General features: G+C 32.5%; 2 protein-coding genes and 4 long non-coding RNA genes across 9 annotated transcripts; 3 read left to right on the forward strand and 3 right to left on the reverse strand.

Moving 5' to 3' along the window:
* The first annotated feature begins 4,049 nt into the window (after window positions 1-4,049).
* On the forward strand, window positions 4,050-28,253 carry LOC117686170 (uncharacterized). Of its 3 annotated transcripts, none has more exons than XM_066071548.1 (8): window positions 4,050-4,134; window positions 15,872-16,068; window positions 16,985-17,183; window positions 19,048-19,155; window positions 19,240-19,450; window positions 27,248-27,351; window positions 27,815-27,871; window positions 27,969-28,253. In XM_066071548.1, exons 2-8 carry the CDS (start codon window positions 15,955-15,957, stop codon window positions 28,187-28,189), a joined length of 1,014 nt encoding a protein of 337 aa, XP_065927620.1. In that variant the 5' UTR covers window positions 4,050-4,134; window positions 15,872-15,954; the 3' UTR covers window positions 28,190-28,253. The 3 variants fall into 3 exon arrangements, with proteins under 3 accessions (XP_065927620.1, XP_065927618.1, XP_065927621.1); XM_066071546.1 differs by lacking the exon at window positions 4,050-4,134 and adding an exon at window positions 5,475-5,533; XM_066071549.1 differs by lacking the exon at window positions 4,050-4,134 and adding an exon at window positions 9,530-9,614.
* A 9,682-nt stretch (window positions 28,254-37,935) lies between these two features.
* On the reverse strand, window positions 37,936-41,469 carry LOC136271303 (uncharacterized). The gene is made up of 3 exons (XR_010709219.1): window positions 41,135-41,469; window positions 40,830-40,888; window positions 37,936-38,064 (listed from the first exon to the last, which is right to left on the reverse strand). It is a non-coding gene; the product is annotated as an uncharacterized lncRNA (long non-coding RNA).
* An 8,555-nt stretch (window positions 41,470-50,024) lies between these two features.
* LOC117686048 (uncharacterized) lies at window positions 50,025-66,434 on the reverse strand. The gene is made up of 3 exons (XR_004599367.2): window positions 66,312-66,434; window positions 65,934-65,992; window positions 50,025-50,148 (listed from the first exon to the last, which is right to left on the reverse strand). It is a non-coding gene; the product is annotated as an uncharacterized lncRNA (long non-coding RNA).
* Window positions 66,435-86,093: 19,659 nt separating this feature from the next.
* Window positions 86,094-89,202, reverse strand: LOC117691662 (uncharacterized). The gene is made up of 3 exons (XR_010709872.1): window positions 89,053-89,202; window positions 87,151-87,209; window positions 86,094-86,569 (listed from the first exon to the last, which is right to left on the reverse strand). It is a non-coding gene; the product is annotated as an uncharacterized lncRNA (long non-coding RNA).
* A 30,085-nt stretch (window positions 89,203-119,287) lies between these two features.
* On the forward strand, window positions 119,288-123,984 carry LOC117688124 (putative nuclease HARBI1). Of its 2 annotated transcripts, XM_066072398.1 has the most exons (5): window positions 119,288-119,762; window positions 120,411-120,523; window positions 121,634-121,745; window positions 122,319-122,689; window positions 123,550-123,984. In XM_066072398.1, the coding sequence occupies exons 1-4, from the start codon at window positions 119,336-119,338 to the stop codon at window positions 122,672-122,674; spliced, it is 1,008 nt and encodes a 335-aa protein (XP_065928470.1). In that variant the 5' UTR covers window positions 119,288-119,335; the 3' UTR covers window positions 122,675-122,689; window positions 123,550-123,984. The 2 variants fall into 2 exon arrangements, 1 of the variants encoding a protein (XP_065928470.1); XR_010709851.1 differs by lacking the exons at window positions 119,288-119,762; window positions 120,411-120,523 and adding an exon at window positions 120,282-120,350.
* Window positions 123,985-134,229: 10,245 nt separating this feature from the next.
* Window positions 134,230-137,538, forward strand: LOC136271772 (uncharacterized). Its single transcript, XR_010709762.1, has 6 exons — window positions 134,230-134,476; window positions 135,790-135,988; window positions 136,367-136,474; window positions 136,766-136,928; window positions 137,022-137,131; window positions 137,368-137,538. It is a non-coding gene; the product is annotated as an uncharacterized lncRNA (long non-coding RNA).
* Window positions 137,539-144,179: the final 6,641 nt, after the last annotated feature.

The raw sequence follows: 144,179 nt of genomic DNA on the forward strand, positions 1-144,179 counted from the left end.
GAATACCAATTTTTGTGGATTTCGTTGTTAAGTTGATCCACGAAATTAAATGTTTATTGTTGTTAATTTCAACTAACATTTTCTATTGATGAGATCATTGACCACGAATTTACGTATCCTTGTAACTGGGAATTTGTGAAAATCCACGACAATTCACCCACGAAAATTAATGAAACCACAGTAATTCCCTTTTAGTTGATATGGCATATATTAACTAAAATAATTAGGGAAGTGAAAAGACAATAGGTTTGCCCAAAATACAACTTAGAAAACCTAGATGTTATTAGAAATGATGAAATACAATGCATTATCAGCTTTTTTTTGACATTCTGCTTACTGAAATAAGAGGCAAATCCATCTCATATTCGGCTTATAAGAAAAAAAAAATAAATGAAAGAGAAAAAGAATTAGAAAAATAGATATTATTCTTAAGAGCAGAATCTAAAAGAAAACTCTTTAAATTCACTTTCAGATAAACAAGTTGAGTTACCCAATATAAGAAAAATTAGATGAAAAGGTCATGGTATCAGGTAGAAGTCTAAATGGATTTATGAGGGGGGAAAGCTAACTAGATATTTTATGAATCTTGAGACACGGAACTTTATTAACAAACAAATACCAAATATAGAAAAAGAAGATGAGTCATTCATTCTTGATCAAACAGATATACTGAAAGAAAGAACATCCTTTTATGAAAAGCTGTATAAGAAAAGAGAAATCATAGATGAATATAGTGTTCTTGAAAGGTTGAAAAAATAAAAAGCCCTAAACTTAATAATGAAAAAGTAAACATCATTGAAGGTCATTTGACTAAAACAGAGGTACTGAATTTTTGGAGAGAAGAAAAAAAAGACAAAAGTCCTGGCCCTGATGGTTTTACAAGTGAGTTTTTATTTTATTTTTCGAGAAACTTAGGTTCATTCATTACATGAACAATATATCAATCTTTTAAAATAGGAAGTTTTTCAGAAATTAATAAACTTGGTGTAATAACGTGCATTCGAAAGCAGGAAAACAATTTTTGAAAAATTGGCCCCTGTAACCTAATTAAATGTAATTTAGAAGCTAGAATCAGGAAGTATAGCCGAACGTGTGAAAACGGTTCTAGATAAATTAATAAATAAAGACCCGACTGGATTTCTAAAAATCCCTATTTAATTTTTGTATCTTACTGTTTTCATATTCATAAATATATAAAGCACAAAATAAACTCTATTTTTTTTTTTTAAGTTATTGTTCGTGTTACAAGCAACAAGCACATGTGTCGCTTTCACAAATTGACTCTTGACAGTTAATTCAGAGTATTATTGATTTGGAAAAAGAATAAGAGGTTAAAACTAAAAATAAAGTGCATGCTGAGACGGCTGAATGGAACTGCAAGGGCACATTTCACGTGACCTTATTTATCGCCAAATACTCACCAGTAAGGGGGAATCGGAGCAATCAAAATGGAATCTGTTAACAATACAACTTGCAAATAATGTAATTCCATACAAAAAGTAGATAGCATATAAAGTCATGTCGAACAATCTTATCGAAATCTATGACACGTGGCACAAACGATTCCCAGCCATATTTTGAAAAATCAGAGGAGAGTGCAATATATAACTTAGTAAATATACATGTATTTTGATATTCTTTAGCAAGAGTAATAAAAAATTGAAAGGAATCCATTAAATTGCAGTCATAATATTTGGAACATCTCCTAAATTGGAATTAGACTAAAGAGGGGGTTCAAAAAATGGCAGGCATAATATTTCGAACCCCGCCCTCTAAAAGCAATATAAATCAGAGTAGTGTTCAATATATCGCAGCCATTATGACCTCCCCCCCCCCCCCCCCTTCTTATAGCAAAAAATATATGAGGATGAGTTAGGGGTGCTTCAATGTATCGCGGCTATAATATTTTAAACCACCACTAAAAAAAAGGAAATGGAAAAGGGAGTAAAGATTAATTATTTTTTTCATAGATGTTACTCACTCTATAATTCAACTTTGTTTATCGATTCCACATTCACTGCAATCGGGTCATTTTTTTTTTATTCGTGAACACTTTAATTTAAACAAAGTAGCACAGATTACCAAAAAAAAAGCGAATGGGCACTCAGTTTATTTCATCCTCGCTAGCCAAGGGTTTACGATCCGCTTCTCTCCTCTACAACCAAGGTTTACGATCCGCTTCTCTCCTCTACAACCCTTGGTTGTAGAGGAGAGAAGCGGATCGTAAAACCTTGGCTATGGTGGCATGGATTTGCCACCACTTGTCAGATAATTATATTGACTAGTCAGATGATTATGTCGACTTGTCAGATATTTGTCACTTTGTCAGATCTTTTTGTTGACTTGTCAGAAAATAATCGTATTGTTTAGAAATTACTCAATAATTTGTTTTCAAAAGCGTGTTATTGCCACTAACTGTCATTGACTTGTCATCATAATTATCTGACAAATCGATATAAAGATCTGATAAGTTAACAGAATTATCTGACAAGTCGACATAATGATCTGACAGGTTAACATAATTATTTGACAGAAAAAAATAAAATGAAGAAAATTATTATTCATGTTATATGTTGACTTGTCAGATAATGATGTTGACTTGTCAGATATTATGTCGACTTGTCAAATAAAAATTTCGACTTGTCATATAATTATGTCGAGTTGTCAAAAAATGATGTCGACTTGGCAGAAGATTATGTCGACTTGGCAGAAGATTATGTCGACTTGTCAGATCCTTATGTCGACTTTTCAGAAGATATATGTCAACTGGATGGCACAAATTGGGCGTGGAAACGTTTAAGTGTTGACTTTTTCCAACACGTGAATAAGTGACAAGACGACATAATGATCTGACAAGTCAACATAATGATCTGACAAGTCAACATAATTATCTGACAAGTCGACATCAAGATCTTACAAGTCGACATGGAAATCTGACAAGTGGTGGCAGAACTATGCCACCAAACTTGGCTAGCGAATATGAGTTTGTTTACTCTTTGTCAACAATACATCATTAACATACTTAAGAATTGTTACGTACTTAACGTGTTTTAATTGACAGTTCCTGTATATGTATACGCCAGAGACATAATGGTATACGCGTTCTAATACAGGAAAGTAGATTACAATATTTTTTGCAACGAAAACATAGTAGTTTCGTTATCGTTACAGTGTATTATCAAGCACATGCTATTGTAGATATTGGGCTCAACCGCAATCGTATACTCTCTTATCGTATATTTCATGTAATAAATTAAGAAAAACTAAAACTAACCTAGATCAAATTATTTAGTTTCATTTAGTCTGTCTTGATTTGTAAATGTTTGATTATTAAAAAGCACAATACCTGCTGTTCATTTTACTATTTGATAATCAGAAAAGAAATAATTACATCATGCAATATATAAAAAAACAAGGCGCTTGTATATAATGAAATTACATTGATATAGAACAAAATAATTTTGTTCTTACAAAATAGCTGTTATGAATCGTAAGGTACGTACACACAAACCACACAAAATTTATAAAATAGTAAAGGGGGATAGCTCCTTAATGTTTGAACATCGTACTGGTTGTCATTCTCAAAATAGTGTTGGTAAAATAAATACCTTCAAATCTAAAAACCTATGTATAGAACATATTGTGACAAAAATTAAAACTATAAATTAAAAAAAAAAAAAACTGGAAATTATTTGATTTTTTTTTCACACAGGGGATTTTTAGTTGCAAACTTAAAAAAACCCACCATAACTCTTAAATCTGAAAATCCAATACAATAGGAAAATCGTATGTCTTAAAAGAACGCTTTAAAAGCGAAAACGAATAGTAAAGTTTTACATCCCAAAAAATCAAATATAAGAATTTGTGTTAACGTCCCCGCAGAAAGAAAACGCACATTCCAGTAATATCCCACCCCCCCCACCCCCCAAAAAAAATAAAAAAATAAAAAAAATAATAGTTTCTATTTCCTGTATTTGAGACATGAAATTAATGCAAATTTGCACCTGTATATTGTCAACTGCTTTCCTGTTGACGTATGCATGTTGTCGTCTGCTTGAAATAACATTTTACATTTTACCTACCTGTCAAATCAGGTCGTCCTGTTGGTTGGAATATTTTTACAACGATACATTTGTGAGTTAATATTTCTCACTTAGTTATTGAAATATGATAAAAAAATGAAATCAATATGCAGTCATTAATTTTTCTTTTCTTCAATGTTTACAATGTTTGCTGTTTCAGTTACCTATAGAGCAAACTATAATAAAGGTTATTTAAAAACATTCTTTTTTCACTCTCAAATTGAATGGTGTCCGTCATTGGGGTTACGTATATGATTTTTAGTTCAGAATGATTTAGATTATTCGGCTTCCAATAAATTACAGTACTGATTAGACCCAACCTCACAGAGAGTAAACCTCAACTAAACCCTGGGTTTACTCCAGGTTTACTAAAGTATAAACTTATGTTTATAATCATTAGTCCCTTTTCCAACAGGATGATTTTATAGTCATATCACATGTTGAATATTGCAGTTCTCAAAAAGATCCTTAACAATTGTTTATATATGGGATATAAAGCTACGTCAACTCTAAACCTTCTTGTGAGGCCACGGGGGGTCATGATTTTCACAACTTTGAATCTACACTACCTAAGAATACTTCCACACAAGATTCAGCTTTCCTGGCTGATTAGTTTCTGAGAAGAAAATTTTTAAAGATTTACTCTACATATTCCTATGTAAAACTTCGACCCCCCCCCCCTTTGTGGCCCTATCCTACCCCCGGGGATAATGATTTTTCACAACTTTGAATCTACACTACCTGAGGATGCTTCCATCCAAATTGCTGCTTTCCTGGCTGATTAGGTTTTGGGGAAAAGATTTTTAAAATTTACTCTATATATTCCTATGTAAAACTTTGACCCCCATTGTGGCCCCACCCTACCCCCGGGGGTCTTTAAATCTACATTACCTGAGAATGCTTCCACACAAGTTTCAGCTTTTCTGGCTTTATGGTTCTTGAGTAGAAGATTTTTTTTTAAATTTTCAAAATTTTTCAAAAATTTCTAATCATCTCCCCTTAAAAAAAGATGTTGCCCTTAATTTTTATATCTTTGAATTCCCTTTGCGTATGGATGATTTGTGACAAGACTGGTTGAAATTGGCCTTGTACTTCTTGAGAAGATGTTGAAAATATGAAAAGTTTACGGGCAGACAGACAGACGGACGACAGACAAAATGTGATCAGAAAAGCTCACTTGAGCTTTCAGCTCAGGTGAGCTAAAAATGACAATAACAAACAGTGAACCATCTCAAAAATCCATATTTTATATATATATATATATATATATATATATATATATATATATATATATATATATATATATATATATATATATATATATATAATCTGTCTGTGTGTGTGTGCGCGTGCGTGTGGGAGTCATTTATTACAGTTACATGAGGACAAATCATTATAAATAAGTAAACAGGATCTATATGTAAACCCCAGTTTCAGCAGAGCAACCACAGGTTTGGTATTATACATTATAGCTACAGTTGTAAATTTACGTATTCTGGTTTATTAATTTTTGATATGTCCGGGCTTTTAACAATAGAAACGACTTATATTCCAGTTAGGAATATATGTCATTATTTGTTATAATATTATATTTGCTATTCTTCTCTAAGGATATACTTAGCCAAGGATGATGTTTACTTTTGACCATTTTGCTTTAAAGCAACCCAGACACGATTTGAGCACAAAATGTTTAATGTTATTTTTTCCATTTGTAATAACTAGAATGGTTAATATGGGTATCATTATATTAATAGGTATCATTATATTAATTGGTATATAAATTTAAATATTTTTGTAATGCTCAGTCAAAATTTGGAAGTCAAAAATGAAGTTAAAAGAAGGATACAGAGTGTGTCATTATTTGTTAATACGTAAATATAATTAGAGTATTATCATTGTTTACATATGTGTTCTTTTGGTAAAAGTTTCAAGCAAATGTCGCTTTTTTGTTGATTTTATCACTAATACACACAGTCATTGAATCAGTTTATCTTTTCCAAGATTCATTTCATCAAATTAAACAAATTAGTTATTTGTCTTCTTTACATTATTTCTTAACAAATACAACTATAAACCTCGGAGCTTTGATTACATAATAATGACTGCTAGACTTTGCATCTCGCGTGCGTCTTGATTTCTAACGTGCAAATTTTGGTCAATCATTCTAAATGCACTAGTAAACCAATTTGTGCATAGAAATGACAAAATGAAATTGACCTGAGATAATGTTTATTTAGGTCCATTTAACTGTCATATATTCAAAAACTAAAAGCTAATCAGTTAAATATGAAACTTGGATATTTTATTATTTCCTTCCCTGTGATTAAAAAAACTCATACATATATATATATATATATATATATATATATATATATATATATATATATATATATATATATATATATATATATATATATTTTTTTTTTTTTTTTTTTTAAGGCAGTGTAACAAAATCGTTTATTTTTTTCCTTGACACAAAGCTTTCGTATTCAGTACTCACATTTCACGTGTTGCGAGTCAATGGCTATTAATAAATATTTGTTGTCATGTGTTGAACGTTGAGCTCCTTTATCATTATTGGCAAACAAAGCGCAAACAGAGCTTTAACAAATCTCAAACCAGTGAAACAATGTATTAAAAATCAATATCATTATGTCATTATAGTGAAATCTACTTGTATAGTTGTTGGGGTTTTTTTTTGCGTAAACTTGACAAACGATAATAAGGAATTCCAGCCAATCAAGTTTTAATAAATATGATATTAAAAAAAATTAATTTTAATTAATGGGTATACCTACAAAGTTCAAGTTATTAAATTACACGGCCAATAAATATCAAGATTTAAAAATCTGTTGAAAAATAAATAATTTGTTTTCTTTCTAAAAATCATTTCAATGCCCTTAAACGATAAGTATGTTTTAAATCTATCATCTATCTATCTATCTAGAATTGATGTTAGCACCTCTATTTGCTTATAGAGGAAGGAGGTCTATCACGAACTATTTTAAAAGTGACCATAAAATTGCTGATTCTGAAAGCAAAAAAATCTCAAATTGATTCACTGTAACTTAAAATGGAATATTTTACAGGCACGCGTAGCTCGTTAAATAATATTCTCTACAGAAAAAATAAATAAATATGAAAATGTTTTTGACATGCTAGAATCTCGGCCATTTGCTAGAATAAATTTTTCGGTACGATGATAACATATTGCATAAAACATTGCGATGAACTCTCACTAGATCCCGTCAGAATTGATTTTTGAGATGTTTGTAACGCTTCTACCATCGTTTTTAATAATTTTATTTAGATGATAGACAGTGGTAATAACTACAACAAAACAAAGACGAACATAAGCACATGTAACATGACAACGACATCAAATGTTTTCTTCTAAAGATAATAAAAATAATCAAATTTTATTGGCTTAGAATAATCAGAATGTACAATTATGAATTTTCACTGATGTTTCTACTGTGTTTCCTCACGAACCGCACGAGACACACTGAGTTCCACAAATCACAACACACGGATATAAACGGAACATACACAAATTTCACAACACGGACAAAAACGGATAAACACACAAAATAAGCCGTGTAACGGCACAATGTTCCGAGGTAAAATTCCTACCACTCCCCTCGTTGTCGCCCTACCCTACCCCTGGGGATTATGACTTGAACAAACTTGAATTAACCTTACCTGAATACACAACATGTATGCTTACACACAAGTAAAAGCATTTCTGGCAAATTGGTTATTGAGAAGTGGATTTTTAAAAGAGTTTTCTTTAATTTAAGAGTTTGACCGCCATTGTGACCCCACCCTACCACCAAGGATGATGATTTGAACAAATTTTAATCTAATATACCCAAAGATGCTTCCACACCAGTTACGTATACATTTATTCTTAGCAACTGATTTTTGAACAGAAATTTTTTAAGTTTTGAAAGATTGTTCCTTATATATTCCTTGTATGTTAAATGTTGACATCCCATTGTGGCCTTTCCTGGGGATCATAGATATGTATAATGCTTCCACACAAGTTACACGGTCAGCTATATATATTCGTGTGTAAAAAATAAAAATCGACCAACAATTGAGGCCTTACCCTACCCCCGGAAATCATGATATCCACAAAATTAAATCTATTATAATTGAGGATGCTTCTACCAAGTTACAGCTCTCTGGCCAAGTGGTTTTTAGAAAGATGTTTTATATATATATTCCTTTGTTAAAATTTGACCCCCATTGCGACCCTATCCTACCCTGTGGATCATGATTTGAATAAACTTGAATCTACCATACCTGAGGATATTTCTATACAAGTTACAACTGTTCTGGTTGATTGGTTTTTGAGAAAAAGATTTTTGAACGACCAACAAGTTTTCAATAATTGTTAATTATCTCCCTTTGGAAGGGGGCATAACCCTTAATTTTAACCAACTTGAATCAACTACACCCTAGAATGCTTTGTGGAAAGTTTCGTTTAGATTGGTTAAGTGGTTCTGAAGAAGAAGTCGAAAATGTATAAACGTTTACAGACAGACGGACGCCGAACAAAAAGTGATCTTAATAGCTCACTTAAGCGCGTTAGCTCAGGTGAGCTAAAAATGCATAAAATATCCACTTTCATTGAAAACATAGATTGCGGTAGTATTTTGAACAATATGATATTACGTACAACAATTGCATTTGAAATCCATTTTTATCAAAAACATTTAATTAACAGCCGCATTTCATTTGATTAATTGTATCTTGCACCTTATAGGGAAGCTTTATACATAGACAACGTCGCTTTACCATTCAGTTGATGTTGTTGGTTTGGTTATTTGTTCATTATACATATCATATCAAAATTACCTTGAATAAGGGGATCTTATATTTTTAAATGCTTGGACAATTTATATAAATTCAGTATTTAGTAATTGGATAGCTGGACAGAGACTATATTTAACTTTATGTTTTTTTTGAAACGTTTTGTCGACGTGTAATTTCACGGATAAAGTAAATTTTATTCGAAAGTCTTAAAACAAAAAAAGTACTTCCCTAGGTATGAAGTGAAGACAGTCCACCAAAATCGGTCCGTTTGGGGGACCACCAACCTCATGATGTCTACTTAAGATTATACCAAATATTAGATTTAGAAAGTATGTACCGGTAATCATACAATAGGAAACATTATATATCTCAGTCTTTGGAATCTTGAAAAATAAATGCACTCGGTTGACAATGGCCCAAAAAAGGATTGAGAGAGATAGAGAGACATATATTTTAGATTTAAGATTAAAAATAATTTTGAAATGATTTAAATTGCCTTTAAAATGTTTCTTCCTGTGTTTTAACCAATCGCGTGAGACATAACAACCAATCCGTAGCACTTAGATACACAACACGATCTTTTTAAAAGTTAAATGTGCAAGCAGTGTGATAAAGTTAAAAGGAATTTTATATTCCCTGTTGTGTATTAACTGTATTCTTTGCTAGTCCGATCTAGAAGTTGGATATATAAAAGAAAATATTTGTAATAAGGTGAGCTTATTGATCTTATTTTAAATTTGTTGCAGTCAAACGTTGTTTGATTTTGTCTCCACTTTGTCATTATTATCATTCCTAACAGCATTTTTCATTCATTTTTTTTGTTCATTCCACCTCATTTAAACAATGTCTTTATTGCATTTGAAATTTTGTATACTCATCAATCTGTGTCACTCGTCTGCAAAGAATAAAATAACCACTTGTTTTTTGCAGAAATAAAGTGCATACAGGATTTTCAGTTACTTCAAATAATAATAATAAACCTTCTGAAACCAATATTGTCTGCAAAATCCGTCCATATTTAAAATCGGACCAAAAAAGCATGTTACTGATAAGAGAAACAGCAAACTGTCAATTAAAATATCGCATTATATTATCAGTATAAGGCTCAACCTGAGACAGTGATTGTCCGATTATAAAATCGTGACCTTGAGTTAGAAGCAGTATTCCAGTACTTACCAACTGATTGCGAACGTACATTTACGAACGATATCCTGTTAATAATAAAGCCCTTCTTAAACCAAAACAATTGGTATGTATCACTCACGTTTGCTCTCATAACAACATATTTTTGTTAATACGTTGCATTTTCTAATGATTTATTAAACGCAACTTCAAGATCATTCCTTTAAGTGAAAATACAAACGTTTTTACTGCATTTACATAGAAGCCTTATTTTAAATACACTGTAAACACATCGTTAAACTGGGTCAAATACTTAAAATCACCAAATACCGGTTCATCAGAGGTCGTCTACGCAGCGATTTAAATTCGGGACTACTGCAAAAATTTGCATTTTAAGTATTGTATACACCGGTAATTGAGCAATCAAAATAAACTGTAGTTTATATTTACTTCAGAATTTGATTGTTTACTTTGACTTACTAAGTTTAAAAAAAATTACCACTTAAATGGATACGTGTATTTTGTTGGATAATAATCATTTTGGATTGGGACTACTTCTTTCAAGGCACATAAATCACCTTTCAGGGGGAGTGTGCAGTCTGTTTACATACCAACGGAAATCACGTGCTTTTTAGGGAAGACCTGTTATAGCTAAATACCGTATCGTGTGCCCTTTTTTTGATGAAATGGGTAAAAGTAGAATTTTCTTCTGAATATTTTGAAAAACAAAATACAAACCGACTTATAAGATTTATTCCTTATTAGTGTTGTATTAATATTATCATATTATAGTAAAACAATTACCGTTGTGAAAAATAGTACCAGCGAAAGGTGAAAATAATACCGGCGTGATACCTTTACCAAAGGGCATATACAGCAAAACTCGAATATAACGAACACGTATATAGCGAATTTACGGTTATAACGAATTATTATTCATGTCCCGGCAAATTTCTTATATAAACCTATAGAAAATTGATGTATATAACGAACATAGCTATAACGAATTTACGGCTATAACGAAGTAATTTTAAGACCCCCGCTTGCAAAATTTTAACGTATTTTATCATATTATAACGAATTTTTTCCATTTCAAATTTCATTGAAGAAACATGCAATTTTAAGATGCATATATAAAATACTCAAATTCAAATAATATACGGAATTTTTTTCAAAAATTGAAATGAAATGGTTACATGACATTTGTAAATGACGGTAATACTAATTTATAATAATACCAGAAAAACCCTTAATTATTTTATAACGAATTCGCTATAATATTTTTTACGAATTCGTTATAAACGTATAGCGAATTACGGCTATAACGAAGTTTTTTCTATGGTCCCTTGAAATTCGTTATAAACGAGTTTTGCTGTATACATGTATCTTCGCTATGGACTAAACTTAAGCAAAATGTTAAGTTTTATAATGGGTAGCTGTAGGACGTACATGAATACATGAAATTGGTGAATTTGGTTCCGTGTGAAAAACATAAACATTATATTTTGGGAAATAAAGTTTTTCTTATTATTATTATTCAAAACCTGAACATTTTCGGTAAAAATTAAATGTAAGACATTCTGCAATATATGGGCCCTTCTTGACCCAGCAGTAAATCCATACAACACATGCTTGGAAATAACAAACAATTTAACATATATGTGAACAGGGGAGAGAGAGAGAAAGAATGACAATGTATAAAGTCATCCGTTATTCTAGAATTAAGATGTAGCTATAAACGTATAAGGAAAGTTGAAGAAAGAAATGCATAAAATAGTGTACAGAGCGTTAAATGCAAAAATTGATGGCATCAACAGCATTGCGTTATTCGAAAAGAAAGTTTTGCTGATGATGTTCTATGTATATTTGATACTTGATAGGAATGAGAATGAAAATTAAAGGGTTTTTTTTTTAAAGATAATCTAATGTATGTCATAATCAGGATCACATGTTTCAACTGCATGCATTCTTATTTGAGAATATTTAATTTTTGTTGTTTGATACGGAAGTGATTTCACGATTGAAACAGGACTTTTAAAACTAGAATATGAACAAATCTGTCTCGTGAGTGAAAAATCTTCCGTATCCAGCAACAAGCCATTGAATTCTTAGGTCACCGTAGACACTTATGATTAGGTGGGTTTTTGCAAATGGCATTTGTGGGTCATGCATTAAGCGTCGTGCGTCGTCCATCGTGCGTTACTAATTTTCCATTTTAAACTTCTTCTTAAAAACTATAAGGCCAATTGCTTCCATGTTTAGTATGGAGCATCTCTGTAATAGAAGAATACACACACACACACACACACACACACACACACACACACACACACACACACACACACACACACACACACACACACACATATATATATATATATATAAACCACGAGATTTTTTCTCATAAATACGAGATGATTAACTTCTTTCCTCATTATTATGAGTTATTTAATTTTTCTTTATTTCCCCTTTCTTGTGATTACTAGATCTTTTCTCTTCATTACGTGATATTTTCTCGTTATCACATGTGTTTTTAAGTGGCCATATTCGTCTTTCGTACGTCAACAGCTATGGAAATAATTTTGAAGTGGTTTGTTATTCAATCGATTTTTCCAAAAGATTATGAATCAGTTTTAAACAGATAACTTCTCAGACCTAGATGAGAATTAGATGCTAACCATAACAACAAATCCAACAGCAATTATTTGAAAATTTGAAAAAAAACATCGTTGTAAATCTTTAACTACATATCGGGTTTATCTGAAATAATTTAAAATTAGCACAGGTTGGTGTTGAAATAATGGGTTATTGTTATAAGTCCCCTACCGGTTTTCAACGGAGGGGACTATAGCTTTCCTCTGCGTCCGTCAGTCCGTCTGTCCGCCCGTCTGTCTGTCTGTCTGTCCCACTTCAGTTTTCCACTCTTTTTCTTTATGTGTTCAAGGAATAGTGTGAAATTTGCTGAACAGCTTCAAAATATCAAACTATAGATCAAGTTTACACTTGTGTAGCGTCTAATTGACATGTTTTCGAGATAATTAATTTCATATATTTCAATTTTTTAATGTTTGGGTTCGTCATCGGGTTCGGTGGTACTGAATAAACGAGGAAAGTATTTAGTCAGTAATGCTATTGTGCATTACTTAGACCATTCCTTTTATTGTTTCTAACAAACAAATAAGTTCAGTAAAATAATGTCAAGCATTGTGATGTAAATTTAAGCGACAGGGCTTTTTGTATTATTATTACAATCGGGTGCGTTATCGGGTTGGTCGGTTGAAATGATATTCTGAATAACAGTGCATTGTTTTCACAAATTTCTACAAACCGGTAGGGGAAGTGTATTGCTTATGCAATACTCTCAGAATGCTTGTTTGCATTTTGTTATGTTTGTAAAAGTTCATGAATCAGATGATATAAATCACGAAAAACCCATGTAGGGATTGATATATGTTAATACATTTTAATACTTTATTAGCAAATCCCAGCGACAATGCAAAACGATTGTAATCACTGAAAGTACCCACAATCTGTATTGTTTAAACAACTGCTACATGAAGCTATTTTAAAAGTGCGTTTCACTCGCCATATCTCATCATCTTATTTATATTTATCTTATAATTAAAATGTATCTAAAGCAGTTTTTTTTTTTATATCTTTTTAAAACATCTTATGTTCTTTGTATCTTTTTACCGCATGTCTGATTCGTGAAACAGTCATTTCCGACGTCAATGATAAACATCCGGATGTTACTCAACTTCTCAGAACACTAGTGTTATGGAATTACCACTTGTTCTGGCTATGGTGTCATTTGTGATATTATCAATCTGCACAACCAAAATTAAAAAGTGAACTTATATTCAAAACAAGATGTTCAAGGGTTTGTGACGGTTTTCTGAGTAACTTAGCCCACACATAGCCAACTTTCACACTTGTTAGGGAATCGCATTCATTGTATAGTGCATCCAAACCGCCTAAAGAATCTAAAACTTAAACCAAGGGTAAATATAGATAAAATATTGACGCCCCTTTCCTTACTTGAAATCTCAAGGACAATGAGATCTATTCGAGGGCTTTTAGTAACTTTATTATACAGATTAGCTCTAAGATTATATATTCATTGAATTTAAACAGCAAAACAATGCATATTTTTCAACAATGCATATTCTATGACCACCTTCTCTTTCTCTGAACCAGCACCCCTGTCTAAGATATCATGAAATTTACAATTTAAGTAAGCAAGACTTAGTTTCTTGTTTTTCTAAATATGTAAACAATTTTCACTTAGAGTCAGTATAAGTAACTAAAAGTAGGGTAATGGAGGCCTAAATTACCTAAGTTTAAGATTTAAAATTCATTCATATGCTATGCAGCAATACCTATTTCTAGATTGATCAGACGCAGCCTTAAATTGGAGTTAAACCAAACACAATCATTAAAAAAAACAAAAAACGGATAAATCTGATGCAAAACATTTACTGTCGAATGAGTCGCATTTGACAAAATCTTTTAAAAAAGGAGTCGCGTGATAGGAAATCAAATGCAACCGGCGCTTAGTGGAAAAATGAAGTCGAAAATACCGACATCTCTCTCTCTCTCTCTCTCTCTCTCTCTCTCTCTCTCTCAGCCAGAATATATTTATAATCTGAAGTTAAAGTCATAACGGCATATATTTTTCTTAAATCACGTTGAAAAATGCATGAATATGAGTAATAACTGCACAGCTGTGACTGACGCACTGAGTAAAGGGAGGTAAACCGTAAAAATTAAAGACATTTTTTTAAAGACTTCACCGTCGTGAAACATAATTTAAAAGAATATAAGCCTTATCACATATGCTCTTGTAAATACATTCCCATTATATAAATAGTGCCTGTTTGGGAGAGTAAGAGTTGAAAATGACACCCCGAGAAAACCATTGTCAACCGACGCGAAGCGGAGGATGACAATGGTTTTCGATGGATGTTAAGTTCAACTCTTACCCTCCCAAACAGGTACTATTCATTTTATTATACTGAATGTCTTAATTTCAAAGAAAACTATACTGCTTTTATATATAAATAACGTGAATGTTACAATTGGTTGTGTTATCCGTTGCCAAGGGAGTTGCTAACGCTGAGGGTAATAGAAAGATTTTTTTATTACGTCTAAACCAATCAGATTTATGAAAGTATAATAAAAATAAATGTCACCCAATATACTCAATATACATGCGTTTATGAGCGTGTTACACTGAAATGAGTATGTTTATTGATATTGTAAATATATTATATCGTGAGAGGGTCAGACATTCAAAACCCCAACTAAGATAAACAGTTCCACACGATCTTAGAACCATCCCCGCAACAATATGAACTCGCCAATTGATAACTCGATTTCTAAATATATATATGTAGAATAACCTAATGTAATGTAAATGTGAATAATATTTTCCGCCGCTCAGCAACTTTACATTGCACACTCGAGGTATATACATGTAGACTGTTACAAAGAAGACAATTACCACTATATGATATTAAATGAAACAAATTTAAAATTACATTGACCAAGTGATATTCTATACATTCTTATTTTAGTTGAAACCCTATTTTATTGTGCGATGAACGATATCAACGGTTGGTTAGTCACCATACGGAACCGTGCACCCTAGCTTTAGCCTGGCCATTGGTTACCCAATGATCCCAGCAAACAACCAGATGCTTTCACATCTTATACACTCATAATTACACAACAATATCTAATTAATATAGCTTTTTTAATTTATGTGACTTTCTTTACAGAATACAATATTAAAGGCTAACAATTTGTTGAATTGGCTTCAAAAATACTTACTTTTATAATTACAGAAAACACAAATTTATTGACCGGTAGACCTCTGATGACAGCGTACCTCAAAGGATTCTGAAAGACGCTAGAAACATCAACTAAGATGTCAGGTTCCACTTGTTCCATTTTCGTTTTGTACATTTCTATATTGTTTTGTTTTATTCTTTTGAATGAAGGGAGAACAATTGACATCAACCGCCTTAAAAGATTCACAAAGGTAATATCTGTTGGCAATGTATCTTACTCATAAATAAAATAATGAATTATGAAAGAGTTACTGCTGTTGTTAACGACGTTTCATCTTTTAGACTATATAAAGAAATTAAGAAATGTCCGGTAACTCATGAAGATTGATTGTGATATTGTAAATTTGCATTTACGTTGAAATTTGATTTGATTTGATTTGATTCTTATATAACAATTAAAAAAAAAATCAATGATTCAATAATTCAAAAATAATAATACTTGAATAAGAACATATTTAAAGTTTAATAAAAAATTGAAGTTATCCTCCCTCTCCCGTAAAATTAAAATTAAAATTATGTGCGCTACATGCAGATTGGTATTTTATGGTTTCTAAAACTATGTATATGTAATATGTATGTACATGTAAATGAACGACTTATGACCACTTACGAAGGAAGGATACTAAAGCATAATTTAAACTTGTTTTTGTTTCATTTACCTTTATATAAATAGTGCCTGTTTGGGAGGGTAACAGTTGAAATTGACACCCCGAGAAAACCATTGTCAACCAACGCGAAACGGAGGTTGACAATGGTTTTCAAGGGGTGTCGATTTCAACTGTTATCCTCCAAAACAGGCACTATTTATTTTATTATACTGAATGTCTTAATTTTAAAGAATATGTTTACTGCTTTTATATAGAAATGACGTGAATTCTACGGCGAATTGTACGCGCATAATTTACGTGCATGTAACAATTCGTTGTGTTACCCGTTGCTAAGTGTGTTGCTAACGCTGAGGGTTAATGAACGGATTATCAACTGCGTCTAAGCCAATCAGATTTCAGTATTTAACATGAAAGTATAATAAATGCTACTGTATATTAGAAGAAGAACAGTCAAGTTCAAATAGCTAAATAAATCATATTTATTACATGTATTTTCCAGAGTGATATATGTCATGGAACATTTGCAACACTTGAACCAGTAGAAAATTGTCCAAGAAATGAAACAGATATAGAAGGGAGGTCACGGGAAAAAAAGTGTGACACATACTCACCATGTAAGGAAGACCCATTAGTGTACCACTGTGTTAGATATGAAGATAGACTTGTAGAAGTATGTGCTCCAAGACGTCTAATAACAGGTGTGTACCTGTACAATACATTTATTAAATTTCATTTAAGTGTAATTTTGTGTAACTAGGATAAAAAAAAAAACTGTTTCAAGTTTAACATGGAAACACATAAGTGTTTCGAAAATTGTAAATATAATTTTATCTTGCAATGAGATTAAAAGAAATAACTTCAAGCTTTTTGCTACCCGTCAGTGCAGGCCTAATTATATTTAACCGTTTTTCTTAGGTTAAAATCTTATCAATAATTACTCCTCAACCCATATACTGTGAAATCAGCATTGTTCGTGGGGGACCAATTTTCGTGGCGTTCGTGGGTAACCCTTGCCAACAGATTTACTTCCCAACGAACGTATACACATGCATTTGTTTAATATTTATCTACAAAATAGAACTTGCTTCCATACAACGAAAAACTGCGTCGCCACTAACCAGGAATTTTTTGCTACCCGCGAACATTGATCCCCACGAAAAAAAGAGCCCATAATATTTAAGAAATTGTTATCAAAACATATTCAAATAAAACATAGTGTTTTTATATTAAACATGAATATTGTATGGATTCATATGCATGACATTTTAAATGGACATTGCTTTAATGAAGTTGTCTATTGAATGGTTTGATCTTTTTCATAAAGTAAGAAAAATAATCTTAATTACTGTATAATCTTTCTCCTTCTCTGTGTTTCTAAAACAAGATAAAAAAAATATTAGTTCATGCTTTTATGCACTCAAGAAAGAATATCAAAACATGGCAATAAAAACTACATTTTTAACTAACCACAAGCTTAACTTACAAAACCATTGCATATGTTTTGCAGTTCATGTTTTAAGGTATCATTCAGGTAAATGTAAAACCAGGCTTTCTACCTTCCAGTATACAGATAATTACATTGCCCAAACAAATTTCTGTGGTTAAAATTTGGTAAACAACTAAAGCTGCAGCCGTATCATATTACTGGGATAGGTAACAGAAACTCAGCTATGTACACTATCTCTACTTGTATTAATTAATGCTTTCAAGTAAAATAAAACATTAAACGTAGGAGAATGGTATCCAATGGATGACTGAAAAATACCGGAAACTGAATATTTAGTAAAGCTATGTTTTTTAAGTCATTTTTAATTTCACTGAATGACAATGCTTCGTCCTGTGAAAATTGAAAAAAAAAATCTCATGGAAATACAATGCAGCTTTGTATGTTCATTTTCAATAAGACATTCTGGTGAAACAATTCTAGTTTAGTTCTCGAGCAACACTTGATTTAATAAGCTTAAATCTTAGATTTCGACCAAGAAGTAATCGTTTGTTTATCTAGCTTGACAAAGCAGAAAAATAAGCACTTTCGAAACACGAACTAAGCAAATTCTTTTTATCTTTAGCCATTTAACAACTTATTTGACAAAGCAAGAAATTATTAGTGTGATAGATGCGCTAGGTATAAAACATTGTAAAATCTGAAATCATCACACAAACCAAAATTATCTGAAGAATATGCTTAATTTACAATTATACGTTTTGTTTTAATTTTTATAAAAAATCAGCTTTTATAATAGTTATATAATTTAAGACGGATTATAAAAGGGTGGACAGAACTCTTACAATACATGTATACACTTACTTAATTGAGCATAAAGAGCGGGATTAGACAAGTGTGTGATGTTGGGAAGAATGATAAGGAATTCTTTCAATTTAATTATCTTTTAAACGGATAAGAGTACATGTATTCTTGGTTTGGAATTGCAGAGAAATCAATAACAACGATGTGCCTAGATGACGAATTATTCAAAGGTGTTCGTTAACTGTTACTCTTGTTCACAGTTATGATCTGTTTAAGAAAGTGATCATGTTGTTTTATTTATTTGTTTTTTCAAGGAAACTGCTGTGTTGTGTTTAACAGAGGAGTGGGACGAGTCGTAGAAGATTACAACAAACTTTGCGCAGAATGTCCTTTCAAGTATCAGTCTGCTGATTCTATAAGATGTACGACCTTTTAAATGGACGATATGATATTTTACACTATACAAGTTTGTTACTTTTCATAACATAACTTGAAATTAATTTTAGATAAAACATGTATTGAACCAATCGCAAAGCCACAAACACACCAAATTAACAAAGAAAACACAACGCCAACTGAAAAATTTGAATCCTGTTGCAATGCCAAGAGAACCAAACGTGATGCAACTTGCTGTTCTAAACTAAACATATCAAGAGAGGTTAACAAGAGTACTGATGTGCTCATAACGAAGGCGGAAAACGGTTATAAGCATGTAAGGTATGTAATTAATTACATTGCAATAACTTAATGAACAAATCACCAGGATTAAAAAAACATCAAAAAATTTCAATAACTATTTTTACTAGAGTTATCTTGATATTGATTTCAATATTCCTTGATGCTCAATAATTCATTTTAATTTTCTTGGGTTTTCAATAACGCAATTTGTTTTTTTTTTTAGATTTTTAATAATCGATTTATAGTTTCCTAATTTTCTAAAATGGATTTTGAGTTTCTTGCGGTATGAATAATTCGTAATTTAATTTGAGGTTTTTTGAGATTTTATTCTGATATTTTTAGTTTCTTGGATTTTTAGTAATGAATCATGCATTTTGTTAGTTTTTTATTAATAGATTGTAGGTTTTCTGACACACCAAGGTGACCTTTTGTATATCTTTGGTCGTCATTGTCTTTTAACGTCCATTGTCAGACCATTGTAAACTTAGAACATTTGCTGCCTCTTCTCGGTAAAAAAGTAAAATGTTTTATATTTCATTTTTTTCAAACTGTGCCGGCTATTTGATAAACAAACTCAATCGTAAAAAATGATTAGTTTGTTAAGTAACGAAGCTTACATGTAATCACAACTGTCAATTTCAACTGTTACCCTCCCAAACAAGCACTTTTTTAGTGATGAATTAAGTATGCCTAAAAAGTACTCAGCAAATCCTAATTCAGTATCTAAGTAGAAATTAAATGGCTTATACTTTGAGTAAACAAATTAGCAATTATCTTGATTTAATTTTAGTTCTTCATATATTGTTTGATTTATTATTGTTTTTTAGCTCATCAGAGGTGAAAGCTCATGTGAGCTTTTCTGAACACAGTTTGTCTGTCTGTCCGGCCGTCTGTAAACTTTTTACATTTTAAACTTCTTCTCTAAAACCACTTGGCCAATTTCAACCAAATTTGACACAAAGCATACATGTACCTATGGAAAGGTGATTATATATTGCATAAATGAAAGACTGGTCTGCACTACTCAGTCAAATTCAACATAATTTAGCATCAATAATCCTTATGGGAAGGAAAATATAAATTGCAAAATTATAGGGGCTAATTCCTGTTTCAAATTTGAGTAATTTACGAAAATAAGAATAAAGAAAGAATAGCGGCCAATTAGTTTAACTTCGGGCTCGATATTTCATTTATCGAATACCAGGTTAGAGACAGAGGACTAGTCTAGTTCTTTGATAGAAGCAGTCATGTTCTACGCATGATAAACAAGACAAACTGACAAAGATGAATTTGCTTGTTGTGCAACAGTTATGTGCAAAGGGAATATCTGAAGCATGCAAAATATATATGTGCCGCTTTTGTGAGGTAAATTGAGGTTAAATATTTCAATGTGGTGACATTTTCATTTGTGACGTTGGTCATAGTTTGTTTTGATTTTAGTTTCATTTTTCGCTTTAACTTAAGGGGAACTATCGCCTGTATTTTGGAATTTTTACGTATCGACCTCGGTAAAATTGACAGCTGATTGTTTAACTGCGCAAATGATCAAAATTTGATGCACTAACAACATATAATATACTATTTATTCTATTGGTAATTCGGTACGATCTCTACGTAATGGTTGATTAATGCAACTCGTTCTGTTAAGACGCTCAGTATTTTCTAAACTTTTAGTTAAGAGATTTTTAAGGCTGCTAGAAATATATGGGTATATATACAATTTTCTTTTTACTAACCATAATTGCTCTCAATTCCCTGCTTGCACACAAAACTGAGGTCATGTTTTTGTTCATTTACATTTTAAATTCTGAACAAAGAATACCAAATTTTAAAATCTTACCTTGCCTATAATTCTACGATTGACGCTGAAATTTTGGTTGATCACAAGAAATGTCTCACTAAACGTTCAAATACTTGTAGAGAAAAAATAAAAGGAGATACGAAATTGATTTTAATAAAATATGAAAAAAGGATGATATGCTGTAGCTACTTTCTGGGGCCAACTTTTTATACGATGAATGTATGAAATCTACACCAAATCTGATGGTTTTTCAGACACAAGTAAATAAAAACGACTTCTTTAAAACAGTTTCCATAGTTCTGACACATTACTGTTACTGTACGATGATAAATCTAGTTTCGCTGTTCTTAAAAAAATATTACTGCGGGAAATCATCTTGGTTTGTAGCCATTCATTAATTTAATAAAAATGAAAATAATAGATGGGTCTAGGTAAAATAGAGTGATATTCCTGTCAACACATTGCAGCGGCGCGCGTCGGAAGCAAATTGAAAGTGGGGTGGGGGTGGGGGTGGGGGGGGGGGGCTAGACCTTATCAGAAATCTTTAAAAGCAAAAATAAAAAAGGAAATAGATTTTGAGTACGGCTATGTCTAACTTTGCAAATAAAGTTAAGTGGGGATGGGGACTAAGCCCACTCCCCTCCCAAGATCTGATATCTATACATTGAATAAAATAGTTCTTTAACATATCACATGACAACATTTTTCATTCGAGTGTATTCATCGTTCAAGTGAGTAAGGTTATAAAACGTCACACGAGTTCACGCCAGAAAAACAACAATCGTTTATAATGTGGAGGAGCAATATAATTTTTGAATGGTTTTAATTGGAGCCCATTGAGGAGCATTTTTTTTCTTTCAAAAATAGAATTTTTTTTTACAAAACACAGTACCGATCAGACCCAACCTAACACCAGAGTAAACCCAACTAAACCCTGGTTCTACTTTTTGGGTTCACTTGGGGGTTACTCTAAGTTTACTTTTTAAAAATCTAGGTCCACTCGGGGTTTACTTTGGGTTTACTTGGAAATTACTATTGAGGTCAAATGTATGCATTGAAGTGTGAAGCAAACCTGAATGCTATCTTAACATCCCACTGCCTGTAATTCCTGCCTCTTGTATATTCCTAATACACAGTTAGCGTCTGCTTTCAGGGGTATACTTCTGACCGGGTTTACTCTCTGTGTCCACACTAGGCTTACTTTGGGTTTACTCTGTGTCCACTCTAGTAAACCCAAATTAAACCCCGAGTAAATCCAGAAAGTAAAAACAGAAAGTAAACACAGGGTTTAGTTGGGGTTTACTTTCTGTTAGGTTGGGTCTGATCGGTACTGTAAAATACAATAACTTGTAAGTAGTTGAAGAAGAAAATGTACCTAAATGTTCTCGTATATTTTGATCGCTTTATAAATTTGGGGCGGGGGGGGGAGGGGGGGGGGGGGGAGAAGAGCAGAACTAATATAAAAGAAATTGGTTTATAGTGTAACCCTTCCAAAAATTTAGTTTTATATCTTGCATATGATCTTATGAAATAGTATTTCATAAAGGAACAAAGTCAAAGGTTAGGTGTATGAAAAAATAAGTGTAAAATTTGTATACTTTACGTTATTCTTTTTTTTTGTTATTCTTTTTTTGGTTGTTATTCTACCGCGGGGCCATATGGCACAGTATCCTTCGAACACCCATATAAAGCTATTGTTGTTTTGTTGAGCGATGTGGTCCCATGGGCTTCTTGTTTTAGATTATTTTTAACATAAGGAGTAATTGTTGGTAAAGGCGTATGCAGTGACTTTGAAAACACGTTTGGGTACGAGTGAAAGTTATAGATGTTAGTATATGTATGTATTTTCGGGCCATCAATATTGTAGTTTCTCCCATAGTCTAATCCTGCTGAGACTTCACAAAAGACGAGCAATTCTGTACGCTTGCACTTGTAAGACTTGTGTCATTGCCTTCTATTAAGTTTAAAAGTCAATTGTTAAGGTCATGTCAAACCCTTTTTTAGCTCACCTGAGCTGAAAGCTCAAGTGAGCTATTCTGATCGCATTTTGTCCGTCGTCCGTCTGTCCGTCCGTCTGTGCGTCCGTCCGTCTGTAAACTTCTTTACAATTTGAACTTCTTCTTAAAAACCACTTATCCAATTTCAACCAAATTTGGCACAAAGCATCCTTATGGTAAGGCAAATATAAATTGCAGAAATAGAAGACCTATCTTTTTTCAAGGTTGAGAAAACCTCGAAACTGTAGAAAAAGGGGGATGCATTTTAAAAAATCTTCTCTAGAACTACTGAGTCAAATTCAACGTAGTTTAGCATAAATTGTCCTTATGGGAAGGGAAATATAAATTGCAAAAAAATTAAGGGCTAATTCTGTTTCAAATTTGAGTAATTTACGAAAATAATAATAAGACAGAGAGAATGAGGGTCAATCAGTTTAATTTCGGGTTCGCTATTTGCTATCTCAAAACCCTCTTTGAAACAAAGAAGCGGCCATTTTGAACGGAAAAGAAATAGGTCAATCTGACAAATATGAATTTGGTTGTTGTGGCACAGTTTGCGTGCGAAAGGAATATTTGAAACGCGCAAGATACATTAATGCCGATTTTGTGAAGTAAATAGATTAAATATTCCAATGCGTTGATGTTTTCACCTTTGACGGTGGTTTTAGCTTGTTTTGATTTTCGTTTCGTTTTCATGAATTACGGTTTATAACTTAGGGGAACTATCGTCTGTATTTTGTAATTTTTACGTATCAATCAAATATAGACATCGGAAAGTAAGACAACTGACTGTTACTTGCGGAAAATAAGATACATTAGCAGGTACGGTACTTTAACAACTAAAATACAAATTCTAATGGTAAAACGGTATGGTCTTTGTGTAATAGCTGATTACTGCAATGTGTTTTAGGCTAGTTGTAAGTTTTTTCTCGTAGCAGAAACATAAATAATTGTTAGTTTACCTTAGGTAAAATATACAGAGAAACATCTTCTCAAAAATCAATCGGCCATAAAAGCTGTAACTTGTGTGGAAGCATCCTCAAGTATTGTAGATTCAAGCTTGTCCATACCATGATCCCCAGGGGAATGGGGGGATCATATTTTTAGATACAAATGTATAGAGAAAAATCATTTAAATCTTCTTTGCAAAAATCAGTTAGCCAGAAAAGCTGGAACTGTGGAAGCATCTTCAGGTATTGTAGATTCATTTTTTTTTCAATCACGATCCCCAGGGGTAGAGTGGGGCCACAATGGGGGTCGAAATTTTTACAAAGGAATACATAGAGAAAGATATTCTCAACAAAAACCAGTAGGCCAGAATAGCTGTAACTTGTGTGGAAGCATCCTCAGGTAGTGTAGATTCAAATTTGTTCAAACTATGATCCCCGGAGTAGGGTGCGGCCACAGTGAGTGGGTCGAATTTTACATAGGAATAACAAGCGAAAAATCTTTAATTTTTTTTTTCCAAAATTGGCCAGAAAAGCTGTAACTTTTGTGGAAGCACCCTCAAGTAATGTTGTTTCATTCTAGTTTTTTCAAACCATGATTTCAGGGGATAGGGTGGGGCCATCATGGGGGGGGTCAAATTATGGTCGGGCGTGTAATTCGGTATCATCTCTACGTAATAGTTGATTAATGCAACATGTTCTATTCAGATGTTCAGCAATTTTAATCTAAACGGGGATTATTTTCGCTGCTAGAAATATATAACTAAAGTATATATATATGATGAAAAATAAATTGAGTTTTCTCTTTGTTTTAGTGCAGTTTTTTCTTGTTTTAATTGTTTACAAATTCCTATAATTTTACTAACCTGAGAGTCAAGCTTCGAGTTATAAGCAAGATACAGAGCTTTGTGCACAATGCTACTATATGTTTGTACTCAAAGCTGATGTCATGCTTTAGTTTGTTTATATTTTTAAATGCAGCTATGCTGAATAGGAAATACCAAGTTTAAAATTCTTAAGTTGAATGTAATAAACTCATGTGAACAAAAACATGACTCAAACCAAGCTATGAATCGTGCTTATGATTCTACGATTGACACTGAAATTTTGGTTGATCAATAGAAATGTCTTGCTAAAAGGATGATATGTTGTGATTACTTTCTGTTGCCCCTTCTTCAACGATGAATTGCATTAAAACTGCACGAATTTTTATAATTTTTGAACACAAGTAAATCAAAACAGTGCCTTTTAAACAGTTTCCATAGGCCTGACACATTATTATTATTATGAATTTTTTAAAATACAATAACAAGCAAGTAGTGGAGGGAGAAAATGTACCTTTATGCTCTCATGTATTTTAATCATTTTATAAATTGATTGGGGGGGGGGGGTTAAAATAAAGGGCACTGGAAGTTAACCGTAAACACCAACTGAACATTTAGTTATTTATATTTGCATATGATCTCATTTGCGGTATAAATGGTATTCATGAAGGTAAATATGTCAAAGATTAAGTATATGCAAAAATAAGTGAAATTTGGATATTCATTTTTGGTTAATCTGCCGAGGGGCCACATTGCACAATATCCTTTGAACGCCCATTTAAAGCCAGTGTTGCTCAGGTGAGCGATGTGGCCCATTGGGCCTCTTGTTGATTTTAACCGAGTCCTTGTTCACCTTTTCTTATAAAATTTAGTGGTACAGTTTTTTTTAGCCGAATGAACCTCATGAAATTTACCCCAAAGTACATACCAATGATATCCTTTGATAACCTAATGGTACCCTAGGGTGAAGCTTTGCTGTACCTAAAATCACTTAAACATAGTCTTATGAACTCCTTTGAAGACATATAAGTAATGACCTCAATTAAACTACAGTGGTACAAAATAGCAAATGAATCCCATGAATACCTCATTTTATCCAAATTATTTCAAAGTATGCATAACTTAAAGTATTTTTGAATTCCTATATACAGTCCGACTCCATCTGCGATAAATGTACTTAGAATAAAAAGCTTTTTCATCTGAATTAGCCTGAATCTGACCACAATTTGTTTCTAGTGTACGAGGCTGGTTAAACAATTATTGAAAAAACCACTTACCATTCTCTCTTAGTGATGGACTATGGTACAGAATCGCATAAACAATAAACAAATCTCAAAAAATAATCAAAGAATGTAATGTTTAATAATATCTTACATTAGTACGTAAACAAGTATGTGGTCAGGGTACCCGGCGCAGATATATTTGGGGGATAATTAACAACGTATCAATAGATAAAAAACAAACGATAAATCAAAACATTTTATAATTATAAGCTTAATGATCTTTTCACCATTTATTTACAACTGTTTAGGATGTGCATTGACCTTGGAATATTATTTCCGTTAAATGTGAAAGTATATACATTCTTTTTAGAAACTATTGCATCAAGTTTTCTTTATTTAAGGAGGAGGGGGGGGGGGCTAGATGGTCCGGATCCTACATGATGTATTGTTTAATCTACTTCAGAAACTGAAACGACTTTGGTTTTGATTAGAGGATGTCTTTATCAAATAAGTGAGATGCTTGCAATCTTGGTTGTGGTGTAATGTACTAAGTAAAAATAACTATCATCATGTATCTAGCCTATCCTATTTCATCCCATCCATCGTTCTACTCAATACATATTTTTGTTAATTTTCAAGGTTTCGATTAATATCTTAAATTTAAAATGATCTCTGAATCCAGCATTTTTATTAAATGGTATTTACATTTCCAGTGCCATTGTCTGAGATAACACTACGAATATATTTTGTAATATACATTCCATTAAACACTTATAAAATGTAGTTGGGGCGCATGCGGCGTTCATAATTAAAACAAATGAAAATCACATAAGTGTGTCAATATCCAAATGTAAATCGTACATTTGCTAGAAATTGTAATTATAAATATAAGAAATCATTCTACCGTTTGCCCACGCCCCGACAAAAATTATCACCCCATAATACTCAAAGAATGTTTTCTTATAACTTAAGTGTTTACCATTCATCCATTCCTTTAATAGTAATATCCAGTGGTTAAAAAAGAAAAAAAAATGTTTGTTGTAGCAGTGAAAAAGAGCAGAACTTCCCAACTGAGGAAACTGTGACAATAATAGTATTGTTATTGTTAGCTTGCTGTTTGATTTTCCTCACCTGGCGTAATTGGTCACGTAAGTACATTACAATAATTTATGACAAATCCTCCAGTTAAACTAGATGTTCAAAATTAAGCAAATCTATTTTTTTACTTTTATCATATCAATGTAACCGGCCACCTGCTGGTGTGCGGTAATGACCTAAACCTTTGACTATTAGAAACAATATGTTTTCTTTGATAATCCATCAAAGTTTGTTTTAAAATGTATAAGAAATGTATGTTTGATTACTTTCGATATGTGAGTGTCGATTACTTAATTACTTGTTCAATTTACATTTATACTTGTACATACATTCTGTAAAAAACAGTATTGTCTATATATTACTTGCTATGGACGTTCTATTAATTTTGTTTTTCGAAAAATTATTTTTATAAAAATAAATAGAATAGTTTGTCATTCTAGACTTTTTCAGCACGAATGAATACATACTATTTCTAGTCTGGTGGGACAATTCAATAGCATGAATGTTTTATAGGTCTCAGGGAATGTTCGGAAATGAATATCGGCAGAAATACAACAACTGAAGAAATAGGTACACTCTAATTAAAGCGCATAAATCATCATACGTTTATTGTCATGAATATTTAATAGTTGTTTTTTTTAAAATTTCATGTTTCTTTTAATGACAGGCTCAAACAAGGAAAAAATTGCAGCGACTGAAACCAATACGGAAAATGTAGTAAATGAGCAAATACCTGTTGAAGTCCCTTTAATTGAAAGTTATAGAAAGGATGATAAAAACGCAGAAATAACGTATGTGTACAAATGTATAACGAATACAACACTACGAGATAACCCCGCAGGCGCGGAATGTCACACTCTACAAAAAGTTTTGTATGTTGACGACTAATATTTTAAGGTCAATTTTTATATATTGTGCTCAATTTTGTTCTTAATTTTTATTGACCGTTTGTTTTGATATAAAATTTGCTCAATTTTGTTTTTATTTTTAATTGACCGTTTGTTTCAAAAAACTTTAAAAAAAAAGTAATTGGCAGGATGTATCAGAGGTGAGAGGGGATGGAAATTGTTCAAGTGAATAAATGTTGCATATATTCCTTGTTGCAGTAGACTGAAAAATTACAAAGTTAACTTTTAGCTGTGCGGCTTTCGACTTCTTGCCTCATAAGCAGAATGATGTAATATTTTTGCATGCCTAATAGAGTTGTCTTTAGTATCAACACGCCATCGCATATATACATTCAAGTGTACACTTGGGTTTTTTTTTATGATGCTGTAACGAAAATGAAACAACTTTAAATAGTGTTCAGTATAGATCGCCACAACTGCCTAATTTGATGAAGGATACTTCCTTTTTATATAATTATATACTGATACTTCAACGCTATATAATTATACTTCAACATTACATGCTAATCCATGTAATTTGTCATTATTATTAGTTGTATACATATGCGGAAACTTTTCCATTTTATGCCGATACTTTGTCTTTATTTGATAATACCTCTTCATTTTATGATGGTACAGGTATTTCATGATATGCTGTGATTCTAAAAATAGGGAAGCATCGGGATCAAAATACGCTAAAACTCACAAAATGTGGATGTAAAAGTTTTAAACTATGAGGCCGGTTTCTCAAAGAGAAAACACTTAGATTTGGGCTTAAGTTAGTCACACTAAGTAAGTTACTTCAATATTTATTCTAAGTTGCGTTTCTGAAGGAGGTGTAAGTTTGAGTTTTAAATGCCGAAGAATTTGGACCCCCGCTTAGAACTTATTTGCATGCGTACATCGTATTTTGATTTGTGTTGAAGCTTTGACTAGAGTTATGTGATGGATAAATATTCCAATTCATAGACCATGTACTCGATAAAAGTAGAAGTATATATATTATACATAAATCATAAAATTCGAATACTATTGACAGTAAAGCAAACAGTTTCCCTACTTACAAAATGTGTTTTAGACAAAAAAACATGTTATCCCAAAGATAGAACTATAATACATGTCACTAGAATGCGCTGTAGCCAAAATTGAGACGCATGAAATAAAGGCATAGAAAATCTGTCTAAAATTCGCGTAAAATTAAAAGTATCTTAGATTGCATGGGCAGGATAGGGGAGCCCACTTAGATGTGAAGAACGACCTTGATTGCTTCAAAAATAAAGACTGTTTGAAATGCTGGTACCTGTACAAATAAAAATACATCGTCAAGTATATAAATAAGGTAGCATTGATGAATGATTTTAAACTCACTCTGTTTTAACATTTTAAAAATATATATCGTATGTTATTCTAGATAGTTCCAGCAGATAAAATGATATACACTGTATACATGTAGTGTCGTGTAGCTGTCAATTATTTTCTAGTCAAGGGATATAACTCGCCTTTTAGTCCGATACTGTTCTTTTTCTGTAATTTATTGTCAAGACCGCGGCGGTGTTGATTTGCTGGAAGACTCTACCGCGGGGGTGCGCATTTTACCCGAGACACCTGTTTTAAACCGCGTTGCAATTTGGACCGGGGGAGGGGGCGGAAAATACGGGGTCCTCGTTGACGGTACTGTATATGGCTCGAGAATTATTTTTAAGCATATCACTGAATTCTTCATAAATAATCTTCAAAACCTTTAATATGACTATGATAGAGCAACGTATTAAAATTAACCCTTTAAAGGGCAAAACAGAATTTGGAAATCCTGAATTTCAACTTCATAAATAACACGTACCTGCACATTGTACATATTTATATCATCAGTAACAAAAAAAAATGAAATAAATGTTAAAACTGCTAATGTGAATACATGTGTTGTAAAATTGTCTCAATACAAAGTAAGTTTAATTGCGTTGGATATACATCTTATTGCATATACATGTTTTATACAAAATATGTACAATACAGCGTTAAAATTTTAACAATCTGCATAATGGTTACAGTAACAAAAAATGTAGTCTAAAAATATGTATTTAAAGGACATATCGCATGTTTCTAAAGTATACGACATTTTACATTTTTTGGCTTCCTTGTATATCTAATAATTACTCCTAACAGTTTGTTAACGGTATAAAAGCGGTAATTAGCCATAATATCAATTTAAATTATAGCCCCGATCGTTTAAAAACTCGTTAATTAGATAGCGTGTCACGTGGTACAGTGACGTCACATGCGACCTTCTTCGAACAGCTGATTGTAAACAAATTGTAGGATTAGCATCATCTCCTTTAAATTTTGACATTCATTCACCATGTAAGTTGTTTTTTTACATGCTGACTAAATTAAAAGAATCTTATTATTCAGTCGTACATGTTTGAGCCACTAGTACGGATAAAAAACGATGATATTGCCGAAAAAGCGACGATGAAGTCGGCAATGACGATCAAATTGATCGGCGTGTAAACATTGTAAACACAACTTAGTAAGGATTGTAGCTCAAATAAATCTGTTAAAGGTGTTTATTAAAATCTACAACAGTCTTGGTTTTTGGCGTTCCTAACGACTCAGAATGTTCATTATTGTAAAAACTGTGGTGCACAAGAAGTTTGTTTCTTCGGCAGTAACTGATCACAACTTTCTAAGGTTGTTTACTCTATATTACACTGGATTATAAAAGCAGGCAAGAACGTTTCCCTTAATTATTGTTTATTTCTGTAAGATCCCATCTCCGTATTTTTTTTTTATCCATTTACGTATAAATGTATATCAACAAACTTTGTCTATTTCTCACGTAAACAATCAATATCGACAACTCGATCCATGACTTCTCCCACAAAAAATAAAACTAACAGAAATCTCACCTACCGCACTAAAATTATGATTTCTGCAGAGGTGAGCTACATGTATGAATGAAGAAATCGTGTATACAAAACCGATGCATACATGAACGTATAGTTTAACAATAAGAAAAAGAAAACAGCTAATGAAGCGAGGCGGTTTGCAAAATGGCGTCCCCTTTCGTTATTTTTCTCCGATGAACTTGCGTTTTGTACACAGGCCCCTGTGCATAAACTTATATTTCTTTCTTTTTGAGAAATGAATACGATTTATTTATGAAACTATAATTACAAAAATGTACCATATAATTGATAATCTATGAATTGAATGTTTATTTATAAATCCTCTCGTCGACAGATAGACCCCTATTTGTCACAAGATTTCCGCTTACTTTCGTAAGGGAAACTTAAAAAAACAACAGTCCAAATCCCCATTTTCGGTGGCTAAATCACCCACAAAAGGCACAGAACACCATCATGTCCCGTTATCGGCAATTTAATAGGTGATAATTAGTTTAATTGTCGTTTAAATCTAATCCAATTACAAAGATGGCTAACAGCACCTTCTCGCTCGAGGTCGCATATGACGTCACACATCATGGCGGGTAGATCGAGAGAGAAAATATGCATATGGCGACATTTGAATTTCATCGCTTTCAAACTCACGAATTAGGCAGAATATTTTATGAAAACGTTAATAAACTTGATTTTTAATGAGTATAGAATGATTTTATTAAAAAAATTCCGAAAATTGAAAAACATGCGATATGTCCTTTAATGGATGATGTAAAACACAGTGATTTTACTACAGCAGCTGTTTGCGTATTATGTCAATCATTAAGTAAATAAATATAGAGGCATGTTTCCTAAGTAACAGCTCTTTGAAAATGTTTACACATAATAAGCATTGGTGGTTTTTTTCCCGATATGCCTGCATATCTCGTTAGTTTGGGGATGACCAACCACATGTTTGGGGGAGTCAAATGGATGTGGCAGACTAACACAGTATCCTATGGGACAAATTGTAGATTCCAGTGTAAATAGTTATAAATTAAAATCGGTCAAATATAATAACTTAGATATCAAATCAGAATCATATATTATAATCATTATTGACTGTTACAGTAATACAGCAATATATTTGGTATACTAGATCTGCCCCCCCCCCCCCTTCCCCCCAAGGATTTAAAAATGACCAAATATTTCAGAAACAGTGGAACCCTGACCCCCAAATCATATATATTCTTGTTTCTTGTGTCGTGGCAAATCAAAAAGCTTGTTGGCATTAATCCATAGGGGTGGTCCTGACAGCCCTAAAAAGACAATGGCCACATTCTGAAAACTGCTGAGATCCTCACCTCTAAACTATAAATATTCTTGTTTTTTGTGTTAATAGGCATCAAATGATAGGTAGGTCACGAGCCCAAACGATGGTCCTAACCTTCTCGAAGTGTCCAAATATATTGAAAACGGTTGACATCTGAATTATAGAAAATTACCTCTAGTGGAGCATCATTAATTTCCAACAAAAAATAGAAATAATCATTTTTTTTCTTTTTTGTGTACCGTTTGACCCATCTGGGCCATCTCTACGCCAACAATGGCCTCGCTTACTGTCGGACTTTTAATAATCGTCTCCATTATAAATACATGCTTAGTTTTTTGTAAATACAAGGAAATGGTTTCGCCAAATAATAAACTTGTTTTGACAAATGGTCAATACTGTTCCTATTTGTCATACATCTACATGCTGTATTAATATCTGCGATAAAATTTTGCACGAAAGGTCATTAATGTTTTCCTTCATAAGTATAAGAAAAAAGAATGACTCTTATAGCATATTTTGTCTTGGTCATACCAATTGTAGGCTAATCTAATTGAAACAATTTGTCTGTTTACATTCACACAACCAGTTTGATACATTATTTAATTTTTGTTCAACCACTTCTAACAATTTATCATAAGATAAAATTATTTTATTATACAACTTAAACATTATAATAATTTAACCAAAACTAAAACAAAATACAAAAATCTAAAACAGCAGTCTGCTGGTTTAAAAAATAAGCATATACTAATTTGTTGTTTTTTTCTTATACGGAAAATACTTTATGGTTATAATGATAAGTTTAACGTATTTTCTCAATATCCCCTGTTCTAAAAATTATCACATGCCTGTATGCCACATGAGTCCCATAATTTTCGATTTTGGGTTAAAACATTTCACAATAAAAGGAACCATAGACAATTCACCTTTACATACATGAACATATAATTGTAGTATACGACCGTCATGAAGGTACCTAATAAGTACATTTGACCAAGATCAATAAATGAGGTCAATGACGATCCTCTAATTCTGAAAAAGAGATTTAAATTCTTCTGTGCAAATTTTTTGGCTTCTACTTTGAATTGGTTTTGACCTTGCTTTAAAAGGCATGTGTCCAAATATTGCTGAAAATACCAGCATTATTGAATCCAAATAAAGCACGGAGTAATTTTTGTATCAACAACTTTAACTAAAGCATGTAATAACGGGTAGTCACTGTACAAAAAATACAGCTATTGAATTTATGAACCTAACTTTTGGCCGTCAGATATATTGTACAGAAAATGGAAATATACAAAAATTATGATTTAAATCCGTCTCCAATGTTTATCTACAATGATCAGTGCAATGTTGGCTACAAATAACACAGCTGCAATTGCTGAAAAAATAATCAAAGAAGTATTCAACAAATCATCTTTGGCTATGACAGCTCCATCTCTTAAAGCCTCTTGCGCGACCCTTAAATCACTCATGTTACCTAGTTCTGCTGGAGTAACACTTTCTCTTGTGCGATTATCACTATCTGCAAAAAAAAGTTATGACAATTTTTAATTATATCATAAATCTCCAGAATAGTTAACGTGACGTAAATTTAAAATGTGTATGTGTTTGAACATATTTTATGGCATAAACATATACAAAGAGTTCGAACACAAGTTCTGATAACTTACGAGGTTCTTACCAAGTATAACAATTTACAACTGTACAGTAGTTTAGGGTGAAAAGTACATAGAAATGGATATTACTAATATAGTTAAGTTATTGAACAAACGTACATGTAAAAACAGTTCTGTTTGAATTTGGTCTAGGCAGTAACATTGAAATTACGAGAATCTTCCACAATCTCTTATAAATCTTTGAACAGAAAAAAAATGTATTGATTGAAATTGACACCCAGAGATTCATCTCCGCACAAAAGTAAATGAGAATTAATTATGTTAATTTGATTTAAATTCAAATGGTTAGAAAACAATTCATTTCGTGCATTGGTAGGATTTTTACAACCAAAAACCAAATGATAAGAATCTTCTGGTAATTCACATTGGCAATTACGGCTTTCAATAATTTTTTTTTCTGAAAAGGTCGAAGTTTAAGATACAGTTTTGTCTAAGTTTTTTGTGTATGATGTTAAGTCGTCTCTTGCCGAAGCAAAAATAGAATGGATGTTTAATTTGGTTTAATTGAATACTGCTTTTGAAACATGTAAAGAAGGAAGTATTTCTGATAAGTAAACTAAAACTATCCATGTTTTGATCGTGTCAGAAACAAACCATTTCTTGAATATTTCTAGTGTACATTTTGGAATAATATAGTCTATAATATGTAAAAAAAATACTTCTTGTCGATATTTATAATATAATAATTGCTTTTTACCAAGCAAATGAAATACATGTCATAGCAATGGGCAGTCTTTTTTATTTAACACAATCTTTATACAAGAGTATTATAGTTTTCATTTTTTTTAACATTACAGTATAATTGAAAAACATACATTAATAATAAACACAAAGATTTATATTTAATGAAGTTTATATAGTAAAAAGGGGACAATTATTTATCTTTCCGGCAGCTAAAGGAACGCCGGACACAATTTTCTGAATGTGTTAATTGCAATGCAAAAAATGCTTACTTCTGTTTTTTAATCTCTTTCAATATTTTAATAAATACCATTATAAAACAGAAAGCAAGCAGATTGTTGTTTATAAGCACATATATCTATGAATTCCTATCATATAAAATATTTTTGAATTTCTCTCATGAAAGTTTTATACGATAAGACATGTTTTTGTCTTATTAAAAGAACCAAACATATTGTTTAAAGGTATGTATATACATGCTCACATACTTATAGGACTAGCTGCAGAACTGTAGCTCTCCGGGAAAAAAAATATTGACAGACCGGAGAGCTACAGGGCCACCCATTGAAAAAATTGTATACTTATTGCGCAGAAAAACGTGCGCTAGTTTTGGACCGATTTACCTTATTTATACGCAAATTCTGTGAAAACAATTAGTACCATTAAATTTTTCATGCAATTTATACTGATATCGCCTTTTTGTATCAACAACTTTAACTAAAGCATGTAATAACGGGTAGTCACTGTACAAAAAATACAGCTATTGAATTTATGAACCTAACTTTTGGCCGTCAGATATATTGTACAGAAAATGGAAATATACAAAAATTATGATTTAAATCCGTCTCCAATGTTTATCTACAATGATCAGTGCAATGTTGGCTACAAATAACACAGCTGCAATTGCTGAAAAAATAATCAAAGAAGTATTCAACAAATCATCTTTGGCTATGACAGCTCCATCTCTTAAAGCCTCTTGCGCGACCCTTAAATCACTCATGTTACCTAGTTCTGCTGGAGTAACACTTTCTCTTGTGCGATTATCACTATCTGCAAAAAAAAGTTATGACAATTTTTAATTATATCATAAATCTCCAGAATAGTTAACGTGACGTAAATTTAAAATGTGTATGTGTTTGAACATATTTTATGGCATAAACATATACAAAGAGTTCGAACACAAGTTCTGATAACTTACGAGGTTCTTACCAAGTATAACAATTTACAACTGTACAGTAGTTTAGGGTGAAAAGTACATAGAAATGGATATTACTAATATAGTTAAGTTATTGAACAAACGTACATGTAAAAACAGTTCTGTTTGAATTTGGTCTAGGCAGTAACATTGAAATTACGAGAATCTTCCACAATCTCTTATAAATCTTTGAACAGAAAAAAAATGTATTGATTGAAATTGACACCCAGAGATTCATCTCCGCACAAAAGTAAATGAGAATTAATTATGTTAATTTGATTTAAATTCAAATGGTTAGAAAACAATTCATTTCGTGCATTGGTAGGATTTTTACAACCAAAAACCAAATGATAAGAATCTTCTGGTAATTCACATTGGCAATTACGGCTTTCAATAATTTTTTTTTCTGAAAAGGTCGAAGTTTAAGATACAGTTTTGTCTAAGTTTTTTGTGTATGATGTTAAGTCGTCTCTTGCCGAAGCAAAAATAGAATGGATGTTTAATTTGGTTTAATTGAATACTGCTTTTGAAACATGTAAAGAAGGAAGTATTTCTGATAAGTAAACTAAAACTATCCATGTTTTGATCGTGTCAGAAACAAACCATTTCTTGAATATTTCTAGTGTACATTTTGGAATAATATAGTCTATAATATGTAAAAAAAATACTTCTTGTCGATATTTATAATATAATAATTGCTTTTTACCAAGCAAATGAAATACATGTCATAGCAATGGGCAGTCTTTTTTATTTAACACAATCTTTATACAAGAGTATTATAGTTTTCATTTTTTTTAACATTACAGTATAATTGAAAAACATACATTAATAATAAACACAAAGATTTATATTTAATGAAGTTTATATAGTAAAAAGGGGACAATTATTTATCTTTCCGGCAGCTAAAGGAACGCCGGACACAATTTTCTGAATGTGTTAATTGCAATGCAAAAAATGCTTACTTCTGTTTTTTAATCTCTTTCAATATTTTAATAAATACCATTATAAAACAGAAAGCAAGCAGATTGTTGTTTATAAGCACATATATCTATGAATTCCTATCATATAAAATATTTTTGAATTTCTCTCATGAAAGTTTTATACGATAAGACATGTTTTTGTCTTATTAAAAGAACCAAACATATTGTTTAAAGGTATGTATATACATGCTCACATACTTATAGGACTAGCTGCAGAACTGTAGCTCTCCGGGAAAAAAAATATTGACAGACCGGAGAGCTACAGGGCCACCCATTGAAAAAATTGTATACTTATTGCGCAGAAAAACGTGCGCTAGTTTTGGACCGATTTACCTTATTTATACGCAAATTCTGTGAAAACAATTAGTACCATTAAATTTTTCATGCAATTTATACTGATATCGCCTCTTTATTTGCCTCAGACTTTCTCCGAAACACGCTACCGACCTCTGAAAATCAAGTATGTTGAATTTACATCGAGATCGAGAGTCGCCATTTTTACATGTAAACAAAGTGCACCACATGAATTTACCGGACTGGTGATGGTGTTTAAAGACTATCCGAGGCAAATGAAGAGGCGATATCAGTAGTAAATTGCATGAAGAATTTAATGGTACTAATTGTTTTCACAGAATTTGCATATAAATAAGGTAAATCAGTCAAAAACTAGCGCACGTTTTTCTGCGCAATAAATATACTATTTTTTTCAATAGGTGGCCCTGTAGCTCTCCGGTCTGTCAATATTTTTTCCCGGAGAGCTACAGTTCTGCAGCTATTATAGGACAAATTCATTAAAACATTAACTGTGTATGGATAATCTAAATCTAAGGCATCGATATGACTATTAACAATGCAGTACTTTCTTATTTTGGGGTTTTATGCTCGTCTGGTTATGAAGATACAAATGAAGTAGTCATTGCAAAAAAAAAAAAGAAAACATTGATTGATTGTTTACTTCATGACCTTTTTTTACACAACTCTCTGATTACCGGACAATACTTGCCTTTTCTGCACCCATCCTTATAATCACAGTCTGTTTCATTGCATTGACATGACCGATTACAAATGTTTCCATAGAAAGGATATGGGCAAGCCTTACTGCAATTAATCCAAAAGTACCCAGGTGGACAATCTTTGTAAAAATATAAAAAAGTATGCATTTACATTTGCAATAATCCATCTTAGATTAAAGCTAATTGAGATTTTAACTGTGCTTAATTAAGCATTTATGAATTTGTATCGTCCTTATGGGTTTTAAAAGAATAAAGTTCATCTTTGTCTCCCGCTTTTACTGTAAGAAGTGATATTATATTTACGTGTAATAAAGCACCATCTTCAAATAATAAAGCACCATCTTAATGTAATAAAGCACCATCTTCACATGAAATAACCATAGCATAATATGATAAAGCAACATCATCTTATGAATTAGCCATACAGGCAGCTATGGCATTCCATAGCTAATAGTCGTCTGGAAATAATATCGTAAAGGTTTTTTAAAAGAAGGTCCATGGCTTGTTACTCCCGGTCCTTTTCCCGATATATTGTAGTTTATCAATTGATAACTTCTTGCCAACTTAAATAATAATACAAGGTACTATAATTATACATATGCGCACAGAGTAATCAAATAAATTAATATAATTTTCCCCTATCCAGGCTTGAATCCGTACCCTTTTATCATAATTCATTTACCTGATCAATGAATACTTATCTATGGTACTGTACAATTTCTCCGCCTAGATGGTTGTTCAGATAGAGACATATATATCATGTAATATCATATCACCGTAAATTTTACGTTTCTGGTTCAGTGCACAGATGTCTGTCATTGAAATATTAATTTTATAATAATTTTCTTCATTATAATGATTATTAGAATACAGAGAATTTAACTATCTAATATCCAGACATATTTGTAACTTCAGATAGCGACTGTGCTTCCCTCCTCTAATGCTATTGAGATAAGCTGATTTCTTGTGTTATAAGCATTATATGAAAATAACATGAAGTTTGAACACAAAAACGTAAAATTGTATTATACACATTAAACAAACAAACTTTACAGAAGTTTAAAACAGTTTATGATTTTCCTCTCATTCATTTATCATCTCTACATTCTTTTATACTCAATGTTTCTGATAGTTTTATATTGAAAAAAAACATCAAGTGTCTCATTTAAATCAAACTCATCGATATCAGGATTATTGACCATTTTGTGCTTCAATTACCATCGTTGTTCACTTCTCATTCAGGCAGAGTGAAACATTGTGCCCGATGATAATAAAAGGATCTAATCGATAATCTAATTTACAAACAAATGTGTTAATTGCGAGATCGCGTCGACGCGCCGAATATATGTAATTAGCCCTCAGATTTAATAGACTTCACAATATGACCATACTGGACCCGTCCTAGTGTCTGAATCCCTGACAAAAGGGGGCATGCACTTCACATTTCAAGTGGAAATCTTGACATCATTATTTTGCATCTTATTTTGTTTCACATATAAAGAAGTCGAGAATTTTTTTTTTACATTTTGCCCTTAGTATATAAGCCCCCATCATGAGGTCGTAGAAGCGATAAGGTGTAATAAATGTCTTTTTTTTATTCCTCCTACGGTGGTGTGGGTCATCCTGTGATACATTGGTATTGATGGGATTCGAGCCCATGACTTACAGATGAAATTTCGTAGTAAATTATCTAACCCAATGCGCTACGCTGTTTGGTGACAATATTGCGAACGAAACTAACAACAAACGAGCATTTGCAACTGTGTATATGTTAACAAACTTCTATTCAAGTCTTCCATTTGTCCATTAAATAAAGTATCCCAAATGAAGTTTGGAGACCTATTGTTTTTGTACGGTTCTTCTACATTTGCTTTGTTCTCGCCTCTGAAATTGTCCATCGCGTTTACCGGAGATGGTTGAACAGAATTGTACAAAACTCTAGAACATGATGCACGCATACCTGCATATATAGTTGTGCACATTGATTTTTTTTCTTTGAGGTTGACCAACTAATTTCTGTGCGGGGGAGGGTGGGGGGCAAAAGGGTGTGGGGTCTAATATTAAACCCTCTGGGAAAAATCGTAGACTCCTTTGTGAATGACAAGTTTGTAAACATACACACAGTTACAAATGCTCGTTTCTTGACTTGAAAGAGAAAAAAAAATGTTATAATGTTTTAGAAAATGAACACTAACGTTCCAACCAAAGCATTCTGTTTTCATTGCGTCGTCAGGATGAACTATTTAAGAGACTTGTTAACTTATTAACTACAAACCTATAATTTATCTTCATATTTGTAATCAAAATCTTTGAAAAAATCCATTTTTAATAAATTGTTATTATAGAAGTGAAATAGTCAAAACTAGATCATTAAATCGGTGATGCGAAGGCTGAGACAAAAATAGTTTTGGCCGGAAGCATTTGATAAAGTATCACACTTGCGATAAAACTAAGCGTTATCGTACGAGTAGTACATGTATACACCACAAGAATAAGATAATTGATTTTATTCGTAAAGAAATTATAAAGGAATATTTAATAATTTTGTGCAATGTCAAAAGATTATTTTCACTATATCTAGAGTTGTACACAAAGTTGATGTTACTCATCTTCCCCTATTCTGTTCCTCTTGGTTATTTTTTAAAATTTTGAATGTTGTTTCATTGTCAAATTGATTTATATATTTATTTTTCAATTAAATGACATGACCATGTGCGCAGTAAACATAGACAACCATGACGAGTTAAACACCTTTATGACATATTATTTGTAGTTGATCATGTGTTTTAATTAAAATATTGTGTCATTGTTTAAGCAAAAGAATACGCTTAAGAAGCAACATTTGTTTTATAATATTTATTATAAAGCACAAAGTATCACTTACCTTTGCACATATTATTCTCTGTATCCCATTTTGTGTGTGGACAACATCCATACGGGTGTCTTTAAATTTTGATAAAGGAAAATTTAATTATAAAATAGCAAAGTAACACAAATTTGTTAGGATACATTGCATCTTGTCATAAATCAGCTTTAAATAACCCCTTAAAAGACATATTTCCTTTAATTGAATTAATAATTTGATAACGAGATGGCTTCTCCAATGAAATCATACGGAATATTCCTTGTTTATATGTATTTCAATCTTACATTTACTTATATCTGGCCATCCTCACACTAATAACTTACCCGCTACATGGTCCTTCTTCAGCATCTCCAATGTTAAGTAAGGGAACAATAATTAAGTATATTACTTTACTGATAATCGACAAATATATGCACACAGACATCATCTACCAAACGGCTAATTTGAAGTATTTTTGTAATGTACATGCGATGTCATTCACCGATGTTTACTTCCCTGTGTTGCAGACACACCAACAAATATGTTCATGTCTGTAAAATCCCGGTCACAGATCAATTAGTTTAAAACAAAATAGTCTTTTAATATATCAAATAAAAACTATCAGCAGAGGTTAATTACAGTTTGTTCGTAAATATTCAAACAATTAGTTCGACAAACCAGTAACGAGTATATCATGATCATAGTGAATATCAAATTCAGCTACGTGTAGCATTAAATTCTCTTCAGAGAACAGGAAAGGGATATTAGTTTTATGTCTGAACTAATTTTTTTAATTGTTTTTTTAACTTATGTGCCACCTCAACTCTTTCATGGTATGTCACTACTTATATGATTCAAACACAGAGGTTAATTCAGATACAAAAACAAAACAAACAGAGGAAAAAACACTTTTAAAGACTTATCAAACAAATTTTAACCATATATCATATGCCCCATAAGAAGTTCAAAGATTTGTTTGAGAGAAGAACAGTTAATGTTCATTCTGACTAGCGAAAAAATATCATTGATTGTACCCTATACGCTAATAATATATTTAAAAAGCTTCGTATCAATACAAAACACTGCATTTTTTGATTAGGTTTAGACTGGACTTCATTAAAAGTAACAACATACCATATTATACATGTATACAGGAAATTTTGCCACTGATGTTGAATTTCAGTAAATTTTTCGAGCTCTAGTGAAAAAGTTATGGCCCTTGTGTACGAAAAGCTTGTTATCGATACTCTTCTGAAACCATAAGAAATAGAAACTTGGAAATTTTACCAATGTCTTCAATAGACTTAGAGAATTCTTCAATCTATCTTACGGAAAAAATCTTAGCCCCCCCCCCCTTTAGTAGTTATTACCCCTAATCACTTCCAACTTTTTTATTTTTGGTCATAGAGACTTTGAACCACTTGGGATGGAAGCGTCTACATTGGCCGAACAAAATAACTTAAAGTTCAAAGGTCAAGGTCATTTGGAAATCCGTTAGTAAATGAGTTTTTAGAACTCTTTTGTTAAGGGTGGTTGAGAACAACTTGTTCATGGATGTAATAGAAAATCTTAAGACTTTTGGAAATATAGCCTCTTGAATCCTTCCTTTAAATAATTACAGAGTTATTGTCCCTATTTACGAAAAGCTTGTTAAAATTATGTTCGTGATGGGTTTTCATACGTACTCGAATGGGTTTTGGGTCACGTGGTCAGGTTATATAAATAGTAGGACCATGCGGTGGCGTGGCACTCTAAGCTCGCTCGCTAGAAGTAGTAGTTAAAATGGCTGCAGATGACATGGAAAGTGTTTATGGCTGACAGATGGTTGTTTAATATGTGTTTTTGTGTATAAATAAAATAACGCTAGCGAGCAGCGCACCTATGTAGTACTTGTTGGTTTTATTCATTTAGCACTTTATTGTTTTATATTCGGACGAACGTAGTGAGGGAGAATATAATTATCGCTCCTCCTCTGAAACCATAAGAGATAGAGACTTGGCACTTTTACCAATGTCTTTAGTACACTTCGAGGGTCTTCAATCTATTCATACCAAACGGATCTGAGGGCACCTTTTAGTAGTTATTGCCCCTGAAAGTATCATCAAATTAATAAAATCACTTTCAACTTTTTTTGCCATAGAGACTTCGGACCACTTGGAATGGAAGCGTCTGCTTTGGCCGATCAAATTGACATAAAGGTCAAAGGTCAATGCCATTTGGAAATCTCTTAATTAATGAGTTTTTAGATCTCTTTTGTATAGGTTGGTAGAGAAAAACTTGTTTAATGGATGTAGTAGGATCATAAGACATTTCAAACTAAAACCCTTGGACCCTTGCCATGAAACAGTTATAAAGTTATTGCCCGTATTGTACAAAATGCTTGTTATCACTACTCCTCATTAACCGTTGAAACTTTTACTAGTGTATTCGGTACACTTAGACGCTCCTTCAATCTATTCATACTGAAAGGGTCCAAAGTCCCTTTTTAGCAGTTATTGCCCTCTGAAAGTTTCGAACATTCAATAAAACACAAATAACTTTTGAATCAATAATCATATATACATCAGACTACTTGGTATTAAAGTGTGTACCTTGTCAGATCAATATGAAATAAAGGTCAAAGGTCAAGGTCAAGCAATAAAAATTGCATACTTAATCTTTTGACACTTTTTTATGAAGTAACGCATATTAAAAAGTACTTTAGTCTATTGAAGCAATCTTATTTCAAACATAAGACACAATGAGGTGGAAAGACCTACTAGTTATTAATGTTATTATCATAAAATATCTGAAATTGAAAAATAAGTATTTTTTTATATAAGATATATATTTCACTCATGATTTCTACAAATATTCTGAATTAAACAATGTTCCTTGCGGAATATAATTACTCGTTTCCCCCAAATGCATTTCTAGCAAAACCACAAGAACATCGTGCATTGTAGCAACAAGAGGTCCAAGTGTATTTAATTATTTACCCATAAATTTGAACGCAAAAATATAGCTGCTTCAAATAATCATTATTGAAAAAAAAAATCAATTGTTAATATGTTTTACCATTACGGAAAGAAGATATCTCATTATAAGGTGTTAATTTTATCGCGGATTTCCTTATTAATTCCCTGTAATTTCTTTCCTGTTTTGGTTTTTGTGAATTCAAATGATATAACTTTTGTTAAACGCCTCAATGCGATTTTTTAAAGAAATTCGAAACAGTTAAAAGTACCACATGGTTCTAAACATTTCACAGCACATTCAAATAATTTGTTGAGAAATTAGACATTAACGAAGTGGATACTAGACTTGTTTTGAGTGGGGTGGACACGGCGTTTTTAATGACATTACTTTTGAGTGTACATATAAACATGATGCACGGGGAAAATATCGAAATGAAGAGATGGGGCAGTTTTTTTTTATAACGCCACTTGAATACGAACTGATTTCAGTACAATATAGAATTTGAATATCAGACAATAACAGTACAGTATCAGTAACATAACAGACTGATTTGGCATTAAGAAATATGCAATACAAACGATTTATAAACTTTTCAAAAACAAACTAACGAGAATCATGTGGTGAATTGTTTTACCATTATTTTCATGTGCAGTGTACATATACAATTACAGTCACAAAACTCATTTCCAGAACTCGACACCTTATATGCAGTGGTATTGTGCTGATGTTCAGTATAATACAATTTTGTTTCATTATTTCAGTTTTATTTAAAATTTACGATTAACATGTATACGACATTCAACCCTGGTCTTACTTAAATCAGACAGATGCAGAATTTATATCATTTTTAAACACAAAACCAGGAAGAAATAATAGGGAAGTACTAATGAATAATCATTCGATATAAATCAATAAAATTAAATTATTAATTCAACAAGAGCGAAGAATATTCAGAATGTAATCCTTGAATATGATTTATTGAGGAAACATATATATCACGAAGACATTTTATCTGCTCGTGCATGCCTAATACTAGCTATAGGATGGACTTTTTAACAGTATACAAAAAGAACTATAACTCTTTAACACGTCATACACAATACATACATACACAATACACACATAGTTATAAGTAATTCCTTAAGATCATGTAAATGTGTACAATATGTACATACAAAAACAATTTAAAAAATACCGATACTATTAATCTTTTAAAAACATTTCTAATGAAAAAACCCAAAACATTTGATTATATATAGTTAGTACAAAGCTTAAAGGATTAAAACTGAGAGTGTCTTTCCTTCCTGGAAATATAACATAGAATTATTATTAAAGTGTACAATATCCGGCAGTTATTTTATGGGGAAAACATTTGTGGTATTACTGAACTATTTTTTTTTCTGGTTGGGTTAGTTTATATATCTCAGATGTCTATTTTCATTGATTTTGTTTACGAATAAACATCGACGAATTTTTACTCTTTTCGCGTTTAGATTAATTACTGTTTAAACTCCAACAGGTAATTACATGTACCTATTCCGAATGTGTTTCGTATTGACCATAACAGAGATTGCTATATAACTAAAACAAAATGAATTACATATAGATTGACTGCCGTCACTAAAAAGTGTCATTAAAGTCAAAATTTCACAAATTATTGTTTTGCATACTTTAGTACCAGACATTTTTTAGTACAAATATGCATGAAAAATAAAATCAAATATCTTAAACGCCTTTAAAGTTGTTACTTTTACATTATAGTTTACGTGCAATACGGTATTCTTTCGCAAAATAAATAAAAAGTTGATAAATAATTTTAAACGCCATCAAAGGAACTACTATAATTCTTAAATGAAAACTATCAGTGTTAAGTGATGCGTCAATGAAATAAAAAACGGATTGAATCGATCATTACACTATCAAACGATATTATGGTAAATATTAAACCACTCAGCCCCCTTTCAATTAACTAAAGAGGCCGAAACACTCCCTAAAACGGTCGAAGAGTATATAAATGAAATCAATTATGTATTGAATAAAGTTTAATAATTTTCAAAAAATATCAAATACATGTACCATAGTAGTCTGAAAGCATGGATGTATATCGAGAATAGTATGAACTTTCTTTAAAATCCATTTTACGCAAAATATTGATGGGTTTTTCTGGTTCTGTAGATTTTTCTTGTACAAACACAACCCGTAGTTGCATTGCAGATAGTCTGATTTGATGGTATTTACGAATTCGGAAAGAGGTGGTAAACTAGATGATAAAAATGTCTTTGGTGATGTTAATGTGACTCTTATCTGTGAACTCTTGCAGAATAATGATCAAAATGGCAATGATGACGATGATGATAATAGTATTAAATATGAGACACAACCATCCCGAAGAAACTTCCTTTTCTGAGTATTATTGAGGTCATTTGATAGGGTTGTACATGTATTGAGTGTAGAACTTATGATTCTTTCTGATTCAACAAAATCTGCATGGGATGTTGATTTATCAAGAGAAGACTAATGTCTCTCTATCTGTCGTTGGATAACCTCAGACTCCGACAATTAGAGAGAGGTGTAGTTTCACTGGAGTCTTCTCTCCTAGATCACAAGGTGAGCTCGACACATGGAAAATAAGCAAAGTGTCGACATCATTCGGTAGCTTATGCTTTTGTTGTCACAGCTCGATTACTTTTGAATGTTTTAAGCTTAATAGAAAGAGACTTGGAAACAAATTTCTTTTTATGGCGATAATTTTTTTTGGTTTGTATTGCCAGCCGACATTTCTACGATATTCCACTCGATGTTTTTGCGATGTAATAAAATAAAAAAGGACGAAAAAACGACGAATACTGCATTTCGGTTAAACACGAAAAAGCATCTACTTTAAAAGGCATTTTAACGTTCTACGTAAAAAAAAATGCAATAAAAGTGAAGAGAAAGTCTTATGAACTACAAGTATATAATATGTTATTTTGCAAAAACCCCAGAAACATGTAATCTAGTTTAATAAATGCTCACTATTTACCCAAGAACAATATTGTATCATTGGATATCACAAGTGAGCATTGATTAACAGATCTTACTTTTTCTCAAAGATAAAAGTTTGTTCCTGTATTGTGTACTGACATTTTCACAATATCAGCGCCTTTAAACTTTTACATGTGTCAGTGGTATTGTACATGTAACACGAATCCGATTCAGATAAACGTGTTCTAAAATTAAATGTAATAGAATTGATGTATTTTTTGTGAAAGGCAATCTAATGTTTAGTGTACATGGACAGGGACCTTTACCATAGGAAGAAACCATATAGACAGATTGCTCAGCGTTAAACTCTAAATAAATATATTTTGATGTGCGTTCTGAATTACATGATTCTAATTAAAACAATTCTTAATTAGTGTTTGCGAATTATTCATATTTTACGTATAATCTAAACATCTGCTAATGTAATTACATTCAAACTGTATTTTTTTCGAGCTCTATCGGAGTGTAACGATTTTTTGTAATTGCTTAAAACAACTGCATTAACTGGTAAACAAAAAACAAGAAATAAAATTCAAAATTAAAATCGGTCGGGACTAAATTGATGTGTAATATATTTATCATTTAATATTTATCATTTGATAAGATATTGGCGCTCCTGATTGGTCGAAAATTTCTTTGATACCTGCATCAATAATTTTTTTGCGAGATCTACTTTTCTCATCTATTCTGATTTACCACTATTTATAGAACGGGAATTTCCAAGATAAAAACTGACAACAAAATGTAAAGTTGTGTCTGTTTAATTGTCAGCAAACAAAATACAACCTTATGAATATAAAAAATTGAAAGTTTTACCTTAAAAAATAAACAATACACATTATTTAATTCACTTAATAGAAAATTAAGCGTCTTTTCACGATTTCGTCTGCTTGAGATCAACGATCAACATTTACGGAGAGGCTGGCTGTTCCAATTCCAGGAATAATCATAGGCAAATACATTTTCGGGTAACACTGCTGTTCATATTTGGTAATGATGAATTTTAAATTAACACACGTACATGATCGGTCATTAGAATAAGCATCGTAAAGCAAAGCTATGAGTAGTGCATCAACTCCTTCGGCGTATTCCAAGCGGCAGATAATCAGTACCTTACTGACTATCTAGTTACAACAACATTTACAAATGTTGCACATACATACTATTATTTGTCGACATATCCAACTTTTATCGTCTACGGTCGCGTCTCCTTGCGGGTTATGCCCAAATGCATATTCCAGCGATCTCACATGTAAACCAGTTTTAACGAATCTTGCTGCACAAAAAATAATATCACAAGCTATCGCATGCATATTCCTTTCTTTTTCAATTCAGCTGGTTCAGATTTTTACTCACTATTCGCTTTTAATCCATAAATTCAGCTCAATAGCTCTGCATCAGCTGAAGGCGCATTAATTTTGAATATTGTTGCTGCTGTTGTTTTGTACTCATACGCGACGCTTTGTTTAAATTATTTACATTTTTGATCAATGGCACTTCACATTTTATGATTTGAATAATGTGTTATTAAATGATAAGAAATGAAGATAATAATTTGTCTATTGATCGACGTATCAAAGAAAAAATTGGCCGGAAAACTTTTTCACCAATGCGCTATGCATTTACAGATTATTACAGATGCTTGAAATTGAACACATTTTTTATATACTAGGCATTCTATTTATTTGTACCAATCGGACGTCAACTTCCTGTTAAATGACGATTTTTTAAATTTGTAGCCTAAATTGTCAAACAAATTTTCGCCAAGGATTTCTCAGTAACAATATTAAGTAAATGCTTGAAATTTTAACATACATGTACTATTTGTTTAGGCATGACAAAAGTTGGGCTCGTTATTTTTGTTTTTGTTTCTAAATCCCTGAACAAATGAAGTTTAGCTGTACTTTGGAAAAAAATACATATGTATAGACAACCAACAAACGTGGAAATGTATATATACCAATTTGACTTAGAAAGTAGTCATATTTAGCAGAAGTGCATGTAGCAATAAAATGTAAAAGTAATAAATATTACAACAAAACAAATATTTTATCAAATTGGAACAATCAGCGTTATTCATCTGGTTATGGTTTGTATTGCTATTGTTGCGTTCCACGGTCTTTGATAGCTCTTTTTGGTTAAGAAGTGATAACTTTATATAAGATCGTACTTTTCAAAATCACCGCAATCCATTACAAATAAATTTTATCTCTAACAAATGTATATGTAAAAATTGTTAAATCAAAGAAAATAGGAAAATGCTGTTAGACACAACTAATATATCACTTTGATATACGGTAAATATATTTAAATTACTTCTTTGTAGAAAAAAAACCTGTTTCCATTGCTCATCGGATTTTTGAATTATTCTTGACCTTGTCAATGCGTGAATAATTGACACAAGACTTACACGCAGATGTAGTTCTAGCAATCATGGTAACTTTTACTTGTCCGGACATATGGGCTTTTTCTTCTGTGTAACGTGCTGCGGGAAAATTAAAATATTCTATGTGTTTAAATATGTACAAATTATCTACGAATAATTGAATCAAAAATAATTAAATCTGTAGATATGGATGACTTTTTGTGTTTCAATTGAATGTTCATGTAAATGTACAAATTGCAGTCATTGCAAAGAGCACATGAAACACGCTAACAACTTTTGTTTTAATGGAGAGAGAGAGAGAGAGAGAGAGAGAGAGATAGAGAGAGAATATTCTTATGATACGTATATAAAGTCGGGTAATCAAATAATTAAATATAACATGATAAAACATATAAGAGGAGTATGACAACCCTTCCTCTGCGTATTGAGAGAGAGAGAGAGAGAGAGAGAGAGAGAATGAATAATAGTTTTATGGTTTAATTGATTTTTAAAAAATATCTTAATCTTCATGGGGTAAAGTGTTGACTTGAAACAAGAAACTAATTATATTTCATTATATTTTAATTGACAAAATTTTGAAACTTGGGTTTTAACAAAATTATCCAAAGCTGATGAAGGTTTGATAATACCACATTATTTCAGCGTACTTAAAACATTTCGAGTTGAATCAGAAACTCCCTTTACATGTAAAAAAAAAAACTCACCATATTTTATAAAAAATAACCTGGACTGAATATATATAAATTATATATCTTTACAACATTTTGTTCACCTTTTGTGATTTACCCTGGAAATAAAAGAGAGTTTTTTTTATAAATAAGTGCGTTATTCAATAAAAGAAATATGTTACAGTGTACTTGCCTTTTCTGCATCCATCTTGAAAATCACAGACCGTTTCATTGCACGGACATGACTGATTACATTCGTTCCCATAGAAAGGATATGGACATGTCCTACTGCAATTTATCCAAAAGTACCCAGGTGGACAATCTTTATTAAATAAGATGAACGTTTCAGAAACTATAAATGCCCTTGTCTAAGCATTTCATTTAAGTAAATACTGTTCATTTTACAAGTAAAAATATCTGTGAGCATGAAAATAGGAAATGAAATAATGTTTTTTTTTTAAATATACAATATTTTTTTTTCAGCATTATTAATCTACATGCATATTATTCATTAAAATAGTTAGTTATTATATAAAAGTGATAAAATAATACAAATGCAATATTCATTGCGAAAAACACATCTCCAAACATTTCCGTTATTCTTTATTTTACAAAACCTCTCTTAAGTTTGCTCTTTCAGATGTATTATTTTGATTATGGCGTCTCCTATTGTACATGTCGAAGTATGTCTTAGTTTTTAAAATGATTTTATTTAAGATATTATAAACCTCTAATATTTTCCAAGAATAACATATTTCAATATTTTTTGTTATGTAAGGTGTGTTAACCTTTTTCACGTGGATGTAACAAAATAACAACAGTTTTAATAAAACGAATTCTGGAAAATGTACAAGTATTATGTGAAGCATCGAGTACCCAAACCATATGATCTAAACGCCATTTTTCTGTGGATAAAGAAAATATTTTTCAACCTATCTTTATCAAAGTGATAACATGTCAATTCCCATTGTTCCGGAATTGCGACGGATGATTAAATCATCATCACGGCTTACATAGACTAGCAAATGATAAGTTTCTTTTATAAAAAGAACATATAGAAAATTCTTAATGAAAATTTACACGTATTTGTGTTATAGTTTTTGAGTTTATCCATGCAAATGTTATATTGTGGGAACATTAACTAAAGAGCATCCCGTGGTTTAGCGTGAATGTAATGCGCATCCGCAAGATTGTAAAATCCGAAAAATTCAGACGATTGTTGGATATTTTATAGGAATTTTCGTTGAGTATTAATTAGCAAAGCCTTATTGAGAAAAAAATAAGAATAAATAGGTAATCTTCAAGTACCAATGATGTTAATAATATATAAAACAAAAGACAGTACTCTTCCGATTTCTCGGTATTACAGCTCAAAATTTCGAGTCTATTTTTTTAATATAGTAGAATAGTTAGTCATTATCAAATAAGTCTTTGCATACTTCGATAGCCCTGTGTCCATATATTAAAACACTGAAAACCTTAGGCTTATACCTAACACAAATTATCGACCTTTTTTACATGTCACTGTCCGGCGAATAGACCTCATCCAAAAACGTCAGAACCGGCGCCTTTTCGAAAACTGAGAATGCCGCCTCCAACTAGAGGCGGCATTCTCGGGTTGATTTTTGATACTTGCAAAGCGAATGAAATGCCAAACTCACAATTTATCAATAGTTTGATACTTCTGGTACTCACTAACATCGATTTCATGGTTTGTTTATAGAATATATTATCCGATAGAAACATTTATCTGACTGTCGAGATTTGTTTTCATTTTGGGATTAACACATTTTTTAAAAACAAATTTCAAGTCCTGTATCGAAGTGAAGAGTGATGTTTTCTTTTCATCGATATTGTCGAGTACTACAAGCATTGTGCCACTGATGAATCGTGACAACGGCATTTAATTCGGTTCCCAGGTATGGAAAATCAACTTCGATAGCAGACAGCGAAATTTCTAGTTTTCGTAACGGCGCCGGCTCTGACGTTTTTCTGGCATTAAAATATCAAAATCTTGAAAAAAGCATTGAAAACGTCAGATATTTCGAACTTTATTATTAAGAGCATATTTATCAATCACTGATAAGGTCAAATTGGCAGATTTCCACTCCTGTATGTCTGTATGTTACTGTTATTTTGACAAGTAATATTTCAAACAATATATCAGCAAATTCATAGTCATATATTGTACCCGGTATACCTCATTAGCTTTACAGTATAGCATTCATTTGCATTCAACAACAGTAGTCTGTTATTCCAGATCCAGTACACCAAAACATGATGTTAATTAAGATACATGTATCAGCACCACAACAACACAAAAAGTTGACAAAACTTCAGGAAACTAATATTGATTCAACAAGGGGGATGGCAACAAGGATAACAGACTATACTCTGGTTTCAAAATTTGCTCCTGTTCCTAGAAGCGTGAGTGGAGGAGAACCAGGATTTATAAGTATTCGCTATAGGATATTTCGGCTTTCCAAAAACATAGGGGGGGGGATGGGTGGTGCCTACGCCCTTGATCAAGTTGAGCACATTTGCTGAATACGAGACTAATTTGAAAATGTGAGATTGTGTCTTTTTTGCAAGATGAATTTCAGCCATACTTGTCTGTTTTTCAAGTACGCCTCAAAATCACAAGGATACCTTAGGGAAAAAAAATCATATTCCAAAAAACTATATTTTGTTCTATCCGAAATTTTGCAACGGGGACCTTCATGACTTTTAATATCAGTGTTTTTGTTTATCAAATTTTATTTAAATATTTTTCAAGGGATTTTCAATTCAAATTTTATCTAAATAGTTGATCTTCATCATAGTTGTATATTGTTTTTAGGTGTGCCCCAGTTTGTGTGCAGTTTCAGATCATCATCAACCTTTGGATGTGGACTGATTGATTAAAAAAAGACTTGGGAAAAAATTATAACCTTTGACCTGCTGCCGAAATTTTGTGAATCTACAGAAGCTTGCCATCAATCGCAGAAGCATAGCAAATGAATGTGCCTTGATAAAGATGAGGGCAGACTTTTTTAATGAGGACGATGAAAAACTTACTAGCTGCCTAAAACACAGGTATTACCCTATACATATATAAACATAACATGTATGATGTATGTCATTTCTGGTAAAAATACAAGCTTTTTGAGCGTGCAGTATATATTGTATTCTCAAACACTTGTTTATTTTATTTTGATATGTTGCCCTACATCAACATTATATCTCTTTATTTATAAAATGGCATATACAGAAGTGCATTCCAGATTGTTTGTGTTATTTATTTTTAAACTGTTCTTGAATTAAAGATACATTCTTAGGGTTGGGTGAAGATCAAGCAATATGTATTCCTTAGGATGGAAATGTGCCAAAAAATGCCGGAGCAATTCAAAAGGAACCATTACAAAAGAACAATAAATTAATTATTCTTTCTCAAGAAACAGCATAATCTCCTTATTAAAACAGGTGTGCTAATGTTTTTCTCTTCTGTATAACTACACTTTAATGCATATTTATTATGCCTGCTGTTAGACAGCAATAGCATGTATGTAGGTAAAAAAGGGACGTGCAATCACCTTACAACACTGTATCTCTCTGTTACTTTGTCTTACAGAAAAGTTCATGCAAATATATTGTATTGTGTATCTTGAGACAAATTATTAGTTTGTATGTTTGTTCTGGTAACAAAATATGTTCTATCATGTTTTTTGTTTGGAAGTTAATAAATGTATTTCCTGGACTGTGCTAATGCAGAAAAAAGGGAGGCCTGCTTCATTAATTTTTGGAGATATGATGTTCTTTTTTAAAAGATTAACATTGACTATAACTTTTAAATGAGAAGTGATATAAGGAGTTGATATTTCACATGTTGATTTCCTGTGACAATATCTTTCGCTGGTCAAGGTAAATTGAGAGTCAATAGGAATGCACGTGACACATGTACCTTGAACACTGTAGTTATTTAACGGCAAGAAATTTAAAGTTGAGAAAAACTAACTTGGAGTATCCCCTTTGTTCAGTTTAATATCTTATATCATATCTCAGCCACTATATGCTATAGGGTCAGGTAAGTCTGTAAACAGGTGTAAACTATTTTCAGGAGAATCATGATGATAACGAGTTGCAATGTAAACTACCAATTGACCATGAAGAACAAGCAGACCCTATGGATATGGAGCAAATAAAGGTTTGTGTTGAAATGTTTACATGTACTGAATTATTATACCCAAAGACCAGGGGCATATTTTTTATTTGTCCTGCCTGTCTGTCTATCTCATTGCCAGACCGGATCTCTGCAGTTGTAAAACAATTTTACATCATTGTTCGCAGGATTATTGCCTACGACCTAAGGGTGGGGGTTCCCATGGACAACTTAAGGGCCTCTTTACAAAAATTTGAGAAACATATTAAGTGAGAAACTTACAGTGTCTTTGCTCAGCTATGTTAAGGACGTCCATAAAAAATAGTGATATTTATCACATAGAATATTTGGATATTTTGGATAATCTTGATATTAAGTTCAAAAAAATTGATACACAAAGTGATATTTTATCGATATACAAATTAGATAATTCGTTAGCGCATTGTCTTATTTCGAGTCTCTTGGGGATACCCTGTCATGTGATACTACTAAAAATAGATGAATCAGGAATGATTCAAAAACATGCAAAGTGCAAGGGCTGAACATGAACAAATAAAATTATTTCTGTTTTTAACTTATAAAATGAACGTCAAAAATTTGGAAAAAGTGATGGGAGCTTGAAATATTCAAGTAAGAACAATTAATAAATTCAAATTCAACAGTGTATGACCAGCAATTTTCAAGGAATTCTCACAATTAACGCTTATTTTTAATCTATGAAATGCGTAGCGGTTTCATACAGCTCCCAGCACTTGTTGATAAAATGGAGATATAATGTTAAGACATGTAATTTTTCAATATATTTGATCAAGTGTATGCCCTTGCACTACTACATCTTATCTTGTCCATTTTACTTTCGACGTCATTTGCGTGAAATTCAAACGCAATACTGACTAAGATCATGATTTTTGTTTTTATTCATGAAATAATTAAAAGCTGCGAATTTCACGAAAATAATGTTAGAATGTTGTTTCTGTTCACACCAGTCATCATTACTAAATTGTTTGAATTGAAAAAAATGAATTAATCTTTTAATTATCTTTTGCCTTTAAAAGGGCGGAGGGATGAGGTGGATTAACATGGTTAAGAGTTGAGTTTGTATTTTACTTATTTATGTTTCATTATGGCTTATGTTATAATTTATTATGCTGGTAAATAAATAGGAAATAATATATTATCAGGTTTACTTGTTATTATAATTGATATTGTTTTAATAAATAAAAAAGCAAGAACAATCAATATTTATCCAGAATTTATTATAATAATCAACTTGACAAATACAATAGATACTGCTTTTCTTTGACAAACTGTTCAACAAGACTTAGTTTAGTGTTTTCAGATTTTCAATATTATTCAGTCATGATGTGGAATTTATGAAAATTGACCATTCTTCTTGCACACTAAGTCTACATGTTCTTTTCTTCGGTCTTTTTAGCTCACCTGAGATGAAAGCTCAAGTGAGCTATTCTGATCACATTTTGTCCGTCGTCCATCTGTCCGTCTGTCCGTCTGTAAACTTTTTACATTTTGAACTTTATCTCTAACTGCTTATCTAATTTCAACCAAATTTGGCACAAAGCATCCTTATGGGAGGGCGAATATAAATTGCAAAAATTAAAGTCCGATCTGTATTCAAAGCGGAGAAAACCTTGAAACTGTAGAAAAAGGGGGGTGCATTATTAAAAATCTTCTTCTCAAGAACTACCGAGGCAAATTCAACGTAGTTTAGCATAAATTATCCTTATGGGAAGGAAAATATAAATTGCAAAAATTAAGGGGTAATTTTGTTTTAAATCGAAGTTATTACGAAAATAATAATAAAGGAAAGGCGTGTTTCAATCGGGCTCGGCATCCGGTAAAATGGGTAGGCAAGACTTGGCCTGGGCAAAACAAAAGATTGGCAGTTATAAATCTGCCAATCTCATTAAAATTTCAGGATATTTGATGGACTAGTATATTTGTATTCGCTGTAGATATTGCTGCAAAATAATGCGTATTTGGAATTGACGATTGCCGATCTGCCCCGGCATTTATCTTGCCACGGCCCGGGTTTGCATACCCATTTTACCAAGACTCGTATTCCATACTTCTAAAACGAGGTTCTTTGTTTAAAGCAGCCATTACATTAAACGAAAAAGGGTCGATCTGACTATGATGAATTTGCTTGTTGTGCAACAGTTCGCGTATGAAGGGAAGTTTTGAAACATGAAAAATATATTGGTGCCGATTTTGTGAAGTAAATTGAGGCTAAATATTTCAATGCGTTGACAGTTTTCACACATGACGTTGGTGTTAGCTTGTTCTGATTTTCGTTTCGTTTTCATTATTTATGCTTTGTAACCTGGAAACTATCGTCTGTATTTCGTGATTTTTACGTATCAAATCAATCAAAGACTTCGGTAAATCAAACAGTAACGTTTACTGTTTACCTGCGCAAATTAAGCATAATCTGATGTAGGGGTACAGAAATACAATTCATTCTATCGGTAATTCGGCATTATCTTTTGCGTAATGGTAGATTAATGCAATAGGTTTTGTTGAGATGCTCGGCATTTTCTCTAGTTTATTCAGTTTAAATAGAGTTTGATATCGCTTACGGAAATATGTAGGTATATCCATGTATATATATATATGATTCATTTCGAAAAAATAAATTGTGTTCTTTATTTGTTATACATGTAGTGCATGTTGTTTACAATTTCTATTTACTAACCATATTTGAGTGTTAAGCTTCGAATTATAAGCAAGATACAGAGATTTGCTCACAATTCTATGTTTGTACACATATCTTAAAAGCTGAAGATTAAAAAAGTATAAAAAAAATTGTCAATATTTATTACGAAAATTTTCAAAATCTGTTCTTCAAGAAACCCACTTATTGAATTGTAAACTTAACCTTTTTATCTCACCTGAGGATGGGGCCACAATGGGGGGTCGAAGTTTAACATGAATATATAGAGTAACTCTTTAGAAATCTTCTTCTCAGAAACTAATCTGCCAGGAAAGCTGAAACTTGTGTGGAAGCATCCTCAGGTAGTGTGGATTCAAAGATGTGAAAATCATGACCCCTGGGGGTAGGGTGAGGCCACAATGGAGTGTCGAAGTTTAAAATATGCATATAAAAAGTAATTCTTTAAAAATCTTCTTCTCAGAAACTAATCGGCCAGGAAAGCTGACACTTGTGTGGATGCATCCTTAGGTAGTGAAGATTAAAATTTGTGAAAATCATGACCCCCGAGGGTAGGGTGGGGCCACAATAGGGGATCGACGTTTTACATAGGAATATATACAGTAAATCTTTAAAAATCTTCTCAGAAACTAATCAGACAGAAAGGCTGACACTTGTGTGGATGCATCCTCAGGTAGTGTAAATTTTAAAGTTGTGAAAAGCATGACCCCCGGGGGTAGGGTGGGGCCACAATTGGGGATCGAAGTTTAACATAGGAATAAATACAGTAAATCTTTAAAAATCTTCTTCTCAGAAACTAATTCGCCGGCAAAGCTGGAACTTGTGTGGAAGCATCCTCAGGTAGTGTAGATTCAAAGTTGTGAAAATCAAGACCCCTGGGGATAGGTTGGGGCCACAATGGGGGATCGAAGTTTAACATATGATTATATACAGTAAATCTTTAAAAATCTTCTTCTCAGAAACTAATTAGCCAGGAAAGCTAAAACTTGGTGGAAGCATACTTAGGTAGTGTAGATTCAAATTTGTGAAAATCATGACCCCTGGGGGTAGGGTGGGGCCACAATGGGAGGTCGATGTTTTATATAGGAATAAACAGAGTTATTCTTTAAAAATCTTCTTCTCAGAAACTAATCAGCCAGGAAAGCTGAAACTTGTGTGACAGCATCCTCAGGTAGTGTAGATTCAAAGTTGTGAAAATAATGATTCCCAGGGGTAGGGTGGGGCCACAATGGGGGGGGGGGTCAAAGTTTAACAAAGGAATATATAGGGTAAATCTTTAAAAATCTTCTCAGAAACTAATCAGCCAGATGATTCTTTATAATTGTTAAGACTTTGGCCCCAGGACAATTCTTTGGCCTCACGAGAAGGTTCAAAGTTTGATGTACGTTTATATCCCATATATAAACTATTGTTAGGGATCTTTTTTAGATCTGCAATACTCAACATATGATATGACTATAAAATCATCCTGTTAGAAAAGGGACTAATGATTATAAACATAAGAATATCCAGTGGAAAATGGATTTTATTTATACAGGATTTACATGAATTATTGTACATTGTCCAGATAGTTTGTATTATGACTCCATTGAGCTGATTTTATCATACCGCTTGTTCCTCAGGTGAGCGATGTGGCCCATGGGCCTCTTGTTTATATTAAGAGGCAGTGCAGTTGTTAGGAAAACCAAAGCCTGAAGTGATGAATATTTATCAATTTCAAATTTGATTTCATTAGGTATTAATGAAAAATATTATGATAGATTACATTATATAATAATATGATTTAAAAAAAAAAAACAACTATATATACATGGGTTAGTGAGTAAAAGAAATGTTTTAAAGTACCTACTTTTTATCATCCCCCCCCCCCCCCCAAAGTGTTTCCAGTGGACCATTTACTGCTTAAATAACCCTGAAAATGAATTATATGTCATAATTAGCAAACTATTGTGCTGAACATACCATGTAAATGAAAAAAAAATAGTCAATTATTGTGCATACTAATAGCAGTTTTAATTTCATTAAATCACAACAGGCATCTTCAAATATTTATTATTTAAAATGTGTGGAAATTCTGTTGGGACAACATTTTAGTTTTGTCTATTCATACATGTAATCTTCATAAAATAAAGCTAAATGAAATGTACATAAACAACAATACAGTCTTGTCTATATTTAATCCAGTTCCTCACAGTAATCTTTATAGTGCTAGCAAATACAGTGTTTGGACTTTCCATTCTTTACATTTTCTTTGAACATGGAGGAAATGCGAGCTATAATATTATCGCGATATTAGACAAGTAAAAATCTACAATGAGCCTCAATACTCTTTATGATCAAAGTTAGCGAAGTGCAGAACATTTACTTTGCCTGATTGAGTCACCAAACTGATGTTTAAACACAATATTGCATGAAAAACAAAGTTAAAGCTGACATGAATTCATAAATACGCATAATTTCCCTTTTATCTCCGACTACCGCCATATTAGTTGTCGATTTCTATTGTTCTGCTCATCGCTACACACCCCCTATATAAGGCCGAGAGCACTATTCATGCTTCACCGCATTCAGGTATTTCATTCACCCGAACACGTTACCTTGGACGAAAAGACGTGTAGAAACACGTTTGAAACAAAAATAATGACAACCACTTCACTGGCAAGGCATATCCAATGAATGACGAAACAAGACAGACTGAAATCCAGCCACAAATACTTCAAAAATCCTCGATAAATGTAGACCGTTTTCCTGTGTATAATATAACATCGGACATGCGCAAACTACACACTGGCAGATCGAGCAATGTCAATGATCGCATGGATTTTTATAAACGGAGCGTTTTTGTTGGAACGGATGGAAACGATGTTACGTTGTTACTTTCTTGGATTGACAATCATTTAACTACTGTGTTGGATGAACTGCCGCCGGGGTTTTAAAAATGATGCAGACGTTATGCATTCTGTATGAACGACACACGTGTTCGATGTGCATGCGAAGTAAAGCAGCGCTATCTGTGCAAAATATTACGGATACCATGGAAATTCTTTCAAAGAATAAATATATTTTGTATTTTCTTGATTTTTGTTTCCTTCATTATTTATCACAAACATTTTACTATATTCTGTAGTTCATACATTCAGAAGTCTGTGAAACCTGAATGCCTCGATCAGAAAGCAACCGACCGTAACTTTCTCAACCGGTATATTTACCCCAGTGACATTAGAGGAGCGATCAAAACTAATATGGCGACCAAATGCTTTTATGAATTCATGTCAGCTTTAACGTTAACAAGTAAACAAAATCGAAGCCGAGGAATTTCGCTTCGTTTCTGTTTCATTCCACAATATTAAATAATATAAAACAACATGTAGGGAAAGTACATATAAATCCTACCTTGTTCAGTTAAATCCCATGCCGATTTCCATCCACTTGGTTGTAAATGAGTTAAATTCCCAGATATATTTCTGAAGTCCACATTCTTATTCTGATTTGCTGCACAGCTGCAAGTGCCGAAGTCAACCTCGACACGTCATCAGACGACTTAGGAATTTCATGATTTTGCGAGATATGAAGAACAGTTAATGTTTTTGTTTCAGTACACCTTTCTTGAAGTAATCTAACCCAATACTTAATCATATTCATTTTGGTAGATGTTTGTTAATACCGAAATACTCAAATCTCGTTAAATGTCATGAATAAGGGACGGGGCTTAAGCAATTTTTTCTAAATTTCTTAACAAAGCTAAGTGACTGTAATGCAAATACATTATAACTTAGTATTGCTTATTTATATTAGAGAATCCCAAGCAAAATGGTTTGCTTAAAAAGGGCTGTCATGGCATATCAGTGTTCTGTCATGGAAAGAGGAAGCCTTAAAGGCCGGATCTGACCTAGTTGAATATCCACACGGACGGCAATTAAGCATATTAGGGAGAAGGCCACACCCCCAACTTATAAGACTACAGAGTGAAGCTATAAATAGATACCTGCATAGCACAGACACGTGTTGAAATAAAAGACAGCAGCACATGGTTTCCCTATTTATTTTTCCCGCTTTGGGTATACTTGTTTTATATAGCGCATCCATATATTATTTCTAAAATTAAATGTTTTCTTTTTATAGTTTTTTATTTGCCCTTTAGGCGTCTAGGGGCTTTCGGATCAGCCTTGAATGATACTGAAGTATGTTCTCTATTCACATTTTCATTCCAATGCAGAGTTCCAAGGAAAGCACGCACTTTATACTGTTCACTTCCAAATGCTATTCTTTTGCCTTAAAAGACATTCACAGTGTTATTAAAACTTTCCACAAAGTATGTATCTCTCCCTAAATTGAAATGATCTGAATATTTATAAATTGTGGAATTTACAATAACACTTTTGAGTAATTTAATTGCCACAGGATTTTCAAGTACAACTTTTGATGGTTCATAATTTATATCTTGTTTCCTTTTTGAGCTAGGGTTGCATCGCTTGTGGTCATTTTGGTAATGGTCAACAATGTTGTCCAACAAAGTTCTCAAAGAATTAGAATTACCCTCACAATGCTTGGCTGCCCAGTAAAAATATGACGCAATAGGTTCCACTTTATCGACAAGGTTTCGGAGCAGGTTTTTCCTTCCTTGTATCTTGGTTCACTTGAAATATTAGTCAAGGCATTTTTTATACTTTTCATGCGCGGATCCAGAAAATTTTTCCAGGGGGGGTCCGAAGGATAATTGTGTTTGCCAGGGGGGGGTCCGAGGCATATTTTCGCGATAATTTTACTATGTAAATTTAATAAATTTTCATTTTCCAGGGGGGGTCGGGACCCCCCCGACCCCCCCTCTAGATCCGCGCATGCTTTTGGTGCCATGCCAAAGACCATTTTGATTACATGTAAAGCCATGATCCCGTTCTCTTATATATTTAGTAATGGCCATGTTCCTGTCGTTGGTATGCACATTCACAGAAATGTCCCTGTTGTCAATTCTTCATAAATTGTTCGTGTTCCAATTGTCTCATGCCTTTGAGAAACAGGATCATCTGCCTTTGTTACATGAGCACAATTAAGAACTTTATGTGATCGCTCCCCAATTGCAACGACACTGGTGTCTTGAGCATTTGTTCGCCATCCATGCCGTGCATCAGTAATTATGTCTATTCCATCCAAGTTTTCATATAATCCAACTTCTTCAAGAATGGCAGTGTTGCACGAATTTTGATATTCTTCTTGTACAATTTGTTTATACATTTTAAAAAATGCGTCCCTTTTTTCAACAGAGAGAACACCAAGTCCTGCTGCATTACAGAATCTTGAATAATGAGAAGGAAGCATTTCACTGAATTGAAATGCATGGTTGATTCTTTCATTAACAAGATACTTCCCATTTGGTAGGTATGGAGATGATGCCCAACTGTAGGAATGTTTTCCTCTATTGCCCCGGGTACAAAATAATTTCAATGAACTCGCATGACTTCTCTTTGTGACTTTTTTAACGTCAAGAGTCCCTTTACAGTACTTCCCGTGGGATGCTGAAACATCGATAAGTTTTCTTACAGCTTGCAATAATGTCACAAAAAAATCTTGCTTCACTTGACTCTTATTTACTTTAGTGTAAGTTGCAGGTGATTTAAAATCATCATCATTCTTTTTTAGAGATTGTTTCCAGGTATCCAGCAATGATTCCATGATGTCCTTGTTATTAACTGGTCTCCCTAACTTGCTGACCAAAACTTCCCTCACATTTTGCATAATTTCCTGCTTTTTTCCCTCGGTAATCGGCATCTCAAACTTGAAATTACCTGGCCGTTTTCTCTTAGTTTCTGACATTTTCTTGAAGTCTTCTAATATCTTTACAATGGTTACTTGCTATGTTGTGAAATGTAATTATATTGCTTGCACTTTTACGTTTCATAATACGGACTGGATCATTTTTTCAAGTGGTGTACAAGGATACATGTTTTTATTTCCATAGGTATATTTATGAGTCAAATATGATTCAAAGTTTACTCTTTATGATCAAGTGATTTCATTATTACAGAGCTAAGTGTATAGACCTTAGGGTTTATATATATATTTTGAATAAAACAATCATCAAAAATCTCAATTTACCCTTTTGTAGAAATAAAATGGAATGGACCAGTTACAATGAATCATATGAAGTTGAAATATTTTTACAGTGGGGAGGCACTCCCTGCATCCCGCCAAATGTCAATAAATCTATTAATCAGCCCATCTCCCGGGGTGGGCCCTCAGTGGGGATCAAAATATTTGTGGATGCGGGGGACAATATGGTGAAAGTTATTATGTTGTAATAGATGTCCATGTAAATATTTAATAACAACTTTGATGGACAGAAAATAAGAATTTAATGCGTATAAAAATGGCCACATACATGATGCCATGGTAGAGAAATATCCTTTGGTACCCCATGCCATAAACTTTCCCTCCAATTCAGGCCATCATTCTTGTAACAAAATGGAGGAAAGTGAGGACACAAGTATAATTACTTTGAGGGTGAACTCTGATCAAAGGGAAACAATAATTCAATTCATCAATTTTAATGAATGGGAGTTTGAAGAAATGATATGTGACGAACATACAACTGGGAATGAGGACATCAGTGCTGACGACTTTGAGAGGACATTCTGTATCCCGCAAAGTCAAAACTGTGATGAATGTGAACAAACAGACAGATGTGGTGGCCTTCTGAACCAGCATTACCTGACAGAAGAAATACCTCGTTCCGAAAAGAAAAGTATAAGTTTTTCTGGACAATGCTTTTCCATAGAGGAGTTTTTCTTGATGAAAGATATAGAGAGAGAAAACTAAATGTTCTTCAGTTAGACCCTCGGTTTACCAATGTTGCAAGCCATCGTAGGGACATTCTACGAGAATGTGTTGCAACTTGGTGCGAGTTTGGTTTCCCAACCCCAAAAATAGCCCATACATGGGACACCGTTGGCAGTGACTGAGTTATTTTTTTTTAAAATTTAAAACAATATAATTATACACATTATTTTTATTTAAATCTGAAACTTTTGTTCAAAATTTCTTTTTATTGGAATTTGCTTCTGTGAAAATTACATCTGCAGTGGACTCTTACCTGGTCACTGAAAGGTTCATGTAAACTGTGCTAAGAGGAGTGGTCAGGAGATAACAGCCGGACTCAGCAGGATGCACATTCACGCTTACATGCAGTGTATGTGTTCGTGTATGTGTTCTTTATTTATCAAATAAATGGATTTATTGGACTTAACTCTTTCTCTCTTTGCTGAGGTAGGATGATTAAGACATAATCTTATTAGCAACCATTTTGAATGCGTCTTCCGGTGTAATGTAAACAGACCTCTGCTGTCAATCAAAATGGGCAAATTTTAAAATCAGTGTCACTTCAGAATTTTAATTGATTAATTCTCCCTTATTACGAACATTTGAAGTAAATTATATGTATTTTTAAATGCAGAACACATAACTTTATATACACAACAACTATTTTACAGCGGTAATTGGTGATATTAGTATAAATTTGAAAAAAATATCCCCTGAAGAGAAGAGTGGCAAGAAAATTGAAATTTCATCCATTTCCCCGATTGGATGCTATTTATACCCCAGAACCGGCCTTTAGGATCAGATACCTTTGTTCATGTTTTTTGTATTGTAAATCAGGATTCAATAACATCAGCTACCATTCTGCAAGATACTTTGAGTCGAATAAAGAATCTTAATGCAGCAATGCAGAATTTTTATATATGGTCTGACAATGCTGGCCGTTTATGGCATTGGAGTTGTCCATGCATTAACCAAATGAACAGAAATAATATGAATATAAACCGAATTGATTTATGTGACCGACAAGACGGTATATCAATTTGTGATCGAAAAGCTGCTCATATCAAATGGTACAAAAAAGGATTTGTGAATGAAGGAAAAAATGTCTTGAACGCCAGTGACTTCAAGGCTGCTCTTGAAAACAAGATCAACAAAGTTCAAGTTATAGTGTCTTTGCCACCAAACTATCAAAAGTGTTTCTGAAATTACAAAACAGCACTCAGCTTTTTGATTTCAGTTATAACAACAGAAGTGTGACTGCTTGGAAGCAGTATGAGATCAGAAAAGGCAAAACAATGAATTATGATACTGCAGGAATTAATTTAAATTGGGTAATCCCTAAAATTACTCCTAAGTCTGTATCTAAGGTCACATTAACATCTCCACCCATGGAAACACAGACAAACGTAGATTCTTCATCACCATCATGTCAAGAACAAGATGCAACAGCATCTTAAAGTATAGATGTCAGCAACAAAGAAATGATGAAATCATCGTGTGCAGATGACTGTCGTTTTCTAGGGTATAAATGTCGTTGCTATGGACATGTCTGTTCCTTTTGTTTTGTAAAAAGGTGATACTTTGTGGAGATTATGGTTAAGTACGATTTGTTGGTAAATTTGGTATATACCTAAAATATCTGTTGTAATTTTTTAAAAATGCCAAAACGTGCAAAAATCCATTGACTGAAACAAAAATGCGAATTTTGATTCCTGAAAAAAGGACCTCTGACTACCAGTTTTTCTTTCATTTTATTTCCTAGTATTGGGATATATCTTTAACTTGATATGACATATATTATCTCAGGTACTTGCGTTTTGTGAGTATTCAACTTTTAAAAAACTTAATTTTCCACAGATATTTCCATCATGAAAACCTTGTCATTTTTCGGTTACCATAGCAACCATACCAAACTTTCAAAAAATACGAAGAGACATTCAAATAATATCTCTCCATGCATCTTTTATTTTTTCAGTATCAAAAACAATGTTGACCTTCCCATTGATCCTCCTCTGCACTTGAATGTGTCTAAGATTGCATTATTTTACAATGTTTCATTAAGAATTTACTATGTAAATCACATTTGTTGCCATGGAAACCAATAGCAATGAATAAATTTGTTAAATTTGTCTAAAATGTGTTTTTTGTTGTTGTTCAAATGTTTCAGGGTGATTTTTGCCCAATTTAAAAATTTTGACTTTCCATGTAAAGGTCAATGGTAACTGACACGGCCTTTTAAATATGTGTTGAATTGATTAATAAATTTATTTCTAATTTTAAGAACATGCATGCCCATGTGCGCTGGAAACATAAACCACGCTGAGTCAAACACCTTAATAACATATTCATTCGTAGTTGACTTTTTATTTGAATTAAATTGTTATTTGTCAGTTTGTTTTAGCAAAAGAATACACTCACGAAGCTACATTTGTTTTATATCTATTGAAATGCATACAGTATCACCTACCTTTGCACAAATTATTCTCTTTATCCCATTCTGTGTTTGGACAACATCCATACGGATACCTTTAAATTTTGAAAAACACAACTTGTTTACCTTTTGAAATGCATGCTAAGTACAAATTACTTTACTTACTTCTAAGTCGCGGATTTGAATTATAAATTAGCAAAGTAACATTTTGTAAGGATGCATTGCATCTTGTCATCAATTAGCTTTAACTTAAATTCCTTAAAACCATTATATGTATATCTACTTTAATTGAATCATTAGTAATTTGATAACGAGTTGGCTTCTCAAAATGAAATTATATAGAATAATTCCTGTTCATGTGTATTTCCATCTTACATTTACTTCTACCTGGCCATCCTCAAACTAAAACCTTACCCGCTACATGGTCCTTCTTTAGCATCTCCAATGTAAAGTAAGGGAACAATAATTAAGTATATTACTTTACTGATAATCGACAAATATATGCACACAGACATCATCTACCAAACGGCTAATTTGAAGTATTTTTGTAATGTACATGCGATGTCATTCACCGATGTTTACTTCCCTGTGTGGCAGACTCACCATTAAATATTTTCATGTCTGTAAAATTCCGGTAACAGATCAATTATTTAATAACAGAATAGCCTTTTTACCTTATCAAATAAAAATGATCAGCAGAGGTTAATTTCAGTTTGACGTTCAACAGAAAAAGCACAATCGATACACTAGGTCTGGATTAAAGTATCAAGATATACGTCTGATATTGTGATATCAGTGAATTATTTAAATTTGACAAACTAGTTACGAGTATAAAATGATCATAGTGAATAACAAATTCAGCTACATGTGGCATTAAATTCGTCTCAGAGAGTACTAAAGGGATATTTGTTTCATGTCTGAAATATTTTTTTTTTACTTATGTGACACCTAAAATCTTTCATGTTATATTTATACATAAATATTTCAAACACAGACCTTAATTCAGATACAAAAAACAGGGGGACGACCAACACTTTTAAAGACTTATCTAGCCAAATGTTGACCATATATCATATGCCCCAAGAGAAGTTTAAAGATTTCTCTTTTTTTGAGAGAAGACCAGTTCATATTCATTCCGACTAGCGAAAATTACCATGAATTTGTATAAAAAACCATTATCAATATATTTAAAAAGCTTTGTATCAATACAAAACACTGCATTTATACAGGAAAGAGATATTAACTAATTTAATGTTTATGTAAATATTGCCACTGATGTTAAATTCGAGTAGATATTTCGAGCTCTAGTGAAAATCCCGTTTGCATTTGCATTTTTAATGTTAAACGCGCCTCAGCTTGTGAGCATTTGATGAAAAATAAAAATGACCACAATTATATTGCTCTGTTTAAAATCTTATATACATGGTTTTTTTTTTATAATTGTTATTTTTATATAACATCTGAAATTGTAAAATAAGTATTTTAATATAAGATAAATACATGTATTTCATTCATGAGTTCTATTAATTAAACAATGTTCCTTACAGAATATAATGACTCATTTCCCTAAATGAATTATTTTCTAGCAAAACCTCAAGATCTTGCATTGTATCAACAAGGTCCAAGTGATTTTTTTTTATTTCAATTATTTTACCCATAAATTAGAACGTAAAATTATAGCTGTTTTAAATAGCCATTATTGACAAACTTGTTAATTGTTTATATGTATTCAATATTAAGGATAGGAGACATCTTACTATAACATGTTAATTTTATCACGGATTTCCTAAGTAATTCCCTGTAATTTCTTTCCTGTTTTTGTTTATGTGAATAAAAATGATATAACTCTTATTAAACGCGCCCATACTTATTTTTATTTTAAGAAATGCGAAAGAGTAAAAAATACCACATGTTTTTTAAGATCTCCCATCACATTTAAATAAGTTTTTGAGAAATAAGACATTAAAGAAGTGGATAGACTTGTCATAAGTGGGGTGGACACGGCGTTTTTATTGATATTACTTTTGAGTATACATATTTAATACTTTTCTCAAAGAACATTCCCAATTATTCTAAGTCAATAACAAACAAGAGGCCCACAGACCCTATATATACTGGCATAATCAATTTGTTTCGTTTAGTAGGAGTGACATCATCTTATCTGTCACCTGAGTACCATAGGAAATCTTACACATGTTCATTTAAATAATTTTCATTCTGGGCTAAAAAAAAAATATTGTACATGGCATGACCCTTACCCCCTTACTTGAAATGACTCTTTAATAGGAATAATTTCCCAATTTCAAGATTGCTTTCATTTGGTTTTATTAATGAAGTATCATAATATGATTTTTCCACTATTTCTAAAAATGCACTTTGTTAACAGAAACACTAAAAGAATACTAGCCTTCCTTAACCTAACTTTCCAAGGGGCTAGACAAAAAAATCTTTAGCTAGGGTATTTTAATGAAAGATAAAAACAAATCTATGTACACTGCCTTTTCCCTCATTAAATTTGCATCAAATCATTTGTCAGAAAATCTTAAGAACTGGGCCCGATAGCATATTTAAAGGTTAAAAAAACACCCTCTCCCATGTTACTGAACTAGCTATTTCAAACATCGTCATTCTTTCCTATTACATTAAAGCAATGTGAGCTTTAATTTTTACAATTTTATTTTAGTGCAAAAACCTGATAGTATAATAAGTCTGCATGTAACTTGAATTTTTATAATAAATAAGATTAGAACAATCATTAATTTTTTGTAAAAAAAAATATTTCTTTTCTTAGGAATATATAGCAAATCAATTTTTGTACAGGACGACAATAATTCAATTTTGCTCCAATTAAGGCTTCTTAACGCCTTTTCCGACAAAAAATATGGATGACAGAAATTTAAAAGCCATGACATGTTTTGTCTTTTAACTAGAAAATAACATTTTCGTAAAAAAAATCAACATGAAAACTGCAGCTCATATTGTTTCAAATGTGTGTTCATCATTTATCTAAGTGCATAACCCCCTCTTTGGAACTAGACTTCTTCCTTGGGTGTCATGGAATTCAGAAAGAAAGCGTTTTGGTCTTTCTAGATATGCAAAATATGCAGTCAGTTTCTATTTAATTCAATTTTTAACTGAACATAGAGTAGAATTACGCTATATGATCATTTTCGAGCGAGATCCCCAACCCATTGAGTCGAGTTCATTTAGAGTTTGTGGTAAAGAGATGTATTTTCCTTCTATATAGTACGCAGACAGTTTTAATTTAATTTCAGATACACATTGTAGAGAAAAAGGAGACGATTTTGAAACATTATATATTATACACTGTGACACTATATGAAAGTTTGGCCCCGTCAGAGTGTCAAATCCTTTTTCCGGGGTACATGAGATTAAAAATTTTATTAGAGGATATCATTTCTAATTCAGTTTTTCTTCTAGGTGTGTACATATTTTAAAGCTGATTTAAAAAAAAAGATGGACAACCTTTGGAAATAATGCCTTGACCCCTTGAACCAATGTTCAACAATGGTCGTAAAATTTATTATTCATGCCCCTCTAACTTGTGCCACAGATTAATAATACAATATTTGGAAAGGATTGACCCTGTAGTTTAAAAACGCGTAAATGTTCTATTTTAACAAAAACCATTCGTTATTAATTGTCAAACTGAGTGACCCATGTTAACTAAAAAAAAACGCATGGCATAATGCATCTTAAACATAGATTTATTTCATTTTTGCTTCAGCCACTGCCTGTTTTTAATGGAGATTAATATGGGCCATTATTTTCTTTCATTGCAATCACAGTTGCATCAACAACACCAACTAATAAAGGTAGGCTGCTGTGCAATTCGATGTTTAAAGTGAAAGCATTTCATACATCCTGTCAGGAACATCTATGTTATTTATTTCAGTATTGATGACAACGCAAACTCGAGGGTACAAAATAACGAAATATAAAGAAGAGGATTTATTTGTTCTTATCTTTTTTAAATAACTTAAATATGAACGGATGTCAGTTCTTTATAAAACTGTGTATAACCTGACTTGGCTTTAAGTCATATGCAATTCTAACAGTTTATATAATTTTTACAATCTTCCAAAGAGAATCATGTTGTGTATTTGTATACCATTATATACATGTACACTGTACATATACAATTACAGTCACCAAACTCATTTCCAGAACTCGACACCCAATATGTAGTTTTATTCTGCTAATATTCGATACAATACAATTTAGTTTCATTATTTCAGTTTTATTTAAAACTTCCCAATAACATGCAAAATACATTCAACACTGGTGTTACTTAAATCAGACAGATGCAGAATTTATATCATTTTTAAATACAAAACCAAACCAGGAAGAAATAACAGGGAAGTACTAATAAATAGTCAATCGATATAAATCAATAGAATTAAGTTATTAATTCAACAAGAGCGAAGAATTTAATCCTTGAATATGCTTTATTGAGGAAACATATATTTCACGAAGACACTATATATACTCGTGCATGCCTAATACTAGAATGAACTTTTTAGCAGTACACAAAAAAATTATAACTCTTTAACCCGTCATACACAATACATACATACATACATACACACATAGTAATGCTGTTATACGTAATTTCTTTAAATCATGTAAATATGTTCAGTGTGTACATACAAAAACAATTTAAAACATACTGATACTATTAATCTTTAAAAAACATTTTCAATAAAAAAAAACCCTCAAAACATTTGATCATATACTGAATATAATTAATACAAAGACGGAAGCAGTATAGATAACACCTCTTGTAAATATTATTAAAAAGTTTGGAATTGGGTTTCAATTAGCCAATGATCGGTTTAATTAAAACTATTTTAAAGCAATTGCAACAAATGATGGCTTTCCGATCCAAATATTTTAGTTCACTTTTAATTCCAACTGATAGTCTTATATGACGGCGCAGCTTAAGTGTCTTTCCTTCCTGGAAATATAATATAAAATTATTTTTAATGTGTACAATATCCGGCAGTTATTTTATGGGGACAACATGTTTGGTATTAATAAAAAAAAAATCTGGTTGTGTTAGTTTATAAATCTCAGATGTCTACTTTCATTGATTTTGTTTACGAATAAACATCGACGAAGTTTTACTCTTTTCGTGTTTAGATTAATTACTGTTTAAACTCCAACAGGTAATTATATGTACCTATTCCGAATGTGTTTCGTGTTGACCATAACAAAGATTGCTTTATAACTAAAACAAAATGAATTCCATATAGATTGACTGCCGTCACTAAAAAGTGTCATTAAAGTCAAAATTTCACAAATTTACTGTTTTGCATACTTGAGTACCAGACATTTTTTAGTACAAATATGCATGAAAAATAAAATCAAATATATTAAACTCCTTTAAAGTCGTTACTTTTACATTATAGTTTACATGCAATATTCTTTCGCAAAATAAATAAAAGAGTTGATAAATAATTTTAAACGCCATCAAAAGAACTATTATTTTTCTTAAATGAAAACTATCAGGGTTAAGTGATGCGACAATGAATTAAAAACGGATTGAAGCTATCATTTCAATATCAAACGATATTATAGTAAATATTAAACCACTCAGTCCCCTTTCAATTAACTAAAGAGACAGAAACACTCCCTAAAACGGTCGAAGAGTTTATAAATGAAATAAATTATGTATTGAATAACGTTTAATAAGAGGATGGGGGGATAAGATGGCGCAAATGCCCATTCGGTTTAGAAGTGAAATACAATTTTGAATTTATTTTTTTCCAATTAAATCTACTCAAATAGATTATAATACGAGTTTACAAAAGCACAATTTCTAACTATATTCCGTTTTTAATATATTTAACAAAAGATAAGAAAAAAAATATTTCCAGATATTGTTGTGGTATCAAACCCATTACATAAAAACACTAGATATATAAGGTTATCATATGTCAGGTACTCTAACCACTGAGCCATTTCAGACAGAACAAAGTAGGCTGTTTAAATATTATGTGTGACTTTGACCACGAATTTACGGACTTGTATTATTTTTTCAAAACGTTCAGTTGTTAGGATACAAAATGGTATTTTTAATGTATAGTGGGTCATCTCTCCACGTTTTTGTTGATTGAAATCGGTTTGTTTTCCAATAGACCTTATTTAGACTATGAGACAAAATTGACCCACTTTGTAAAAGAAAATGCCCTGAAGTTCTAAAAATTGACAGTATTTGCAGGTTTTGATACGTATACGCCTGTTTGAGTCAACATATTCCAAGTATTGAAAATGTTTATAAGTTAAAAATCAATGATATGTAAAATGTATATTGTTTTAAAAGATTTTTTTAAATATCAGATTTATTGATATTTTAATTTTTCAGTAGCTTGTCCAACCGTGTATGGGCATTTTACACGCCTTATCCACCCATCTTCTTTCAATGAATTAATCGAATACATGTACTATAGTAGTCTGAAAGCATGGATGTATTTCGAGAATTATATGAACTTTCTTTAAATTATTACAATATATTTATCAGAACATGTATATACGTTAACATGACTCAGTGCGCATTGAAAACTTCACAAATAAAAGCACACCAAATCATTTTACGATGCATGTAATCGTGTGTCATTTCCTCAGATGCATATACAGTGTATGCACTGAACAAAATACACTACACTCAAAAAAATTTGTGCAATAAGATATGATACGATTATTGACCGTATGAATTTATAGTATCATATAGAAAGACCATCTGCAAAAGAAAAATAAAGATCATGATTTATATTTTTTTACGTTAGTATTCAAGATACATATACATGTATTACTTTTTTTACCCAAAAGCATACCAAGCACTAAGAATAAAAAACTAATGATATGTACCTTTTTTTCCAAAATTGATGGCAGAAAAAAAAGCATCCATTTTACGAAGAATATTGATGGGTTTTTTCTGGTTCTGTAGATTTTTCTTTTACAAACACAACCCGTAGATGCATTGCAGATAGTCTGAAGAAATGGTATTTACGAATTCGAAAAGAGGTGGACAATTAGAAGATAAAAATGTCTTCCTCTTATACTAAAAAAAATATTCATCAAATACGGACATTGTTACTCTTGCCGAATTCTGGACAATTTTTGCGAAGTCTTTTTAGTATGTCGTATGGATGTTCGTTTCAGTCGACGAATATAGTAAAATTGGTGTTTTCGGAGCATCACCGGCATGCAACACAGCTAGGCAGGGAATGGTAGACCATTGCCTTAGCTATATCTTAATATGAAATTCACCATTTTTTTCCATATCATCAAATTACAAGGCATGATCCCAGTTTTTCCCTTGTTTCTCTTTGACCTTGGAATTGGGCCATTTTCCTTAAGGTGATGTGATATATTTTTTTTTCAATATTTTTCTCTTCTGCATTTGTCAAAAATTAACAAAAGTGCTTGCTTGGAAATTTCTCGATCATTATTATTACACAAGTATCTCATAGTATTAGTGGCCTATTCGTATCGTTCAAGACATCGCATGGCTTTTGCTGTTTAACTTACACGTACTAATACAAATTTCTTTTTATGTTTTTTTGACTCGGGATAAAATGTAATTAGATAATTTCTTGGAGCTGAAATGTCTCAGAACATTTTAAATGGAACCCACAACTTCTTTCTACTTTTTGCTTTACAGATGCACATTTAAACATTCTCAAACAGTGTCTCATATTCATTAATACATGTATTATCATCATCGTCATCATGGCCATTTTGGTCATTCTTGATAAGTTCTCAGATCAGTCACATCAATAGTACCAACAAATACACGTTGTCTGATGTGCTTTCCTGGAAAATCTATGTCATTTATTGTAGTAAGGAAGACCACGCATATTCGAGGGAGGGGAAAATGAATATATGGGAAAAGGGGCTTATATTCTTTTTTGTATAACGCCACTTCAATACGTAATGATATCAGTATAGCATATAATATTATACATATATTACATGGCTTCGAGGGCGACATACCAGACTATTTGCCCCAAGGTGACAGGAAAGCCCTGGAGTGTTATGTCGCCCGATGCCGAAGGCAGAGGGCGACATAACACTCCAGGGCTTTCCTGTCACCGAGGGACAAATATTCTGGTATTGTCGCCCGAGAAGACATTTTATTTTATTTCTACCAAAAACATGTAAACGACATCCAATATTCGTCTTTATGGAATCAAACGGATGCAGTCTCTTAACGGTACTGTTAAGACTAAAGCCTTCCTCTGCGTCCGTCAGTCTGTCTGTCCGTTCGTCTGTCCAACTTGAGCTTTTCCATGCTGAACAACTGTCAAATTGCAGATCTAGTTTACACTTTTGAGAAGAGTAATTTTATATTCCAAATTTTATATGTTCGGGTTCGTAATCGGGTTCGGTGTCTCTTAAATATACGAGGCCAGTATGTGGTCAGTATTGATATCGTACGTTACTTGTCCATTCATTTTATATAAATAAATTTTGTTAAAAAGTGTTAAGCATTGTGATGTTAATTTAATCGACAGCGGCAGGTTTCATCAAAGGTCGTACGCCCAGGCTTAGCTCTACGCCCGCCTAGTTCGGGACTAGCGGGCTATTTTGCGCCGGACTAAAGTTAAGTCAAAATTTTACGTCTACTCATGGGTAGGCATAAGTTACAAACATTAACAAACACATGGCGACTTTGCTCTTGCTTTGTTATTCCAATTAAATGGGTGAGTGGGTTGGTAGAACCTGCATGAGAATTTCTGGTCCTTGAACAGGCTGTGGCTGACCTATATATGCGATAATTAAAATATATCTGTTGAAATAAAGAATTAAAAATAATATAATGTAGAACATGTGATCGAAATATTGTCTAGAGATGGTGTTAACAATGAGTTTAAATTAAAACTTATTTTCGTGAATTCAAAAACATTTTATAATTTCATTCAAAGATATATCCACATCAACACGTGTTTTCCCGGAGCCAGCCACGATGCGTATGTGCTCCGGTTGTCTAGCGTCCCAGCAATCATGTAACATTGCCTGAAGGGTTACCTTTTATGATAATTAGATTTTAGAAATTAATTGTATTGATTATGAGAATAAATCATCAGTTTAAATTTCACTCAAGAGTCCAATAAGCTGGTCAGAAACATATTAAACAAATATATTAAAATTATTTTTTAGGCAAACACATTAGCTATTGAAGCTTTATTTTGCTATTCACTGGAAATTAGTAAAGGTATAACCAAGAAATTGGTAAAAAAAAAAAAAGAAAGACGTTCCCAATCTGCTTATATATTCTACATTCTGACTGATTTATTGGGTTTAATGGGCACTTGTATGTTTATATATACAAAAGTAAAGGATAAACACCATGTGCCGCGCTTGATCTTAAATTGAATTATATTGTTTATTACCAAGAATCATACGATTGATAAGTTTAAAATATATACATAAGCAAAACATACATATATATGAAGACAATTTTAAATAATGGATAATTTTCTCTATATTGTAATTTTTATATCTGTTTTTCAAACGTAACGGAGAAGCGATGTTCCCGAACTCAAAGGACTACAGTACATGCCTTGAGGGCTTTCACACCTATCAAAAATAACCCCTTCCCTCACCTTAGATTTACCACCTCTCGAGTCTTTAGTTGTTAGCATGACTAGATTTTTTTTAAAAAAGAAACCACTCATCATTAAAGAAAAACAAATGACTGAACCTGAAAACATACCAAGTGGATTTAAAATCAGCTCAAAAACAGAGGCTTACGATTATCTAAAAATAATAAAAACTAGAGCAAAGCTCGTTGCAAAGCAACGAGTGGGTCTTCCGTTAATATCGGAAGTAAAGCTGGAAGTTTCTGTAAGAAGCAGAGCTCTTAAACCATTAACAAGAGTAACTAAAATAAAAAGATGAAAAAATCGAATTATTCCTGGTACGACTTAACAAAATCCGAATGATTTTAAGTACGACTTAGCAAACACCTTTCCGATTTCAAGAACGACTTAACAAAAAAAAATCCGAATTGTTCAAGTACGACTTAACAATTATTTTTGGTACGAGTTAATTTTACTTTGAATATTACGCTATTTTTTAAACCAAGGACGCGGAAACAAAATTTCCGGAAAAATCAATTTTTAAACCCCGATATCTCTGTAATGCATCGTCCGATTTTCAAACGGATTTCAGTTTCGTATTCAGCATGACCAACTCTACAAACCTCGTAATCATTTGAAATTAAAACGAATAATTCGAAAAATCGAAAATTTTAAAACACTTCCGGTTTGGACCGGAAGTGACGGAAACTAAATTCCAGCCTTATGTCCAAATAAAAACGATCAATGCTTCAACACAAAAAATTCCAAGTCTCTATCTTGAAGCGTTTTTGAAAAACGCCCTGGACAGAATCACGTTTTTAAAATATAAAAATTGACGTAACGTTAAAACGGAAGTGACGTTGTAGTTGAAAATTTAACATCTTTTAGGGACGATAATGGTACATAATCCCTGAAAGTTTCATGTTAATCTGTTGAAAACTTTTTGAGATATTAAGCTTTAAAAAAGTCAGAAAAATAAAGAAAAAGAATAATAATAACTAGAGCAAAGCTCGTTGCAAAGCAACGAGTGGGTCTTCCGTTACTACCAGAAGTAAAGCTGGAAGCTCCTGTAAGAAGCAGAGCTCTTAAACCAATAACAAGAGTACCTAAAATATAAAGATGAAAACAATCGAATTATTCCTGGTACGACTTAACAAAATCCGAATGATTTTAAGTACGAATTAACAAAAGCCTTTTTTAATTTTAAGAACGACTTAACAAAAAAAATCCGAATGTGTTTAAGTACGACTTAACACTTTTTTTTGGTACGAGTTAACTTTATGCTATTTTTTAAACCAAGGACGCGGAATCAAAATTTCCGGAAAAATCAATGTTTAAACCCCGATATCTCTGTAATGCATCGTCCGATTTTAAAACGGCTTTCAGTGTTAGATTCAGCTTAATAAGCTCTACAAAACACATATTCGTTTTTGATTTGATCAGAAAGTTCATTTTTTCGAAAAATTTGTTTCATTTCCGGTTTCGACCGGAAGTGACAGATTTTCATTTCGAGCCTTATTACAGAGGTAAATCGACCAAATCATAACCATTGAAAATTTCAAGTCTCTATCTTAAAGCGTTTTTGAGAAACGCCGCGGACAAAATGACTTTTTGAAAATTTTAAAAATGACGTAACGTAAAAACGGAAGTGACGTTGTCAAGATAACTTTAACACCTTTGAGGTATAATAGTTTCACATTATCTCTGAAAGTTTCATCAAAATCAGTTGGAAACTTTTTGAGTTATAAAGCCGAGAAGGAGTCAGAAAAAAAAAGAAAAAGTATAATAATAAAAAGAAACCGAAGAATAACAAGAGGGTCTTCCGTTGAAAACGGAAGACCCTAATAACTAGAGCAAAGCTCGTTGCAAAGCAACGAGTGGGTCTTCCGTTAATGTCGGAAGTAAAGCTGGAAGTTCCTGTAAGAAGCAGAGCTCTTAAACCAATAACAAGAGTAACTAAAATAAAAATATGAAAAAAATCGAATATTCCTGGTACGACTTAACAAATACGAATGATTTAAAGTACGACTTAACAAAAACCTTTCCGATTTCAAGAACGACTGAACAAAAAAAATCCGAATGTGTTCAGGTACGACTTAGCAATTATTTTTGGTACGAGTTAATTTTACTTTGAACATTACGCTATTTTTTAAACCAAGGCCGCGGAATCAAAATTTCCGGAAAAATCAATTTTTAAATCCCGATATCTCTGTAATGCATCGTCCGATTTGAAAACGGCTTTCAGTGTTAGATTCAGCTTAATAAGCTCTACAAAACACATATTCTTTTTCGATTTGATCATAAAATTCATTTTTTCGAAAAATTTGTTTCACTTCCGGTTTCGACCGGAAGTGACAAAATACATTTTTTTGGTCAAATGCCATAAGTAAATCCGCAGATTTACAATCACAGAAAATTTCAAGTCTTTATAAACAACCGTTTACTAGAAAAGTCCTGGACAAAATCACTTTTTGAAATTTTTTAAAATGACGTAACTAGAAAACGGAAGTGATTTAATGACTGAAACTGTAAAAGCCTCAAGGGACAAGAATTTAACATAATCTCTGAAAATTTCTTGCAAATCAGTTGAATAGTTTTTGAGATATAAAGCAAAAAAGAAGTCAGAAGGAAAAACAAGAAGATTAATAATAATAAAAAACTAGATTCGATCTCGTTGCGAGCAACGAGTGGGTCTTCCGTCCAATAATTTATTTTCACATGATTTAAAAAAAAATAAAAAAAAATTCAAAATATTTAAAATTCATCCAATCATTTCGACAAAGATGTCATTAGACGCAGAATTGTAAGTGCAACTTAGATATTATGTTTGGAAATTATTCTGATGTCATTTAAACACGATTTAATTAAATTTAAATTTTTTAAAAAATTTTAAATTCATCCAATCAATCCGAGAAAGATGTCATTGGACGCAGAATTCAAAGCGCAACTTAGATATTATGTTTAAAAATTAGTCTGATGTCATTAAAACACGATTTGATTAAATTTAAAATTTTCAAAAAATTTAAAATCATCCAATCAATTCGACAAAGATATCATTAGACGCAGAATTCAAAACGCAACTTAAATATCATGTTCAAAAATTTTTATGATCTCATTTAAACACGATTTAATTAAATTTAAATTTTTTAAATTTTTTTAAATTCATCCCATCAATTCGAGAAAGATGTCATTGGACGCAGAATTCAAAGCGCAACTTAGATATTATGTTTAAGAACTAGTCTGATGTCATTTAAACACGATTTGATTAAATTTAAAATTTTCAAAAAATTTAAAAATCATCCAATCAATTCGACAAAGATGTCAGTAGACGCAGAATTCTATGCACAACTTAGATATCATGTTTTAAAATTAGGCTGAAGTCATTTTAACGCGATTTAAATGAGTTTAAAATTTTTAAAAAATTTAAAATTCATTCAATTTATTCAAGAAAGATGTCATCAGACGCAAATTTGTAAGCGCAACTTAGATATTAAGTTTTAAAATTAGTCTGAGGTCATTTTAATGCAATTTAAATGAGTTTAAATTTTTTTAAAAATTTAAAACTCATCCAATCATTTCGACAAAAATGTCATTAGACGCGAAATTCTAAGCACATCTTAGATATCATGTTTTAAAATTAGGCTGAGGTCATTTTAACGCGATTTAAGTGAGTTTAAAAATTTTTAAAAATTTAAAATTCATTCAATTTATTCGAGAAAGATGTCATCAGACGCAGAATTGTAAGCGCAACTTAGATATTATGTTTTAAAATTAGTCTGCGGTCATTTTAATGCAATTTAAATGAGTTTAAATTTTTTTTAAAATTTAAAATTCATCCAATCAATTCGAGAAAGATGTCATCACACTTAAAATTGTAAGCGTAACCTAAATATTATGTTTTGAAATTAGTCTGAAGTCATTTAAACACGATTTAATTAAATTTAAAATTTTCAAAATTTTTAAAAATCATCCAATCAATTCGAGAAAGATGTCATTAGAGGCAGAATTGTCAGCACAACTTCAATATTACATTTAAAAATTAGTCTCAGGTCAATTTATAAAGATTTAATTAAATTTAAATTTTTTTAAAAATTTATAATTTATCCAATCAATTCGAAAAAGATGTCATCAGACGCAGAATTGTAAATGCAACTTGGATATTATGTTTTAAAATTAGTCTGAGATCATTTTAACACGATTTAATTAAATTTTAAATTTTTAAAAAAGTTAAATTTCATACAATTAATTCGATAAAAATTTCATTGGACAAAAAATTGTAAGCGCAACTTAGATATTATGTTTTAAAATTAGTCTGAGGTCATTTTATAACGATTTAATTAAATTTAAAATTTTCAAAAAAAATTAAATTTCATCCCATCAATTGGAAAAAGATTTTATTAGACGTAGAATTAAAATGCAACTTAGATATTATGTTTTAAAATTAGTCTGAGGTCATTATAACACATTTAATATGAGTTTTAAAATTTAGCTTCCCTACTCGGAATTTCCAGACAATGATTTTTCTCGTGATGCTAGTCTATCATGTCCTCTATCATTCCTGAAATTTTCAGCTTTCTATCTTTTCTCGCTTTCAAATAGATGTGTGGACAATGAAAACTCATCGAAAGTGTGTTCTATATCTTGACCCCGGCTAGCTTCCGTACTCGGAATTTCCGGACAATGATTTTCCTCGGGAGGCTATACGATCATGTCCTCTATCATTCCTGAAAATGTCAGCTTTTTATCTTTGGACGTTTTTGAGGAGATGCGTGGACAAGACGTTTTCGTCAAAAACGTGTCCTATATTTTGACCCCAGCTAGCTTCCGTACTCGGAATTTCCAGACAATGATTTTCCTCGTGCGGCTAGACGTTCATGTCCTCTATCATTCCTAAAAATTTCAGCTTTCTATCTTTGGACGTTTTTGAGGAGATGCGTGGACAAGACGTTTTCGTCAAAAACGTGTCCTATATTTTGACCCCAGCTAGCTTCCGTACTCGGAATTTCCGGACAATGATTTTCCTCGTGAGGCTAGACGTTCATGTCCTCTATCATTCCTGAAAATTTCAGCTTTCTATCTTTGCTCGTTTTTGAGGAGATACGTGGACAAGAACTTTTTAAAAAATGACAAAATGGCGGATAAGTCCGAACCGGAAGTGATTTTTACAAAATAAAAAAAAGCGTATCAAGTTTATATAATAATAGATCGATGCTGAAAATTTGACAAAAATCGGACCACCCATCTCAGAGAAATCTTCTGCACAAAAATTGTAAAGAAAAGAAAAAGAAAAAAAAAAAACCTGAAAAAGAAACATTACAATAATAGAAGGGTCTTCCGCTGAAGACGGAAGACCCTAAAAACAATAGAATAACAAGAGGGTCTTCCGTTGAAAACGGAAGACCCTAATAATAAAAAGAAACAATAGAATAACAAGAGGGTCTTCCGTTGGAAACGGAAGACCCTAAATATATATACAAGTTGATTTTCATAGTTATCACAGACATATGGATCTAGTTTGACAAAATTGATACAAAACACAAAAAAAAATTCTCTTGTAATTATAACTAAAAAATAAAAAAAAATAAAAGGAAACTTCATCAAACATTGACACATCGTTGCGATAAACATGATATAAAGGTTTCGTTTAACTACACGCACTCTCTCTCTCTCTCTCTCTCTCTCTCTCTCTCTCTCGTTTTATTTTCTTGATGCTGAAATACAGAAGATAAAAAGTGCATTACATTAAGCCAAAGAAATCTTTCTACGATAGCATAATACATTTAGACAATAACGGGGCGCTGCCAGCATTCAAAACATTGTTAAATAATGAATTCAAAGAATACCTTTTCAGATCAATCTTAGAAATGTGAAAAGTGTCTAAGACATTTACAAAATCAAACATCATTAAAAAATTCAAAAGCTTTCGAATTTTTGGCAATTTCTAGAATAAAAGCAAATGACCCAAAGACCAATGTACACGACCTATGGTCAAAAGTTTTGAAATCGTATCAACATGGATGTAAGAGGTTTTTCACGACCATTTTACTTCCGTATTCTTATAACACGAGTTTTGTCTCCAATAAAATTTTAAAAGTAGAAATTCAATAGTAAGAGTTTGAAAACATTATAGAAAATAGGAAACATAAAGAAACGTTGGGTTTTCAGTTTGTTTTTCATGACTTAGAAATATACATGAACGATGACGCGTTTGAAAATGAGGTTGCAATGCGTCTGCAGATGTTACAAGTTAAAAGAAATATTCAGATTTATGAGCTAACCAGAAAAGAGACAACGATATAACTAACTATTTTATTTCATAAATGTTTAATTTCATTTCAATAACGTTTTATTGATAAATCTGTTGTTACGTGAGAGTAAAAGCAAACGCCTAAATTGTTCTGGAACAGCCCTCGAACAATCACGCTAATTCATCCTTTGTTAACTATGATATATTTTGAAGTTCGTGAATTATAGGTGATATGTAATTGTTTTTTAGTAATAAAAAACCAGAACTTACTTATCATAATGATTGTAGATCTACACTCTGTAGTCGTAAAAGAAATGCGTGTGATTTCGCTGTTAGCCATACGTATACCTTGTATCACCGAAAAAGCACGGCCACAAAAATAACCCAAATAAATAATTCTGATCAACCGTCTGTATATCGCATATCTCATAGTCACGGCCAGTCTATGATTTACCGAGAGCACTTTGAGCATCGCCTACTAGCATTGCCCTAATAAGCTACTTCATGTTTTTAAATGTTGTGAAACAATATAGATAAAATATTTTTTTTTAAAAGCAAGCACGCGTTACTAGACCATGTTTGTTTATGATATATCTATATGTGAGTGTATTGATCAATAACATACTAATTTTTTTTTTATTCAAAAATATGTTACTGTCATGGATAGACGAATAACTTGATTGAGTAACTCTATTATCAACCATTTGGCAATGAGCTGAATCCACCAATTCCAAAATCCGAGGTCAGGAGGCGGGCATTCTTTACGCTTGATGGAGCTGTCAATATTGAAAATTACCTTTCAAAAAGTCACATTAAATACCAAAAAATCATGTTTTTTTAAATTTGTATAAATGTGCGCATGAAATGAATGAATCGGCATTCGATAATAATCTTCCTTATTTTGTAAAGTGGCAGGTATTGATTTGCGCTTGTTAAACGATAAGACATGCTTTAACATAATTCATATGAGGGTTTCTCGATATTCTTGTCAAAAAAGTCCAACAATTCATATTATAAAAATGTGCGTACATGTACTTGTCATGCAAAATAACATATCATTGATTTTAAGATAAATAAACATCGACAAAATCAACTCCCGTCAGTTCTTCAGTACTGTGATTTATTTTGAAAGCACCCATTTCTATCATGTTAGCTATCAATTTCTTTTTAATAATAAAATCTTTTCCTACACGTTTCCTTTTAATGCCCATGTATCAATAAAAACTTTTTTTAGCCAACCAGTTGGTTAACTCTCAATGTTTTCATTACTGAACTGAAATGGTTAAACAAGAAAAATAGCATAAAAAAGAATATCGTCGACGGTTGGAATCCCATTAATTAAAAAAATTGATCTTTCGTTAACTGTATTTAACTTCATTTTTTACAAACATAATAGTTAAGAGAAATAATATGTGCTCTGAAAAGTGTTTGTAACAGAAATATGTTTCCAATGGGCGGTTTATGTTTATATACTGTGGTTTTATCAATATTTGATTAATACCAATTTTCGTGGATTTCGTTGTTTAGTTGATCCACAAAATTAAATGTTCACCAAAGTGCAGTTTCTATTAACATTTTGTATTGATAGGGTCATTGGATTTACCTATCATTGAAACTGTGATTTTCACTTCATCCACGAAAATTGATACCCTTGAACATTAATGAAACCACTGTATGTAGTAAACATAAGTAAACTTAGGGTTCGATACAGCTATGTTAAAATAAAGTAAAAAGGAATATAAAGCCTACAGCAAGTTAACGATTTCAGGATAACAGGCACAGGATGAATTACCATCTTTAAGTTCTTCTTAAAGATAGCTTAAAGGTGCTTAAAGTTAGCTTTAAGCCACCTTTAAGCTATATGTGTTGCTTAAAGGTGGCTTAAAGAAAGTGAAAAGATGGCTTAAAGGCAGCGTAAAGACAATCTCTAAGCCACCTTTAAGGACAACTTATAGGTCCTTAATGTCCAAACTTCTTTAAGCCACCTTTAAGCTACCTTTAAGCCACCTTTAAGCCATTAAATATCTTTTATTTTCTTAAAGATTAATAATTAATAGAGTAAAAATCTTTTAATTCAATATTGTGCTTTATTTACCAACAAAATGTATTAACTTTATGATAGAAAAGGTATCAAAAACGGTTTAAGTTCCAGAAAAAAAAATGAAAAAAAAAATCAAAACGCCCACGTCGAGGATTGAACCCGCGACCCTTTGTATACCAACATCACCTCACTTCCTCTCCGCCACGGCAACTTACAAATTTTAGGAGATTTTTATATCAAAATATTAGTCAATATTGAATAATGTATTGAATGTGTATTTTTACTTGAAAAGATTTTGACTTCCATTTTTTTTTGTAACAATCAATTTTATCTAATTTCTAAATTACATGCATGTATTTAGAATGAAATACGGAATGTGGTCTACGGTGAAAAAAAATATATATTAAACCTAAAGGGAAAACTTACTAGTAGTTAATAAATTTAAACTGAGTAGCTATACGTTCATCTAATTCATAGCTAAATGAAATGCCAGGAAAAGGATGAAATCATTTAGCTATAAAATTATTAAATGCATTGAAAATATTAGCGTATTAATTCTACTTTACACTTACACATATATTTAAATAATTAACCCCCATTTATGATCACCGGTACAATAATTAATTAGCCTCTAGATTTTACTCTTACATACATGTATCTTTATTTGTAGACGTAATATTTTTAAAACCCAGAGTTAGGAAATAATACTTTGAAAATGAATTACAAATGTAAATAAACTTTTACTCACAAGACTTATCGTATACACGTACATACTAAGATTTCAACACCTTTAGAAACCCTGACGTACACCTGGGCACACGACACGCCCGTTGTGTATATCTTGTATATTCTGTGTAAGTTCCATGGGTTTTCTTAAAATGAACAAACAATAGACTCTAATTAGATATACATGTACACAAACGTGCACCTGGGCACACGACACACCTGTTGTGTATATCTTGTATATTCTGTGTTAGTTCCAGGGGTTTTCTAAAGTTGGACAAACAATAGACTCTAATTAGATATACAAAACGAACAAAACTATGTCTAGACAAAGAAAGCAGTAATATCCTGCCCGATATAACACTGATATTTCACTGATTAATTAATAATAGGAAACAAAAACATACTTTAATATAATTTCATGCACAGATCTAGATACAGAGACTGCGCTCACCCTGAGTTTAATTTTCAAACAAAAAAAAACAATTATAAAGAATTTTATAACGGCAATCTGTGTTCGTCGGAGCGGTGTTGATGATAGCGATCTGTGTTTAATGAAGCGACAATTAAAACCGCCTGCCCCCCCCCCCTTCCTTGGAATTTATATCATCACTCAGATCACCCCCTCCCATCCCTATAAAAGAGCTTTTGCATTTAATATATGTTTCCAAAATGAATCTGTTTAGCTTGATCAAACTTGACTTAAAGGGAACTTAAAGATGGTGTAAAGACAACTTAAAGGGAGCGTAAATGCCACATATAGATGCTTAAAGGTGGCTTAAAGATGGCTTAAAGGTGACTTAAAGAAGTTTGGACATTAAGGACCTATAAGCTAAGCTTAAAGGTGACTTAAAGGTGGCTTAAAGATTGTATATCCTTTAAGCCACCTTTACGCCGCCTTTAAGGACTTGCTTAAAGATTGTTTTTCGCCCTGTGAGGTGTTGATGACAAACAATGTTCAAAATCAAAAGTCCAAAGTAAACATACAAAACAGGAGCAGAATAAACACGGACCCTTACAAATATTAGAGGTAGGATCAGGTGCCGTGGAGGAGAAACCATCCTCTGCGGAACGATTGCAACCACCGTGTGGTCTTTGGTGTTATCGGGAAAAACATAAAGTATAATCTTTTTATCATAAAAAAAAAACAATGCCTGTTTTAAAAATAATAGGGAAACAGTTTAAAATCAGACAATACTGGGCTAATTATGATGAAAATCCGCACAGTAGTGGAATGTGTGATATCGGTCTAACTGTATTGGATTTCTGTATTCTGTAATCGAGTTAGTGAACAGAACTACATCATTATTACAGAGAATGAAAAATCGATTTTCTCAACTGTACTAAGCATCACCTCTAGCCAAGCTGGAAATTGAAAAAAAAAAAAACAACAAATGTTAAGCTAAGTTAGGAGTTGAAAAAAACACCAAATGTAAAAATACGATATAATTTAAGAATTCAAAGTACTTCAGTTTATCCTACACATGTTGTCATAAAAGCCAAGAAATGTATACGGGTTTGCAACTGATTAGAGTAAATTTAACGTTGTCACTCAACGTTCACATCAACTCGTTTAAACAATGACTTTGATAAAGTTTGACAACTTAATGCAGTTATATTTTTAGCTTTAGATTTACAATTTTGATTTTGACAACTTGCGCTGATAAAGAAACAAACCATAAAACTGCATTTATCACTCACGACAATTTGTATGTATTAAAGATTGTGTTGTAGATTTCTTAATGCTCTTCCGACATTCCAAGATTTCTTTGAATATTATTTAAAGGGTCTTACATGGAAACATTGTTTGATTTAAGTTGACAACATCAATGTATTGTCTTCAATAAAAAAAAACAACAACATCGTAAACATCTTAATTTGGCATTTCTAGGTTTACTAATGACACCAATATACTTGCGACTGTCACTTTTGCATCCAATCGTATGATCACAGTTGTCTTTATCACAAAAACAGGTTTGATTACATCTTGGTCCATAGTACGGATACGGACAGGACCTGCTGCAATTTATCCAAACGTATCCACTTGGACAATCTTCATGAAAAATAGATAGGTTTTATTTACAATTACTTCTGTGTTCGGTACCAGGATGAACAAATATAATGAACCCAGAAGTCAATATTCGAAAGAAATCAATGACATGCCATGCTCAACTTTATAATTAGTTATATATATGTACCAATAATAACTGTGAATAAATGGTATTTTTTTTTTAGAATTTACAACTAATTGCTAGTACGCATTATTAGAACATCAAGAGACGCAAATAATTTCTTTTACTAGTTTTGAATTTAAATGTCAGTATTTTGTGCATAATTTTTAGCAAACTCTGCAGATTATCAAAGATGAAAAAAGGTTAAAGCTGTTAAATAATTAAAAACAGTCAACTAAATGTTAACTGCTACTTTTACGACGAAAGAAGTATCTGTTATTAACTTTTGATAGTTGTAGACAAAAATATATTGTGTTAAACCTTTGAGTTTTAATAAGTTGTTATGATTTTGTATTTACATTATTTTTTTGTATTATTAAATGCAATTACGTAGATTGCAACACATTTCAATTTTCTAGGTATAAACATATCACAAATTCTTAGTAACACACGTATGACTAACCTACACACATCTCCATCGTAGAATTCCATTGCGTGTTTGGACAACAGCCGTTAAAGTTACTGCAAAAAACAAAAAATATATAACCAAGAAACCCAGGAGTCCCATATCACATGAATAACAACAGTCATAACTCTGATCAAGTCTGCAATACATCCAAATATCTTGACAATTTAGTAAATTGGCTCTTGCTCGGAATGTAAAAAAAAATTTCATCTTTTATACACATACTTTTTTGTATTTCTATTTTTCCGGGATACATTTTAAAAACGTTAATATGCACAGCATGTGCTTTCTTACCAGTTTCATGGGATTTTTAGCAGAATTGTTTATTAGAGGATTCTTAAAGGGTTTTCTCAATATATACCCCCTCAACCCCATCATATCGCGGTCTCACTTAACCCCAGACATCATGATATGAATTTAAAAAACACGAATCTACACTACCTGAGAACGTTTTTACACAAGTAACGGCTTTTCTGGCTGAATGGTTTTTGAGATAACGTTTTAAAAAAAAAGAATCTCTGCAAACTAGATAAACCACGAGGGCCCCATCCTAACCTGGATTTCATGATTTGAAAAAAAACCCACGAATTTACGCTATATGAGGACGTTTTTATACAGAAAAGAGCTTGTTCTGGTTGAATGGTGTATGAGACGGCGACTTTTAGTAAAACAAATTATAAATTCGATCAATCATTGTGGCCCTATCATTACTCCGGGGATTATGACTTTAACAACCTTGAATCAACACAACTTCTAGATTTTTCCACACGATGCAGCTTTTCCAGTCTAATGGTTTTTGGAAAGATGATTTTTTTTCTATAAATTTCTATGTACAAACTAAAGAACAGATTATGACCCCACTCTTCCCTCGGGAGAAACTGAAATCTGCACTACCCAGGAATACTGCCACACAGGTCTCATGGTTTTTTTGGAGGGGGGAGGGGGTATTTGCAAGAAAAAGGTGTTTGAAAAATAGTTGTATCTTTTTTTTTAAAGGACGTTATATTTTATTTGAACTTAAACACATTTAACCTATAATGATTTGTACAAAGTTTTGTTGAAATTGGATCGTTAGTTCTGGAGGAGAAGATAAAAATACGAACAGTGTACGACGACAACGACACCGACGACAGACTACGGACTTATTTTGATCAGAATATTGTGTAATTGTACAAATGTACATAGAAATATGTTCCGTTCTTTATATTTACTAGTATGATCAAATGCTAACTAAAGGTAAATACCGAATGACTGTATACTAGGTATAACTGGGTAATCATCATTGTTCGTGTGAGACAAATGTTCTAGGCTTTTGTGCATAACCCTTACCCACGAAGTTACACCCCTTCCCCCAAGTATGAACAACCATTTGTTTATTTTTTTTTTCAATTTTCACGATGACATTACATGTACCAAAGATATTACGTCCCTTAGAACCATAAAAATTTTGGTTACCCATATATATTGACCCCCACGAATAAAAATGATTCCACCGAACAATACTTTTGCTGGCAAGTATTATTTATAATAATAATTTATATCTTAATTTCCATATAATATATATATAAATATATATATATACATATAATATATATATATATATATATATATATATATATATATATATATATATATATATATATATATATATAATTATATTATATATATATATATAATGTGTTTTAAAGTCTACAACGATATTTGTTCTGTTTTTTTAACCAAAATACACTCGATGAATTGTGAAATTTTTGTCTACAAAATTGGTAAACCGACATGAAATTAAAAATACTCTGTTAAAATATCTGCTTTGTATGATGTATCTTAATGATCAGTTAACCTTTAATTTGCATCAACGTTTACTGATACATGTTGAGGTACACACTATTATAAAACACTTACCGTTCACAAGGTCCTTTTACTGCAAATCCGGTGTAAAACAAGAGAGCGTTCAACACTAAGATTTTTTTGTTAAATAAGGTGCAATTGCAAATTTTAATCATTTTCATCAAACCCGTGGTTTAGAATACAAAATGTTTTAAAATAATCTAAATATGATCTTCCTTGTAATAAAGCGTTGTCTGCATTCGAATGTAAAAACTTCCGGTAATTTGATGTTAATTTAATTTTGAAAGGAAAAAACACTTTTGATTGAAATCGAATATTTATTATGTCTAATTGTTAATTGTATATTTTTGCGTTTTCCGAATGTCCTCCCTTCGCTAAATTAACATAAAACTTAATTACTATACATAAGGTTAATTGAAACACAAAAATGCAGATCCCCATAACCTTGAAGGACATCTTATGTAATGCCCCAGTATCGCATGGTTCCCATAGGGATGATGTTCGCCAGCATTGCGGACAAAGGTGATCCATAGATAATGTCATACATACACCATTCTTCTCTTTGGCGCTATATTATAAGAAATGAACTATCAACGTATGCCAAATCATAACCTTAATTCTATTAAGATACTTATTAAGTTAGTTTAAGAATTTTAAAAGAAGATATAAATGTTTATAACGTTGTACATCTTTACGGACATAATATGCATAGTACATGACATTGCTGCGTCTTGATTCTACGATTTTTTATACGTTTCAAGTTAAGAGTAAATTAAATGGTTCAATTTTTTTTTTAAAAATCCAAACAACCGACAAGTAATAGCAGAAAGAGCATAGAGAAAGAAGTGCGGTCCCAAAACCGATGTCCTGCTAATAATAAATTAATTCGATAGTCAGAACACATACATGTACGCTCTGAAGAAAAACGATTGGTTCTTACTTTATATACCATATTATAAGGCTACGTTCTTGACGTTTTAATTTGTAAAGCAATCGGTGTACATTTAACTGATTGCATGGTAAAGCAATTCAATATACTACTCTATCGAGACAAGGAAAAATGATAAAGATGAGAACATGCAGAGCGTCAAGGCCACTTCTGAAAGTTTATAAATAACTCAATTATTTAATCTTTATTGCATTTATTATTGAGTTGAGATTAATGCGTTATGTTCCAGGAGCGACAACTTGTGCATGCTTGTTCAAAGTCACGTGTTTTGAGTCCATGGATTTAATATGCATTTAATATGCATTGCGCATATAATCAAGCCTCTAGTGAAACTGATACTTACTGGTCCATCCGAAAAAAATAAACTCGCCAGAAGTCATCTTCCTTTTAAGTCCAAGATTCATTTGCTTCATCGGGTATTATAACACCCAAATGAAATGATCATATATTGATATGTAGTGGTGATGAGTATGAGCTTTTGGCAGACAGCTATATCTTAATTAAGTTCTTGATTGTAATTCTTATGAAAACACCTTTATATAGAGTAGTCTATAATCATCAATCTAATTCTTTATGAAAACAAATACCTTTGACATCACTTCGTAAAGATGTTCTAGGTATACATAATACATGTATCTATAAAATACTTGATATTCAATATATAACAAAATATTCAAAAAAACTTCTAGTACAACAATTTACTGATACATGTACAATACAAATGAGGTCCGGATATTTTATTTTATCTATTGAAGCGGTATGGTAAGGGCCGTTGTACAACATCAATCGAAAATGAAGCATTTTTCTTCCAAAACTTCCTTGTTCACCCTATTACTGTTCTTATCATTACAACAGTTTATGGCAAAAAACGTTTAAATCGGATGCAAATTGTTAAAAAAGGGATGTTAGGAATTTATTGCTCATATCTATCAATTTCAAGTTCATTACTTTTTTTAATTTTTAAAGCATTTTTTGTAAATTATTTTACTTGTTAAGTCATGTATACATTTAGCAACTTAGGGTTTCATAAATCAAGGCTTTGTCCATAAAACACTGAACAAATCGCTTTATTAAAAAACCAAGAAAACAACAAATTCATAAAGGTCATGTACGAGGGTCAATAAAAAATACGAAGACAATATCTCTGTTTTTCATATATTTTTCATAAAAGTCATAACGTACAAATTAATTTATGCACCAACACGTATTTTATTGATATACGAAATTTCATTCCATGTGATGAAAAGATAGTTTTGTTACCCAATTTCAAAAACAACATGTTTTGTATTCACGGTTCACAGTAACGTTAACAAAATGACGTCGGGATGATGCGCGTACAGTTGATAGAAATATCCAATCTTTATATCACCCTGATTCTGTTACGTTTTTCACCATACAATTGAAATTGGTACTATATCACTTGACACCTTATTTGTTCACATTTGTTCGAGAATCATAAGTTAGTTCCTAGAAGTTTTAATTTTTTTACGGCATGTCTCTTCCTTTATTGTAAGAAAAGCCCGGAAATCAGATGACGTTGTTTATTCTTTTGAATAAATATTTACAGATATTTTACTCTCGTTCGCACTTTTAATGTTTAAAATACAAATATCACCCCCATCCCATCCCCACAACCGCCACCCCCCCCCCCCCCCCCCCCAAAAAAAATGTAGTACAATCAAAGACAAACGTGAAAATAATTTTTGACTTATTTTTGTCCACCATTGAACATTTTCACAGTTTGTATAGGCTTTTCTCCGAGTTAAATCGTTACTTTTTATACTTTTTGTTGCGTCGTGACGTCCAGCGACGTCAATGTTACAGTCAATCTTAAAAAGGACTATCTGTCTTTAGTTATACGGATATCTGTTTAATAAGCCAATAGATCCCATCGTTATTAAAAATTAAAAAAAAATATCGTGACAGTTCTCAATTCGAGGTTTCAATATCGTTTGGTTTTAAGCCCAATTTATAGAGATATAACTTTCAACATAGTATGGTTTATTGTTGACAAAATACAACTTTTGACCTCGCACAATGACTTCATCATTGTAGAATTAGATTCTAAATAATTCTGAGAAAAACAAAACGAATACATTAAATTGTTAGATTTAAAATTGTTTGAAAAAAATGCTAAATTAATTCTACTCAATTTGATATTAATATGACGTTAAGTAACATAGCTATGGCAAAAGTGTTCGTATTTCTTGATTAACCCTTGAACGTCTGTTTTCCTTTAATTTCCAATTTGCATCGACAAGGTTTTAAAGTGCGATTATGAATTTACAAGGTAATATATTTTATAATTATAAATTAAAAAACATGTTAAATAGTAGATTCAATTAAGAAACTAACAAATACATACTTGTAATGCAATTTAAAAAGGAATATTAATTAACAATCACAGTTAATTTGGTGAACAAATTGGTAAACATTAGTAATTGATGTTTTAAAGTTCAAGGATTTAAACTGAGATTTCTTTCCAACCGTTTTATTCATAACAACATTGTCTATGTCGATACTTTTTTTCATGGAAATTTTTTCGAATCACTGTGTAACATGAGATGATATATTTGTTCTGGTAAGTTATGTCATACTTTCTTTTAAAAAGTTGTGTGAAGGCCAAAAAATATACTGTGTGATCCTGATTTAAATATCAAAGCAGTGCATAGGTTGATTAAGGCATGTTGCGCACTGGCACTGGTTAATTGTATAACTACGAAGAGATATATAAAACAAACTGCAGTGCGGTTTAGGTTCACTATCCGTAACATTTATACAAAATTTAAGATGCATGTCATTGCAACATATTCTTATTGAGTTACTTATATGTACATGTACTAAGTCTTACCTATTTTTTTTTATTTTAAGAAGCTATATATTTAAGAAATAATTCGTAAATCATATAATAATACAATTCAAAAACAAGGATTTTGTTACGTACGGGAGTTGATTTTATCGATAATCATTTATTTTAAATACAACCTATCTTGCATGGCAATTAGTTTCTAGTCTGTATTTGAATTACGCACTTTTTTATCATATGAATTTTAGACTTTTCCGAAAAGAATTTTGAGAAATCCCATATGAATCATGCTTTCAAACTATGTATAAGTAATCGAAGCAATTCTGAAAATTGTATGGATCCAAGCACTATTGATATCGAACTCTAGTCTTGTTCAAACAGACGCTCTCCTGCCTCCGTTAATCTCCGGCAAGCAAGAGAGCCTCTCTGCTTGTCGGAGATTTACGGAGACAGTCGAGCGTTTGGTTCAACGAGGCTATATTAAACTCTGGCGTAGGAATACATGAGACTATAAAAATATTTTAGTTGTTCGTATTATATAAAATCTAAATATTTTCAAAGTGTTTATTTATAAGTTTCCTTGAAAAACAATGCTTCAGCATACATTACATCGAATTTTTCTATTATTTTCAAGAACAAAGTCTAGTCAGCGGTGATGATTTGTGCTTAGGTCCAAACACTGTTTCACTTCGGTTTGCCAGAGTAACTGCATAGGATCAACTCCCAAAAATGTTAAATTATCCAAGCAATACTTAAGCAAACTTAAATTGTGTATCTAATGAAAATATGCGGAAGTACAGGTAAGTATTGTTAATGCCAAAAACCAAAATTATTTATATATATTTTCATACAAATGTTACTGTCATGGATTGACGAAAAAATCTGATTAGGTAACTCTTTACAACGAACTATTTGACGATGAATAAATTCCACCAATTCTAAATCTCGTGGTCAGGAGGCGGGCATTTTTTAAGATGGACTTAGCTGTTAATATAAAAAATGGACTTGTGAAAAAGGAAGATCAAATACAAAAGATTGATTCATTTGTAGAAATTAATGCATGAAATGTATGAATCGGCATATTTTAATTATTGTCCCGATCTTATAAAGTAGCAGATAATGGTGCTTGTTCTACGGAAGACCTAACCTTAATCATATCAATGGTATCATGATGATAGGTTAAGTACTACACTTTTCCTATAATATTTACCATAATACATATTCCACAAGCACCTTACGTTTTTTTTTATGATAGAAAATACATTCCTTACTTAATAAAAAACACATGGCATTGTACACATCGATGCTATTTCGGATTTTGATAACAACCGACTTCATTGTCTGAAAATCAAGAAGGATTTATATTGCTTTCCTTCCCGTCTTGTGTTCGGTCCGTAGACATCATAATTTGGTAAAAGTTCAATTTAAATATCTTCTTATTATGCATCGACCGCTACAAGCTAAAAAAAGCGACAAATGGCCAAGGGAATGTTTGAAGTTAATTCATCTTTAAGTAAATGGAATGTCCTTACACTGTCTGTTTGCTTCAATATTACTAGACTTTGACCTGTGCGTGCACGGGTTGACATTGCATATCGGACATCTACGAAATAGATACATCGACACACTGTATTGTTGACATTTACATAACAAAGCAATGCTATAAATTTCATTTTCCTTAGTTAGAATAGATCTAATCTAACTAGGTCTTAGGAAAGGCTAACACCATGAACATTTAGAATGCCTACCATATTCCCGTAATGTAATTATAGAACATTACAGAATCGCACCGAAACGATTTCGGAGAAAATTAATGAAGTTGAATTGAAAATAACGGTCAAATTATTCATTCATTTTGAGACTGACTGTAAAGACCTTTTATATAAACTTTAATCCATATAATGTAAAAATCCAACACTTTTTCAACAATGTACACATATTTTCTTTGCTACAGAGACGGGACGCATTCTATATCGTAAAACTGGGTCCGAAGGACAAAAATAAAATTTTATGTTCCATAAAATGTTTTATATACAAACTTTCTTCGCTAATTAGCTATTTAATTTTTCAAATCTTCCGATTTCTGGGTATTGTTTCTATTATCTTCAAGTTTATTTTGATCGGGATCGAACTCTCGAAATCTAAAACCTTTGACGCTCTAATTAATTTTTTTCAATACGAGGTGCAAAATTAACGCATGCAGTGAAATAAGAAAGTAAGTCTACTGATATCTTCAATTAACATGGCAGGGGTGGATCCCGAATCAACAAAAACACACGTATGTCTCCTCGGACACTCATACATCAGAAGGCTGGCAGAATTTATGACCGTTAACCCGAATTTGCAAAACCTAAATCGAGACGATGACCGGTATAATATCTCGATTTGTGCCAGAGGAGGTTTACCAACATACGACCTGCATCGAATGATATGGGACGTTACAGAGACTCCTCATATGTTTTTTATACAAATAGGTGGCAATGACATTAGTTTTATACCAAATAAGCAAATTGTAACCAACATTGTTTCCTTCGCCGAGTACCTGATATACGGCCTCGGGACAAGAGTGGTGATCATCGGTCAGCTTCTGCGAAGGGATCCTTCCGCGAGTCCCCCGGGATACAACAAGAGTGTGACGGAAGTTAATGATCTCCTAACACAAAAAACACAGACATTGAGCAACATCTTCTACTGGAGACACAGGGGATTTTGGTTAGATATGTCCCACTTAGGCAGAGATGGCGTGCACCTCGCCAACCCTCCGCTGAGAAGCCTGAAGCCCGGGGATCCCCCCTCGCCAATGAAAAAAATATTGGAGAAGCATAAGGAATGCGGTTATTGTGCATTCTCCTAGATAAGTATTATTGTATCAATATTAGATGCCAACTGGGTTAATTTATTTCAAATTATTAAGTATGGAAATGCATTTATAATGGCCCATTGACAATTAGTGTATAATTATGGCACATCAAGTCATGCCATGTATGTTATTTACATGGGTCAATCGAGTCATGTTATTTATTTAAAATGGTTGCCTATGGAATGTTGATGATCTTGCATCTGTGCTTGATCTTGAATTATGATCATATTTTGTGTGGCAGCGAGTTTATTTATTTAAACTTCTTCGTTGTGCTGGGAGTCAGGAAGTCTGTTTTTTTATTTAATATGGTTGCCTGAAGAATTTTATGATCTTGCATATGTGCTTGATCTGGATTTATGATCTTACCTTGTATGGCAACAGGTTTATCCATAAATAAGCCTTCCAGGTTGTTTTGGGGAGTCAGGAAGTATGACAAATATAATTATTGAGCCAATATTACCTGCCATGTCTATATTGTATGACTTATAATTTTTGTGTTAAATATTACTGACAATGGCTGGTTAAAAATTGGCAAGAACAGATTAATTATGAGATATAGAGTTGGGCTTCTTGCACCTTGCACTCTATGTATAATAAAATTCTTGGTTGCTTATTGTCTTGTCAATACACCATCTACATCATCTATGCACTTATTGTAGAACATAATGCCACCAAAGAAAATAAAATTCTCAGCTCCTAAACCCACTCCACCAGCAAAGACATCAAAGAGATCCACTCGTCATGCTTCTACAATTATTAGTCAGACCATTGCAGATCCGAGTATGTCCATACAACCTGTTAGCCAAATCAATACAGATTTGAATCCAACCACACAACCAGTAAGCAGTGCCAGCAACCCACTCATCGACTATGACCAGTTGGCAGCAGCCATCCTCAGGCAACAACAGCAAGCAATGCCGTCTACAAGCAACCCCCTTATTGCTGATACACAACTGCAGGCTTCATTGAGTAGCAATAGTTCTATTGATTTGAATAATGCTTATCTACTCAACAACCTTCAACAGCTATTTTCAGGTGAGTCGATGGCAGATATAGGTTCTAACACTTACTCTCCTCATCCTGTCCCACTCACAGTTGAAGATGGCATACCTCTTGTGCCAACTGTTCCGGTTCGTGTCAAAAACAAAATTTGGAATGATCAATTCATTGATCTTAAATGTTTGCTACCAAATTTCAAACAAGAAGATTTATCGATCAAAATAGAGAACAATTCAATTCAATTTAATTCTCAGCCCTTCAAACAGTCAATTATGTCTTTATATCAATGGACTTCAGCCTTTCTGATATTCATGTCCATATACACAGAAAAGTTGCCCCAAGAATCTGCCAATCTACTAAAATACTGCTTCACAGTTAGGGAAATCGGGAGCTCCAATGGTGACAATGCCTGGAGATATTACGACGAGAACTTCCGTAAGCTGCGTCAGTCACATAAGGTATCTTGGCAAGTCCCCATCACAGAGTACATGGTCAAAGCTTCCACTCTCACTCATTCCTTTCGTCCCTCGTCATACACCCAGTATAGTGCAAGATCACCACGACTCTTTTGCTTTAGCTACAACAATGGTAAAAAGTGCAAAAACTCACCATGCAATTTCAAGCACATGTGCCAGCTATGCAATGGCCAGCACCCCAAAATCAACTGCAACCGTGACAAGTCAGATAGAAACAAGGCAAACTCCAAGATTTTCAGTTCCAACAACAATAAAGCATGATGTTTTGCTTCAGGAATTGCAAGGTTATGACAAAAGTTTGGTAACATTTCTGGTTGATGGTTTCAAATTTGGATTTAGGCTTGGGTGCTCTGAATTTCAGTCAAATTCTGCTAAGAAAAATCATTCATCGGTAAGAAAAAGTCCGATGGTGGTCAGAAAAAAGTTAGACAAAGAATTAGGTCTCCATCGCATTTCTGGTCCTTATACTTCTAAACCCTTTGATAACTTTATCTGCTCTCCATTGGGGCTTGTTCCAAAAAAGTCACAGGGAGAATTTAGAATAATCCATGATCTATCGTTTCCAGAAGGTAACTCAGTTAATGAACACATTCCTCGAGATAAAGCAGTTGTCCAGTATGAATCTATTGAAAATGTGATCCAGCTAATTAAGAAATTTGGGGTAGGAGCACTAATGGCCAAGCTAGATATTGAAGATGGGTACAGAAACATTCCAATTCACCCCTTAGATTATCACTTCTTGGGTTTTGTGTGGAACAATCAGTATTACTTCGACAAATGTTTACCTATTGGGGCTAGTTCGGCATGTCAGTTATTTGAGAAATTAAGCACATCTTTGCAGTGGATAATGTTAAATAAATACAAGGCCTCGGGTATGTCTCATCTAATTAATGATTTCTTTTTCATAGGACTACCGTCATCTCAAAAATGTCTCTCTGACGTAAATAACTTTGAGAACTTATGTCAAAGACTTGGAGTACCCCTTAAGCAATCTAAAACTATTCTCCCGACAACTTGTTTGACCATCAATGGAATAGAAGTAGACTCAGTACATATGATAAGCACACTACCAGAGGATAAACTTGTCAACTTGAGACAACTCCTTGCAAAGCCGGTACATAGAAGAAAAGTTCATTTGAAGGAATTACAGTCTTTAATCGGCTCACTCAACTTTGCTTGCCAAGTAGTCACCCCTGGCCGCGCATTTCTTAGACGCCTTATATATTTAACGTGTCATGTATCTGACCCATTTGAGGAAATAGACTTTACATCTGAGGAGCGGGCAGATATAAAAGCATGGCAATTGTTTATAGATAATTTTAATGGCAAATCTATCTTTCATCAAGATGAATGGCAGTCTTCACATAAGCTACATATGTACACTGATGCTTTGGGTTCCATGGGTTATGCAGCAGTGTATGGGTCAAAATGGTTTGTTGAATTGTGGTTAGATATACATGCAAATTATCACATTTCCATCAAGGAGCTTTTCCCTATTGTCCTGTTAATGGAAATTTGGGGCACACATCTCTCTAATCAAAAAATTCTCTTCTTTTCTGATAATTTAGCAGTTGTTTAAGTAGTTAATAAACAATCATGCAAAGACGAAACGTTGATGAAGCTTGTACGTCGATTAGTAGTAGCAGCAATGAAAAACAACATCTTATTCAAAGCAAAACACATTCCTGGGAAGCAAAATGTACTTGCGGATTACCTTTCCCGTTTTAAATTCCAGGAAGCCAAGAAGATTGCCCCATGGTTGGACTAGACGCCAACAGTAACGCCAAACGAGCTGATCTCTATTTAAGTCAGTCAAGCCAACAACTCCTTCAGGCATCCTTGTCCCCATCTGCGAAACAACTGTACCTCAGAAGTTGGACTCTACTACACAAATTCTGTGTTTCTAATAACCTACCTTTCTCCTTTCCCTTTTCAGTAATCATGATTTGTAACTTCGTAGGTGACTTATTTACACAAGGCTTAGGCCCAGCCACGATCACTTCACATGTTTCGGCTATAAGTTATGTCCATAAATTGTATAATGTTTTTGACCCAACCCATTCCTTCATAGTTAGAAAAATTCTTAAGGGTTCCCACAATCTTTCAAAATCTGTTGACACAAGACTCCCAATTACAAAATCTATTCTTATCAACTTGCTCTCTGCATTACAAAACACAGTTCAAGAACATGACGTAAGAGTTTTATTTTCAGCTGTTTTTCTTCTTGCCTGCCATGCCTTCATGCGGCTAGGCGAATTGGTTCCACGGAACATCTCTTTTTACGACAAAGTTATACAGAGACAAGATGTTCAGTTTTTGGATGATAATGCAGTGCCGATTATCCTGAGTCATGCCAAAAACTTTGCCAACAGTCAACCAATAGTATTAACACTGTCTGCAAATGCCCTCAACCACAACTTTTGCCCAGTCCAAGCCTTGAAAACATTCACTACTGAATTTAAACACAGTTCTGGCCCACTATTTACATTTAAATCAGGGCGTCCAGTTCCTCACAATTATGTGACAGACCAATTAAAGCATGCTGTATCATTCATTGGCTTGGACACATCACAGTATGCAGTGCATAGTTTTCGTATTGGTGCTGCAACAGAGGCTGCAAAGAGTGGTTTGGCCGAAAATGTCATTCAGCAACTTGGTCGTTGGCATTCCAGTGCGATCAAACGTTACATTAGAATTAATTCCTTTCAATTTTAAAACTTTGTTAAGCTATTATCATTACATATACTAGTAATCATTAAACCTTTTCTGCCACCGACTCATATTGGTAAGGGTTTAGCATATGGCTGCCCCCTCAGTAATAAGTCATACCTAGTTATATATGTATGGTTTATTTTTAATCTACCTAGTAGATATGATAACAAGCAACTGCTCATGCAATCACTGTTTTAGGTAGCAATTTTGTATTCAGGTGTTAGATATGCACAGTTGAAAAGAGTTCAGAATTTGTCTGCTCTACTTATTCTATATTTAGTCCTGACTTTAACATATCTAATTATACTGGTACAAGGAATTATATGTGTGTATTTTAGAACATTTGAAATGAGCGTAGAATTTGTCTGTGTTATTCCTGTATAGGTAGTCATGACAACATCATACTTGTACATGGATTTTTTTTTATGTGCAGTTAGAACATTAAAATGAGTTGAGAATGTGTATCTAGATTACATGTAATTACATGGTCATGGCCTCATCATACTTGTATACGGAGTTATATGTGAGAAGTTGAGAACATTGAAATGAGTTTAGAATTTGTCTACTCTAATTTATGTATACTAGTCAAAGCATCATCATACTAGTGCATGGTTTATGCAATTCTTCTGAACTTGCCGGGTGAATTAATTCTAATTTTTCAGAGTTTCTTCTAGTCACGTCATGAACATATCATAATGGTCTAAACCTTTAAGGGTTGTGTGATATGCTAATGTTTTTATGTGTCCATGAGTGAAATTCAGTTGTTATTTTTTTTTATTCATTGCAGCATATTGTTTTATCTAGTCATGAACAACATGATAAGGTATTATACCTTTACCAAGTTGCTAAAGATTTATTGATTTTATCATATGGGTACGCATAATGTCAATTTGTTTTCTATTATTTTTTTGTTAAGCTAATAGCTTTAATTTTCCTTTATCAAATGTTTTGGTAAATTACCTTTTCCTTGGGTGGCGCTGCATGCGTCATGCAAGCATTTAGCATGCCTTGTGGCCCTTTTGTATTAACGCCACCTTCTTGTTGCAAAAAATGCTATATTCATTATATAATAATAACTGGGATAAGCACTAATTGCAATTTAACATTTCTAGGCTAAATTTATCATAAGACCTTATCCCAGTTATTACATTAGCTAATATGATAATTGTAATTCTACATTTCATGTGCTTTAGTTATAATTTTGTCATTTATCTGGTCAATAAATGACACAATTACTCATTGGGTAGTCAGGTTTTTTCTTCTGGAATTCATGCAACAAGAACAAGCTGCGGAAAAGGCATTCAACATTGTACTGCTTTTAGAATCTCAGTATGAAAAAGTGGTGAATATAAATATATTTTTATCATTTTAACGATAAAACATTCTTTATATCATATCTTCACTCTTCTAAGAAATATATTGTGAATTTTATACATGAAATTAAATATTTTGTTTTTATCACGAAGACAAAAGTAAGTACTAAGTAGATATGTATATTTGTTTTTTTACAATTTCTCTCATAAGAAATATATATGAACATAATATATAGCAATTAAATTTCCAATGAAAATGAACACGTATTTGTATTATCTATTTGTTTTTGAGTTTATGAAGGCAAATATAATATTGTGGAAACATAAACTAAAGATCCCGTTAGCATGAATATTTTGCGCACGCGCTAGATTGTAAAATCAACAAAATCCAGATAATTTCCGGGATTTTTTAAAGAATTTTCACTGATTATTAACTAGCGAAGCTTAGTTGAGAAAAAATAAAAACAAATTGGTAATCTTCAAGTACCAATGATGTTTAAAATATATAAAACAAAAATACTCTTCCGATTTATCGGTATTAAAGCCCAAAAATTCGAGTCTATTATTTCAATATAGTAGTAAAGATATTATAAGCCCATTGATATTAATGTTGTGTTATTAAAGATGTGTTTAGGAGTATGAGAGAACAATATTAATAATTTCAGTACTCAGTAGTATTCTAATTTAATTCAAAATTGATGCCATATGAATTTCAGAAACAAGATGAACCTCTGCCATTCAGTCAACTTTACATCATTTTTTAGTATTTTTTCGTTTTAGTTGAAAAAGAAATATAAATATGTCCAACACTGAACATTGTTAGAAAATTATCTGATACTTTATATGAATAAGGGGCGATTGTTCAAACTTGTAAGCAAGTGGGTTTTTATTCTCATCAAGAAATGACCCAATTTTAATATTATCAGGAATAATTAACAGTAGGTTCACATGTGCCGCATGCATAAAAATAACATTTACAACTTATGCAATATGCCTCTGGTTGATAAATGTAAACCATCATGATGGTTCAAAGTGTCGAAAGAGGGATCTATAACGTATTAAAACTTTCTTTTTATGTATGGTGTTTGTATCATTTTTAAATTAGGTTTAACGGGTCGACAATATCATTAGTGTGTATTGTTTTAAAAAGACACGGTGACGCAAAAACTAGTGAATTCGATAAAATAGAATTTTTTGGTGGCTTTTGTAAATTTTGTTCAGTTCTTGAAAATATAAGGTTTCAGAAAATAACAAATTTTATTAAGTAAAAATTCAATTGTTATGGATAAAAATATAATTACCCGTTGGTGGATATTGTTCGCTCCTCCTTCTACAATTGTACGCATGCGCAGAAACGACATAAACAAAAATGGAGTCTAGCCACGAGAAACGAAAAGTAGGTAGACCGAGGTTTTTGGTGGATTCTGCAAAGAAATGTATTGCCAGAGAAAGGAACCGGACAGCCGTGTTTAGAACAAAGTGTACCTTGGAGACCAATATCAGAGATGGATGTTAAAGAAAGAGGAACTCGGCGAAACACATACTTGACTTGCCAAGATATTGCTCGACAGGTTTGCTGGATTATTATTTTTACTTTCTTAGAAATCTTATGTTTGGTTTAATTAATTGATTTTTTGAAATAGTGAATACTACATTGCAGTACAATTTTATACACGAAAATTAGTTTTGTCGTCTATTAACGGTCTTCTTGTGAAATGTTCATCTTTGGGTGGGGCCCCCACAGGGGTATCTATAGAATAAACGTGGAAAACATGAACAAAGTCGTTAAAACACAATAAATGCGGCCAAATATTATGCATTGGGTCATTTTAATAATTGATATATTATATACGTTAAAAATTGTCATTTTTTATTTCTGGAATAATTATAATATGTACATTTAATAGCAAAAAGTGCTGGTAATGACACGATAAAAAAAGAATTCTATATACAAAATAGTCCACACCATGTAGCTTTCAACGCAATGAATTTGATGTATTTCATTTAATAGGTTTTCTACAGACAGTGAGACAGAGTCAAGTTCAGCCCAAGGAGCCCCTTATCCTCAGCAAGGAAAGGCATCAACTCCTGTCACAAAATTCAGGAAACGTCACCTTTGTCCCCCAAATGTATCAGAGATCTCCTCAGCCCTTGGGTAAATTAAAATTTACTCGAGCACTGGAGTCATGACACTGAGTTGAGTTTAAGCTGAGTTTACTCCATAATGGGAAGAAGGAAGAAGAGGAAACAGACAAATGAAAAAAAAATAAACACTAAAATGTAATACACACAAGAAAATGTGCAATATATGATAAAAGGGGCTTTTTTTTCATTTTCAAATTGGTTTCTTATTATGAAACTTTAAGAAAATTCATATTTTGGGATAATAAGGCTTGGCATCAAACTATGCAAATTAGTGGGCAAAAATGGTAGGAAAGCTATTATGTAATGTTGTCTCACTTTGTCAAAGGCAGAGGGCAACTAAGCATGTCATTGTCTTTCCTTGCACTGAAGGAAAAATCTAATTCTAGTAACATTGACTTCCAGAGCATTATATATACATGTATAAGATACTTCTCATTATGATATGATTAATTTATTGTAAATGATGTTATTCTCGTTTTTACTGTAGAACACTTTTATTTCATTTTTCTGTTATATTTTAAGTCAGAACACAGATACAGATGCAGGTCCAGCAGTCTTAAGATCATCCATTAAACCATCTCCTCAACCAATGACCAGTAAACAAGAATCTCCTCGGTAAATCTGAATTCAATATTGTAATCGTTTTGGTTAACATAAGTACAGTTGTCTATCAACCAATTTATATGGAGACTAAATATATACCGGTAGCTAAGTACATATAGTTAGAGTGTTGGAGGATTTAATAGGTTGGTTTACGTACCAATTAACATTTTTGATATATAAAAATGATCACAGAACTTCTATTAATATGTTGAAGATATGCATATAATTGTACCGGAACATACAGTTTGTCCATATGCATGTATATCTGTACATGTATATATAATATATAATTTCAATCAATTATAATATTACAGTCCAAGTCACAAGAGAAGAAAGTTATATGCTGATAAAGGATCATCATTTGTTAATCCTTTCGAGTGAGTAAATTCGAACTGAATTGCCTTTATTGTGATAACTTTGGTTGGTGAGCTTCATTTTAAATGCACTTTAAACTATACATTTACTATGAAACTTTTATTAATACACTATCATTGATATCAAGTACCGGTAATTTGATTTTAAGATGTGATCAAACAAATATTTCAAATATGAACTTTTTGTTTGCAGCGTTACAATAGATGTAACTGAAGACAGTGACAGCGATGACGTAAATTCAGATGAGGAATACGAACCGAGCTTTAATATAATGTAAAACATACTGCTTTATAGATATGCTTTGCAGTTTAACTAAACGTAGTGTATGAATATATTTTACAATACACTTTTCTTTATTGAGAAAAGGAATATTTATACAAAATTTAAGATGCATGAAAAATTGTTTTCTTTTGCTGGCTCTGCTACCAGGCCTGGTAGCCCGCGGCCGTTGCGACTCAGCCCGGACCGTTCGAGGACGCCGTCTTCCCCTTCCCGACACCTTTCGTGGTCTCCCACGCCCCCTTCTCTGAATTGTCTCCTCCTCGGTCGATTCGTCGTCTGTACTCTTAAAGGGAAACACAGTTTTGCATCAATTGACACATTTAAGCAATTTCAGTCTAATTCTCCAGCCGAAATGTCGGTATATCGTGTCCCTTCATGGGGCACCACACAATGAAATCTACCATTTATGATTATTTTAAGGTGATTATCCAGACAAAAACGTTAAAATTTTAAAAAATAGTTACATTTAAACCTTTTAAACAAATATATACGCTATATGCGATTGTATTTGCAAGTCTTACCTCGTTGTATTCTGATTCCATCCTTTTCTATTGCTTGTCAATTAATGTCACGTGACGCTAAACGTAAACTAAAAACCGTTCCCGATCATGCAATCTTCGTTTCCCGGTGCATTCAAATTGCATGTTTCGTCTGCATGCCGGTGCAGATCAATGCACAAAAACTTGGCTATGTTTTTTTTTTGTTTTTTTTTATTTGCAATTTTTTGTAATTACATTTTTCACATTCATACATACACAAACACACCACAGATTATAAGTAATTATACTAACACAATCCAAATCAAAAAGGGAAAATCAAAATTCCTTTTTTTTGACCCCGTTTTTCATATCTGCATCCATATACACCCTTTTTTGCCAAAAATAAGCCTTTATCAGTCAAAGTTCATGGAATTTTCCTGAATCATTGACATTTAAATGCATTACACAGGCATTTAAAATGAGTAACGTTCCTCTTATTCTTATAAAAACTTATGAAGCATCAGAGGAGCGTTCCTCTTTACCTAAACTAAAATCTCTACATTTCATCTGAGGAACGTTCCTCTTTTCACTTCAACAGAAATCTTCACAAAGAATCTGAGGAACGTTCCTCTTTTCACTTCAACAGAAATCTTGACAAGTCATCTGAGGAACGTTCCTCTTTTCACTACAACTGAAATCTTCACGAGGAATCTTGAGGAACGTTCCTCTTTTCTCTTTAACTGAAACCTTTACATGGTACCTGAAGAATGTTCCAATTTCCTACATTTGAAAGTAAAAACAGCAATAAGCAAAATACCGGTAATCTTAAATTAAATAAGCATTTAAACATGTTATGCTTTACGTTGATATTAAGGATGTTAACAAGTACTCGAGTACTTGACTATTGCTCAGTCCTGATGATGATCAGCTAAAATATTTCGATTATATTACTCGATATAAAGTAAAAAAGAGTTTGAATTTTTAATATTTTATATCGCGGCATTTTTGGGTTACAATTCAAAATAACAGCTTTTTTTTTTTTTTTTACATTTTTGGTCGGTCTGTTCTGTCGGTGCCCCTTGTGTATTTTTTAAGCGGTAAATACATGTATATTAATTGGTGTCAAAAATTGATCTTGTATTGTAGATCAAACTATAACTAATTGTTTTCAATAAAAATACATAGGCATGTAATTAAGAATACCAATTTAATATTTCTTTTTATATTAAATATCAAGTTTAGTTTGTAATTGGATTAGATTGTTTATATAATTAAAAATTTAACTATATTAATAATTGTCTCAATGCATATGATTTTATAATTACTAAAAACATAAAGCTTGCATCCATCAAATTCAGGATGGAGTTCCCAAGTAGAGCTGCATTTTCCAGAAAGCACTTTCACTTAATTCGGTCTTTGATACATGGTTGACATGAATCAAGGTTTATCTTCTGTTCTGTTTATCTTCTGTTCATACTGTGTGACTGGCTGGATGGCTTTTGAACTTTTCTGTGGCCTCATTGATTTCCTCCAAGGGGGGATGTCCAGATCTTCTATAGAATCTATGTATAATTCATATTTGCATTAAAACTCATCATCGCTAAATAACTTCCTGTTATTTCATTTCATAATGAAGATCTGGTTGTAATGCTTATTTTTGTTAATAACACACAAATTCTCAAACATACATTTAGGTATTGACATTCTTTAAGAAGAAATACCCAGTATATTAAAGGTCATATAAGTTTTTCCCTGCTTAACTTGAAAGAGAGAGAGAAATTAGAGAGATGTAGCACAAGAGAGAGAGAGAGAGAGAGAGAGAGAGATTTGTACAACAAATATTTCTCTTCAGATATATATACCTATATACCTAAATACGTTTAAACATTTACAGAATCCAAGCAGGATACTTAAGCATGAATTTGATTTGAATCTACCAAACATCAATATACTCTTGAATTTCTGCTCTAATCTTAAAACAAATTGGTATTATTGCATTATTTTTTTGGGATGGCGACAGATCTTAACACTTCACATCAAATCCCAAAGCTATTGTTATCGGGGTCGGTCATTCTTGTGAGTATGAGAATGGTTCACATCTCTAAATTATTTATTTTAAGCCAGAGAGCTGAGCAGATGGAATTTGCATCACTTAAATAAAGCAGGAATTATTTACTACGTCAAACAAGAAAGCTGTATAATTCAGAATCTGTTCATCCTATCAATTTAATGTTGCAGCAAGGGAATACTAGAATTCAGTAAATAAGCTTGGTGAGCTTGGTCAAACTTATTTTTGTTTGAAATTTAGAAGCATAAATTATTCAGAATATTTGCTCATCATAAATTCTGACTTGTTATACTAAGGACTTTATGTTTGTTTCATCAAAATTCTCTTCAATTTTTTACATGCTCCCAAAAAAATGGGGGGGGGACTCCATGTTTATTCACTTTTTGATATGTAAATTTAAGAAAATTGTTTGCTGTGAGAAAAAGTTAAGGGGGGGGGGGGGGGGTCCCCCCCTTAAATCCTGATGCTATGTGCCTGGTTAAAAGGGTTAATTTTAAAATAGGGTGGGTTTTTTTAAAAAGAAAACACTGCAAATAAATGCATCTTGACTGATAGAAGAAGTGAGGATAAAAGTCAAAAATTTCTGAGTGAAACAGCATTCTCATGGATGATTTAGCATCAATATTCCCAAATCACTTAATTTGCGGTAACTCCTACCCCCTACCCCCTTCCCCCCTCCCCCGACAAAAAATAATAAGATGAAGAAAACACCTAACATTTCTCCCCTAAAAGAAAAGCTAATTTCATGGAGGGATAGGACAAATCATCCAGTCATTCTTTAATTGAGTATTTATGTAGTATTTATTCCTTTTTAAGATATCAGTAATTCTCAGGCATGAATAACTTAATTATCATCAGTGCACTAGCTATAACTATATACCCGCTATCCATCTGCGCGTGCAACCAGATAATCTAAAAAAAATTGTAAAAATTAAAAGTCTACACCAAAGAAATTAATTGAAGAAATATATGTATAATTTGATAGTTCTAATGTTTTCAGTTTAGAAGTAAAGTGGATATATTACAAGGAGAGGACATACATAGGCTATGCCTGTTGTCCATTTATCCTATTGAATTTTTTCAATAAAACATGTTTAAATAGATTAGAAGTAAAGTAAAAAGTAAAGTCTTAATGATACCCGTTATCTAGTATTTTTGTTCAACTTAAATGTGCATATAATTCATTTCAATATAATATAAACAGTCACCATGTTAAGTTTGTTCCTAAAACTTCAATTTACCTGTCTTAAAGTTAAAATTCATAATATACGACTGGAATAGTGAAACGGATAAGTAATGAACTTAGGAAAAAGTTCTTTCCTAAGATATAACTTAGTCTTAAGTTTGCTTTGTGAAGTGGGCCCATGTGCACTCATTAGATTAATCCTTTCACATTTGTACAGGTTACAATTGTGTGATAATTCATTTCGGCAGATTAATCATATATTTAATATTTAACTTTTTCTTAAATAGAGCATGTTCCTATTCCATATGACCTAATATCTGTTTATGATTTTCCTATTTACAAAGTCTGATTTGTAAGATCCAAAACTCACATCCTGTAAATGGAGTTTATAGTGTTACTGAATTCATTTGTCCCAAGAGGGCCATTTTCCTAGCAATGGCGTTGATAAGCATTTGTAGGGGAAATTGATAACCTGTAAAATGAGAAGTGGCTAGCAGATTACGCTGTTTCAAAAGAGCCTTGTGGGATTATTAGTCCCAGAAGGACAGCTATAGTGCGAGATTAATTTTAAATTAAGAATAACAAACCTTAATCTTCAAGCATCTTCCATTCTGATCAAGCTCTGTCCAAATTAATGCTCCCCATCCACTAGACCAGCAAACAATTCAAATGCAGTGATTTCAAATCAAAATCCACCAGGCAAAATATTTTGTCACTGCCAATCATCACTACTTATCACATTACATTGTATTATGATTATATTTGAATTTTGCACATCATTTTCAAAATTTGATGATTAAAAATAATTTTTTTAAATATCAGATAATCAAGAATTTTGTATCAATTTAATTTAAATGCTTTAGATTTGCAATTACTTTGATTGTAGTAAATTAGCAGAAGAGCAAAAGAAACTCAGTTATGACTATTTTAAACGTTTGGATATAATAAAAGTATTTATTACCTTGATGCATGCATCCTGCAAAGTTTGCAACTGCAATTTCCAAACAATATTTCTGTTCTGCTTCATAATTAAAGTACACACGCAGCGTTGATCTTAAATTAAATTTGCGACCACATTTTGCATCTGTTCCTAAAGCAGTAATCTGCTGTTGAAAGCTCTCAAATTTCACACAGTTACTATTATTAGCACACCCCGAACATCTTATCAGCATCCAGTTAGTGATTGACATCTGATAGAGGACCTTAGCATGTGCATGTAACAACAAGTTGTTACTCAGCTTGAAATGGCCGGGGGTGACATGAAGCAGAGGAATATGGGTTTTAGGTCATGACATTTCTATTGACCATGCATGCTGAGAAGTTATTTACAGAATATACTGGAGTATTTTGATATTAGATATATTATTTTCTAGTTGATAAACATGAGGTACTCCAAGAAAGCCAAAAAGTGAGTTGGATTTTTTTTACCTAAAATATCCTACTTAATACCTGAGGTAGATTTGTAGATTTATCAAAACTACGAGTACACTATTGAATTATAGCTCTTGTATGTTGTGATTTTGTTAGGAAGGGGGTGGGGGTAATTGTTAGCTAGTGTAAGATATAATTTACATGTATATTAATATAATGATTGCATTTCATATGAGAACTGTAATTCAAATTTTACATCCTTAAATAATGTTTGTTACTATCATCCAGCTCAAAGAATTTGACAAATGCAAATTTCTGGTAACCTGATTGTTTTCTCAAAGCTTAGGTCCTGTCACACCAGATTGCATTCCCCTAGAGTTTCACGATACTGTTATATTTCTGGAATTGCTTTGGGTTTGCGGGGAAATTCAAAAACATTGTACAGTTGTATTTTAAATTTTTACAAGGTGAAAATGTGACAGTTGACCAAGGGATTTCTACATAGCTCCTGCAGCGTGTAACTGCATTCCTACAAACAATCAGTCCTTATATTATTTAACCAACATCTTATTGTTGTTTCAGCGGCTTGACACAAAGTTTTTGATTTTATATTTAAAATTGTTAAATTATGAGCTGCAAACCCGCTATCATCAGGAGTAATTTTGCACACTTGTTAAACAAGTTATTTAATAAGTGACATAATTAGCATGTCTTCTAAATTTCAATTGAGCTTATTAGCTACAAGTGCAATAGGGGTTTTAGTGAAAATCATCCCTGCAATAATAATCACTGCAATGTATCATATCAATTAGCATCATGATAGATATTAAAAATAAAATCAGGATTTTCCAGTAAAATGTTGACAATCGCACATCTTTACAATTAATTTAAGCAAAACTTTTTTAAGTCCAATTGCACAGAAGACGAACAGACGAATAGTCGAACGGACAGACAAGGTGATTCTTATATACCCCCTAAACTTTGTTTGCGGGGGGGGGGGGGGTATAGAAACAATAAACTAAGGTCAGTCGCGGGTTTACAATTTTGCGCCCTCTGCACAGGGTATTGCACAATACTTAAAAGAAATAGTTTTAATGTCGTAAAACACAAATGCAGAGTAAAATGTTCAAATATTCAGGTTATCATGTAACGTTTTTATATTTTTAAAATTTACTTATCATAAAAATTATTTTAGAAAAGTGAAACCTTAGAAAAATGTTCAGAAGTATTTTAATCATTTCGCCTCTTCTAGATCTTCAAAATCGATGTTATCCACCTCGAAGTCAAAGTCTTATGATGACGTCAGTTGAGACTCTGAATCTCCTTAAGAATGATTAATTAGTTTACTTTTGGTTTGTCAAAATCGTTGTTTCAATTTGTCTTTTATTAGTTTTACAAAGAGGATTGTTGCTAGTCACATTTTGCGTAATGATTGAAATACTAAAAAAGGAAATGTTTTGAAGTCCGGATCCTCGGGTGAGAAGTGAACATTTTGTTAAATGAAATGAGGAACTTTCCTCGAATGCATTTTAAAGATTTCAATTTAAGGAAAAAGAGGAACGTTCCTCGGATGCTTTATACAGATTTCATGTAAAAAGTAAACAATCAACTTGTGAAAGATTGTACGTTCCTCAGGTGCTTTATGTAGCGTTCAGATGAAGTGAAATGAGAAACGTTCCTAAGATACAGTGTAAAGATTTCAAGTCAGGAACGTTCCTCAGATGCTTTGTCAGGATTTCAGTTTATATAATGAAGTGAAAAGAGGAACGTTCCTCAGATGACTTGTCAAGATTTCTGTTGAAGTGAAAAGAGGAACGTTCCTCAGATGAATTGTCAGAATTTCTGTTGAAGTGAAAAGAGGAACGTTCCTCAGATTCTTTGTGAAGATTTCTGTTGAAGTGAAAAGAGGAACGTTCCTCAGATGAAATGTAGAGATTTTAGTTTAGGTAAAGAGGAACGTTCCTCTGATGCTTCAAAAGTTTTTATAAGAATAAGAGGAACATTACTCATTATAAATGTCTGTGCAATGCATTTAAATGTCAATGATGCAGGAAAATTCCATGAACTTTGACTTGTAAAGGCTTATTTTTGGCAAAAAGGGGTGTAAATGGATGCAGATATGAAAAACAGGGTCAAAAAAAGGGAATTTTGATTTTCCCTTTTTGATTTGGATTGTGTTTACTATAAAGTTGATACAATCAGGAAAAAAAAAACTATATGACTTCTGCTCTAGATCTTGTATATATTAAACATTACAGAAAAGATTTTTCCATTCAGACCATATTGTATTATGTTTGTAAAAAGAAGAATTTCTAATTGCTAGACAACTTTCAATTTCATATCTATAAAGTAAATGACACATTAGTCCAGCAATGTTTGGGTTTTTTATTACAAAGACATTGAAAAGTATACTGTTTGGTAAATAAAATTAGAAAGTTAATGACTAAATTTGACTTTGAGAGAGGAGCCTCTCCGAATAATATATTGATTAAATTAAAACCAACTCTCTTCGAGACAGTATTGTAAATATGCATACTCAAACTATTCCAGATAGCAAGTACAGTAGGACAAGATGTGAAAATATGTTCAATGGTTTCAACTTTACTCTTGCAGAAAGTACAAGTTTCATTATCAACTAATTTTAGCTTTTTCAAGTGGACTGGAAGAAGTCTATGTAATGTTCTATATTGTAACCATTGTATAGAAGAGTCAAGAAGAGCCTTGAAACATATTTTAAACACATCCTGTAAAATTAATTCAGGATATCCTCTTTGTACAAAAGTGGAATTCCATCTTCTAATTGATGTTGGTAAAATACCTACTGTATTAGTATCAATTAGTTTGTAAATATGCTTGGTACATTTCTTGTATAAAAGAATTTCAACACAATGAAAAGGAACAAAAGGACAAATGCTATGGCTGTAGGTTTCCTTACAGAACTTTGAACCTTTTACAAACTTTGCTACAGCACTGATCATACTGTTGTATTGCATAAAACATATTTCAAAATTGAATTTCTTTTCAAAATCAGATTTTGATAGAAATGATCAATTTTCATATAAAAAGTCTTTCACAATTTTAACACCTCTTCTGTACCAGTCTTTATAAGACACAGGCTTATTACCCACCTTAATTTTAGAATTAAACCAAACTGGAACATATGTTATGTAATCATTTGAAAGTCGACTTTGGTTAAAATGTGTATTCAATACAATAAGCCATGACTTCAGAACATCTCTCCAAAAAGTGTTGGTACAGTTGTTCAAAAGATTTTCAATAAAAGCATCACCAAAATCCAAAAATCCAGACACAATATCCCCAAACACTGCTTTAGAAATACTCAACCAAGATTGCCCCCCCCCCCCCCCCTGTACTAGTCTTTGTATCCAAGAACACTTTAAAGAAGTTATAAAATTATTCAAGTTCACCACATTCAGACCTCCTGCCAAGAGGTTTTGTGTCACGACTGGGCGTTTAATTTGATCACACTTGGATTTCCAAATAAATCTAAAAAAATCATTTTTCAAAAAATTAATTGTTTCTATTCTTGGATTTGGTAATGAAATAAGTAAATGGTTTATTTTTGGAATAATAAGACTTTTAAGTACAGTAAGTCTTCCTATGGGAGTAAGAATTCGCCTTTCCCATTGTTGGATGAGTGCGGAGATTTTCGGAATTTGAATATTATAATTTAATTCTGGAATTTGTTCTAAGTCAACAGAAAAATGAATGCCTAATAATACAAATTCAGTGGCTCCCCAATCTAATTTCCATCTAGAGTGATGAAAGACTTCAAATGAAAATTTTTGGGGCCAAACCATATAATTTTTGTTTTTGAGCTATTAACTTTCAACCCTGATATTTCTGAAAATAATTCTAAAGTTTCGAGAGCATTAAATACAGATGAAGCAGAACCGTCAAGGATGAGGGATGTATCATCTGCATACTGGGATATTTTATGTTCTCTAACATACACAAAAATGCCTCTAATATCTTTATTTTGTTTACTTAGTATAGCCAATATTTCAGCACAAAGAATGATAAGATATGGGGCTACAGGGTCACCCTGACGACATCCTCGCTGTATTTCAAACTGTTGCGACAGAAAGCCGCTTTGGAGAATAGCCGCTTTAAAATTTGTATTGAGAATTTTTACCCATTTGATGATATGATTTCCGAATCCAAAAAAAAGTAACACCTTATAAATGAATGACCATGAAATTGAATCGAAGGCTTTTTCAAAGTCAATAAGCATGAGTAATCCAGGGATATTCTTGACGTCTGTATAAGACATAAGATCATAAATAAATCGTGTATTTTCACCAATGTATCTACCCTGTATAAAACCAATCTGAGTATTAGAAATAAGTAAATCCAGAGTAGATTTTATCCTAAGACTGATACATCCAGATATTAACTTGTAAAAAACATTCAATAGCGTAATTGGTCGCCAGTTTTTAAGGAATTGCCTAGGTTTGTCACCTTTAGGTAGGCATGACATAACTCCTAACCTCTGAGACACTGGCAATTCTCCACGTAAAAATACTAAAGTAAAGTAATTTTTCTTTTCTCAAATTTTCAAGAGCTGCTTGTTTTTCCTCTTACAATGAAAGATCAACTACATTACTATTTTCTAGCTCATTAATATCTGATATCAGTTGCTTTTCTATCTTGTCATTGTTCTTCTTCCTATAAGATGAATAAGAAATTGTCAAGCCCCTTATTTCCATGAGAAGAATTTCCAAAAATGCAGACTCATCTATGGAGTTTTTATATTGATCTTTAACTGACTGAATGACTTCTTTAACTTTTTCAACATAGGTTCTATCCCGAAGTAAATATTATCAAATTTCCATAGCCCTCTACCTCTTAAAAAAGTATTAAATTTAAATTCAAATACAACAGCAGAGTTATCTGACCTATACCCAGATTTGATCGAGACATTCTCAACAATATTTGAAAGATTTTCTGAAATCAATATATAGTCAAGTCTCCCTTGTTTTAATGGATTTCTCGTTCTCCATGTGTAAGCTTTTTTTATCAGGGTTAAAAATACGATAGTAGTCAATCAGACCTAAGTCGCTCATAATTTCTAGCAATTTTTCTTTAGCTTTTGGATAATTAACATGTGAATAATTCTGAGTGTCAAGAGTTTGATTGAGGGCTATATTAAAATCACCACAAAGAATATAATAGTCATTGTCAAACTCTAAAACATTCACGTACTTCTTCAAAAAAATCTGGACAGTCAGTGTTGGGACCATAAATGTTAATCATTGTAACTCTATTGTCATCAATACTTAAATCCAAAGCTAATAAATTGCCATCACTGTCTTTCTTTTCTTTATATAACTTTAATTAAAAATTATTGTTAAAAAAACCCAGCAACCCCTCGTGAATTTGAACAGAGAGAATTAAAAATGCACTTATAGCCCCATTACAGATCGGACGTAAAATGGGTGTCCTGAAAGCATATAATTGAATACTCTTTAAATTTGTAAAAATTCAACATCTTGTCTTTTGGATGGACTGCCAAGTCCTTGACAGTTTACTGTGGCAATTTTGATTGTATCAACCATGATCTGATATGGAGACTAAATAGACATTCATACTACACATTCATACAAAAAGGCCTAAAGAAAAAAATACAACGGTATAAAATACAAGAATGGTTTAAACAGCACTAGTTTTAATAACACAAAAACGTTCCTGGTAGGTACATGTACTCATGTCCCGTTGAAAAGAGTTGACTGAAAAACAGCACAGGCTTGCACGACACAGGAAGAAAAAAAAACTTGAATTTTATGACAAATATTTACAAAAAAAACATGTAAGTTTGAGTCACCATGTCTCTTTAAAGAAAGGCAAAATATAGGGAGTCAGGCATTAAAAGTTTTTAATAAATATTCTGAAAATTTATGTTACGTTCTGTTTGTGGTTAAAGATAAAGGCTACATGTCTCTGAGACGACGCTGTCTTGGCCAACTACATTCATTTTGACATTACATGTACCATATCGCTAGAATACCAAAAGATTAGATACGGAAAACACACTATCATTCTATAATACAACATTCGTCAGAATTTCTAAATCACATGATAAATGTATACCAGAGTAAGCTGAATTTAAAAAAAAAACAAAAAAATATAACAGGAAACAACACAGTTACTCACCATCACCCCTTCCTTTTTGCACATTACCACAGAAAATCAGAAACATTTGTATTGTTCCAAGGAGTATAATAAGACCAGTAATGGCAAACTTTGGTAATTTTAAATCATTTGGTACTGCAGAAAAATAATTGATTGCAATGCCCCCATGTATAATTGATTTATATAAAATTCGTTCATAATTTTAACAGTTTCAATAAGTTAATCCTTTGGAAAATTACATTTTGAATAATTTTGCAAATGGAAGACTTTATTGATTGTATTGTTCATTGAGTGAGTGATATCTTTATCTTAATGTTATTTTTTTCCAATAAAAAGCGAAACGATCTTAGTTTTGATATTGATTTGATTATAGTTTTATCTGTTTATTCATGGAAACTATTTTTTTTCATAGTTTCAAACATTAACATGAAGAGGATGCACTAAGTGAAGATAAATTTGGTTTTACAACTATACATTTTTGTATAAAACCGATATAGTTTCAAGCAATCAACATGATTGATTGCAAGGACAGTCCTTTTCAATATTACAAACATCCGTTTTTTATTATATTAATACCAAGATATTATACAAAGAGAGACGGCGAATTTTGGAATACACTATACATTATTAATTTTGCATCTTAAGATTTTAAAATGCATTGCTTATCTCTACCCATTCGGGGCATATACATTATATAAAACACATTAGGTACTTACATCCAAGGCATCCTCTCACAAAGTCACACAGGTCCTTTTCACAGAAACAATTGTCTTTACATTTATATCCAAAGTAAGGATAAACACACCTTCTACTGCAGTTAAACCAGTAGAAACCTGATGGACATTCTACAACATATGTTTACATGTATTAGTCTTTTTGTAATTGGAAAAATATGATAACAACAGACATGCAATCGCAGAACTTTATAACGATATGGTTTATTGAAAATATATATTATGATGTATCGTCCATAAGAACCTGAACAACCTAAATCGATGCAGATGTTTTGTCAGGAAACACACTTACTCCTATGATAAATAATGTATGGGTTAGATCATGATAAGCATTATAAAATGTATAAAAAAGAACATCAGGTTAAATGATGTTCTGTAAATACACAGCAACTAACCTTGCATAAATATTATACTTGTTCTTTTATAAACAACTACAGGAGTTAAGCTTACCCACGCATTGTTTCTTTGCTGTATCCCACATTGTCGATGGACAACATCCCTTCAGATACCTAAAATAATGGAGTCATTATATAAATGCTATCGATGACATGTTTACGTTATACATGAAGTGTCCTGAAAAGAAAAAAAAGTTGTCACATTCATCCTTATTGATCATCGATTGACAACACTTACTGAGGACATGGTCCACTTTTCGAATCCACTATAAGTAAAAACGTTACGTGCAATAATGTTACCACTACAATATTTTGAAAATATGTAAACATTCTTGATAAATTAGACAGAAAAATAAAATATGTTTTTCATCTAGTACTCATTCAAAGGGTTTTCTATTTTGTAATACAATAATTTCCTTGTTGATGATTAATAATCATATCTATATTTAAAAGGCATTGAAGTGTTTCCGATTAATGACTAGAATAATTGATGATTACTTTTTTCCTCCATGTTTAAATTAAAAATGATAAAAACAAAAGTTAACTTCTCTTAAAAACTTCAATCTGGTAAAATAGTTTTAATATCTTTTTAAGATTTTCTGGAAAATGTAAAAAAAATTTGAAACTTCAAAATAATCCATAAATAGATGATTTTAAGTATAGTACTCCATCGTTAATAAAGATTTATTATTTTTATATACTATTATACATATTTAATACCCGATTAACAATTCCATAGAGATCACATTTACTGTGGCGTAAAACGGCAACGTGTATATAGATGTCTGTATTTGTAGATGTAGGCATTGTTGGTAATTAAGGTCGACGGACCCAATTCAAGATTTCGCACCTCTGCGCAGAAATCCAATATGCAATGAATATGACTATCGTAATTACGTACATATGAGAAAATAAGAAAACTGTCATTCTAATAAACATAATTTGTGAAGGCGAAATATTTTATATCCAGTACATATATCCTTTTCGATATCGTCAACATCGCGATGTATACAATATTGATACGATATGGATGTTACATTGTCCACATTGCCGGTATTTCTTTGCCGTTAACATCGTCGACATTGTCGACATCGCAACGTCGACAATGTTGAACGGATATCGAATTTGCATCGTTAACATTACCGATATTTCTTTGCCGTTTACATCGTCGACATCGCAACGTTAACGATTTTGAACCGATTTCGAGTTAACATCGTCAACATTTCCGATATTTCTTTGCTGTTAACATTGTCGACATTGTCGACATCGCAATCTCGACGATGTTGAACCAATATCGAATTTACATTGTCTACATTGCAAGTAGAAATTTACAATGTAAGACATATAGAATGTCACCATGTTGGTCATCATTGCGATATTGACATGTCGACATCGCAATGTCGACGATGTTGAACCAATATCGAATTTACATTGTCTACATTGCAAGTAGAAATTTACAATGTAACACATAAATAATAGCACCATGTTGGTCATCATTGCGATATTGACAATGTCGACGATGTAAACAGGATATAAAAGGTACGATGTAGACACGATGTTGACTCGATGTCGATCAACATTGCGATATCGACGATGTAAACATGAAAAAAGGCACACGATGTAAACACGATGTGAACAGGATATATGAGGTACGATGTAGTCGCAATGTGTACTCGATATTTATCAACATTGTGATGTCAACTCGATGTTGGTCAACATTGTGATATCGACAATGTCGACGATGTAAACATAATATAAGAGGAACGATGTAGACACGATGTTGACTTGATGTCGATCAACACTGCAATGTCGACTATGTAAACAGAAAAGAAGGTACACGATGTAGACATAATGTCGACATTGCAATATCGACAATGTCAACGATGTAAACATGATATAAGAGGTACGATGTAGACACAATGTCTACACAATGTCGATCAACATTGCAATGTCGACGATGTCGACGGTATAAACAGGTTATAGGAGGTACGATGTAGACACTATGACGAAGTCTACACGATGTTAATCAACACTGCAATATCGACGGTGTAAACAGAAAAGAAGGCAAACGATGTATACACGATATCGACTCGATGTCGATCAACATTGCGATATCGACGATGTCGAAGATGTAAACAGGATATAAGAGGTACGATGTAGACACTATGTCGACCCGATATCGATCAACATTGCGATGTCAACAATGTCGACGATGTGAACAGGCCCCGGGGCCATAAAACTTAGCTAGCTCAGATCTGAGACCGAAATTTGAGACGGTCTCAAATTTCGGTCTAAGTCTCAGGCTTGGTGTGCCATAAAAGATTCTTGTCTCGGTCTCAGTCTCACTTTCTTAGTTTGGTCTCACTTTTGAGCTCAGAAAGTTAGACAAATAAATAGGTGGCTAACTTTTTAGTTTTTGCTCACTTTCAATATGGCTTCCGTGGGTGCGAGATTGAATTTATACAACATCATTCAGCGAAGAAGAAAGACGCCCCGTCCAAGAGTTTTTAAGGACAGAAGCAACCCACTGGAAGAACTCCCCGCAGATGAAGTTTTTAGGAAGTACCGTTTTAGGCCAGACACCATTCTATTTATAGTTGGTATGTTCTTCGAAGACTTGGTTCATCCAACATTAAGAAATTCCCCTCTGCCTCCTTTGCTACAAGTTCTGGCTGCCCTGAGGTTTGTGGCGACGGGATCATTTTATAACTTAGTTGGAGAGTCCCCGGGTGTAGCCAAATCTACTACTGGCAGAGCCGCACGCTATGTCTGTCATCTTTTGGCAGGGAAAGCAGGGAATTACAGAAAGTTTCCGAGGGATGTTTCGTCCTACAAGAGCAGATTTTTCGAAATAGCAGGTAAACTTTCATTACTTATCTTCTCGTTTGTTCTCTCCGGACGCCCTGACTTCGTGGTCATAGGAGCGGATCGTCCAGCCTCCGTTACGTAATGTTTACATACATTTTACCCCAAACTTATCCCTCATATGAAAGACCGTCATGCAAAATTTTCCGCTTCGATTTCTGTCAAAGTTGGTATTTCGGTAGAAAAATACTTAATACATAACTATTTAAAAAAACAGGAAAATTCATCGATAGGTAATGGAGATAGAGCGTTTTCAACACTCGCGTTTTCTGCAGATGTTCGCTGAACCGTATTTTTATACCGGTGTCGCTAAACACCCGACACAATAGGCCTATTTTACAAATCATCGACGAATTCTACTGAGACATTCACTTTTTATCATAATATTTATTACAATGTTAATATTAAAGCATGCATATAATAAAATCCCAATGAAAAATATAAATTGTTAATGTAATCATAACTTGTATCGTTTGGGTAAATAGGAGCTCTTGATGCATTTTCTTACTTTCGTTTTCAAACGCCACGGTCGATTTCTGATCAAATCATTTAGTGTATTTTTTTCGCAAGTCGTATATGAGGTAAGTGTAAAAACATGATGAAAGTTAATATTTGTCGTAAATGTAAAATTTGTGTTTCAGGATTTCCAAACGTGGTTGGATGTGTAGATGGCACGCAGATAAAGATTAAGGCACCGAATGTTAACGAAGGGGATTATGTAAACAGGAAAGGTTTCCATTCGTTAAACGTCCAGGTAATATATAGGATGAGCCATGTGCGGATCCAGAAAAAAAACATTCCGGGGGTGTGGGGGGGGGGGGGGGGGTCAATCCCAACCGTTTGGTTCTGTGCATGTCTGCATTTGCTATTGAATTTTTTTTTAGACATTTGGACTTTTATAGCTAAATTGGCTGCGTTCAAGATCATAGCTGCTACATTATAGGGCTATATAAGTAGGTTGCAGCCTCAGTGTTAAACAGTAAGCTAACCTACCCACTACATGTACGTAGATTTTTGTAGCCTGAATATTTTATGCAATGAATCAAATATCTTAGATACCACTTCGTCACAGACATAAAACATATATATTTAGTGATACTTTGTTCATCCTAAAATTTATGAAGAATTTTTGCATGTATTAATCAATTATGTCCATGTTATTATAGTCTGTCCCCAGTTATTTCTTCCATCACTTTTTGATGATTTTTAATAAAAATACAGATATGTGTGAAAGAAGTACAGTTAAAATCAATGAAATGAAAAATATCCAAGATATCTTCATGGACAAATTATCCCTTTTCACTCTTAAAATTTCACAGGAACGAAAACAAATTTCATATGGAAATTTATAATGGGAAATGTTTACAACTTTTCTCCATTCTCCAAGTACTCAGGACACCTCGCACAATTTTTCAATGTTATCATCCAGGCTTATAAATGGCTGATGGGATGCAAAATCCCCGTAGACTTTCTATTTTTGTATGTGTATTGAAACCTGAAGCGTAGGGGGCGTTTCAAAACAGATAATCAGGAAATTTTTCATATTAATGGATGAACGTAGTTTAAGCACAAAGGTATTTACTATTTCTTATTATTCCACCTTCAAATCATAGACCTAGAGGCCCACCAAGCTGCTGTTCAAAATATCTAGACATCTAGTACGGCCTAGCTGCTAGGCTAGCTGCTATGATCTTGAGTGCAGCATCTTATCAAGATGGTTCCACATTTTTATTCATACCATATTATTCACCAAATTTCCCAATTTATTGTTAAACTTTCTTAATTATTATCTAGCAGAATTTGCTTAACATTATCTAGTTAATTACAACTATTTCATTGGAGTCATTTTTTCAAAATATTGCAGATGGTATGTGGCCCTGATTTTTGCATCACAAATGTTGTCGCCAAATGGCCAGGATCTGTGCACGATTCTAGGATTTTTAAAGAATCTGTATTATGCAGAGAGTTTGAAAATGGTATGTTGTTTGGTATGTTCTACCATGTTGTTATTCTATACCCTCACCATCTATCTGAAAATAAATTTATAATAATAAGAATTACTTAAATAATTAAAAGGGGGTAACAATTAAAGGTTTTGTTAACCGGGTTTTCCGAAGGAAAAATCCGGTTATTATAAATGGTGAAAATGGCGGGCGCGCGGGCGGGCGGCTGCCAAAAGGGTACCCTCATTGTACGGATAACTCCTCCTACAGTTTTCAAGATAGGAAGTTGTTGTTTTGCAGATCAATTGTACGTATATCAGAGGTGTATATATTTCTTGGATTTTGATTTCTGATAATTTATGAAAAAAATACCAGCTTTTGAACTTAGTCACTTTTTGGCAAAATATTGCATATAGGGGTACACCATTTCACTGGATATGGGTTGACATGGATTATGGATAAAGTTCACATAAAAGAAAACCTGGTTTGCTGTCACATTGACAGCTTTTCACTTGTTCTCTATAATTCTAATTTAAATTGTTGCACCTTTATGACTGTGTATTCCATCAAATTGAAAACTGACTATTACAAATAAAATTTATGCAGGACACATACAAGGGATGCTGTTGGGTGACTCCGGATATTCGCTCAAGACTTACTTGATGACTCCATATTTAAACCCCACAGAGGCACACATGCAGCGATACAACTCGGCACATTGCAGGACAAGGGTGCTAATAGAGCAGACTTTCGGGGTTCTAAAAAGAAGATTCTCCTGTTTGCACAGCGAACTGCGATTATCACCACAGAGGGCATGTGTTGCAGTGGTTGCCTCTTGTGTGTTACACAATATTGGCATCAACAGAGGAGACATCATTTCAAATTCCGATGACAATGACCTTAATGTCGCTGAAGATGTAATAGATGGTGTAGTTGACATCGGGGCAATGGGAAAACTGTGAGGGATCACATTGCTCGTAATTATTTCTGAAGTACCATACAATTAATGACTTTGCATCTTTTAATTCTGGTAATTCTTTTTTTTTAATCAAATCAAACTTTACTTTTCAAAATTGATAAACAGTTAATTGTAGAATAGAAAACTTGTAACCAATTTTATTTGAGACATACATGTAGTACATGTAATATTAAGGCAGATATTTTCAACATGCAAAGAACAAATTTCAATATTTTATAAATATACAAAGTTGATTTGATTTGATTTATGATAAAACATCTCACAGAGCAAGTTTCAGAGAGAGAGAGAGAGAGAGAGAGAGAGAGAGAGAGAGAGAGAGAGAGAAAGAGTATTGGTACATACGTATTTGACTACCGTATGTTTTTGTTGACACTTTTTACCATATCTAAGTTTCAAATAAAATTTACTTGTAATATTGCCCATATTTACTGAGGTTATATATTTCCTTAAATTATTTTAACTGCCTTTACCATATTAATAAAATGAGCATGAATCTGGGAGATTGATATTACATGAATGGAATTAGAATATCTTATCAAATAACATGTTCCTTTTTAAAAAGCTATTAAACCATATGGTAATTTTAAATAAATGTATGATCAAACAAAACCCCCCCCCCAAAAAAAACCACACACAAAAAAGGCAAAAATATCAATTACTAGCTATGAGGAAAGATTTTTTTTCAAAATACTGGGTTAAAACTGCATTAAACTTCTGAAAATTGAGAGAGAGACAAGTAGTTCAAAGAGCCATTTCTTAAAGAGTTTTTCTGCATTTCAATTAATTCCAGTTCTGCAGACACCTTCTTCATTTTCAGCTTAATATAATCACTCTCCAATCTTAATTTGTCTTTCTCAGCTTCCAACACCTCCAGGTGTATCTCGCTGATGTCCCTACTTCTCTTTCTCTTGGGAGGACTCCCATCAGCCATCTACACTTGTACTGGTACATGCAGTCCTGCATGAAGCTTCCTCTGATTCTGGAAGTTGGGGTTGATCTCCTGCAAGAAACATCCTAAATCAGTAATGAGAACAATGAAAATAATTCAATTGAAAATCATTCTAGATAAGATGATGTTTAATTACTTACCTGTAGCTGTACAAGCTGTTTCCAAACCCCCATCTATTCCATCCATTGAGGGCTTTCCTGCTAGGAAGGTCAACATGGCCTCATCCATGGGGGAGGGAGACGGGGGCTTTGGACCACCACCTGTCCCTGGATACTTTGTTTGACTGTTGATTTTTTTGGCTTAAAAATGAAATGATTTACTGTAAATACAATGATTCATGCAAATGCACATGATATATCAATTTTGAAAAATCTCTACAGAATAAAAAAGTGATTATGTATGTTACCTCGCTGCTTCATATTTGACCATTGCTTCTTAACTTGCTTGACTGTTCTCTTTTTGACTGTACCCTCTCTATATAAAGAAAAAGGAGACAAAATAAGTTTTAGTAGTTAATGGTGACAGTGAATGCTTTAATTTGTATTTGAATTATCCTTTTTTGTGTCTTTTATTTAAAGGAAACTATCAGTAGTATCCATTCCAGAATGAAATGTGCATCCGTGCCGAATATCTGTGTGGTCGAAATGACGCGACACCCAACTCTTCCGTATACCCAACTATTATTTTTTTTCGACACATTCACTGAAAAGCTGATCTTGTCATATTCACGATTGCATCGAGCCGCTGAACCAATAGAATATGCATATGAGAAAATTATTTTGAAAATAATTATTGTGATTATCCCATTTTATTTTCAACATGTTTAAAAATAATTAAGCGACTTACGCATTAACAACGTCCGTTATTTCAAGCCAGGCTCGGTTTTTTTCGGCCTTGCCGCTATACTCGCCCCTTTGAACTTTCCATCAATAACTTCAATTCTTTTGGAAACTTCTTCATAGAGAACTTCCCTCTCCAACGGAGTCCAATATGGCTCGTTTTGAACCTGGTTCATCGTTTTTTCGACGTTTTTGCTTATGAGATAATCGATTTCCCGTTCACCCATATCGGCTGCTACGTTGATTGACGCTGATGACGTCAATTAACGTAAAATGACGTAACAATGTGCATACGAACTAGGAAAAGATAACACTGAATAGTATTTACATTTATAAAATTTATTTTCATACTTTTTCATGCATATATTTTTATTGCGCAATATAGTGGGTGTGGCACTGCCATGTGTCAAACAAAGATCATCCACAATTCACTTGATATCCTGCTAAGTTTAGATCTCACTTTCTGTCTCAAATTAGACATTCTTAAGTGAGCTTAAACTTCCTTTATGGCACACTCTAAGTGAGACGAACTAAGTTGAGATCAATATCTGAGAATTTTTTTTCGGTCTCAGATCTGAGCTAGCTAAGTTTTATGGCCCCGGGGCCAGGAAACAAGACACACATTGCAATATCAAAAATGTACACAGGATATATATGGTACGCTGCAAAAGCAAATTTAATGATTATGTTAATATGATATTATTGGTATTGGCTTACATTGCGATGTTGACAATATTTATAAGACATCGTGATTTGGAATCCTTTGAAAAATTAAGAAGAAAAAATATAGTCCGAATTTTCTCTGTTTGCGACAACTTATAAATCCACGGTTTATTAATCCTAAAACGCCCAAAAGCAGTTTGTAGTGTTATTATCCGGTAGATATTGAATTTATATCTTAACCTAACAATATTAATGTATAAAGCAGTAAATGTAACGCCAGGCAATAATTAATTGTGTCCTTTTAAATGATATGTTTAAAGAAAAATGAACCATGCAGTGAACTTTGACACAACCTCTTAAAAAATTTAGGTCGATGACCTAGGTTTTTTCTGTTCATCGGTAAGCTAATTGACTTCTTAAACACACAATTTAATTAGAGTAAGAAATCTATTGCAGGTTTTTTTTTTTTTAAATATCAGTTTTATACCACACCCCAGAAAATTCCCATTACTTTCTATTATATCTGAGGATTTTCGTACTTAAATTTTGAAACGCCCCAAGTAGAATAAGGTAGTCGATGATAATGTAATTTTTTTTTAAATTGACTTTCACTCGCCATTAACTGATTAATATAAATATTAAAAAAAGTTATTAAAAAATCAAATTGGAAATGAATTGGGTCCGCCGTCCTTAAAAAAATGTTTTCGAGTACCATTTTTAGTGGACGTTGAGCAAACATGAAAAGATACAGAAAATTAAGCTACTAACATGGCCGACATGATAGTTGTTATAATGATACTAAATCATGAGGCTTAAAAGGAATAGGGGATACTTTATGTGATGAGGTGTAATATTTTTTTTTTTATTTTATTAGTAAAAAAGGATTGATATACATACATTTCGAGTTGTTACTTTAGTATCCCTAAGATTTAAACAGGTTTAAAGCCCGTTTCACAATGAGCGCACGAGCAGAAGCGAACAAATATTCGTGTGACTGAAAACAAAATAGATATGAATAGTTAATTGTTGCCGAAATGATCGCATATGAAAAAAGTTTTCGTACGAATTTCGCACGATCTAAGCGAGCGTTTTGCGATGTAAACGCATTGAATCTTGCGATATATCTTGCGTCTGTATGCGACTGTAACTGTTGAAAGATAATGCGATAGGAACGCCCATGAGACTAGGTGATCGGACGATTGAACGTACGCCAATGTGACTGGACGTGCGATTGTGCGTTCCATGGTACGAATGATCGTGCGAGTCAGAGGGGTAAATACACCGCCCATATTCAGCAGACATAGTTGAAAGCGAGAAAAGATGCCGCCCAAAAAGATACAGATATGCAGCAGCATGCATTTAATATCATACCTTAATACGAGTATTCTATTATATCTCATTGGTTTAGATAGTCACATGACAGGGCGATGTCATGGGAATGAAAAAGCCGATATGAGAATACGATGTAGACAAATATGATTAAATCAGAAAAGTTTTATGTTTAATCATTATAATTCTCTTTTTATCTAAGAACCAACTTAACTAGTACTACATGTATCTATGATTTATGAAAGAAAAGTGAGACAGTTACATGGGAAATCAAACAATCACAACGTTAATGTTGCGACTGTTGAAAACTAAAACATTATCAGAAATCAACGTATTTTGTATAATCATATGTTGCTTGGTATAATAAAACGTTTATTGCAATAATGTTCAGGGAATATGATGATTTATTCCCCAGAAAAAAAACAAATTCCTCTTGGGCGAAGCCCTCGGGAGATTTGATTTTTCTTGAGGGAATAAATCTTCATACATGTATTTCCTTCACCATCATGCAATAAATGTATATTGTAAATTTTGTTCTGAAACAGAGATACTTATACAGGGTATATATACTAGTAGCAAAGCATGGCATATTGAGGCTGATAAGTCGTGCAATGATAGTAAAACGTTGCAAGATTACATGAGACACGTTAAGCAACAGTATCAGGGTCGGAAAGCAGACGCAAAAACACCAGCGATTTATCTTACGATATTTATAAATCGTGTATCACTTTTGCGAGTGCATAAAACGTTGAAAACGTTCGTACTAACGTTCTTGCGTTGCACTGCGATAATTTGGATCGTGTTCGGTCGCGTCTGAATAGTGTGCATGTCCACTATTCAGAGGAGACTTGATGCGACCAGTAAAACGTATACAACAAATGCGAGAGCTCGTACAACTTAAGCGAGGGCTCGTGCAAAGTATGCGAGAGTTCGTACGAAGCCAACAAATTTCAATTGCAAAGTGGTGTAAAGTGGTCGTGCGCCAATTGTGAAAGGGACTTAACATACGCATACATAGGAGAGGTAAAATTGTCAAAAATATCCCCAAGAACTCCAGTCATTAATCCTTAATACTTTGCAAGCATTCTGTTTTGAGTACAACGTGTAGTTTAGATTGTCATTTTTATTAAAACAAATGCATGGGCCATAAGAGGGGCTAGCATTGAACAAATGCCAATATCACGAATATTTTGCAGTGCATGTGATGTTGACTCTAATTAGTTTAAACGCTGATCACCAGAAAAAAACTGCTAAGCTCCAGAAATTACAACAAAAAGAACAAAAAGGGCTCGTTATGAGTCATCAGGTTAATTTACAGATCTGTATTTTGTTACTGGCGCAATGTTGATATTTTAAAAAAAATGATACATGTTAGTTAATTTATATTGTTCATTGGAATGGGCGATAGTTCAGCGTAAATTGGAAAATACTTATTTACTCTAAAGAGAGGCAGTTTGTAGTTTTGAAATATATATCCAAACATTCTAATATACCTATGTTTTATTGTAATAATTGTGTTGTTAAACGTTCTCTGTGTGCAAACAAAAACAAAAAAACGACGGCATCCTAATTGCAAAAAAACGACGGCTTCCTAACATAAAGACATGTCTTATTAGAACCCGACACTCTTTATGAAACATTTGGTCAATTTCTTATGTCATAGCTAGTTAAAAGTGTTTCGGCGGTATTAATAGCACAGCGTGATAAGGCCCGCCTCGTCAGGAGTTCACCTTTTGCATACATTAGTTAATGTCTAGAAACCTCATTTGGTTTTAATTTTAATCTAATGATTAGATCACCTATATTTGTGTGTTTTCTGTAGTAAATGATGTGAATAATTTTTTTGCATACTTCCGTAATGTTGTATGTTATCTCAGTATTTCAGTCGTTTCCTTAACCCGTTTATACATGGGTTAAATTTGGTCACCATCACGTTTAGTACAGCCTCTTTATTGTTGTTCTTATTTTGTTTATTGATAATATACATGTTATTTGCAGACAGAGTTTCTTGCATAATAGGTTCAATTTCTGATTGTTTGTAAATGTAACCTCTTTTTTCGAGATGATTTTTTAAATCTTTGAAAATATTCAGTAATAAAATTTCCAAGATTTCTCAGCCGAAACGCCCCTGTTAGCCTATCAGGTTTCAATATAATGCTAAAAACTGTGAGGTCTACGGGGACTTTGTATTGCAGCAAGCCCAAATGATATTTATGTTATAAAATTGCGCGAGGTATTTCGAGTGTATTCCGAATGGAAAAAAAAATGTAAACATTCCCCATTATAAATCTCCGTAAGGAATCTGTTTTCGTTCCTGTGTATTTTTCAAAGTGAAAGATGATAATGTGTGAATGAAATCATCTTGGAAATTATCTATTTCAACTATTAAAATTGCACTTCTTTCACAGGTATGTGTATTTTTATAAAAAAAAAAAAAGCGTGCAAATGTGCTGCATTAATATCTTGGGACAGACTATAATTAGTTTAAGACATGTCTTCATGTAAGGATACCGTCGTTTTTTGTTGTTTTTCGGCTCTTCTTTTTTTGATTTCTTAAAGTTTAAACTGAATAAATACGAAATAAAGGATTTAACAAATTCATCTAAAACTATTTGCCACATGAACTTGTTGGTCCATGCACTTTTCAGAAATGGAACCTCTTGTCGGTATATACAATGTAAGAAGTCTCTAGTTGAGTGAATGTTTTGATTTAATAACTTCGTGTAGTCTTTTTCAAAAGTGCACTTTTTAGAGTTCACCTCAACGCAAACCACTTTATTTTGTTTTTTTCCTTCATTGCATCTGGATTTATATATCTAATTAAATTCAACAACACAAATCATTATTTACTATTTAGAAAATAACAAACTACTCTGATTAAGACACAACTCGTAGTCATTCAAAAGCTCTCTTCAACACTCATAATTATATCCGATATGCACAGTTCTAGCCAACATATGATATGACGAGAGGTGGCGACAGTGTTTATGCAATTTAGATTTCCTAAACCAATTCACATTATAAGCACCAATCGTGAAATCGTGATAGACACTCCTCCACATCAAATGGCAAAATCAAGGTTGGTACCTTCGGAAGACGTTCCAAGCGATTTACAATTAGAGATGTTTTTTGTGTAGTTATGTTTTAAAAGTATGATACATTTTTCTAAAAGTAATGTTCTTAAATTGGTATTTTTATGTACTCCATATTGGCAGATAATAAAAACACCATAAAACTACACTGATAAAATGAATTTTAAAAAAATAGTTCTATTACCGAGTTCACGAATTGTACATGTATAATCAAATATTATATAAATAACAAGCACTGTAACTAGAGGTACTGTGAGCAAGCTCACAATTGATACCCCCCGCTAAGAAAAAAATCATAACTCATGTATTTTTTCTATTGTAGAAAATATTGGATGAATCTATTTCACCGTCATTTTCTATAAATTACAACTGCTCTATTTTTTTTAAAACCGTTAATGCTAATATGAGTACACAAACCAATTTCTATTCTTTAAATTCCATTTTAGTTCAAGTTAACTTTTAATGCATGAGGACATTTGCATCCTCATGTTAACAAACATGACTCGAATCAAACACAATTCCACATGCAGCCATTTAATATAAACAGTTTGAATTATTGGTATATTAAGCCCAATTTTTTTTTAACAATGACCTTGAACTTCCTCAATTGACCTTGGGTCAAGGTCATGACACACCCTCAGGTTATAAGCAATATTGATGTGAATTAAGAACTTCCAATGTTTCCCCATAAGAAAGATATGGACCGGAGACGAATTTTGCTCTTTTTTCTGCCTGTGACCTTGGCCTTGCCTACTCCCTTAGGTCAAAAGCAATCTTTGTGTGAAGTAAGAACTTCCAATATTTATCCATAAGACAGATTAGACCGGACACGAATTTTGCACCTCTTTTTTACAGTGACCTTGTCCTTCCCCGAATGACCTTGGTTCAAGGTCATGACACACCCTTGGGCCATAAGCATTCTTTGTGTGAAGTTAGAACTTCCAATTTTTCTCCATAATAAAGATATGGACCGGACAGGAATTGAACAGACAGACGGTCGGACAAGGTGATTCCTATATACCCCCCCCCCCCCCAAACTTCGTTTGCTTGTCATTTTTGTAAGAAAAGATAAGACTAAAAGATTCCCTGTGCCGCGAAGTGTCCTAGTATTAGTGCCCTGTTTTCATGACCCATTTCTTTTTTTAAGGATACAAAACGGATATTACTCAGTCATTATGGGTAGAGTTTATTGCGTTAGATCTGATAGATCTGTCCAATTATAAAAGAGAATACTATCTCACTTATTCATAAAGCTGAATTTAAATATAACACAATCATGAAGGACAGTACGTAGTTAAAGATACGTACAAGATTGATTGGCATTGAAGCCAAATATATACGCTGAAATGAATCGACAATTTTTAAATGGAATCATTGTGTTGATTTCCTGTTAGAATAAAAATAGTTTGAACAAACGGAAAAAAAAGGATTCAACGAATGACAAAGATCTAACAGTTTTTTTTTCCGAAACGAATAATGGGTGTATATATCCGGTTAGAGTAAATTTTAAACAAAATTCAACGAAGGTCATATTCAAAATTTGTTTGGTGCATTGGAAGCAAAAGTTATGAATCGATTAGACTCAGCATTAATACTTTTTTTTAGCTTTTCTTTTAAGTGTTTTATCACATGTTATGACTACCAAACTGTTCATTGTGATATCAGATCCAGAAGAAGTGGTCAATAGGTTTTATAAATTATGAAATCATATATTGATAATTTGTATGCAACAGGTTAAATCGTAAATATTAATGCAAAAAGGAATGGTAGAATTGCTTTGCTTTATCTTATGAAAACCAAGTTTACCAAGGGCACCGCAAAGCGGAGCATCCCCTCGCGACATGACTTGTTGTAGTGGAAAATCCATTATTTAGGAAGATACATGTAAAATTAAAAATAAAGTAAGTATTTCCAAAACCACTTTGAATTCAAAATATATATTTTATCCTAATGCCCAAGCTTAGGGGAAGGAGGAAGGTGATTACATGTACGTGGTTGCACAGTTTTCCTATTCCTAGCAGAAACTCAACACTTGTACACATATGCTTTAAAGTTAAATAATTTTGATTCATTAAGTGACATTCATTTTTATAGAAGCGTACATAAACGATCCGTATATAATATGAAACGTAGCTGAAGATCTAGCGATCTGTAGTCTGCTCTAATGGACAATTCTATTGCTTGTGGTATATCAACCCATAGTAGATATGCAGCTATTATTAATATGAAACAATCTTCGCGTGATAAATGTGCGATATCTGTCAGTGTCCTCTGAATTTTGGACTAGTTCTATTGTAAGTAAGACGGGAAAATTTGTCCGAAAGTCGACTGCTTGTTTCGATGTTAATCGGATGACTTTAATATCTTGCCCACTTCAACTTTTACCTACGGACACTATTCTACCCCCCCCCCCCCCCCCGCCCGGCCCATTCTACAACAAGTTTGGTGTTTTTTTTTAACTTTTACTAGATTAAAATCCTAAAATATCAAGTTGTTGATTTGAACTGCATACGGTAGCGATTTACTTAAAGTCGAACATAAAATTACCGAAAATGTGTATTGTCAAGTCGTTCATAAAATTCATGTTTTAACTTCGCTGTTTTACGATAATTTAAAAAGTACTGAATCAATTGACCTGAAAACCAATATGGGGTTGTCCTTTTACCGTGCCCAAGAAGTGTACAAAGTTTGATGAATATTCATTAGAGGGTTTTCTTGGAATTTTACTAAAGAGCTGACAATGGACACACACACACACACAAACACACACACACACACACACACACACACACACAACACACAACACACACACACACACACACACACGTAAGCAGCGATGCTATATTCCCCTCGCAACAAGTTGCGCGATGGGATAATTATTAACTGCATTTTCCTTACGAAATCTGCCGTTTTATTGGATGTAAGTGAAACATGTTCGCCGAATATAATATCATAGACATCAAAAAGTTCATGCCACTTCCATATGCAATCACTGAATGCGCTTTTATCGCTCTCAGATGTAAACAATAATACATCCGTTTGATATGTAAACCAAAAGACAATTCAAACAAAGTTTCACACAAATTAAAAGATATCCTGTCGTTTTATACATAGAATTACGTGACCCACTCACAGGGGTAAAGTATTTTTTCAGCAATATCGCTTTGTTCTGATCCCTCATGAATCACAAAAGTAAAACTTGGTATTGTTGGGTGTTTCTAAAACGCGGAACGGAAAACGGAACGGAAAACGGAAAATCTTTTCTAATGTTATTTACTTCATAGATTTGTTAATCATGCTAAAAACGATATTTTTAATTTTTTTTTAAAGATAAGCAATATAAGATTATCTATTCAAGAATAATTATTTCACTCGATATTCATATATACCTCGGGGTTCAAGCGATTCTCTTTCAGAAGCATTCACAATTCTCATTATTCTTGATTAAAAACGTCCTCTTCTAGCTTATCAGCTGATTTCAATACACGGCTGAAAATAAAGAAGTCTACGGTGTTTTGAATTTCAACGGACCCGGGTGATAACGTTGAAAAATTGTGCAAGGTCTTCCGAGTAACTTACAAATGGAGAAAACATGTCAACATGTTCCATTATAAATCTCCGTAAGAAATTTGTTTTCGATCCTGTGAATTTTTCTAATTAAAAAAATGATAATGTGTCAATGGAGTTTTGTTGGATATTTCCCGTTTGATCAATTTCAATTGCATCTTTTACAGTTATGTGTATTTTTTTTTTAAATCGTCCAAATGTGCTGCATGAATATTTTGGGATCGATAGACTATAGTCCCAATTTATAATCGGAAACTCAAACCAGGCAACGTTTAGAGCTCTCTATTCGGATCATATGTATATAACTGCAGGAATAAACAACTGCCAAGAAATGCAAACGTTAACAAAATTACATTGCTAAAAATAATAGTTTCACTAAGTACCGGGTATTTTAATGTTCAATGTATTTTAAATGTATCGTCTGTATGATTTAAGATCGTATAGAGCACCGAAAATTCAATGTTGATGTTAGTATAAATATAAAAATACTCATTAAACTCTTTCAATTACTGTGTACGTTACGCGGATGTGCCAGCAATACCATATATGAAAAATAAGTAAAAAGTTGTCGCTATTTTACTCGTTCAATCATTTTAATGTTTCACAATTCGTATAAATTTGATTGTTTTTTGTTTCTTACTCAATTAAAGCCAAATGAATACAATGCTATATTTGATAGACATTCATAAGAATATCAATAAGGCAGCTACATGTTGATAATCATTCATTAGATATGAATAAATGATACAAAGTAAATCGTTCTTGGCCAGTCTATACCCTTTTAGAGCGATAAACGTGATATGATATTTTCCGTTTTCCGTTCCGCGTTTTAGCAACACCCGGTATTGTTTTAATAAACGAATGCATGCAACTCGTTTCATCAAAACGCAGGTAATTGACATAGGGAACTGGGATTTAAACAATACACAATTATGCAATTTTCTGTGAATTAAGAGAATGTAGTACGTAGTTTTTGGAATACCCCCGGAAATACACTATACCTGAATATGATTCAAGTTAACTGATTCTTAGAATAATAATCCCTTGTTTGCGCTTTAAATTATTAGGTCATTCGAAACACCAGTCTGTCTGTAGCTTTTGTGTTGACTAATCTTTCATCATTTCGTCACCATTGAATAATGGATTTGAAATAAATATAAGAATTGTTCTAGTTGTGGTTTACAATTAATAATTTACGCTATCCTCGAAGACGTCGGAAAGACCTTTAATCAATGAAATTCTGCGGATTTTCGAAAACAGCCCTTGCCATGTGCTTATACATTACCACGTTGGGCCTACGAAATGGAATGGCATCAGTGATATATAGAGACAAGAGATTTACTAAGGTATGTATCTATATTTGCTATATGTTACATTCCCTTGATCTACTTTATTGGTTCTCATTTTTGATGACATCAGTACACGATAAATCCAGAGTTATTAAGACATATATTCCACTGCTTAAATTGAACAAGAGATGTTTGTGAAATACTTATGCCCCTCTCCCTTGGAAACATCCAAGAAGAAAAGTAAAGGAAATTACTGGAATTTGTCTTAGTCAAAGGGGCATAACTCTGTCGAAATTTGCTAGATCGTACCAAAAAATTAAGCTTGACCTAGATATCATTATGATACATCAGTAAACGAAATTTCTTTTTACATTGTAATATGTGCGACATCTGCGAAGAAAATAAACGGAAACTACAATCAATTGGAATTGTTTGAAGTCAAAGGGGCATAACTATATAAATAATAATCGTTAATTTGTACCGAAAATCAAACTTATTATCATGATAAACCTGTATATTAAGTTTCATTTCAATACGTGCAACGCCTGCTAAGAAAATGGACGGAACATGCGAATAAATGGAATTTCACTAAGTCCAAGGGGCATAACTCGATCGTTTTCATTATCAAACCTGACTTAGATATCATTATAATAGATCTCTATGCTAATTTTTATCCCAATACTTACAACCTCTGCGAGAAAAAGAAAGGAAACTATTGGTGGACTGGGTGACAGACAGCAGCAAAGCAATACGCCCTACCTTTTTCGAATGGGGCCATAAAAAGGAATATCTTGTTGATACTTGAATACAAATGAAAAGAAAGAGTTCCATATAATGAAGTGTTTTAGTAATAGGACTTTCAAGGACCTCTCAGTCTTCACTTTTAAAACACAGAGATGCTGACGAACGAACATGAACATACATACTCTCAAAATTCAAAAATATAGCTGGTTGAAAATGGAGAATAACTTATTAGTTTATTTCAAAACTGGAAACAAGTGATTTATACTGTAATATCATTATCCTATTACTTTCTTAACATTTTGTGGGTTTCTAAGAAATACATAAGAAATAAATCCCTATTATTTGACCACTAAACTGCACAGAAATTTCATAAAAGAGGGGGGTGGGGGTTTATCTTATTTCAGACATGTTGTCTGCCAAAAAAGACTACATACTGTTAAATTGGTGTAAAATAATTATATCCAGTATAAAGAAGTCTTAAAGTGTTTTTGTGGACCAGACTGAGGCCCGGTAAAAGTTGTGTTAATAATTGTTCGAAGAATAATTATTTATTTTCGGATTGTATAACTTCTAACTAGATTTTTTTCGTGACATATTTCATCAAAAGTAAAAGGTTTTTTTTACAGGTAGATATGTGTCATGAAACTTCAAAAACCCTCGAAATGGTGGGTCAATGTCCAATAAATGCAACCATATTTCAAGAGCGTTCATTGCAAAAGATGTGTCACCTTTATCCATCTTGCTCTGGTATGCCATTGGTATATCACTGTGTAAATTACAAAGATGGTCTCGCCGAAGTATGCGCACCTAGAGACCAAATTACAGGTAGTCTTTTACAAAATGCGGTCACAAAAAATATGAAAGGAGTATATTTGTGTGTATGTATACGTATGCATGTATGTATGTAAATGTATACATGTATGTATAGGAGTGTCGCGCATGAAAATGAGTTTTAAATAGGTAAATAGAAAATCCGAACACGCATGACCCGGACTTTAGCAGAAGAAAACAAGTGCCACGTTAAATGCGTTCAATGTTGAAAATTGACACTTTTAAAACATTTGATAAAGTCAGGCATGTTTATGACAACTTTGTAAAAACTTTCATGTTCTTCGTGTTTAAAACAGATTTAGGCTTAAAGCTAGGCTATTATATGTACTCTATCAATTCAAGAAAGAAGTTTATGATTGATTTGATTTAAAGGGTTTTGCTGTGCTCTGTATAAAGAAGGAGTTGGACGAGTGGTGGAAGACTACACCAGACCTTGTTCCAACTGTTCATTTCGGTATCCATCGGATAACATTGTGAAATGTAAGACCCTATAGGACTACAGTATTCCGTCCTGTATCATTTTTGCCTTTCAACGCTTGCAATCTTTTTAAATCCGTCGATATCGCCCAGACACATTTGTGTTTTACAAAGAAAAAAATTGAGACGTCACATACGAGTGCACCCAGCTGCAGTCTTAAATTCACATGCTATGAATAAAGGGGCGAAAATTAAACGGGGGCGAATAATTTCCATATACAGTATATCGTATCGTTTTAATTCAGACTTGTAAAAATTTTATATGATATTTTAATTGTAACGTTGATGTTTTAGATCCACAATGTGTTACAAAAACCGAGCCTTAAGACTCAAAAAAAGATACTGGGCCACGTACTGCCGAGCTCGACACAGATTCGACAAGTTCGCCGTGTAATAAAGGAACAGGACGTGGTAAGCGGCGTTCTAGATGTAGTGGAGGTGGTGATGATGACTCGGTGTACGTACATATTATGATGTCATATTTTATTTATCTCAAATAGTGAACGATATTTCTTAAACAGTTTTTATGCAATCAGTCTAATATTTACAGAACTGTAGACGAGAATGGTTCAACCATTTACGCATACATCATTGTTCCAGCAGTTATTGCCATCGTTTGTTTTATTGTGGCAGTAGCTAACTGTAAACGATTTAAACAATGTAAGTACGTTTCTACATTTTTAATGTGTATTAAAACAAAAGATATTAAATAGTACAAAATACAGAAGTAGTTATCTAATTTCCTTTTTTGTTCTAGACAATAAATGCATGTATAAGGAATAAACGGAATTTTTTTGCTCATAACAGACATTAAATTTCATAGAATAAAAGAAAAAAAACCCAATCAACTGTCGGAGTTAAATGTGCATTACTAATTGTATATGAACTATTTCCAGCGAAGGAATCCAATGATGAGCAGTGATAAAATCGGATATTATAGAAAAAAGAGGAGATAGTTCCCACTTCGTATTACTGCAGCCATATGATGTTTCAGAGAATCTGCAATTCACGACAAATTCAATGAAGGAAAAACCTGTCGAAAAACGTTTAATCATATTTAATGAAAGCAGCAGCATTTGAATCGATTCAATATTGCCAGCTTGGAAAAGAAAACTTTATTTTATTATTTTGTTTTTGCCTAACAAAAGTGTTGAATTTTGTTGTCTATGAAATACTTGTTTATATCATTTCTTTATGTGATTTAGATATTGAGATTTTAATCAATACCCCCCCCCCCCCTTCATGAATTAACAAATGATGTTAGCATTGAAAACACCAATTTGCTGCAATGAATTTCATATAATGAATTGCATGTAATGCACAAAATGACAATGGAAAATTGAAATAAATAAGACAATTTAAAGGGACTTGTACACGATTTTTTATCAAAATTTATTTTTTTCAATTTTTATGTCTAGAATTGTTAATATAGCTTTGACAAAATTTGAAAGTCAAATATCGAGTTATAAGCGAATAACAGGGGTTAGAATTCTTTCAAGGTTAGAAATCTCTCAACATCTTTGGCATCTGTCCTTTTTTTTATATGATCTATTAATATAACATATAAAATATACAACATAACTATTTAAAAGAGCAAAAAAAAAAGCAGTGTACATTTATTGATTTATAGTTTTTAAGTTTATGTTGTTTATAATCGATGCTAAACATGCAGGATAAATATACCCAATTGGCAATTATTCGAAGGGTGAAACCAAACGGTTATCTTTTCTAAACTTTACGATGATGTATTTTTTTTTGGGGGGGGCGGTGTTTTGTATGCCCATTTTTTTTCTAAATTCACTTTGAATATTTCTAACGTTGAAAGGAGAGCAATTCTGTGTCAATACGTCTTTAACTTTGTAAGAGCATTCAATTGGTTTGCATGGAAAATAATTTGATACGGTAATGACCGACATATCGAAACATGCAGCTTAAATAGGCACCAAACAATGAAAAGAATGGAAATATCCGGCGGATCTAAATGTTAATATATTCTTATGATAAAATTTTTGCATTTTTGGCAAGCATAGATTAATTATTTTTTTTCACCTACAAGATATATTTGCACTTTTGTTTTGTATCAATCTCTTTTTAACTCTTTGTCGCCAAATCTGTCAAAATTCGTGGTCGTTTTACCCTCTTATTGTTAACCACGCTGAAAAGTTCACAGTTCTTGTACCACTTGAGCTGCCTTATCTTGAACGCTTTTTATCAGATATATTTCAACTTTCACTTATTACATACATGTATACTTAAGATGTGCAATTGGAATAATCATGTTGTGAATATCGCCTTTTTTGTTGAAATGGGTAGTGTAATGCATTAAATTATCAGCAGCATGATGTCAGAAATGGACACAGGTGAATGTATTTACATTTCAACTCGTACGACTGTATAACGTTGTATTATATTCATTGATGGCAGATTTTTTTCTTTATTTTACGCACTATGATTTTAATTAATGGTTTGGTGCATCGTTTACCAATATAATTTAAAATTGAAATAATTTAACAACGAATCAATGTAAGATAACGTATACATGTAAACACGAGAAGCATGTGTCCTAGACTACAGCGAATCGGTTGTCCACTTGTGCAGCGTCTCCCGGCCCGTGTTATGTAAATGTACACGCAACGTCGTGGGTTTGAAATGTTTTCTGTTTGATAACTGAATTTCATTTTCCCACAATAACACTATTTTATGACATAGACAATATCACAATAAACGCCTTTTTCATTGACAGTCATACTATCTATATATTTTTTTTAATTACGAGGCCAAAACAGCATTACTTCGTAGGTAGTGGTATAATCTTTTTTCATTTACTCTTTTAATATCGTTAAAATCGGAATTGTTTGTGTTTGCAGCTATATAAATAAACCGATGTGTGCATTACAGCAAGGCGCAAATTTTGTGTATTAGATAACGGCAGACCGCTCGCTAGTCCAGCCGCGACCTATTTCCTCGGCAGCGGGCAAGGGATCGGATACGTAATTATTCACATACACAGCTCGGAATCCAGCTAGATTTAAATGCGACTCAAATACATTGCATAGAAGAAGTTCTTTTATCCATAATGTGTTTCACTAGAAAATAACTAAATTTTTTATACACTTTCCGTATGTAGACTGTTATCCTTTATGTCAGTTATACGCACAAATACCCCGTTTGTTTGCCAAATAAAACACAAATACATGGTAACAAGTCTAGCTTATTTCACACAATACGCAATACACGAACAAAATATTATCAAAACGACATTATTAGGATCATAATGAACATATTTTGCAGCGACAGCCATATTGAAATCTTAACCGCTTTTGAGGTATAGAGCGAATACTTTCAAGAACTCTAGGTCCCTAATTGGAGGGGCCAGCCCCTTTTTCTTGATGTCAAGTGAAAGATCTTTTAAACATAAATCTCTTTTGTTCTACATGTTTTAACAAAATATTTCCAGAAAAAAAGATATATTTAGAAAACCATGCAAAATCACAACGCTTTTTTATCTCAGTTTTGGAGCCCTACCGAGCTTCGGCGCTTTTAGCGCTGAAAAATTATAAATGCCCTATTGCATATCCACATTCTGTTGACTATCATTCCTGAAATTTTGAACTCAATATCTTTTTTAGTTTATGAGAACCTTCGTGGACAAGCCGACCCTCTAAAAATCGTTGAATTGTTAATATCTCAAAACCGGATGTGACGTCAACATTAAATTCAGATCAATATCTATCAGATCTGAAAGTTTCGTGTTAATCTACCGAGCAGTTTCTAAGAAATCGCCTGCACAAAATATGTAAGAAAAAAGAATAGGGAACTAGAGCAAAGCTCGTTGCAAAGCAACGAGTGGGTCTTCCGTTAATGTCGGAATTAAAGCTGGAAGTTCCTGTAAGAAGCACAGCTCTTGAACCAATAACAAGAGTAACTTAAATAAAAAGATGAAAAAATCGAATTATTTCTACGCGACTTAACAAAATCCGAATGATTTTAAGTACGACTTAACAAAAACCTTCCTGATTTGAAGAACGACTTAACAAAAAAAATCCGAATGTGTTCAAGTACGACTTAACAATTATTTTTGGTACGAGTTAACTTTACTTTGAACATTACGCTATTTTTTAAACCAAGGACGCGGAAACAAAATTTCCGGAAAAATCAATTTTTAAACCCTGATATCTCTTTAATGCATTGTCCGATTTTAAAACGGATTTCAGTGTTAGATTCAGCTTGATAAGCTTTATAAAACATATATTCATTTTTGATTTGATCAGAAAATTCATTTTTTCGAAAAATTTGTTTCACTTCCGATTTCGACCGGAAGTGACGGATTTTTATTTCCAGCCTTATTGCACATGTAAATTGCCAAATTCATAACCACAGAAAATTTCAAGATTCCATCTTAAAGCGTTTTTGAGATGTGTCGCGGACAAAATGACTTTTTTTTAAGTTTAAAAATGACGTAACGTCAAAACGGAAGTGACGTTGTTATGGAAACTTTAACATCTTTGAGGCATTATAATTGCACATAAACCCTGAAAGTTTCCTTTAAATAAGTTGAAAACTTTTTGAGTTATGAAGCCGAAAAGGAGTCAGAAAAAAAAGAAAAAGAAAAAAAACTAGAGCAAAGCTCGTTGCAAAGCAACGAGTGGATCTTCCTTTAATGTCGGAAGAAAAGCTGGAAGTTTCTGTAAGAAGCAGAGCTCTTAAACCAATAACAAGAGAAACTAAAACAAAAAGATTAAAAAATCGAAAATTCTTGGTACGACTTAATAAAATCCGAATGATTTTAAGTACGACTTAACAAAACCTTCACAACTTCATGAACAACTCAACAAAAAAAATCCGAATGTGTTACAGTACGACTTAACAATTATTTTTGGTACGAGTTAATTTTACTTTGAACATTATGCTATTTTTTAAACCAAGGACGTGGAAACAAAATTTCCGGAAAAATCAATTTTTAAACCCCGATATCTCTGTAATGCATCGTCTGATTTCAAACGGATTTCAGTATTAGGTTCAGCTTTTTAAGCTCTACAAAATACGTATACGTTTTTTATTTGATCAAAAAAATTATTTTTTCGAAAAATTTGAATCACTTCTGGTTTCGACCGGAAGTGACGGATTTTTATTTCCAGCCTTATTGCACATGTAAATTGCCAAATTCATAACCACGGAAAATTTCAAGACTTTATCTTAAAGCGTTTTTGAGAAATGCCGCGGACAAAATGACTTTTTTAAAACTTTAAAAATGACGTAACGTAAAAACTGAAGTGACGTTGTTATGGAAACTTTGATATCATTGAGGAATTATAATTGCACATAATCTCTGCAAGTTTCATTGAAATTGGTTGAAAACTTTTTGAGTTATGAAGCTGAAAAGGAGTCAGAAAAAAAAGAAAAAGACAAAAAAATAATAATAACTAGAGCAAAGCTCGTTGCAAAGCAACGAGTGGGTCTTCCGTTAATGTCGGAAGTAAAGCTGGAAGTTCCTGTAAGAAGCAGAGCTCTTAAACCAATGACAATAGTAACTAAAATAATAAGATGAAAAAAAATCGAATTATTCCTGGTACGACTTAACAAAATACGAATGATTCTAAGTACGACTTAACAAAAACCTTCCTGATTTCAAGAACGACTTAACAAAAAAATCCGAATGTGTTCAAGTACGACTTAAAAATTATTTTTGGTACGAGTTAATTTTACTTTGAACATTACGCTATTTTTTAAACCAAGGACGCGGAATTAAAATTTCCGGAAAAATCAATTTTTAAACCCCGATATCTCTGTAATGCATCGTCCGATTTTAAAACGGATTTCAGTGTTAGATTCAACTTGATAAGCTCTACAAAACATATATTCATTTTTGATTTGATCAGAAAATTCATTTTTTCGAAAAATTTGTTTCACTTCCGGTTTCGACCGGAAGTGACAGATTTTCATTTCGAGCCTTATTACAGAGGTAAATCGACCAAATCATAACCATTAAAAATTTCAAGCCTCTATCTTAAAGCGTTTTTGAAAAACGCCGCGGACAAAATGACTTTTTGAAAATTTTAAAAATGACGTAACGTAAAAACGGAGGTGACGTTTTCAAAGAAACTTCATAAACTTTGAGGTATTACAATTACACATAATCTCTGAAAGTTTCATTAAAATTGGTTGTAAACTTTTTGAGTTATAAAGCCGAAGAGGAGTCAGAAAAAAAAATAAAAAGAATAATAATAATAATAGAAAGAAACAATAGAATAACAAGAGGGTCTTCCGTTGGAAACGGAAGACCCTAAAAAGAAACCGAAGAATAACAAGAGGGTCTTCCGTTGAAAACGGAAGACCCTAATAATAATAAAAAGAAACCGAAGAATAACAAGAGGGTCTTCCGTTGAAAACGGAAGACCCTAATAAAAAGAAACCGAAGAATAACAAGAGGGTCTTCTGTTGAAAACGGAAGACCCTAAAAAAACAATAGAATTACAAGAGGGTCTTCCGTTAAAAACGGAAGACCCTAATAAAAAGAAACCGAAGAAAAACAAAAGGGTCCTCCGTTGGAAACGGAAGACCCTAAAAAGAAACCGAACGAAAACAATAAAGTCTTCCGTTGGAAAACGGAAGACCTTAATAATAGGGAAGAAGAGACCTTAATCACTATAACCATGCAATAATCAATAGAAAATAAAATGATTCAATTAGAATAACCGACTTAGTTGATATATTTCAGATGTAACCTAGCTGGTTCTTTTTATATGGGGGAGGTTGTTTCTTATATAATATAAACTAATAAAATTAGTTAAAACATTAAAACATGTATTCATACTGGTTATATTGATAAAATCCAGATTCTTTTCTTATAATATTATCTTGTTTCATTGTTTTGCAAAAAAAAAAAATCACATGAGAAGTAATTTGTTCAACATGCACCTGCTACTCTGCAGTTTAGAACATATGCATATTACTATGAATGCGTGTTTACTGACACTAATAACTAGCCTACTCGAATTCATCATAAATTTTGCTTCATTAGTTCTAACTAGAACTGTCCTAATGGGACTAATACCCCCGCTAGGCTAATTTCAAATGGGACAAATAATTGAACTGAATAATAATTAAGATTTGGAACACATACAAAAAAAATTTCTAGAAATGTAAAAAAAAAAAATAGTTAAAAAAGAAAAATTAAAATCAAAATTGTCAGAATTTCACTGTAAATACATATCTATAACAGTAATACATTTACAAATGTATGTATTTGATGATATATTTTTTTAATTTAATTGATTTAAAGAAAAACCAACAAAATGACAATTACCCCTCCCTTTGCAGTGAATAGAAATACTGGTAGCCAAGCAATGCTCTTCTGTTGATAAAACTTTCAATATCTTTCTAATAAGAGTCTTGACAGATGCAATTAGTTGTTTCAAATTTTCCTCACTTTCTCCTATGGCACAATTGAACTCCATATCAGAAAATTTATCCCATAGGACCATGATTTTCTTTGATGAGCTTGTTAAATTTAATAAACTCCCAAAACATTACCATAATTACCATACTATGTAAAAATATGTAAAAAAGAAAATTTAATATTACAAACAATTTTAAAATTGCCAAAACACTACAATCATATCAGTAATTTTGAATTTCATTTAAATTAATGCCCAATAGGGTCACTTCATCAAATTACTTGACAAATAAACTTAAACAACCTCTAAAA

This window comes from Magallana gigas, chromosome 9 (assembly GCF_963853765.1).
Source record: "Magallana gigas chromosome 9, xbMagGiga1.1, whole genome shotgun sequence".
Taxonomy (NCBI): Eukaryota; Metazoa; Mollusca; class Bivalvia; order Ostreida; family Ostreidae; genus Magallana; species Magallana gigas.

Excerpts from the sequence above, each read along its gene's own strand:
- LOC117686170 (XM_066071548.1), top strand. The coding sequence starts at position 15,955 with ATGTCAGGTTCCACTTGTTCCATTTTCGTTTTGTACATTTCTATATTG. Across the intron at positions 19,451-27,247 it reads AACGGTTATAAGCATGTAAG|CAGTGAAAAAGAGCAGAACT; the intron begins GTATGTAATTAA and ends TGTTTGTTGTAG. Across the intron at positions 27,872-27,968 it reads TACAACAACTGAAGAAATAG|GCTCAAACAAGGAAAAAATT; the intron begins GTACACTCTAAT and ends TTTTAATGACAG.
- LOC117688124 (XM_066072398.1), top strand. The coding sequence starts at position 119,336 with ATGGCTTCCGTGGGTGCGAGATTGAATTTATACAACATCATTCAGCGA. Across the intron at positions 120,524-121,633 it reads TCCATTCGTTAAACGTCCAG|ATGGTATGTGGCCCTGATTT; the intron begins GTAATATATAGG and ends AAAATATTGCAG. Across the intron at positions 121,746-122,318 it reads ATGCAGAGAGTTTGAAAATG|GACACATACAAGGGATGCTG; the intron begins GTATGTTGTTTG and ends AAATTTATGCAG.